This window comes from Miniopterus natalensis, chromosome 13 (assembly GCF_054644295.1).
Source record: "Miniopterus natalensis isolate mMinNat1 chromosome 13, mMinNat1.hap1, whole genome shotgun sequence".
Taxonomy (NCBI): domain Eukaryota; kingdom Metazoa; phylum Chordata; class Mammalia; order Chiroptera; family Miniopteridae; genus Miniopterus; species Miniopterus natalensis.
This window is the reverse complement of record NC_142093.1, coordinates 58997206-59140616: the sequence shown is the minus strand read 5'-3', so window position 1 is coordinate 59140616 and position 143411 is coordinate 58997206. Positions and strand designations below refer to the sequence as shown.

The 143411-nt window shown below is 50.9% G+C and overlaps 1 protein-coding gene and 1 pseudogene across 1 annotated transcript; one reads left to right on the top strand and one right to left on the bottom strand.

The window, feature by feature from the left end:
- The first annotated feature begins 23288 nt into the window (after positions 1 to 23288).
- On the top strand, positions 23289 to 26435 carry LOC148091720 (phosphofurin acidic cluster sorting protein 2-like; annotated as a pseudogene).
- A 53529-nt stretch (positions 26436 to 79964) lies between these two features.
- On the bottom strand, positions 79965 to 138240 carry LOC148091719 (protein Daple-like). The gene is given in 35 exon segments (XM_087823780.1): positions 79965 to 80040; positions 80042 to 80180; positions 80183 to 80275; positions 80278 to 80669; positions 80671 to 80782; positions 80785 to 80908; positions 83294 to 83439; positions 83442 to 83579; positions 84243 to 84314; positions 86415 to 86463; positions 86501 to 86513; positions 87688 to 87695; positions 88637 to 88824; positions 93880 to 94064; positions 95713 to 95802; positions 97860 to 97999; positions 98775 to 98990; positions 99207 to 99381; positions 101237 to 101380; positions 103018 to 103143; positions 104212 to 104861; positions 106206 to 106343; positions 110828 to 111006; positions 114114 to 114258; positions 114900 to 115046; positions 122856 to 123014; positions 123329 to 123410; positions 124135 to 124319; positions 124761 to 124901; positions 126132 to 126215; positions 127021 to 127079; positions 131831 to 131900; positions 134890 to 134998; positions 137322 to 137422; positions 138181 to 138240. Coding segments are annotated over 35 exon segments (4935 nt in total).
- Positions 138241 to 143411: the final 5171 nt, after the last annotated feature.

Sequence of the window (143411 nt, the reverse complement as noted above, 5' to 3'; positions counted from 1 at the left end):
CATCCCCCAAAGGCTACCAACACCATACCCAGCTTGAACCCCGCACTCCACACCGATTCACTTGCCCCTGCATGCAGTCAGCCCAACCTCAGCTCCAGCACCCTTTTCCCAAACACACACCCTCAAAATAGATCAGCAATTTCCACATCCTGAACCCAACATCTTTGTTCAACTACAGGTTACTCTGCAGGAACTCTGGGCAGAAGGAGGGGTACTGGACTCCGCCCCTCAACGAAGCCCCTGCCTGCCACAGCGCCTTGCATACTGGCGGGGCAATGGGATGCAGATAGTTGGGGAGAAAGGGCTGAGAACTGCCCACTGCTCCAGGGACATGCAGAGCCTGCCCAGTGAGAAGGCTCCACATGTCTGGTCGTTGTTCTTGAGGTGGGGAGACAGAGAACAGAGTAGACACACAACTGAAGGAAGTGGCCGAGAACTTCCCAGAACTAATCAAAATGACCCGTCCACAATCCAGAGCCTAGGACATGGACACAGGCAGTAACAAGAGAAGCCACACACAGACCAGACAGAAAGGGCTTCCCAGAGCTGCAAAGGTCAAAGGATAGGCTTTCGAATGAGTCACACCTGTCTGATGCTTATTCTCAACAGCAAAAACCGAGAGCAAAGTCGAGGAGCATCCTCCAGGTGCAGACAGTGAACCTGCACCTGGAACTCCACAGCCAGCAGAGCACCTGCTCATGCAGAGGGGACCTGCACCTGGAACTCCACACCAGGACACACTCCCAGGAGTGAGGTTGATCGTTTTCTGCTGAAAGAGCAGGTTCTCACTAAAGGAAACCCTGAAGATGCACTTTCATGCAGAAGGAAGAGGGATATGCCCCCAGTTTGGAGATGACAACACACACATTAAACAAAAGCCTATAAACATGAAGGGGCTGGTCAGAATGGCAAGCACCATAGTCCCTGTGTCATCCAGGAAGAAAGTAAAGACACAATTCACTTTTCAACTTAACAACCAGGACACAAATTACCATTTACAGAGTAGCCACTGAAGACAGAGATAGTGACACCTGTAGCTAATGGAGGGAAATGGAGTAAGAAAATCAATGCAAAATCAGGAGAGACAAAGAAAAACACACAGGATGGCAATGTAGATGTGGGGCCTTCTGTCACCAATTAGGTAAATGACAGAGGACTGAAGGTTCCGGGTAAAAAAATAAAGATCCTCAGACTGAGTAAAAACAGAATCTCAATTCACATCAAGTAACCAGACACATCTAGATGTGTAAGGACACAGGGAAGCTGACAGGTGGAAGGGAGTGAGGCCAGCGCTGTCCAGGGGCAGCGCACAGAGCTGCCGCCGTCCAGTCCACGTCCAGACAGAAGGCGTCACGGATCGGGAGTCACAGCCGCTCAGGCTCACATTGGGAAGGCAGTGTAGTTCTAAACGTCTGTGTACCTGGTAACTTGGTCTCAAAGTCACAGAGCCGCCAGAAAAGTGGACAAACCTGCCGTCAGTGAGAAGACGTGAACACAAAGGATGCAGACAGAGGGGCACAGTAAACCTCGGGGGTCTTGACCGAGTGCAGACACCAAAGACCCGTCCTCGTCAATACGAACAGAGCAGAGCGCACACCGGAAGCAACCTCCAGCTCAGCCACGGAGAAGGTCCAACACGTCTGAAGGACTTGGAGTCACAGTGACCATCATCTCTGACCCCAACATAACTAAGTCAGAAATCTATAATGGAAAATGGACAAGCACAAATTTGACACTGGAAAAATATCTAGGAAAAAATCTGTATGTTTGGATACACCTTGCTGGTTGGTCACGAGTATGCATGTGTTTTCCGTGTCCAAACGTTGCTGACCAGTCATGGGAAAACTTGTGCCTGCACTTATTTTAAGTAACTTTAAGCCCCTTGCTGATGGAAAAGTAGCCAGCCACACTAAGTAGCCGGTCAGCAAGGTGTTAAGAAACTTTGAAATATCTCATCACATTAAAGAAAGAATCATGGGGAAGATGTTACAATACTTTAAATGGAGCATAAAAGCATGTGAGGTGCAGCTAAAGCGTTACTTTGCAGCTACACAAGCATTTGCACAAGGAAAGGGGGAAAGACAATAAGCTGTGTGTGTATCCTAAGAAATCAGAGCAGGAACAGCAAAGTCAACCTAAGGAGAAAAAAAAACCGGAAGGCAATAAAAGGCTAATTTCACTTCAAAAGCTGATGAGCCCGTGGTGAGACCGATCGATTGGGGTGTCTACCTGCAGAAAGAGTCAATGTAGGGATTAAAGAGGACATCCCGGCCCCGCAGATACCTCAGAAATAAAACAACATAACGGGTGGTTGAGTTGGTTGGAGCATCGGCCATATGTCAAAAAGGCTGCGGATTTGATCCCCGACCTGGGCACATATGGGAGGCAGCTGACCGATGTTTCCCTCCCACATCCATATTTCTCTCTCTTCTTCCCTTACCCTTTCTCTCGATTCAATAAACATACCCTCAGCTGAGGATTCAAAAACAGCTTTATGCCAATAAACCTGAAAATCTAGACAAAGTGGTCAAATTCCTAGACAAATTTCTGAAAGTAACCCGCAGGGATCGAGAACATGCTCTACAACCAAAGCAACCGAATCCAGGGGCAAACCTCCCACAAAGCAACTCCCGGCTCAGGCTATGTTATAGGTGACTTCTCCCAAACACTCCTGGGACACACAATTACGATTTTACACAAATGACACTGTGGCTCAGTGAGAGACGACACAGTCATCAACTTATTCCACAAGTTGTCCCAGCACCAGAATCCGACATGGGCAGCAGATGACAGGGATCACAAACCCCAGACGCAGACACAGACGCCTGAGCAGACATCTATACCCTAAGGCCCACCAATGAATGCACGAGATGCAGTTATGCTTCCAAGAACAGAAGGCCAGTTTAAAACCAGGAAACCCATTTATGTAATTACCAGATCAGCAACTAAAGGAGCATCACATGAGGTCAATTTGGTAAGTGTCTGATTGCATTCAGTGTCCACAGTAAGCACAGAACAAAACCCTAAGGAGCAACCATCACACAGCCATCAGAAGAGCTAGAATTACAAAGATGACGAGCCCTGACCTGTTTGGCTCAGTGGTTACAGCATCGGTCTGCAGACTGAAGGGTCCTGGGTTCAATTCTGGCCCCAGTCAGGGCACCTACAGGAGGCAACCAATCGATGTCTCTCTCACTCATCAATGTTTCTCTCTCTCCCTTCCATGCTCCCTGAAAAGCAATGGAAAGAATATCCTCGTGTGAGGATTAAAAAAAAAATAAAAATAAAAAAGATGCTGACAAGGAAGGTAATATAGCTGGAGGCAGCGGATGGTGATGCCACTACTTTGAAAAATGGGGCAGTTTCTTATGATGCTGACAGCCACCCACCAGCCCTGTGGCCAGTTCTTGCTGAAGAGAAGACACATTCCCACAGCCTGTGCCGAATGGTCATAGCAGCTCTGAACACAGTAGCCCCGACCTGGAAACAACCCAGACGCCTACCACCAGCAGCAGGTTTAAACAGAGTGTGTCTTGTTCCTGCAACGGGATGGCCTACAGCAGGGAAAAGGAAGAGTCCCTGGGCTACAGTGCAGACAGGGCAAGGTCAGGCCCCAGAGCCCCCTCCAGCCATGCACCTGAAGTCCCTGGACAGGTGAGACAGGCGGGACATGCTGGGGTGCTGAGCCGAGATGCAGACCTTCTGGCCTGCTGGGGTGGCCGATGGGCATGCAGCTGTCAACATCCACACCTCCAGGTGAAGAACCTTCTGTGTGTGTAAATAGAACCCCCATGACCTCCCTCAATGGGCGATGGGACATAAAGGAGGTTGGGGAAAACTGTGTGGGAACACCCAGGCCAGGGGGCTCAGTGGATTGAGTGTCGGCCTGTGCACTGAAAGGTCAAAGGTTCGACTCCTGGCCATGGCATATGCCCAGGTTGTGGGTCTCGATCCCAGTTGGAGTGCGTGTAGGAGGCAACTGATGGGTGTTTCTCTGTCAAATCGATGTTTCCCTTTCTCCCTCACTCCCTCTCTCAAAACATCAAAACATATTTTTAAAATGTGTACAGGGACAGTACGATGCAAACATATGTCCGACCTCAGAAACTAACAATTAACTTGTGACCCTCAGCGGCGGTAAGTGCAAGGGACTATATAAGTGACCCAGACCCTGCTGGAGCACAGGGACAAGGGACACGAGGGGGGGCGAGGGTGGGCCCTGGTGCAGGAGGCTCGGGGCCAGCAGGGAGGAACCCTGTGTAACCACAAGAAAATACACAAAACCGAACCACCCTGCCACCCAAGAGGGAAGAGCAGGAAGGAGTCAATGTTGACAATGAGACTGAAGAGGCACAGACCTCGGGAGCATCACAGGCTGTGCAGCCAATGCCACCTCATCTGAAGAGGGGCCCCAACACATCTAGGCAAAACAGGGTTTCCACCCCTCAAACAAGCTGCTGAGACCAACTCAGCGAAAGAAGGCAAACCTGGTAAAAGAAAGGAAAACATTTAACTGATGAGGACAGACAAGTGGACTAAGTGGCCTACATTAGGAATCAGAGAGATTCAAATGAAAACCACAACACATCACACCTACCAGACGAGCAAAAATTAAAAGTCAGGCCGTGCCAGCAAAAATGCCCGAGGGGGCCGGAGCTGGCACAGCACCCTGGGGAGCTGCCCAGTAGTAACGCTGGGCACACCCCCCAAAACCCCACTGCCGACAGGTGTTCACAACAGGCCTGCCCACCCACCCACAGGAGGTGGATGTGAGGGACAGGGACCGAATGCCGTGGGCAACAAGATCGTCACTGGCCCAAAACTGGAAACAAGCCACAGGTCCCAACAGAAGCAGGCTGCCTTCTGATGGGGCACCAGGCAGCAGCGACAGACATCAGCACCGACACCACTCAGACACTTAGAGATCAGGCACAACAGAGAACAGAGAAAACATGACCCTTGCACACAAGTCCCCACAGGGCACAACTAAGACCACCCTGGAGGGACCACCTCTGGCAGCAGCGAGGGGGACTCAGCAGAGCCCACGTTCAGTGCAGTTGACCATCAACTCTGTTCCTGACCACTCCAACAGCAGCTCCCCGACACCCGGTGCTGAGCAGCCCCACATCCCCACATGCACACCAAGTGGGCTTCCTATTGCGGCTCTACGGGGTGCAGACCCCATACAGCCCTGGCCTCTCCTGCATTTCCCCTCTCCCAGTTAAACCTTCATGGTCTTTTGTGGAGCCCAGGAAGGCGGTGGAGAGGCACAGCACAGGTAGACTACAACATGCCTATGTGCACATGCCCAGGAGGGGGCAAGCACAGATGACAGGAGCGCTGATTGAACACAGCCTTGCAAAGGTCCATGGTGTTCTGATGACAATGCAGAGAGACAGACAGGAGAAGCCTGCCCAAGTCGGGGGAGGGCAGAGGGTCCAGGATGACCCCTGGCTGTGGGACTGCCCACCGGGGCAGCTGCCAAAACAGGAAAAGGAGAGGTCAGACTGGGGGTCAACTCCACAGCACCACCACGACGCTGAGCTCTGGGCCCTGCACTCCAGGAATGCAAACCCTCTGCATCCCCAACACTTCACTCCAAGATACCTTCTTAAGGAGAGTGGTAGAGTGCGTGGCCGCCATGCTGCACACCAGCCACTTTCTGTGCCAGGGTGTCACTCCTGAGGTCCCGGCCAGTAGGTCTCCCCAGGGAGAGCTCCTTCCCGCAGCCCACTCCGCAGCCCCTGCAGCCTGCTGTCTATTCCAGAACCAGGCCCTGGTGCAAGAGCATGTCCCTCCCCCTCAGCCTGAAGCTTCATCAGCAGAACAACAGAATGGGGAAGAAACCAGAAGAGCCAGGAGCCAATGGGAGAAATGGGGAAGTTGGGAGTCTGAGTGGAGGAGCTGGCCACAATGCTGGCCTGCCGATAAGCTTGGTCCAGCTGTTACCACCGGGTGAAGGGGCTTCCCCAAGTTGGGGGGCAGTGTCTTCTGCGATGACAAAATTAACAGCAGGACTCATAGTAGTGGTTCTATGCAAGTAGATGTCTCTAAGTTACCAAGCACAGTGCACACGGGGAAAGGGCCCTGGCACCAACCAGGGCAGGCGGGAAGGCCCAGACCCCAGGACAGGGATGAAGAAGGCCCGGGCGTGAAGGAATACAAACGTGGTCACAGGTCCCTGTGTCCTCCGGACCTGAGGCCGCTCAGACCTCACAGTGTGGTGGGGTGCAAAAGGAAAGACGGGGTACCCAGTGGAAGGAGGAGACACCCAGGTCAACTTCGCGTGCACATCACTAGGCAGGAGCAAGGACGCCCGCTGGCAGACACCCGGGTGAGCGCCAGGGACAGCCCGGGAGACGTGAGCTTGAGGCACCCTCTGCGTCCAGGAGTTACTCGCAGGGGCCGCGTGTGCCTGCCCAAGGAGGGGCACAGACGCCGGGGCCCCCGCCTGAGGTCCCGGCGGAGCCCTGGGCGGCTGGTGAGGGGGCAGTTCCCAGATGGCGACACCGGGTGGGCGGCCCAGGGTGGGGGTCCCGGCGCGAGGGCCCGGGTGGGGCGGGCGGCCGGCAGGTGGGCGGGAAGAAAGCAGCCAGTGGGCGCGACCTACCTGGGCACGCAGCTGGGGCTGGAGCCGTCCACGTCCCAGGTAGCGAACAGGTTCACGGGCACCGGCGTGTTGAGCGCGGAGGGCGCGCGGGCCAGGTCCAGGCAGCACAGGTCGGACTCCCGCTCCTCGGCGGCCTGGGGCTGTGGCCGGGCCACGGACACGCGGCGGGCGGGCGGGCGGCGGGCAGGCCAAGCACGCGGAAGGCGGCGGCGCGGACAGCAGGAGGATGCGAGGCTGGAAAGCCCCAGAGAGCGGCGGGTTGGTCTACTGGCGGCGAGGAAGCTGCGGCCGGCCCGCCCCGCGCTCCCCCACGCTCAGACGAGGCAGCCGCCGTCGCAGCGGATTGGCTGGGCGGGCACGCGCTCACTACCTGAGGCCCAATCACGGCCCGCGGAGCGCCCGACGGGTGAGGTCACGCAACCCCTCTCAGCAGGCGCCAGGCCAGGCAGCCCCCCCGCGGCCCCGAGAGCCCGCGCACGCCCGCGCCTGCGCTCAGGCCCCGCCCCCGTGCCCCGCCTGGACTGTTGGGAGCGGACTCCAGGGGGTACATAGGGCCGCCTGTGCGCTGCGCCCGCCCTGCGCGCTTCCCGGCCCTCCTGTTGCGCAGCCCCGAGGAGCACTGGTCCCCATGCACCATCCCGGCTTCTGCACGGGGGACAGAGAGTCTCCCCGTCCCCCGCGCCCTCCCTGGGTCCCCTGGCGCCCTCCTGTCCCTGTCATCCCGTGTCATCTCCCCATCCCCCTGGGTCCCCGCACCCCGCCTGTTCCCCGCAGGGCCTCGAGGGCGCCCCAAGATGGGGTACAATACAGGGACCGGGGTCGGGAGGTGCACAGCCTGCTCCCACCTCTGCCACCCATGGGGTTTCCAATTGCCCGGGCCGTGGGGCGCCCCCCAAGCTCAGGGTGTGGAATTGAGCCTCCGTAAATCCCCCCTGGGGTGTCTTTCTGCCGGACACTCCTTAATGTCCAGCAATGCCCTGTCTGCGTTTTTTACACAGGACAATGGAGCACAAATGCCTGGGCGCAGGGTGGGCTGCTGCCCCCCCCCCCCCCAGTGAACTTGGGGACCCAGGCTAGTGGGAAGGAGGCGATGGGCAGAGCTGCCCACTGAGCCCACAGGATACGGAAGGCGGGAATTCCCCCTCCCTGTACATCCCGGAGGGGTCAGGTGTTAGCCAAACTGCCCAGCCACTAGGGGCGCCTCCCCCGCCTCCCAACCCCGCTCAGCGTCCCCTCCCCCAGCCCCCCTCCCGCTTCCAGCCCAGACTCACCAGCCCCCGCCTGATAGCGGGGAATCCGGGCGGGACCTGCAGGACCCAGGTCTCCTGCCCCCTTCCCCAAACCCCACCTGTGCGCCCAGACCCCCCGGGGCCACTCACCCCTCTCTAGAGCGGGGACCAGGAGCCCCTGGGCGGCACCAGTGGGGCTGCACCCTCCGGACTGTGGGTCTGGAAATTCCTCCCACGGGGCGGAGCGGACGGGGAGCCGCACAGTCCCTCCCCCAGCAGGCGGCGCCCCAGTGCGACCCCCAAGTGCTGAGCTCGGGGAGGGGCGCCCGGGACAGGAAGGGAGGGAGACCCAGGGGAGCAGAGCGGAGGTGGTTGTGTGAGGTTTGCTTGTAAGAAACTTACAAATGTTAACCTAGGTGTTTGTCCAGTGACAGGAGCAGACCGATAGTATAATCAGTGGACCTCACCTGGGAGTGAACTTGCTCCCCAGGGCACGTGGGGCAATGTCTGGACAAAATGTCTTTTTGATTGTCATGATTGCGGGAGGGGTTGCTGCTGGCATCCAGTGGGCAGAGGTCAGGGATGCTGCTAAGCATCCTACAATGTACAGCAGACCCCACAATGAAGAATTATCTGGCCCAGAACGTCCATAGGCTGAGGCAGGAAAGTGATCTCAGTGGAGACACAGGAAGGGCCAGTTCAGGTGTTTCCTCTCACTCAGCTCCCCCTGGCTGGGCAGCTGCAGAGCTGGGCTGAGATCCTGGCTACACGATTGACAGGCTGGCCTCTCTGAGTCTCAGTTTCCTCATCTGTGAAGTGGGGTAGCCATACAAATTCATGGATTTAAAAAAGCAAGGCTTCATTAACGATGGAAGGAATGAGTGAAAGTATTGGGAACCAAGCTTAGCACCTATTTGGTATTCAATATAAAAATAAGTAAAGCTTTGAGTAAAAGGAAGTTTAGAGAGTGTCTGTGACTTGCTGAAGGTCACCCAGGACAGAAGGGCACTTGGAATGGGCCTGGTAACTCCTGCCTGGTGCTTCCTGCACCACCGGCCCCTCTCCCTGATAGTATTTAATGCTGAGGGGCCGGCTTCCACCCTTAGCCCCAAGGAAGCTCTTCTGGGTACCAGAGGCCCACCCTGGCCCTGCAGAGGTCTGGAAACATGTTTTAGGCTGTTCGGCTGACTGGAGAGAGACAGGGTTGAGGGGAGGGAGGTGACCTGGAAGGGCCTGACATGCACCTTCCATAATCTCACATGCCCTGACCATTGATCTTTTCACACCGGCTCCCAGGGACCTTGAGAAGGGGTTGGCAGGTCACACCGGTACGTGCTCATGGCACTAGGAGGAACCACTTGATTGAGGCACCAGGAGTAAATCAATGGCCTCCAGGTGCAGTGTGCTGAGCTGTAGGTTTTCTCCCTGGGCCAGAGGAAAACCAGAAAGCTAGGTGTGTCCCCCCGGACCCTGCCAGTGGTGTCCTGGGAAATGATTAACAACTGGCTCTCCTGTTGTCCCCAGACTGCCGCCCCCCCCCCCCCAACCACACGACTGTATAGGTTTATTGTAAATTTTACTGATATAAAGGATTCAAAGCACATAATTTACAAATAATGGTAAAATATACAATGCTCTTTACTCTAAATCCCATATAGCCAACTGGTGCTCACAAAAACACTTTTACTAATTATTTGCCTAACTTTGTATCCATAGCCACCTTAAGGATGCAAATCCCGACATGAATGGGGATTGACATTATTTTGTCAGTGCCATGAGCCACTTCTCTGCAGAATCTGAATCATTTTCAAATACTGGAAGAATATTTACTCAGTCTGTTGTGCTGTTCACAATGCCCTAGACACAATACATTTTCACATTTAACGTGTATCACTACTGTTTTCTCCAGTAGTTTCTGAAGTCTAGACAGGAAAATAGTAGATCAAGCTGATTTGTAGCATTTGCTGATCTCAGGTGGCCAATGTGACATGGGGTTGGGAAGAACTAACAGAAACAATGGACGTAAATAACCTTAAAAGAATAGGTAATAGTAAAAGTTAGTGAAATAATGAGGAAGTGATGACTTCTGGGTATTTATTAACTTTGATGAGTATCATTTAATTATAAGCTTATATAATTTAATTTTAAATGACTGTGTCTAACAATCAGCTCACAACATTTCTAAAAATTTAAGAGTTGGGTCTTGTGAATTGGTGCAAGTCAGCTAGAGTGTCTGGTGGAGGGGAGGACCCCTTTTCCTGGCCTCCCTGCCCAGTTCCCCTCAGCAGCTCCTGACCTCTACAGCCAAACGCCCTCTTTCACAGACTTTCTTCTTTCTCCTAGATGCCAAGAGCAGAAATTCCCCGAGGTCAAACCTGAACTTCCTCTTTGATAAGCTTAGCCATGCAAGCTCCAGTGCGGTAAGAACCTAGAGGTCTGGGGGTGGCAGGTGGAGCCTCCCGCATCCCACATCCAAACCTCCTCAGAAAGCCCGCCCTCCTTCTGGGGACACATCGCAGCTGGGGAAGGAAAGCTCTGCTTAGATCTGGGGTAATACTGTTGGTCCCGCATGGCGAAGGCATCAGCCTGGGGGTCGCCAGCCACCTCCGTCCCACATCCTATATTAGAGCTACATCCTTGGACACACAGATATGAGTTGTGACAAGTTTGCTACTGGGCCTCTGGTCCCTTCCTGAGCTCACCAGAGAGTTGAGAGCTGAGTGCACAGAAGTTACAATGAGTAGGGTTTGTTTTGTCTAGTTTTATAAAACTCTTGTATGGATTTTTCTTGAAACAGGTTCACTAATATGGAAGAGGAGTCCTTCGCCTGTCAAAGGTGAGTCAAATGTTTGTTCTACTGTGGCCTAATGGCCTGCTAACCTGACATCCTGACAGCAGGGGAGGGTCAGTGGCCTCTTCTGAAGCCTCTGTGTTGGGGCCCAGGATGGGGAAGGAAGCAGATGGCCTCAGGTGTGGATGGGAAGGTTGTTTGATAATTTGGCCCAGACTCACTGAGTTGGTTTCTCTGCCCCAGAGCAGCTGGGTTGAGGGGCCGTAATGTAGAGCTTGCTTTCCTCCCCTGGAGGGAGTGTCCTCAGTTTGTCCCCTTGCCTTTCTGCTCTCGGCCACCTTTCCCTCCTTATGTCTTTGGCCAGGGCTCTGGGATGAGCTGTGCCCTCCCAGAGATGCCTCAGCACCCGAAACATTGTGAGAGCAACCTGAGGGAGGACCTCTGCTCCCAGCCACAGGGGAGGAACATGTCGTTTGCAACTGATGAGGGCCTGGGCCCAGCTCCCCTCAAGGCCTGAGCTTGTGCTGGTGAAGTTAGTAGAGACCCTTCTCAATTCCCACCCTGCAAAGGGACTCCAGGGGTGAGAGTGGCAGTTGGAACCAAGGAGAGGGGCAGAGCTGAGCCCATTTTATATAAACTGCATCTATGGAAACCAGGAGAAGATGGGGATGCTGACACTTGCCTCCAGCTCCCATCCTGTACTCCAGATGCCTCTGTTCACCAGATTCGTGTGCATGCCCAACTCCTCAGGCAGTCTGATGTCGGGCATCCTGTGTGGGGCACCCTCCTGTCCTGAGATATTCAGGGCTACGGCCATGGGCACCTGTGTTCTCCCTTCCTTCCTTCCCCCAGCATTTGATTACCCTCCCTTCTTGTCTTCTCCAGGGAAAGCCTCAATTCTGTCTTGGAGAAGGCTCCTGTCCTAGCAGTTTTGGGGTGCCGATCACTGCTCTGACCATTGCAGGCCTGTTGTTCCACTGCCCACCTGCCCACCAGACCAGCTATCTCTCCCAGTGTCCCAGCCTGGCCACAGCTCTGCCTGATCCTTCGCCAGGACACCCTGTGAGCACCTCCCATCTCTGGACAAGGCCTCATTCCTCCAGCCCCCCTGCTCCTGACCCCTGATGTGCTATGTCTGGGTCATTTGTTAGCTTCGTTTTGTCTGCAGAGGCAAGCGTTGGGCAAGGGGGCATCTGGGTATTGGGTCCTCAGAGGCCTGAGAGGCAGAGAGTGTGCTGTGGTGGGGAGCCCACAGGGGGCTGCACCTGGGGTGGGGCCGCGCTGGGTCCTGGACCCACCAGGCATTTCGTGCTGGTGGAGGGAGCACTTTTCTAGCGGCCGACTCTGTCGCTCCTTGAAGATGTCCTGGTAGAAATCGGCTCTGTGGCCCCCATATCTCTGGAACTCCCAACATCTGTTTGCTTCTGTGCTAGAAACTTCTTCCCCATCTGCTGACAGCAGGCCCAGGGCCGCCTCCATCCCTGCAGCCTGTGTGTGGGCCGTAGAAGCTGAGACAGAGCTGGGTGTGTCTGGGAGCCGGTGCCACTCTCTTTCTCGTGGCCTCATTGACCACAGGCTACTGGTTGCTGTGGGAGAAGCCCCAGGTCAGTCTCCCCCTTGGAGCAGGTGTTTCTCCCAGGAAGGGGTGGGCAGCCAGGAGAGAGAAGGATTGGGAGAGAGCGAGCCCGTGAGCGCCTGGGCCTTGGCTGAGGAGACCCTGAGACCGAGGGCCAGGCCGGGATCCAGGTCTCTGCTGGTGGTGGAGGTTCCCGGGGAGTTACTTCAACCACCTCTTGGGGGAGAGCCAGAGAGGTGAAGTGGGGTGGACCCGTCAGGCGCAGCCCGAGGTGTGGGTGTGGAACTCAGGTGAGGGGGAGGAGCGGCCTCCTCCTGCATGTCATGTTCCTGGCGTCTGTGGGGAGCTCATGGCTGGCTGGAGGCTGTGCCCTTCAGCTTTGTTGGGTCTCGATCCCCCAGTCCTCCTCTTCCACTTTCCCACCGTGGGTCCACAGGCACTTGCCATCCTGCAACTTGGGCCCCAGCCGGGTGCAGTTGAGACACCACCTGCCATAGGCCCCCTCAGCCAGAGCCACCTTCCCTGGGATGAGCCAGTGTGCTGTCCTCCGAGCAGACCCCCTCGCTGTCACCTCCCATCTGAGTCTGCAGGTGGTTTCTGCTGACGGGCCCTGCAGGGTTAAGGCCTGGCGTCCTCCAGGTAAGACAGAGTCTGAAGAGCAGACCCTTGGAGGTGCTACAGTTTCAAGTGCATATGGGGCCTCCCTAATGCGGGGCTGCGAGGGTGACGCTGACTGGGCTCCTGCTTTATTGAGCAGGTGACAAAGATTTCCAACCAGATGCTCTATTTGCATTGCATCTGGGCTTTGTCCCAAGTCAGGGCATATAAACGTTATACCTGTCCTTGACTGAGGTCACACTTTCCCCATTGCTTTTGCAGAACCTCAATCCTTCATCCTCACTCACGTGGACCCTGTGGCATCCTGTTTGCAAGCTGGCGGAGCCCTCCCTTCACACTGTTTGGGGAATGTGTTTACTTCAGTTACTAGTCCAGTAGGAGTCATTCTATTTAGAAGCCCAACCAGTGGTTTAGTAATTGGAAATCCTGACACATTGGGAAGCTGCCGCCTGTTCCTCCATACGTGGGGCCGCTCTGTTCTGGATCCAGAATGAGAGCAGTGGCCTGTGCCCACGCGCACACACACCAACACTCCAGGTGTAATGGCCTTGGGTGGGGTTGGAAACAAGGCAGCCCGGCCGGGCGTGGCTAGGCGGCCCCCAGGACTGTCTGTAGAGCTGTTATCAGATGAGGGGACCCAGGGAAGTTGATCCCATAAGTGAGGTCACTTCCCAATAGAACTTGGAACCCCGGTTACCAGGCACCCAATTTCTAGCAACAGCCCAACAACCACCTCGCTTGGCGAGAGACATTTGAGAGTGCGAGATGTTCTCTTGCTGTCTTCCAGTGATCGGGCTCCTGCTTCAGGGGACCCCGCAGAGAGAGTTATTCTAGTGTCTGCCGACATTGGTTCAACCCTCACCCCCAACGTCACTGGCCATTTTCAAGAAGATCACCTGAGGTAACACAGGGCAGCCAGGGGGAGACCAATCCAGGCCAGGCCGCCTCCGTGAGCCATCCCTGCGCAACCCACATACCCGCTGGTGCAGGAACAGGTTTCTGGGCACTGGATTACCTAGAGGTCCTGTCACAATCACACCCCAGGACAGGAGAGGCGGGTGGGGAGGGGCTTCCCAAGGGGCCTCAGATCTGTGCCAGTGGGATCCTTGGGCCCTCCGGCTGTTAGACCTTTGCCTTTCCAGTGGAAGTCTGAGCAGATCACAGTGTATGTGTCTGGAGTGGAGGGTCACAGGGGTCTGGAACCAGCAAAAGCAGGGCTCTGAGGCTTTCTGCCTGGTGACTGGGAACTGTCTTTACAAAGCTCCCCACAGGACAACTGACAAGAGCTGACAGATGGCGACCTCAACTCCATCCCCCTGCAGGAGGCACAGGTGCCTCACACATCCACAAGAGTGCAGCACAGGGTCAGGGGGACTGTAGGTGCCGAGTTCACCCAAACTCCAGGACCCCATGCAGGCAAAGGGGCCCCGGGTTCCAGAAGCCACCCTGCTACTCCCCTGAGATCTCTCCTAGAGTCCAATTTCCAGAGGAAACTAGGACCCTGTCCCTGCCCCCCCCCACTCATTCCCATGGTCCAGCCTCCTTCAGACCAAATGTAAAGTTGCTCTCCCCAAATTTTTAGGAATATTAAAAGGGAGACTTTTGTAATATTTAATTTAATAGCAATGAGGGGATTTGTGGTCTCTGCAGAGCAGTGCCTGTGCTTTGAGGGCTTGGGAAAAAGGAAAACTACTTTGAAATTTCTAAGATACGTTATCGTAGATGCAAAATGACAATAGACAGGCTCAGTTAAAGTAAAGATTGGCCTTTGTTGGGGAAGAAGCCAGTGTAGGCGATGACTACCCAGCATAAACTGCTTTTAGTTAAAAAGTTATAATTTCAGCTATAGCTGGTTTCTCTCTGTGGCTCGAGCATTGGTAGACTGAAGGGTCCCGGGTTCCATTCCAGCCAAGGGCATGTGCCTCCATTTCTGGATCCATCCCAGGCTCCAGTAGGGGCATGTGCGGATGGCAATCAGTGGATATGTGTCTCTCTCTCCCCTTCCACTCTCTGAAATCAATAACAACATGTTTAAAAACAGAACAAAACAAAAATCACATTTACATACCAGGAACAAAAGCTACTGTATGGAACCAGTAACACCGTTTAGGAAGAGAAAATGTCTAACACTAGACAAGGGCAAGGAGGGTCTGAGGGCAATAAGCAACCCAGACCACTGAAAACCCTTTACATGTAGTATCATAATTTTTATTAAGCTAATTATGTTTTCCTTGTTCACCCACTGTCACGTGTACCTTATCATATGTTCAGCCAGATGAATTAAGACACTACTATTTCATTTTCATAACCGATCATCAGAATATCATTGTCTAGTAGGTGGGAGAAATCAGCAGGTTCCCAAGTTAAAATCTAATAAGGGAGACAGATATTGCTTCCATCAGGAAACTAGAAGGAGATAATAATAATATAAAAATCATTTTATGTACATTTAACCAATACAATTCGGTGCTACAGGAACAAGGTTTGGGCAGCAGTAATTTGTGAACATACAGCCCTCGTCGGGAGAGCTGTCTGCCTCCCTGGTCTGGGGCTTCTCGACCTTGAAAAGTCTTTGATCATGTAGATGGGGGCGAGTGTCAGAGACAGGGGCCCGTGTCCATTGGCCGTTAGGCCCCTGATAAGGTGCAGTCCCTTTGAACACTGTTGGAGAGAGTCTTCAATTACTGTCTCTCAATGGACAAAAACCTCCTGGGAGGACTGGGAAATGACTGCTACTAATTTATCTGTCCCTACAACCTAGTTAGTGAGTCATTGATGACAATGTAGAATGTCTGCTTTTAGTTTTCCTTATATTTGGAAAACAAAAAGGTTTTAAAATCAGCAATATTTAAAACAGAGTCATAAGAACAATAATAATCGTCAGTTGATTTAGTCCCATCACCAGTTTTTTTTGTTTATCCTGATTATTTGCCAGTATTGTCAGGAATTCAGTTATTCCTTAGAGTTCTATAAATCTTCACTCAGTTCAGAGATCTGACCTGCTTATAATCCTGTAATTTAGAGTAAGCCAGGGCCCTTTTCATGGATTTCTCTAGAGATGTAACATATTTCTCAGTGCATGAGGGTAACACAGTGACTGTCTATGAATGACAAAGCGGCATGGTTAGAGATTTGACTATAATGCAATAGATAAAATCTTTTGTCTTTTGTAAGAGATAACATTTCAAGAGAATAAATTTTGGTAAATCATAATTACTGTGACATAACATAGAGAATAATATGAAGTCCATATGTGTCTGTGTGTATGTATTGAGATTCAATACACAATTTTAATATATAAAGCACAAATAATATGTAATATTCTAAACATTGTTTATGGCTTATTGGAAGTGTGTTTTGAGCACTGGAGATAATTCATAAACTCCCAATGTGTGGACCACAAATATCGGGAGTACAACTGCGGGATGTCCCCACAGGGAACCATCACTCTTGGCTTGCCTGGTGTCTCTGACAGGTCACCTGTTACCCTAAGAGTTTCCTGTTTGAACTTGGCTTTGAATCTTTGTACGTTCCTTCCTAGAGCAGGTGGAACTCTTTAGAACATGTATTTTAATAAAAATATAAGTACACAAGCAGAACAGTTCTTAGTTTTGTTTGGCAAAAGTTCCCATGTAATTTCAAGCATGTTCAATATGCTTAATTTAGTTAAAAAATGTTCCTTTTATAAGGAGGGAGAATAAATCCTTGAGGTATCCAGGGCCCTTTGGAATAACTTAGTCATCTCTTAGTGAAAAAGTCTCTTAAAATTTAAAGTTGGGGAAGGTTGTCAAATATACTTAACTAAAAGTTTATATCATATTTTTTTTGCCCATTTTGGTAAAACAAACACATTTTATGGTAATAACTCTAAAATACATTAATCAAACTTCAAAACAGTTTTAATGTTAAATATTTTGTCCAGACTATAGAATTCTGCTTATTTATGTAACTATTTTCTCTTTTTGGGATAATAAAAGATTATATCCTAGTAATGCTAGACACAGGCTGGCAATTCACAACATATCATGAACAGATGAACACATATCACATAAAGACCATGCACAGAATTGGAATTACTACTTCTTACAGAGAAAAGGCAAGAATTTTTCTTTTTAATCCTTGCCTGAGGATATTTTTCCATTGCTTTTCAGTGAGAGTGGGAGGAATACGAGAGAGAGAGAGAGAGAGAAACATCAATGTGAGAGAGATAAACCAATTGCTTGCCTCCAGCACACACCCCAACCCAGGCAGGGCCTGCAGCCATGGTACATGCCCATGGCCGGAATTGAACCCAGAACCCTTCAGTCCCCAGACTCATGCTCCACCCACTGAGTCAAAGAGGCTAGGGCAGAATATATAGTTTTATAAATTCAACACTTTCACAAAATTTTGTAGCCATTAACAACCTTTTACACAGTTTTCTACAACTTTCACAAACCTTCTCACCCATTCAGAAAAAACTGTCCTTGGAACAACTCACTGTCTTCCATTTCCCAGATAAAAGACCCTTCACACCTAATGCTTTCTATTATAAAACCTACTTGAATTTTATCTCTTACAAACCTTAATTTCAAATGTTAACCAAAAAAGTAAACAACCAGCATTGCTTAAACTAATATTTATGAACATATTTTAAACACTCTCACTGTCACAAAACACACCTTCAACAAAGCACAAGATATTACATCAACAGCTCCAAATCCATTTTACAGGCTTTCTGTAATAAAAAACCCAAAGCAAGCACTTAAGACTTGCCTATAAATCAGTGTTTCTGTATTTCATGTTATTTCAAAGTATCTAGATATTCAATAATTTTAAATAAAATTCACTAATTTGGAATAGTTGACATGAGTTAAGGTGATTTGCCTAGGTGGATGAGGGTGTGTTGTGATTTTTTTCTATTTTGATAAGATTTACCTTGCAGAGATTTGTATTTTAAAAATTGGCCTAGCACTGGCTGGTGTGGCTTTGTGGTTAGAGCATCAGCTGGCGCACTGAAGGGTCCTGGGTTCAATTTCTGGTCAAGGGCCCCTACCTGGGTTGCAGGTTCTCTCCCTGCCCAGTCAGGGTGAGCAGCAGAGGCAACAGGTAGGCTACCAGGCCACTTGTCTCTCTCACATTGATGTTTTTCTCTCTCTGTCTTCTCTCCCTCCTTCCCCCCTTTCTTCCACTCTTTCCAAAAGGCAATGGAAAAAATATCCTGGGGTGAGGATTACCAAAAAAATTAAGAATAAAAAAGCCTAGACTACATTCTTGGTGAAGTCGGGTACTTGCATTTCAAAGATCCTGGGACTTTGGTATCACAATGTCAATTATCTATAAGCCACTTGAGATGCCCTGGGCTGGTGGTGGGAAGAGAGTTGGGCTAGGTAGAAGGATTTGGTGGGCTTTGAATTGTTTCTAGAGCCACATCTCTGGCCCTGTGAAGACTTCAGTTATAAAAGAAGGAGAGTCATTTTCAATAGCTCAGGCACTGGGTTGCCATCCAAATGTTGGCAAGGGAATGACAAACCCATTCACAAACCCATGGTAAAACAGGACCTAGCTGCAAGACAGTATTAAAATGAGTGGTGCCATTAACTGACCAAACCTATTGCCTGCTTTGTATTAAGACCAGGTCACGTTACAAAAAAAGAGTAGCCTTCTTCTTGAGGGGCTCAGGGTCATATTTCACCCGGATGGCAAGTATGTACCCTCAAGGCACTGTGGCCTGGCTTCCCATCTACAGAGAGATCTATGGAGCAATCAGAGAGTTAGAGGTATCTCTGCAAGCCTCTGGGCTCTTTGGGCCATTCTGAGTAGGGCGGGTGTCCTGTTGAGCTGTCTCTCAGGCTCTCATGGAAGATAATAATAAAGAAATGATGGTTAGCAAACCTTCAGTCAGTCTCCAGATGTGTTTCCTCTTTGGAGGTTCCTTTGAAATCATGATTTCCCCCCTTTGGTCCAGTATCTGGTTCATTTAGTTCTAAAGACATATTACCCTTCTGGTAAAAGCATAGGTGGGCATCACTGATTTCATTTAAAACACACATGCACGCACACACACAACACACACACACACACCCCAAAACACCCATCCCACCCTGTCAGGTGAATGCGGCCAGATTTGATGAGCAAAGACAGATATATATCCCATAACATTCCCTAGTTGGAAGGAAACAGGTTGTGATTTAAAAACAGACATTGGTTAAATATTCCTGATATGTGTACAGAAGCTTTACTCCAAAGGGAAGGCAATTAGTTGGGTGTGGGTAAGAGCGAATAAAGTAGCCCCAGTATCTACAGGGGCCTCAGTGGCTTCCCGTTTATGATAATTCCATCTTCTCCCAAACTGACCTGAGAAGAACCACCCTTGGAGAAGCTCTGAGCCTACTTTTGTTTTTTTCTAAGTCTTATTTCAGCCTCCAATAGTCCTTAAACTGGACAGATGTCTCCATGAAAGTTGTCTTGCAAACCCTATTGAGTCATCCTGTGCTTTTGCTCCCAGAAAGCAGTAGGTATATTAATTGGAGTAGGTCGGAAGAGCCAGGGTTACATGTCCTAACAGCTAAATTTCTTTGCAAACCTCTCAGATTCATGGAGAACATTGGGAACAATTGCTGGTTCCCCTCTGGCTGAGACCAGCCTTTCTCCAAAGGGAGCTGTTAGAATTCCCCTCCTCAGTTTCCCTTCAGGCAGTAGGGAGTGTAGGGAGGAGACCCCAGGGGAGGGAAAGAAGGGGAAGGGCAAATAGGGAGAGGAGGCCCAGAGAACAGAGGGTCCAGGGAGGAATGTGGAAGGGGGAGGGTGAGCTGTTGGCAGATAATTAGCTTCAGGAGAGTTCAGAGATTGTCCCTAAAGTTTATAATTACCATCCTTTTTTAAAGAATGTATTTGTGCTTCTCCTTGGAAACTTCTAACTTCCAATGGAAGGCATGCTTTGCATTCATTCATCCATTTTCTTTCTTTTTTCTTTTTCTTATTTCAAGCACTCATTTATTACACTAGTATTTACTGTGTATAATCAAGGGACAAGGAAGTCACTAAACAAACACAGGTAAAGAGAGTCATAGGGACCATATGCAGTAGAGGGTAAAACAATGAAATAGATTATTTTTATTTTTATTTACTTTTTTTTGTTTAAAATATCACAGATGTCCCTTTTTCTCTCCAATGACCCATTCCACCCCATCCCGTCCCCCTCCCCAGCCCCTCTCCCCACCATCGTCCGTGTCCTTGGGTTGTGCATATATGCATATAAATTCTCTGGTTACTATCCCCCTTTCCACCCACCAGTCCCCCTCCATCCCTCTGACATTCTTCAGTCTGATGTATGCTTCCATGTCATTGAGTCTATTCTGTTCATCAGTTTATTAAGTTTGTAGATTCCAAATAAAAGCGAGATCGCATGTTTGTCTTTCTCTGCCTGGCTTATTTCACTTAGCATAATTTTCTCCAGGTTGATCCATACTGTCCCAAAGGGTACGAGATCCTTCTTCTTTGCAGCTGCATAGTATTCCATGGTGTGAATGTCCCACAGCTTTGTATCCACACATCTACTGATGGGCACTTGGGCTGTTTCCAGATCTTAGCTATTGTAAATAATGCTGCTATGAACATAGGGATGCATAGATTCTTTCTGATGAATGTTTCAGGATTCTTAGGATATATCCTAGGAGTGGGATCACTGGGTCAAAAGGCAGATCCATTTTTACTTTTTTGAGGAAGCTCCATACTGTTTTCCATAGTGGCTGCACCAGTCTGCATTCCCACCAGCAGTGTAGGAGGGTTCCCCTTTCTCCACACCCTCGCCAGCACATGCCCTTTGTTGATTTGTTGATGGAGCCATTCTGACAGGTGTGAGATGATAGCTCATTGTGGTTTTAATTTGCATCTCTGATGATTAGTGACATTGAGCATTTTCTCATGCGTCTCTTGGCCATCCATATGTCCTCTTTGGAGAAGTGTCTATTCAGCTCCTTTGCCCATTTCCTAATTGGGCTGTTTGTCTTCCTCTTGCTGAGTAGTATGAGTTATTTGTACACTTTGGAAATTAGCCCCTTATCAGGTACATCTTTGGCAAATATGTTTTCCAGACCATGGGGCTCCTTTGTATTTTGAGGCACTTTGTGTTTTCTTTTCCTGTGCAGAAGCTCTTTAGTTTGAGGTAGTCCCATATGTTTATTTTTCCTTTTGTTTCTCTTGCCCTAGGAGATGTATCAGTGAAAATTCCACTTCATGGTATATTTGTGGCTTTACTGCCTATGTTTTCTTCCAGATATTTATGGTTTCATGACTTATGTTTAAGTCTTTTATCCATTTTGAGTTTATTGTTGTATATGGTGATAGTTGGAGGTCTAGCTTAATTTTTTTGCATGTATCTGTCCAATGTTCCCAGCACCACTTATTGAAGAGACTGTCTTCACTCCATTGGATGCTCTTGCCTCCTTTGTCAAATATTAACTGACCATAATGGTGTGGCTCTGTTTCTGTAGACTCTGTTCTGTTCCATTTATTTATATGCCTGTTGCTGTACCAATACCAGGTCGTTTTGATTACAATGGCTTTGTAGGACAGTTTGATGTCCAACAAAGTGATCCCTTGCACTCTGTTATTTTTTCTCAAGATGGCTGCAGATATTCAAGGTCTTCTTTAGTTCCATTCACTCATCCAACTTGAAAGCCAACAGTTTTCTAATATTTTCATGAAAAAATTACTGTAAGCACCCAAAGACAACTGCATTTTGGCCATTTATAAATGAATATTTTCTAGTTAAACCTTCCCATTTCTGTTTCCTATTAGGAGTATTAATGAGGGCTGGGGTTTGAAAAGTCCCAGCCTTGGATGCACAAGTTCTCATTTTAATTTTATTATGGTTTGCTTGTTTGTTTATTTGTTGTAATATGTGCAGAGGCTGAACAAATTTTCTAGGGATGTTATGTATTGGGTGGAAATGGGCTGCTCATGGGTGGAGCTCCACAAAGATCCCCCCCTTGAGTTCCATTCAACCCTCTTACGTGCCTTGGTTCCTCTCTAGACTGTCTAAAACAACCTGAAGGGCTCGGGTTGTTCCTTGACAAAACCATATGTGCACTCCCCAGGAAAAGCCAGTCAGTTTAATTAGCGTCGAGCTGGAATTTCCCTAAGGGGTGCCTGCACATCATAAGGAATGACCTCTGAGACCTCCACTAACATTCTTAGTCACCTATGAACACCCAATATTTGAGCTGCAAGGAGGATATACCCCGTTATCTTTGGAGCTGAAAGGAGTTCACCTCTCATTTATAGAGTGAGTGTTTTTGGCCCAGATCCTCAGAAAGGATTTCCAATTGAAAAGCCACAGTTAAAAACCAGTCACCCATTTTTCCGACTATCTTGCCTTAGACTATATTCTGTCAACCATAAACCTTAGTTCCACTTTGAGGATTTAAAATACAGCTCAGATAAAGTCATACCCTCTACCACAAGCAAGGGAAGGTCCTGGATCCAAGAGAAAAGTCACCCAAGTTCACATAATGGGTGAAGAACTGGTGGGCTCAGTGGACCCATTGCTGGATCCTTGCAGCAGGTCTGGGTCTGCAGGGTGGTCCTGGGTGAACTTCTGTGGAATCCTGCCAAACTACACCAAGTAAATGTCAATGTAAAAAACATTCAAACCTGTGAAGAATTTTTGTGAGTTTATTTGAGCCAAAATGTCGACAGTTGCCAGGAAGCAAAATATCAACACTTTGAGATAATGCTCTGGAAAATGGCAGTTTTACACCTTCCTTATTTTATAGTTTATAATCTAAAGGGGCGACATATGAGGGTTACACAAAAGCCCCTGGTGATGGATTAGGGAGGTGGGAGAAAGCAAAGCTGGGAAACCATACCAATGAAATTAGTAGTCTCTGTAGAGCAGTGCCTGTGCTTTGAGAGGTCTGGAAAAAGGAAAATTACTTAGACATTCCAAATATCGGTTTTCATAGATGCAAAAGGACTATAGACAGACTCAGTTAGGTAAAGATTGTCCTTTGTCAGGGAAGGTGCTGCCATAAGATATGACTACTCATCATCAATTACTTTTAGTTAAAAAGTTCTCATTTCAGATCATCCTTTGTGTTTACTTTAGGTCTCTGAGTTTGCAAGGCCACCATGCAGTCCTTCCCTGAGCTAGTCCGTTTAGCAGGTGGCCCCTTTTGTTCACACACTCCTTCGATCACTTCTCTCCCACATCTTGCCACCAATCACTAAGTGTTTGGGGCTTGGGTGTGAGCTACAGTCCCCAACCCTCCTGTCAATTCATGAGCTGCCTCTGATGGAATGTCCCTCCTCTGTCCCACCACAGGAGAAAGCATCATCCCTGAAGGTGCAAGCAGCTGCAGCTCCATCACCCCCCACGGGCCTGGCCAGTGCGCCGCCAGTCTCCAGAAGCAGGTGACCTTGAACCAGTTTGATCCCCGGGAGGTGGACTTCTCCAGCTCCACCTGTGTGCCCAGGTTGTGCACCCTGACCTTAAAGAAGATGGTGGTTTTCGAGGAGCTGGAGAAAGAGCTTATGTCCATCTTGATTGCCTTGAAGATGCAGGGCTCCAAGAGCATCCTGAGGTCCCATGAGATTGTGCTGCCCCCCAGTGGACAAGTGGAGACCGACCTGGAGCTGACCTTCTCTCTGAAATACCCCCATTTCCTCAAGAGAGAAGGCAAGAAGCTACAGATCCTGTTGCAGGAGGGGAGGTGCTTTAGGAGCCGGACCATCCTGGGCTACAGGTATCTGGGCTACAAGACTCTGGCTGAGGGCACCATCCACATGGCCCAGGTGATGCAGTGACCTCCCTAGTGCAGCCAGGTGCTGAGCTTCTGCAGCAGCAATAAGGAGGCCTCCCCCAAGGAGGATGAGATTTGGATCTCCTCCCTGTCCAGCCAGCCCATCGACCATGAGGACGGCTCCAGAGAGGCCCCCAGGCCAAGTCTACTGATAACTACTCTGAGGGGGAGTCTGAGAGCTTCTCCTCTGAGCAGGAAGCCAGCAATGATGCCAGGCAGTGGCAGGACCTGGAAAAGCATGTCTTCCATGGGGGGAGCCACAGAAGGAGCAGAGTTTGAAAGGGAGAACAACGGCCATGACCAAGGAGCCAACCTTCAAGCAAAAGGTCATGGCATGGCTGCAGAGGGTCAGACCCCTTAAGGAGGTCCTGGAATCAAAGCAGGAACCTGAGGGGTGTGTCTCTGAGGTGAAGGAGAACCTGGACCTTCTCTATGACACTCTGGAGAACCCCAGTGACTCAGACATGGAGGATAATGATAGTGCCATCAGCACCCGAAAGCCCAAGGGCAAGCCATATTTCAAAGGCCTGTCATATTCCAGCTGGCAGATGAAGACAGGGCGCATCCACAGTACTTGGAACCAGGAGGAGCCTCAGAGTCTTGCAGATGTGCCAGAGAAGACCTGGGCCCCAGGTGGCAAGCAGTCCAGTGACAGAGTCTCAGAATCAGTGGCCTCCAGCACGTCCACCCCCCAGGTGGCCAAGATCTGGAGCTTCTCTCCATTCAGCCAACACATCAAACATGAGGACAGCACCATCCAGGCTAGCCCCCAGGACAAGTCCATGGATCACTACTCTGAGGGGGAGTCTGAGAGCTTGTCCTCTGAGTAAGAGGCCAACAATGATGCCGGGCATGGGCAGGACCTGGAGAAGAACAACTTCCACCTGGAGGAGGCTAAGAATGAGGGGTCATCAATAGAAAGAAAGGCGGCCATGACCAGGCAACAAGATATCAAGTAAAAAGTCCTGGCCAGGCTGGGCAGGGTCAAAGTAGCGGAGAAGGCCCTGGACTCAAGCAGGAACCTGCAGACCACATCCCTGAGGTGGAGGAGGACCTGGACCTTCTGTATGACATGCTGGAAAACCCCAGTGACAGTGGCCTAGACATGGAGGACAGCGACCATGAGAGTGTCCTCAGCACTCGCAAGCCCAAGCTCAGGCCATCCTTTAACAGCCTGACACATTCCAGCTCCCAGATGGAGACAGGGAGCATTCCCAGTGCTGAGAGGCAAAAGGGGCTTCTGCGTCTGTCCCATGTGCCCCAGAAGATGAGAGCCTTGGGTGGTAAGAAGCCCAGCAAGAGAGCCCCCAGCACACCAACCCCTGCGGCTTAGTAGGCACAGCCCAAAGACAGCCCAGAGGCAGGGACCTCCACCAGAGACGTGTTCACCAAAAAGCAGCTTACCGAGGGGCACGTCACTCCTGTCATCCTGCACTCTTGTATTCCCCTCCACCAGGTCCTAGGGAAATAGGCAGGTGGCCAGGACCTGAGCACATCCCTGAAGGAGCAGCCGATGATGCGGCCACAGAACATGAGGGCCAACCGCCGGGACCAGCAGTGCTGGTCGATTCCACCGAGCCAGCTGCTGATCCCCAGTAAGACCGTGTACAACCAGCTAACCCTCATCTGCATCTCCGACTACCAGCTGCCCAAGAGAGTCATCCTTGTCAACACCCTGGACTAGCAGGGGCAGTGCCTGTGGGACATCCTGCAGCAGGTCACCATGCCCGTGGTGTGCACCTGCTCGCCGCTCATGTCCAGGAGGCCTTCAGCACCATCATCTCCTGGATACAGAGATGCAACTGCAATTCCCAGCCCCCGATGCCTTTGAAGATCGTAGTGTGGGGGGTGAAGCACTACTTCAGCTAGGTGCTGAGGCTTTTTGGGGAGCAGCTGTCCCACAAGACGCCCCACTGGCTGGGCTACATGTGTTTCCTGGTCATCCCTCTAGATTCCCACCCCGTGGCCAGGTACCTGGGCTCCATAGATTAGCTCTACAACAACTTCTTCCAAGACCTGGCCTGGGGGCACCTCTTCAATGAGCTGGAGGGCCTGAGTGCCTTGCAGGACTTGGTGCACATCCTATCGAGAATCACACAGTAATTCGTGGTTGGCAACTGTGCCCTCCAGCTGCCCATTTTGGAGGCCATGGTCACCTCCAGGTGGAAGAGCCCCAACAAAGAGTCCTCACAGGAGTTCATTCCCTTTGAGGGGGTGGTAAATGTTGGAAGAGTGGAAACATCCTTGGTTATGACTCAGGTGGTGGGGGCCCCTCGGGCTCCAGCATTATTTCACCCACCCAGCCCTCCAAGGGAGCCTCATCCACATACCCTCCTCTTGGTAAGTGAGTCAGGGCCTGTTCTCCCCCAGGCAGGGCTTTCCCTCCAAGCTGAAGGGGTTGCAGGTGGATTACTAGATGGAAGCCCAGCTCACAGACATGAAGAGAGACTCTGATAAGTAAGACCTGCCCACCAGCAAAAGCATGCTCAAGTGCACCTTCCAGGCTCTGCAGGTCAGCAGGCTGCGGAGCAGCAGCAAGGCCACAGCCACGCCCACCATTTCCATGACAGTGGTCACCAAGGGGAAGAAGAAAGTGATGTTTTTTCCCAAGAAAACCAAGGACAAGGACGTGCAGTCCAAAAGCCAGAGCATGGAAGGCATCAGCCCCCTGGCCTGCATGGCCAAGCTCCCGCAGAACGTGCTGTCCCTTCTCAGTGAGGGTGTGGAGTGGGATGGTGTGAAGTCCTTGTGGCTGGCAGCTCAGTGGTGCTCCCACCTCAAGCACTTCCTCATCTGCATCTTTGGACTCTCCAAGTCCACCTTCTAACCCTGCCCTTGTCCTTGCCCCTCCACCTGCTCTAGCCGGGCACTGGAGGGACCAGCTGCTTTTCTGTTAACATTTCAGTTCACTACAGAGACAGACTCTGGAAGCACAAAGAGAAACAGTCTTCAGTGAGAATCTGCTCATAATCCGGAAATTAACAGGGTGGCCTCCACTAGGAGCCCCCAAGTGCTCTGCTTATTAACCAGACCTCTCTGGTGGGTGGGATATCAAGCAGGCAGTGTTGAGCTAGGGAATCATGGAAGGTGCGTTTTGGACTCAGGACCCTGACACCCCAGTGAAAAGGGTTATTGCCTTTGGGACCTGCCCTTTCTAGAAGCCAGGGCTCTGCTTCCTGGGGGAGCCAGCTCTGGTGTGTGCCCAGACTCAGAACTGAGTGACCAGAGGCCAAGGTCTGGCCTCCCATTGAGGGCATCCTGAGCAGAACGGAGAGGTGGATCAGCCCAGCCCTGGGCCCCAGTGTCCAACCAGCCAAGTAGCCCCAGCAGCACCCACTCATGGTTCCCAATAAACTCCAACCTCACTGGAGAAGGGAAAGGATCTGCACGGTACAGCCTACCCAGGCACGGGAGCTGGACAAACTGGTTGAATACCTGGTGCCCACATTCCTGACCCGGGACCCTACCTTCATCCCCACCTCTCTGTGTTATCACAGAACATTTGCTACCACCCTACAGGTGTTGGACCAACTATTTACCAGGTGAGCACCCTGCCCCTCCACAGCACAGTGGCCATTCGGTCACCTGCTTGCTGTGAGTCTTCAGGCCACTGCATCTCTCTGAGTGTTTGTTCCTCTGAACACTGAGTAAACCAAGGACCAACCTCACAGGGTTATTGTACACACTGGGTGGTTCTCCCTGGAAGTGCTCTCTGGGGTCCTGGACAGTGGGGAGGTCTGCTGGAAGGGCTGTGGTTGTGCTAATTCCTCATTTTCACTTCCTCATGTCAAATCTTCTGCCTCATTTGTGATTCTCCTTGGGCCTTGGCATAATCTCTCTTCTCATTTGACAAAGAGATTGGAGATTCCATTAGGGTCCCTGTCCTGGGTGAAGCCAGAACAGAAACCCCAGGAATGAGCAGCGGGTCTGCAGGCTCACTCAGTTGTCTCTGATGGGGCTGGTTTGAACTCCTTCATTCAGAAAATATATTAGAAGCCAGACCAGTACAAACAAATCTCTAGGCACTGACCATAATCCAGTGCACAGAGCAAACCCCAACCCTGCACCCCAGAGCTTCCTGCTCACCAGGAGTGATTCAGCCACACTAGCTGCACAGGCAGGTAATGTCCACAGGATCGTCCATGTGATGTCCTTCTGGCCTCCTCTACCAATGGCTGAATCTTTCCATGTTGTCAAGAGGACGGTGAACCTCAGGACCAGCAGAAACAGTGAGTGGGCTTTGGATCAGAGCTGTGATGGCAGGATGGGGACTGTGAATTAAAGGTGCTAGCAAAACCCTGGATGCCACACATCATGGGGTTTCTGCAAGAAGGTTGAGGTCTGAGGAGTTGTCCTAGAAAAAAGGAAAGGAGTCAGAGAGAGCTGTGGGTGTTGATTTTGTGGTGTGGGAGAGCATGGGAGAGGTCAATTGGCACAGCCAGCCCCTCAGAAAATCCACCCCATCCCAGCATAATCCCAAACCTGCCTCCACCCCTATCCAGGGACCCATACAGGGGGTGTGAGGAGCACCCTGCTTGCTTATCTGGTAGAACCTCCATAGTGGCAGCTTGGCTGGTGCTACCCACCCTGTGGGTGTTGAGTGTCAGTTGGAAGAGAAGAACCACACAGGAAAGCTGGTAAATTAGGCAGCATCATAGGTGCAGTAGCCAATGTTTGAGGTGTTAGGAAGGTCCTGGGAAGCCAAGGCTGGCGACAGAGTTAGTTTGTTTGCTCATTGGTCAGATCTTCCTGGAGTACCTACTGTGTGCCAATGAGTGCAATGAACAGAGCCAATGCCAGCTCTCCCTGCTCTCATGGAATTGACATTTGAGTGGAATGGGTAGTGGGATGGGGCAGGGACACTGAGGGAGCATGCCTGGCTCCCCTAAAGAGGGGACAGGTGGTCACCTCATTGGTCAAGGGATCTCAGTCACAAAGGCTTCCTGCCAGCCACTTCTGGGTGACTAGGTGATCTCTGCCAGGTTTGCCAGATTGAATATGGACAAAGAGTAGTTTTGGTTCCTGGATGGGGAGGAGCAGGAGGCACAGGACCCCAGGATCTCTGAGTGGTGCTCTTAGGGGTGAGGGGAATGGGAAGTATGGAAGGAAAGGCCGGTCTTTAAACTTGGCTGCCCGCCTGTCTCTCCCCAGGGTCATCTCCTCCATCCTGGGCATCTGGATTTTCATCAGACCCAAGAATTTCCCTGCCTGATGATGCTCCTGGCTTACCTAGAGCTGCACTTTCCAGGCTCAGACATGGAAAACCAAGCCCAGCTTCTCCATTCACACCTGGAGCTACTTGAGCCCACTGAGGCAGAGACAAGGGATGGGGAGGACTCGGGGTGGGTGGTGTGGGTGAGTGGGGAGTGCATGGGGCTGGGTCACACAGAGAAGAGCTTCCAGAAACGGGTTAGGCAGGATCCAAGAGTCACTCACATCACTGTCCCATGGCCTGCAGTCTGGAGGAATTCCTGGGATGCGGTCTTGAACTGAGACTTCAGTGCTGGAGATGAGAGGTCTCCTTCCTGTGGAAGGCACATAAAAGGCACTCATTGTGATAATCTGTTCTCGGGTCTATAGAACCAGCTCCAGAACAAGATGAAGGAACACCTAAAGAGGAAATGCCAAATTGAGGTCCTTCTCCAGAGACAGAGCAGGCTCCAGGACCAGCTTTCATTGAACTTCACGATGTAGAACCAGCCCAGCCGGGAGTGGCTCAGCGGTTGAGCGTCGACCTAGGATCCAGGCGATCAGGGTTCGATTCCCGGTCAGGGCACATGTCCTGGTGGTGGGCTCAATCAATGACTCTCTCATCATTGATGTTTCTATCTCTGTCTCTCCCTCTCCTTTCCTCTCTCTCTAATCAGTAAAGAAATATATATATAAAAAAAGACAGCTTTGTTTAAAAAAAAAAAAAAAGGAAAAAAAAAAAAGATGTAGAAACACCTGTACTATATGAGCCACTGACCTCACCTTGTGTGAGGCCTGTGGTCCCTGGTCCTGGGCAAGAGCATGTGTCAGCAGCCACGGCAGAAAGGGCTTCCCCTCCCCGCTAATTGTACTTTGTAAAATTTTTGTGTTTATCTTACATACACTTAGAATGTTATTGTATTTTCTCTTATAATATTGAGTAAAACAAAACGTCTTTTAAGTAATATTTAATAAGATACTATAAGAAATAAATTTAATTTAAATCAAACAAGATTTAATGCCATGATCTTTCAAACTCTAAATTCCAACATCATTAAGTACATTCACAATTTTCCCAGCCGTCACATCCCATCAGAAGCACTCTTTGGCCCCAGAGCATTTTCATCCAGAGAACCCCAGGCCTGCTCTTCCATCACTGCCCACCTTCCCCGCTAAATCCCTGACAGTCCCTGGTGTTCATGTGTCGCCAGGGACTTACCTATTACAAATTTTCATGGGAGTGGAATCCTAGCATGTGTGGCCTTTGATGTCTGACTGTGAAATGGATGAGATGAGAAGACTGGTGGTGATGTGGTTCCATAAAAAGTTTTCATTAGGAGGGAAAATCCCAAAGAAGCACATATTATGTGTGGCAAAGAAACCCCGATATTAAATATTTGCATTAATTTGGAGGATGGACCACTCTGAGAATTATGACGTGAGAGTTGGAAATGGTACGGAAATGCCTGGGCCTCTGAAGCACCTTTAAAATCTTTCTTTTCCTGGACAGGCAGACTTGAAACTCTCCTACTGTACACAGTATAAAAGTTGTAAAGTCAGAAGTTTGTAATAAAATATTTAGCTTTTAAGGTTTTAGAAAAATTGTTTATTAGTTAAATAAGAATTAAATATGGGCCAGCCCGGCTGGACATGGCTCAGCTGTTGAGAACATCACAGGATCCAGGAGATCGCAGTTCGATTCCCGGTGGTGGTACAAGTCTGGGTTGAGGGCGTTGTCCCCAGTCAGTCCTGCATGGAGACAGCCAATCAGTGATGACTTTCATCATTGATGTTTCTATCTCTGTCTCTCCCTTACTCTCTCTGAAATCAATATATATATACATTATATATATATATACACATATATATACATATATATATGCATATATATGTGTGTGTGTGTGTGTGTGTGTGTGTGTGTGTGTGTGTATAAAATATAAACCAAGAGAAGACACGGTCACTCCTTCTACCAAGAAATACTTGCCATGAAGCAGTTTCCATGTTTTCACCTTTCCGTCTCAGGGCTGCAGTGTGTATTGGGTGTGAGTGTGGGGGAGAGGGTATCAGGGCTGTGCTCCTCTGTGATTGGTGTCCCCACAGGTGGACATAGCACATCCATTCTCAGTGACCATCACAGACTCTTTGACTTTTCAAGCTCATGGCTAAGCTGCTCCATGGTTATCACTGAGAGGCCCACCTCCAGGGTGCAACAGCGGAGGTTTGTGTTTGGGGCTGTGACAGACAGTGATAACCATCTCTTAGCTCTGTATACACAAGGGTATACAAAGGACTTATCTAAATGTTCACCCCCACACTTCATCATATCTCAAGCCCAGAGGCATCCACTCTAGTGCTGGCAGCCTCAACAAATCCCAGGGCTCTGACCAAGGAACACTTTTCAGAAAACTTGAATGTCAACTTTGTACCCTAAGTGTTGAAGAGCATGAACCCAGCTCTTCAGGTCAGCATCACTGGATGAAAATGGGCCACTGGAAATATTTGCTAGAATAGATACTAAAGAAATAACCCCGAAAAAGTGGGTTACAAGGCTTGATGTCAATTCCATCTCAAAGATACTACCCTTTTTATGAGTATTTTTCCACTGACAAGAACATTCCCATGTGATGTTAGTTGTATCATATATTACCAGAATAGCTAGTAAATTCATGTGACAAGATGAAATGTGGCAAGAGTGCTTGGTAGAGCCTAAAACAAGAAAATAGTTCTGTGTTTACTGTCTTCTGTTGTCATTTGTCAGTAAAACAGTAATACAAGAAAAACAAAAATGGAAGTACCACTCTAGGTGTAGCCACATGAATATTTCCGGTCATTCTAAAAAGTGCATGTTACAACTACACAGACTAGTATATAGAATAAAATATAATCACTTGTGTTTATACTCAAAGTGTGGCCATTGCATGGGTGTGTGTTAATTACAACATTAGAGTGACATTTGAGACCCTTGAACTGCTGATTCCATCCCATTTTTTCCCTCCCCTAGGTAATTACTATATATGTTTTTATGATTTTACACAAAATTTGTGCACACACAGAAATAATTAGCATTGTCTTGCATATTTTAAATGTTTATTTCCATAGCATCACCCAGGGTGTATTCTGAAACTGGCTTTTTCACTCACATCATGCTGTGAGATTTGTCCATGTCCCTACACATACATACTCAAGTCTGTTAGTGCTACAGCTCTCATAGGTCTATCCTATAATTGGTTGATTCTGCTGTTGAAGAACATTTAGGAGAGTTCTAGTTTTCACCATTATCAGCAATACTGAAGTGGACTTTCTTTTACTCTTCCTTTTGGGCACATGGATGACGGTTCTCTAGAGTGTACTGCTAAGATTGACTTTCTGGAAGGAAGGCCCTGCACACCTAACTTCACTCGTGGGTGCTGTTTCAGAGGCTGCTTCAGCCATCCCCACCTCCCAGCTGCTCTGAATGTTGTATGCTCAGGGCTCATAACTGCCCTTTCCCTGGCCAGAGGGCTTAGGTGCTCCTCCTCCTTTCCCTGGGATGTAGGGGCAAAGCCAGCGGGAAATAACTGACTGGCACTGGGTGGACAAGACTGGCTCCTTACCTCCAAGTGGGAATGATTTGCTGGGTACAATTTGGGTTCCAGATCTCCTCTCAAGACCAGGCTGAACTTAATGAGCTGAGTCCACATCTCTGCTCATCTCCATCGTCTTCTGAGGTCATTGCTTCAGTAAGCACTTTTCCAGTTCCCACAAGTCACTCTGCTTCCAGGGAATCTGAGCCAAGATGACTAATATTGCCAAAGTCTCTCCAAAACAGTTGTTCCAATTCCTACAGTTAGGGAGAGGCATGAAGGCTGAGAAAGAGACAGGCGTTCTAGGAGTTGGGGTTGGGAGGCTTTGAGATGAAAGAGCTTGTGATTTCAAAAAGCTGAAAGAAAGCCAGTGTGGCTGAAGTTCTGGGGACAGAAAACACAGAATAATGCTGGTTGAAGCTGTACAGTTATGTAGGAGCGATTCAGTAGGCCTCATAGGCTGGTGTTCATTTTTTTCCTAATTGTAATAGGAAGTTCTTGAGATGCTTTCTGCAGAAAAGTGATAGGGGCAATTTAATTTGCGTCTCTTTGCAATTAGTGACATTGAGCATCTTTTCCTAGGTCTATTGGCCATCGGGATGTCCTCTTAGAGAAATGCCCTTTTAGGTCCTTTGCCCATTTTTAAATGGGATTGTTTGTTTTTTGTTTTGTTTTTACTGTTGAGTTGCCGGAGTTCTTATCTATTTGGGATGTTAACCACTCATCAGATGTGAGTTTCATTGGGGAACATGTCCTCCCATTCAGTGGGTTCTCTTTCATTTTGTTGGTGATTTCCTTTGCTGTGCAAAAACTGTTTAGTTAGATGTAGTCCCATTTGTTTATTTTTTTCCTCTGTTTCCCTTGCTGGGGAAGATATATCAGAAAAAAATATTACTAAGAGAACTGCCCAAGAATTTATTGCCTGTGTTTTCTCCTGGTATTTTTATGGTATCAAGTCTTACATTCAATTGTTTAGTCCATTTCGAGTTTGTTCTCCTATGTGGGGTAGGAAGGTGGTCTGCTTTTACTCATTTGTAGGTATCTGTCTGATTTCCCAGCATCACTAATGTAACAGTCTTTACCCCATTGGATGCTCCTGCTTCTCCATCCCTTATTAATTGACCATCTAAGTGGGTTGTTTCTGGACTTTCTTCTGTCCCATGGATCTATATTCTATTTTTATGCCAGTCCCCTGTTGTTGTGATTGCTATGGCCTTGTTGTATTGGTTCATATCAGCTACTGTGTTTCCTCCAGCTGTTCTTTTTCCATGTTGCTGTGACTATTTGGGGTCTTTGGTTGATCCATATAAAATTTTGTATTATTTGTTCTAGTTCCGTGAAATACACCCTTGGTATTGTGATGAGAATGCATTAATCTATAGATTGCTTTGGGTAGTATGGACATTTAACATTGTAAATCCTTCTTGTCCAAGAACATGGTGTCCGCTTCCATTTTATTTATGTTTTGTCTCTTCAATTTCTCTCTTCAGTGTCTTATGATTTTCTGAGTACAGATCATTTACTTCTCTGGTTAAATTTATTTGTAGGTATTTTATTATTTTTTTATGCAATTGTGAAAGGGAATGTTTTTCATTTGCCTTCCTGTTAGTTCATTATTGGTGTATAAAAATACAACCAATTTCTGGATGTTTCTTTTGTATTCTGCTACTTTACTGAATTCAGTTATCAGCTCCAGTAGTTTTTTGGTGGACTCTTTAGGGTTCTCTATATACAGTATCATGTCATCTGCAAATAATGACAGTTTTACTTTCACCTTTCCTATTACGATGCCTTTTATATCTTCTTTTGTTCTGATGAATTTGGCTCAGACTTCCAGAATTATGTGGAGTAAGTGTGGTGAAAGTGGACATCCCTGTCTTGTTCCTGATGCTTTCAGTGTTTCTCCACTGAGTGTGATGCTGATGGTAGGTTTGTCATATACAGCATTTATTACATTGAGGCATTATCCCTCTACTCTCACTTTGCTGAGAGATTTTATTATAAATGGCTGTTGATGTTATCAAAGGCCTTTTCCGCACCCAAAGACACGAGCAAGTGACTCTATCCTTCATTCTGTGTGTGATGTATCAAGTTTATTGATTTGCAAAACTTATACCGACCTATCATCCCCAGAATAAGTCCCACTTGGTCATGGTGGATGATCTTTATAATGTGCTGCTGGATCTGATTTGCTCATATTTGGTTGAGCATGTTTGAAACTATCTGCATCGGGGATATTGGCCTATAACTTTCAATGGACTATTAGTATTTCCAAATGCACAATGACAGCTACCTGCACAGAGCACATTTTTACCGCCCCTCTTCCAGGACTGAAATCTTTGTTTCCTGCACAACATCGCTTAATTCTTACATAGAGGAAAGCTGAAGTCTTCTTTTCTTTTCTCTCTTTCTCTCTTTGGGTAAAACAACACACAACACATTCTTCAAATATGTTTTTCTTCCAGATACCTTACTGAATTCTCTAGTTTTCAGTTAATTTTTCTTGGTTTTCAAGTATAAATCATTTCCTGTGGAAAATGACTTTTTTTTCCTTTTCATTGTAACTGCTCCGCTCCATGAAGTTCTTATAGCTCAGATTCTCCAGAACATCAAATGAAATCCGTGAAATCAGGGGTATTTGATTCATCTTGGCTTTAATAGGAAGACTTCTGGTATTTCTTACAGTGTGAGCTTGTGGTTTTCTGAGTCTTCATTAAGTTCAAGATTCTTTATATCCCTAGTTTACTGAGAATTTTATTTTTGTTTTGATTGATTGATTTTGATTATTGACACTATTACAGATGTCCCCCATTCCCCCCCTTGCCTACCTCCACCCATCCCCTGCCCCCCAAACCCTAAGCCTAAAATGAGCCCCCTTAACAATACTGCCTCTGTCCATGAACAATGCATATTTGTATATTCATTGTTGCTTTTAAACTCAGTAATTGATGTTAAATGTTTCCAAATGCCTTTGCTTGTCTAAGGATCTGATGCACCATTGTCATTGTGCACTTTTCTGTTTATGTAAGCCTGGACTTAGCCTGCAAATATTTCCTTTAGATCCTAATATCAAATGCCGTCACACAGGACAGAGCCTGGGCCCTGAGAGAGGGCCCCTGGTGGCCGTGGGAAAGAATTACTTAATTTTAAGAAAGAGTATGAGGGCCTGAAACCAGCTTGCTCCTTGGTGGGTGGGGTGGGGAGATAGGGTCATCCTTTATTCTGAACTTGAGGAACACTAAGAAGGGTAGAAGGGCTGGATTTTGCATCTAATAAATGCTTGGGACCACTGAACACAGTGAGAAACCTGTGGAATTAGGGAAAACCCTTGGCTGCAGCTGGTGTGTGGACCTCCTGGCTTTTCTTTAGCTGGCCCTGGCTTTGGTTTGCTTCTCTGTGCTCTCTCACCTACCAGTGTTTGCAGATTACTGCTTACTATACTTGCTGGGTACAGTATGAAATGTGTTTTGCATCTAAAATTAATGAACTTGAGAGCAGGAAAAGACTCAGGACTTCCCGAGTGATTAATTGTAGTTCTGCAGTCGCAGTAGCAAGAATATAACTCCCTTAGGTGTAATATGAGTGATGGGGTTAATTGCCTGCAGGCAGGAGGGAGTATAGAAGGTTGGGCTGGAGACAGAGAAGTGTCCTGAGTGTAACTGAAAGTTCGGTTTGGCTGCCTGCCACAAGACCAAAGCCAAACTGGTGAGACAGCTGGTGGTGCAGAAAAAAGGAGGTTGATTCAGGTGCTGGGACCTGGGAGGACTCCCATGGCAAAGAGCGTCTCCCCTTCATGCTCAACCACACTTCTTACAGGAATAGGGAGGGGAAGGTGTTTTTGTTTGTTTGTTTATATCCAATTATATTCCTGGCTTTTGGAGCGCTCAGTCCCTATCCATTCATCTTCAACCTTTGGCACACTGAATGTCAGAACCTTCCCCTGCCCCATGTGGAGACTCCCCACTGCTCCTGACTAGGCACCAGGGTCACTGTGTATGTGGGGGAGTGTACTGCAGAGCCTGCCATCAGGAATCCTGGAGATGCTGCAACCCTCATGTTGCCTCTCTACAGTGGACACAGTGCCCACACCTCGAGGGAAACCAGCTGTAGGTTACAGGGCACCCTGGGTCCCTGCCAGCCTTCCCTCAGTAGTGGACAGCCACTCACGCCCATTGCACTGCAGGCTGCCTGAGCTCCAACTGTCTATGGTATCACGAGTATTTAGTGAAATCTGGAGAAAACAGGAGACACTCATGCCCAGAAGGCCAGCTGCTGAGATCCCTTATCCTGGCTAAAATTCTTATCTAGCCCCAACTCCTAAGGAAAACAAGGCGGAATGTGAGACTCCATTTTAGCTTCCACCCTCACTAAGCAGGTGATATGCAAAGAGACAAAGGACAATTAAATTGGGAATCTCAGCTACAAACACAGTACAGACATTGAGAGCTACCAGCCATGTCAGAAGCACAAAATCCAGGAAAGTGTGACAATCAACATCATCAAAAAGGAAGAACTTACTTCCAAGGAAAGAGACCTAATAAAGCCCAAGAACAGGTTTTCAAGATAAGTGTAATGGTATACAGCAGGGTACCGCATTCATGAAATAAAGACAGTGGTTATGTAAGAGAACTGATTAGCGGTCTTGCAAATGAGCCCTGGTTGGGCTGCCTAAGGGCTGTGGCGACTCGGCCGCCCGCCCGCGGTCACTGAGCTCCGGGCAGGGCCCGCCGCGGGGCAGCCGGGCGTCCGCTCCGGGCCTAACCGGTTGACGGTCTTTGCCCAAGTTGGACGGCGGCTTTGCTCCCAAAGCGGAAAGGGCGAGGACCCGAAGACCCCCCGAAAAGGGTGGGAGCGGGAAGCACACATCCCAGCAGGGACGGCGACCGGCAGCAGGGCCGCCCTCGGGCCGCACACGGCCCTCCCAGCCCCGCACCGCCTCCCGGTGCCCGGGAATGAATGGGGCTCCCCGCTGGCCGCCGGGCTCCCTCACAGGCGACTAGGCGAGCAGCGCGATGCCCAGCAGCAGCTTCGTCCTCCCGCGGTTGATGGCAGACGCGAGGCGCAGCAACGCCTTGCTCACCATCCCCAGGAGCGCGCGGCCCAGGGCCCTGCCCCGCCTCCGCCGCCTGCGGCACAAAGCGCGACGCGGGGGGCAGGAGAGAGCCCCGCCCCTGGCCGTCCGCGAGGCCCCGCCTCCCCCCCGGGTTTCCTGCCGGCGGAACCACTGCGCAGGCGCGACTCCGCCCCAGCCCCGCCTCCCTCGCTCTTCCAACCTCCTCCTCGACCTCTGTCCTGGGGCGCACTGGGGCGGCTCTCCCCTCGGTTTCCTAAGAATGTAGCTGCAGGGGTGGGGGCGGGCTCTGCGCATGCGCCTGCGGCGTGTTTCCCCAGAGCAGCGCCTGGCGCAGGCGCAGGAAGGTGCGTCTCCAGGCTGAGGGCGGGGCCCTGGTCGCCAGGTTTCCGAACCCAACCCACCCGGTGGCCGCGGTGGGCACTCAAATGAGGCCGTGAAAAGAAGCGTTTGTGCCAAGTTAGGCCGCGCCTGTGAGGGCTTTGAAGGCTCCCCTCGGAGGGACCAGCTCCCTGGGCTGCTTTGTTGGCTTTAGTTACAGGAGCAGCGGAGAAAATCACTAATCCCCGAAACACTGCTCACGGCAAACCCCGTGCACTGCTCTGTATCGGCTGCGATGTCTTTTAAAAACAAAGGATTTACTGTTGTTACAGAAAAGTAATGCTAGTGGTGGAATTAGGACGAACCGGGTAAGGGAAAGGGTGACTCACGCTGCCCCTGGCTCACGGAGATCACTGACGGGGCTGCGTGTGGGTTCAGCCCAATTTGCCGAGTGGCTGTGTTTTAACAGCGAGGGGGCGAGTCATGGAGGCGCAGTGACTGCAGGGACGGCACCTGGATCTATTTCTTCAATTAGCATTTATTGAACGCCTGCTTCACTCGGAGCTGTGTCAGGGGCCCGCAGACACCATCGCCCCATCCACAGACACTGGTCCCCAGGAGGGCAGAGAGGGTCCCCACAGATCTCTAGGTTGTCTGGAGAGACCCCAGGGGGCATTGGGGAGCTGCTGATGAGCCAGGCTGACCTTCCCCACAGGGAGAAAGCGCAGCAGGCAGCTGTGTGCAGACCTCTCAGCACCAGGCCGTTTGCTAAACTCAACCTGCTGCCCTTCGTCACCTTCATTAAAAATGTCACAGTGAAGCTGTAAGCAGATTCCAAGCCTATTAAGTTGTCGGTGGGAGTTAGTTGAAAGGTACCTATCAATTCAAGGCCACAAATTGTGAAATGCATGCTATTTTGGTAAAAAACCCCCTAAAGCCCAGGTTCCTAGTGGAGCCCTCTTCCTGCCACCGCACTCTGCGGCCAACTTCTCCTGCCCCACTGGGTTAAGGATACGAAATACCATCAGCAGCTGCAGTTGGAAATGCTGCTGCTGTCGTCATTACCACCCAGAAAACTGTCGGTGACCCAAGACCCTGATTTCCAGTTCAACCAAAGCCAGAATTACGGAGTAAGCAATAGTAAGCATGTACCCCGTGGCCGTGTGAACCCCCGAGGGAAGGAGGTGCCGAGGACGACCTGCGGGCTCATCAGGGAAACCTGGGGCTGAGGCAAGTCCACACTCGGTGCTCCTCTCTTCTCTCTTCTTCCAGCCAGCCCAGCCCACCCCACCCCTCATCAGGTTCTGGGCTCTCATCCGCCCCACCCTCACCTTGCTATCTACTTTATTCTCCCCATGGATATGTTAATATTAATATTTTACAGCAGTTTATGTTTCCACGGCACTGTTCTTGATACCTGGGGTAATTAAAAATGAATCATAATATGGCTTCTCTCCCAGCTTGTAAAAAGCCTAAGAAGGGTAGAAAACTAGAATTTATTAAACTTCTGTTTATGTGAGTTGCTTTCCCATGCGATCTTATTTAATTCTGTACCGGCCCTGTGATGTGGGGTTGCTGCTGTCTTCAACAGGTGAGGACATTGAGGCTCTGAGGATTCAGTGTCCACATTGCTGTGAGTGCTGGGCTGCCTTTTGAACCTGTGCCTTATTCCTATATGAGAATGCTGTTCCTGAAGGCTTGTGCAGAAACAATTATAATTCATGGTAAAGAATGGCGAGCGCTGTGGGACAGGCTCAGGTGGATGGCTAAAGAATTTCACAAGAGAGACATTGCTGCCAGGGAGTGTGCCCTCGGGGTCAGCTGGTACAGGCTCACCCAAGCTGAATGTTAGCAATTCAGTGGGAGTATTTACATCACCCAACTCAAGGAGTTTGTAGCTTGGGGTGTTCCATTCAAGAAGGAGACATGGTTGTCACCAGGTAATTTTATTTACTTCCAGCAAGAAAAGGAGAGGAATTCATACCCAAAGCTCTGTCTTTAAGGGAGACTTAGCCATTGTTTATATGTGGTTAATTGCATGTTGATTTCTTTTTTGCATTTAGCTTAATTTATGCTTGAGTTCCCTCAAGCTTATCCTGTTTACAGCTCAGTCTGCAAAATACTGCTACATTTTAACATTTAGCAAGAACAGCATTTAGTAAGTGCTGCCCGGACCTAGCAGACCCTTGTTCTAACAGTTATCCCATGGAACTGAGCAATTGCTACAAATCAGATTTTTTTGTTTGTTTGTTTTTGTTTTTACCAGCACATCTCTGCTTCCAAGGCAGAACACTGAGAGCTAGGCCTTGCATAGCAGGAACCACCTGACTTGAATTTCAAAGCACAAGTACCTGTTTTCCTCATACACTTTGGGCTGGATCACCCTTAAGTACTTGCAGAAGCAGGGGCTCGGGAAAGGATCCCATAGGAAACACTGGGGATCTTTCTTTGGCAGGAGGACTGGGGAGCAAGAAGAGAAGATATAATTAATATTGGAAAGCAAGATCCTGCAAGGCCCTGAGGATTAGCACAATTAGGACACCATGGATGAGGCTGCTCATTAGTCTTGATGGCAAAGCAAAATTCTCTGTGTCCTCATGGCCCCTCCTCCCTTCCTTCTTGGATGGCTTTGCTAGGCTCTGTCCTTCTTCCCATGGCCTTTAGGACCCAAGATCTAAACATTTTTGAAGCAGTGTAAGGAGTTATGAAGCAAAGGGCTCCTGACTTGATGGAGCCAGGAAAGAATCTAGTTTCCAGAGACTGGTTTGTCACCGCCTTAAAATAAGAAAAGTTCAGTACAAAGAATGCCGTTGATTCCCAGAGTTGACTCAAGTCTGTTCGGTGAAGTAGCTGAGTTTCGAGGTCTCCGGAGGGAGATGAGCTCCACAAACCTGAACCAAGTTGCTGTGTTTTAAAAGGACGCAAACGCGAGGCTGTTGCACAGAAAGGGAATTTTCTCTGCCTTTTAGAGAAAAATGTTCTCCTTTGTACTAACATGTGACCCCCTTTAGGACCAGTCCCCTTAGTTCAATGCCAACACTTTTCCTGTTTATTTCCTTTTTGAACTTTAATGTTTAGATGATACCACCTGCTGTTGAAGGACATGAACTGTGTTTTCTCTGTTTTTGTGTTGCTGGTTAGTCCAATATATGGTACCTGGGAAGCTCTTTAAAAATGCCAAAATAGCCTGGCTGGTATGTATCAGTGATTGAGCACTGACCCCTGCACCGAGAGGTCACTGCTTCGATTCCTGGTCAAGGCACGTGCCTGGGTTTCAGGCTTGAACCTCAGTAGGGGGCGTGCAGGAGGCAGCCAACTGATGTTGATTTTCTTCCACTGATGGTTCCCTCTCTCTCTCCCTCTCTCTCTAAAATTAATGACAACAAACTTAAAAGATTTCTGGCTCTGTTTTCTAATATGGTGGCCCTTGTTATACTGAAAGTAAATGCATGAGCAGTGAGGAATTTGGGCAGACATAGACTCCTGATAATTTCCAGGTGTTAATTACAGAGCAAAAGCTGTTCATTCAGGTAACAGGATTCTGTAGAAAAAATTTTGCCTTGTCTTACAACCAAGCCACATAGCTTCCTTAGAACAACAAAATAATTGTTGCTGCTCACTGAGGGAGGTACTGCCTTTCCTGGAAGTACATCCTCTTCATCCATTTATCAAAGATTTAATGAGCACCTACTGTGTGCCAGGAACTCTGATGGGTTCTGAGAATGTAAAGTTAAGTAAGACATGGTTCTTTCCCCCCCAAATTAGGGTGATAAATTAGGGTTAAAATTTTAGGAATGAAAAAAGTGCCCAGTTAAATTTGAACTTGGAAATTTATTTTAGAATATTTATAATATAGTATAAGCCCCATGCATATTTATATTAATTTTTTTTCTAGTGTATGTGAAATTCAAATTTAACTGGGTATATTCTACTTTATTCTGTATTCCAGTGGCACCCAATGTAACGGTCACATGACTAGACTGTTGTTGGAGTTCAAGGGACAAGCTCTAATTCAGCCCAAAGGAGCCAGGGAAAATTTCTCAGTGATATTCAAACAATAGGTATCACTCAATTGATAGCTCACAGTAGTTACTATGCTCTCATTTTCAGATGAGGAAACAGCCAGAGGCTAAGTCCCTGCTGTGCTGGGGTTGATCACAGGCAACCTCAGCTCTTAGCCCTCACTGAACCACCATGCTGCTCTTATCCTGCTGCTCCAAGTCACCTGGCAGAACAATGTGTCCATGTTACTTGCCGTTCAAAGCATTTTTGCGTCTGTCAGCTTAAATCTCTCACGTGACACATGGAGGGACTGAGAAACTCACTTGCAAGACACTGGCCTCTGAGCAGTGAGATGAGTGTATTTGTGCAGCAGGTGACTCCTGAGCCCTGCACACCTCGCAGCAACCTTGTAAGAAGACCTGCTTGGTGCTGTTCCCCACTTGTGTAAGTGGGGACACAGAGTAGGTAAATTTCCTTTCATGACAAGTTTGTTATCTTAGCCATGCCTGAGACTCGAGGCGAGGCCCCAACCCAACAGCAGTTCTGCCTGGTGGGTGCCTGTTTTTCTTTCAATAAAGTTCAGGCAAATGGAGGTGAATCAAACTATGACGTGGAGATCTTAATATTCATCAAAGTGTAGAATCTCCTTCTTTTAGGCCTTTAAAAAAGAAAAATGACACTCCTAGTGGGAGAAAGCATGCTGCAGGGCCTGGGCGTCACCCTCGAGTGGCCATCAGGTCCCCCTGGGTGGCTGGCCCCACCCACAGTGTTTCTGAGTCAGCAGGTCTCGGGCCCTGAGAATGTGTTTCTGACCATTTCTTGGGCTGTGCTGCTGCTGCTGGCCCGTGGGCCACACTGGGAATGAGACAAACTCAAGCAGGGAAACGAACCTGTGAAGTCAGAAAGCACGGGTCTGATTCCCAGCTTTTAGCTGTGAACTTGCCAACTTACGTAGCTTGACTGAGTCTCTGATTCTTCATCTTACAGGCTTTTGGAGCCTTTCTGAGAGTTAAATGGCATAACGTTGATGCTAATTAGTCTGCCCTTCCTCCTTTGGGGACATCACAGTTGTGCCCCTGTGGGTGCACGTGGGCAGTGGGCAGTGGAGTGCCCATGCTGACTGCCTTGCCTGCCTTTCTCTGAGGAAAGGAGCCATTGGACGTGGTCCCTGACTGACTGGGGGTGGGGGAAGTAGAGGAATCTTCTTTGGCCTGTTGCTCAGCCTAGAGGAGAGTCCCAGGGTGGCTGGGATTGCACCTGTGTCCCTGCAGGAAGTCCCTGGGAGGTAAGACACTAAACTCTTGTCTGGGTTTCCTGGGAGCAGATTTAGAGACAAGGTGCAAACAGTTGTTTTCTGGGGTGACCCTAGGGAACCTGGCAGGAGAGTGGGGCCTGCTGGTCAGGGAAGGCGGCCCCGGGGTGCAGGAGAGCTCAGGAGCCACTGCTCAGCACTGGCACTGCCAGGAGGAGTTGCAGCATTATCTGGCCTCACATTATGTTTTAACACAAAAGGATGGTGATTGTCACCAGCTTAGAGACAGAGAAATTGAAGCATTATAATCAGTGGCTTTTACATTTACCAGCAATTGAGGTTTTCTTCATCACTCTGTCACTCTAAACTCAGCACAGAAAAACTTCAGGCCAGCGAATGCCACCTCAGCTAATATGTGGACGGGGTGGGGGGAGGTCAGACTTTCTATTTACATGACCTGTCATTTGACTGTTTTCCGAATAGAAAATTCCAGCCAACACTTTTTCTGTCATATCCATGACTGCGTCTCAGCGGCCAGTGAAGCTGGCCTTCCGTGGGGCTCGTGGATGATGTTTTGAGAGGACAGGGCTGGCATGCAGCCTGCTGAGCTTGGTTCCCTGCCTGTCCTGGTGCTGAGTGAGTGTTAAACCGCCGCTGGCTGAGTCCAGCTTAATGAAAGTCCACACCCTTCACCTAGGTGGCCGCGATCTGTTTAATCGAAGGCACCAGGCATCTGCACCTCAGGTGGGCAGTGACGGCAGATTTCTAGATGTGCAGATAAAAATACCCATCCCGTCTGTGTTTACACATATACGGTGAAGCCACGCCTCAGTTAGTTCAGTTTATAAGTAACAGCTGCTTTGATTTTTTTCAAGGGCAATCAATTCTGTAACTTCCATTCCCAACAAGGAGACTTCTCTGTGGTCTGAACTGCTTAGAATTGAACTGATGGAAGAATGTTGTGAAACTATTTGGCCCCGTTCCATGTCTGCGTGTGATCATTAAAAGCATAGGCCGAAGGTTCAGGGGACGAAAGATAAATGAGAAAAAGAGCTGCAACTTGAATTGTTTTATTTAAGATTTTCTTAGAGAGTGAAAGTAAGGGATGACATCAGATTCGAGGCCTCTTGCGGGCTAAGTTACACTTTGCCACCTGTTTTCCCCTCTCTTGCTTCTCACTCCTTGGCCCTGTGTGCAGGCTCCCACCTTCTCTTGCCTGGACTAGAATATAGGCATCTTCACATATTTCCTTCTTACCCCAGTCTCTACCGAGGCTGTCACCCACTGCCAGACAGCGACTCCCAGTCCCGGGGCCTCCAGGGAGCCTGAGGTCACCACCTCCAGCCTTACCCCCCGAGTCCGAGGAAATGTTACCAGTTTTATATGTGACAGTGTAAGAAGCTGCGGAGCACTCCAGCCGTGTACCACTATAGAAACAGGCCCACATCATGTCACCTCTCTCCTCACGCTTCCCAAGGCTCTGGGCTGCTTACAGGCCAAGACTAGGCACCACTTCTCTCACCACCCTGGCGGGTGTCCTGGGCTGTGGCCGAGCATTTCACCTTGGAGCCTCTGTCACACTCTCCGTCCCCCCAGAATGCACTTATCTTATCCTTGAGGCCGCAACTCCGGCCTCACCAGCCCCACCACCATCCTGTGCTTTGAAGAACTGAGTTTTCCCGGATAACCTTTAGTCAACATGTGTGAGGACATTTGGAGAGACTGGCTTTTAAAATCGCTCCCTGGTCATCTTCAACAATGGAGGATTAGATCTCTCTTCGGGCTTTTTGTTTTGTTCGTTGCCTCCATCAGAAATCAAGTGTCTTGATAAAGCTCCTTGGAGATGATGCACCTGAGAGGAAACTGCAGGGCGTTGGTGAGGGAGGCCCCAAATTACATCATTTTATCCATTTGCTCTTAAAAAGAAGTCCATAAAGTGAATTTAACAAAATGAAACATGCTCACGGTAGCATTTATTATGAGAGCTATTTTTAATTTTTGTACTATGTTTTTAAGAACTATGAAATATTCTATATGCTGTTTCCTGCATTCTTAACATACCTTAAAACACCTAATTAGAAACTGTGTATGACTCCTGTACCTGAGAATTCACAAGCTGTATAAATTGTGTTTCCCTCACAGACCATCACATAACTGATCTTCAGTTAGTCTACAGAGCAAATCCAGACAGAAAGAGATTAATAACATTTGTAATGTTTTACTTTTACAAAGACAAGGCAAGAAAGTGGCCTGAATGTCCACGGGGAAGAAAGTCTCAGTTCACTGCGGTGTGATGAGCTCAGGCATCACCTGAGGCATCTGTCAGTGTCCTCGGATAACGAGAGAGGACACGGGAGTCATCAGTGTTCTATTTCTGAGCATTTTTCTGAATGAAGCCAAAAACACGAGACGAAATGTGTTTGTTTAGCTACCTCAACAATCATTTAGCTACGTCTTTGTCCCCTGCTACAGTGCTGTGAGGTTCAAAGTTGCCGATGCCACTGAGATGTGAAGTGTCCTGTTTTGGGGGACTTATGAAAACTTTCCCTTAACTCTTGCTCCAGTGCTGCAGAAATGCACCTGAAATGCACACACATGTGCACACAACACAAGTGCACATTCTCACACACCCACCTCTGCACATTCACACACACACACAAACACTTTCCCTAGTGCAAAAAGTATCCCCCCATAAAACTGAGCAGGAGTATGTTAGAAACAGGGAATTTCATCTACCCTCTTGGTGCCTGTAGCCAAACCCTCCTGAACACAGGGAGACGTGAGTGTAAATAATGCCTTAGTGTTAGATTAAGTTTAAATCATGAGGAGAACCCACTGAGGGAAACCAAGCCTAAGAGTGCCCAAGTCAGCTTCCAGAGAACTCATCAGACAGAGGAGGAGACGGCTCTAATTCCACCTTGCATAAGTTAAGTTACTTTTGTCATTGAAAATCATATCAAACCACAATTTCATGACAAAAAAATAAACAGCCACAACAGTAACTTCGCGAATGCCCGAGGCGCACTGCTTCTGACATCTTTCTGGAGAAATTGATGCCTGAGCCTTGCTCAGCACTTTCTTACCAAAATGACCAGTTGCCCTTTGAACCCAGACCCAAGCCTCCTGTTATGTAGAAGGACTTTCCTTCTTATCAGACTTTCGTATTAACCACCCACTCAGTAAATGACCTCCTTCTAGAACAGGCTGCCCAGGAGCCCACAGAGCTGAAGCTGAAGCACAGGGTGGTCAGGCACCCTAAAGGCCGGCAGGAGAGGAAGGGAGACGAAAGAGAGATGGGTGGGGACAGGCGGGGGAGGGAGTCAGGGACTAGCAGGCAAACTCCATAGAACACCTTTGGCTGCTCTGCATTTTAGAAATCCAGAGAGGCGTGTTGACCTTCCTCTCAGGTCACCAGTTGCCTAACCTCTGGGCCCACTTTGCTTTCCATGTGGCTGCCCATTTCTCTTAAGCCAAAAAAGGGTACCGAGCATGCTCAGCACAGCAGTCACATGCCTTCACTCCAATTCACCTTAAAATGTGTTTGCAAGTTGCAAAAGAAAGTGCAATTAGCACGAGTATGATAGGAATTTCTAAACCCAGTGCCATTCAAAGGTGGAAGAAATTACTAGTTCTATGAAAGAGGTGTGTCATTCTACTGGATTCCCTGGCCCAGCGTCCCAAGGTAAGTAAAGCGACTACAATGCGGACAGGCACTCGAGATTTCAGATTTAAAATGTTCAATAATGCAGTGAAACTATGATGCAAAGATTCAAACAATTCAGAGTCCTTTGTCAAAATATTTCTTTTCCAGAAAATAGCTTTTAGGTCACTTTTTCTGATGTGAAACGCCAAGAATAATCATTTCTGGATGAAGAATTTTAAATCTATTCTGCTACTTGCAAAAGTAAAATAAAGGGCCAAGTGGTCACCGTGTACCCACTGGCTTCCTGAAGTTAAACCCCACCTCACAGCAAGTGCGTAGTGACTAGGCCATCAGAGTACATCCTTGGTCTCTTCCCACAGAGCCAGCTCTCCCTAACCAAGCCCAGTTATGGTACGTTGAAGAAACTTTCAGTCTTCTTACAAAAATGTGTTCGAATACTTGATGGTTGTATTAACATGTTCTAGAAATGATGTTGGAAGTTGCCATGTAGTAAGTCATTTTATTATGAACTACTGTGGAAATAGCAGGACTTCTCAGGTAACTGAAACCTAAACAATCTTTGCCTAATAAGAGAAATTTTAAATGTTTTCTTAAAACATTCATTATAAGGGAAAACACAAAAATCCAATGAAAATCTCACCTTTATTTTTTTGACTGTCATTTCTCCACTTAATTCCAATCTATCGCCCTAGGCAATAACACAAAGAGTTTGACTGCAATCATATATTATAAATTTTTCTCTACTTTGAGACATTTTATGGTAGGTTTTCTACCCCTCAACTCTTCTAGCTCAATATTTAATTTACCATTACTTGGGATTTCACTCACCCTCTAGACTACATTTTTAATGTTAATCCTCTCTTTTAACCTTCACCCTTCTAGTAATTCATCATTTTCACTGTATACAGTATGGCCCACATATTTTTTAAAAATCATCTCCAATATGAACAAGAATTTTTTATTTAATTTTTATTTTTTTAATTTATTTTTTAAAATTGATTTTGAGAGAGAGAGGAAGGGAGAGGGAGAGAGAGAGAAACATAGATGTGAGAGCAAAACATTAATCAGCTGCCTCCTGCTTGCCCCCCACCAGGGACTGAGCCTGAAACCAGGGCCTGTGCCCTGACCAGGAGGAATTGAACTGGAGACCTTTCTGTGGATGAGATGATGCCCAACCACTGAGCCACAGCAGCCAGGGCATGGCCCATAGTTTTTATAACTTTCTGTATTCCATGAGTTCCTTACACCTCTCCTAGAGATAAGACTAGGTGAGTGAGTCAAAAAATCTTCCATAAAACATTTCCACCTCTGTACTTTGGGGGTACTGACTAGGAGACAATTTATAATTTTCATGCCAGTTTTCTAATTCAACCCACTACTCAACCAGTTCAGTGAAAGAAATAGCTTATCCTTCAGCAGTAGGTAGGCAAACCACTGGGCAGGTCCCCTTACCTTGCAGGTGTGGATTTAAGGGTGAGCCCGGGTATGTAACCTACCAAGGAAGGCTCTGTCATGTGTGACCGTAACAGTCATTCTGACTTACAGGCATTGCCTTGTGATCAGGCCTCCACACCTAAAGAACAGCCATGCCTGCCCTTTCCCTGCCTTGCCCTCCCCGCTGCATTGGGATTGGGATTGGGATGGAAGGCCTCCACGTGGACCCTGGACCTCTCTGGGGCAGCCCCCCACCCATAGAACCACATTTGATGGCTCTGCGTCTCTTGATGGGAAACACAGGATGTGCCTCTGGAAGGCCAGGCCTTTGCACACTTAACACAGCAGTTTAGCCTAATGGTTTCCTGAGGCCTGATTCTTGACAAACTCGAAGGACCCCTGAGGCATCTGAGTGAGAAATCTCAAAAGAGAAAAGGGCATGGCCCATCCTTCTGAACTGTCCTGACTCCACTACCCTGTTCTGGAGGGAAGCAGCAAGATGTGATGACTTCTTTGTAAAGTTTCCTTTACACTAAATCCAAGAATTCCACACTGAACTTCCCAAGTCTCCCTCAACACAAGGAAAATCCATATGACCAAACAGAACTACAGCATGGAACCTGATGCCTTTGGAAATTAGAACAAGCTATAAACATCGTCAGTGTTATGCAGTTTCCCCGTTAAAATCTAAGGTTGGTCGGTTAATGACTACTCACTGTCAATGACTAATGGGATAAATGGGGTAGATTTTGTTACTTGAGGTAACTTAACTGTCTTAAAACTCTCTCAAGCAGCAAAATAGATCCAGAGACATGGAAGCAGGAATTCAGGAGAAGACAACTTGGTTCTCTTTGACAGAACCAATGGTCCTATTTCAGAACCTCCCAGGTCGGTATAATTGACTATAGACAGGCTTTCCAGATTATGATGGAAAAGTCTGATGATCCCTTTGAAGCTATTCACAAAGTACATTCAGGTACAAATTTAAATTTAAGTCAGAAATAGATTGCTGTAGGTACACAATATACAGTCCAATTTGTGTCTAAGTTCCAATAGTTTTCTTAAATAAGACAATGCAATTTTATATTTGGAGCAATATTGCGATTCCCAGGACATTTTCTGGTGTATTATCTCATGTCAGTCTCATAAGAACCTGAAGGGCTAGACAGGCAGACACTGCCAACCCTTTTCTTATTTAAGTGGAGATAGAGGTTCAAAGAGACACAGGGTCTTGCCAAGGTGCCCAGATCACCTGCCAGCTTTCGGATGACTGCTGCCACCTCTGGTACTGAGAAGAGTCTGTAACTGATCTAACATATTTCACTTCAGGTTCTTTCATTTGGGTGTTGAATATGTTTAATTTTTCTGATGGCTGCACCTTCAGAGACAACCAAATCTATTCATTGAAAGAACATGGGTAACTACTATATGGGGGATGTGAACTCACATGATCTCCAATCAAAGAGTTTCCAGTCAAGGCAAAGCACAGACGTGTTTAGGACCTACTGTAACACAAGGCACCAGGTGCTGTGGGACAGAGCAGGAGGCAATCTGCCGAGAACACGGGGAGGAGGCTGCATCTGGAGGGCTTTATTGCGGGAGAGGCGGGCATCCAGCTCACGGAGAAGGCCTGGGAGCCTCCCAGGGGGTGCAGAAGTGGAGAAAGGCACCTATGCCCTAACTGGTGGTGGGGCCGAGGTGTGGCTTTAATGCAGAGAGCACGTTAGGGAGGGGCCCACAGCAGCAAGAGAGGAGGGAAATACGGCTGCACCAGCACATGGGCCACATGGGGAGTAACTGCGCACAAGCGGGCCACCGGCAGGGCTCAGGGAGGACACCTCTTACTTGCAAGGCAGCAGCGGGTCATCCTGAAGGCATGTCATACATTTTAGAGTGAAAGCAGCACGTGGAAATTATCTGGGTCATAGGAAGATAATATGAAAATAAGGGAGGAAGTCCTTAAAGACTCACAGAGTTTTAGGAAGGAAATTCTTGGAAGCCTACAAACCATTCTCTAACTCATAGCATGAAATAGTTTGTGAACCAGAAAAACCACCACGATTTGAAGAGATTTAAAGAAGTAATTTCTAAGCGATTACGTGAACATCTATTTGGTTATTCGAATCATCCCTCCAGGTTGGATTATTTCATTATTCATATTATAGCAGACTTCAGTAATTGGTGGGGAATATATATATATATTCACTTGGTTCAATAGGTCGTTTCCCATGACCTCTGGCCTGTTGACCTCTCTGTCAAACAGAGAAGTTAAAGATGTCCACCGAAAACCACGTCTTAGTAACCTCTCCTCATCTGACTGACTTCTGCAAGCAGCTTTCCCTGTACAATCAGGATGTCCCTGTAACAGCCTCCCCAGCCCCCTAGGGTCCATGGCCCACCAGCTCCTTTCTGGGATGCAGACCTGAAGGCCGAACCTGTGTGCTGGGGCCTTTTCAGCTGCCCCCAGACAGCTGCCCCTGGCCTTGGGACCCGCTACCCCAGTCTCTGCTTGTGGCTGTGGGTAAGTTACTAACAGACTGAGGAGCAGTTTGTTCATCTGTAAAATGGGGACAAAGGCATCCGCCACATAAAGAACTGTAACAATAACTGAGCTGTGAGCTGCACAGCACTAACCCCTGTGCCCGCAATGCCACAGATGCCCCCAAATGCTGGTTTTCTTGTACATAAAAAATCAAGAGGATACAGTCTTAAAGAAATGCAAAGCCCTGGCTGGTGTTACTCAGTGGTTAGAGCATAGGACTGCAGACTGAAGGGTCTCGGTTTGGTTCCGGGCAAGGGCACGTAGCTCAGTTGCAGGCTTGATTCCTGGTCCTGGTTGGGGCACATGTGGGAAGACAACCAGTCGATGTGTGTCTCTCACATCGATGTTTCTCTCTCTGTGTCTCTCCCTTCCACTCTCTCTGAAAAGCAATGGGAAAAGTATCCTTGACTGAGGATTAAAAAGAGAAATGCACAGAAGCCAGGAACAGGATGCTCTGCAGGCAAACTGGGAAGTGGGGGAGGCCTGTTCTTTGGTTGGTCCTACTTTCCCTTTTCCTGCGTGCAGCCTCAGGAACCCAGTGCTCTCGTGTTGGGTGCCATCTGTCCCTGTGTTGAAAGGAGACCCTGATTCCTAAGAATAGAGGGTGGGAAACCAGGGAGACAGAAGAAAGGAGCAGAAACTGCTTTGTTGCATCATATAGGCCAACACCTGCCACACTCAGGTGCATCGCTGATCCTGACCAGGAGCCCAGGCGAGCAGGACACACCAGAGGAGCGAGTGGCCTGCAGCAGCATCAGTGCGGGATGCGGTGACACAGAGGGGCACGAGGAAGAGGCCTGGAGGGGGCATGAGGAAGTGAGGCAGAGAAAATCGGGGAATAGCAAAGAGCAGGCAACACAGCAGAAAGAAAACAGTTAAGAAATCATGTGCTTATATTTTGAAATGCTGCTCTCCTTTCCTTCAGGAATGCACAGGCCACTCACATGGGTCTGAGTGCCCCTTGCTTGAACTTGGACAACAGTCTGAATCTGCCCAGCTGCTCCACAGGCAAGAAGGGATTGAATGAAGGCAGTCACAGGAGATCCCTGCTCGGGGCATTTGGGGGAACAGAGCAGACAGTGAGTTTTATAGCGCTCTCTGCTGGCACAGACGGCTTTGCACATGATGGTCTGTACTTTTATGAATGAAAAACATCACATCAGCAAGATAATTATTCAAAACAAACCAAGACAGGCTTCTTAAATTTAATTGTTCACAGAATAAACAGAAAAGGACATTTATAAATAGGTATGCGTTCATGGGCCTGCCCCACCCCACCAAGTACTCCTTGAAAAGGAAATGAACTTGAATAGACAGAATTTGCTTTTCCCAGGTCATTATTCCAACTAATATTATCGAGAAGTATATCAGTTATGGGGGAAAATCAAATAAAGTTTTTCATGATTTTTCAAGGCTGAATATGAGCCACTACAGGCACCACCTGTCGTTTCATCCAGGGCCAGCGGCTGTTTTCTGGAAAGACACAGGTAGCAGGTGTGTTCAGCCCGCAGGCCGTCCTCTGCTCTGCTGTGAGTGAGCAAGGCTGTGCTCCAATAAACGTTACTTATGGGCATGGGACTAGAATACAGTTTTATGTCACAAAATATCACTCTTCTTCAAAATTTGTTTAACCATTTAAAAATATTTTAAAAGCCATTCTTGACCCACAGGCCATCAGAACCAGGCTGGGGCCATATTTGGTCCTCAGGCTCTGCTTCACCCACCCCAGATTTAATCTGTTCTTTGTATTTCCTGCTAACTTCTATTTATAATATTCGGAGAATTTTACTTTTGTCATTCACTTCTGGCTACTAATACAGTAAGTCTATGAGAATGGATGCTTTAAAATTTATTTTATTTTAATTGCAATAGAAATTCACTTGTAGGGAGGGAAACACTATTAAAAGTCTCTTGTACAAAATTCATAGTTAAAGCATTCCTCTCTTGGAGTGAATCTATTTTAATTTCTCTCTGCATATATTTCTGAAATTAAATGAGCTGAAAATCTAAAGATCTAGCCCTGGCCAGTGTTGCTCAATGGTTAGAGTGTGGGCCCTCTCACTAAAGGATCCCTCGGGTTTGATTCCCAGTCAAGGGCACGTACCTGGGTTGCAGCTTTGTCCCCAGCAACTCCAGGCCCCAGTTTGGTCCTTGTGGGAGGCAACTGATCTATGTGTCTCTTTCACATATCTGTCTCTCTGTCTCTCTTCCCCCTCCCTCGCTTCGCTCTAGAAAATCAATTGAAAAAATATCCTCAGGTGAGGGTTAGCAAGAGAGAGAGAGATCTGGAAGGTTTTAGGCCAGTGAATGACAGTACCTGAATTTCCTGTCATTTCAGCCTCTTAAAGGTGCAAACTTGAAAGTGAGGCCAAAGTGGGCAGTGACTTCCCCAAGACCACACGCTGGACCCAGGCCTGATTTGCAGGAGGTTCCCTGCCACGTCCCCTCATTCTTGTCCCTCTTCCACCTCTACACTGTGCAGCAGGTACATGGGAGGCCAGGTGTTAGGGACATTGTGTCATCCACACCTGATGGTGTCCTTGGGAAATGGTGTTTAGCGTCATCCTCATTGCGTGGGTTGGGAGACTGGGGAGGCCCTGAGAGGCACAGAGGCTTCCCCAGGACACGGAACTGGGGTAAAGGAGCTGTGAGCTCAGCTTTTCCCTCTCAGCAGGGCCCTGGCCCATCCCCAGGGAGCTGTGGGAGGGCTGGGGTAGGTGCTGGGGTGCAGGTGTGGACAGGACCTGGCAAGGAGGGTGAGCTGGCAGAAGCCCAGAGGGGCTCTGGGTGGCTCTGATTGGAGGAAGGGGCCCAGGTCACGGAACCTTGAGGGGTGACCTCACTTCCTTGGTGACAGATCCCCAATAGAAATTAGAACTCCGGTAACCGGGTACCCACATTCTAGAGAAAACCGCCTTTCCTGCTCACTTGACTGGGGTCGGTCAGGAGACGAGGATGTCTCTCTGTTGCTACGCTTGCTTCCGAGGCTCTGGGCACAAAAAAGCCCAGAGTGAGAGATGTTTCTGTTTCTGTAGAAATCGGCGCAAGGGCCACAGCAGACACTCCTCGCCCTCTGGCCCGAGGCACCCTCAGGTAGCCAGGAGCAGCCCAGGGCAGGCCCATCCAAGCCAGGTCCCAACTGGGATCCCACCTGGGGGGCCCCACACATCTTACCCCTCATCCTGGGTATGTGTGTGTGTGTGTCGGGGGTGGTAAGTGGTGCTCATCCTGGGCAGGAGCAGGTTGTTAGGTGTCAGAAGCCTCGAGGGACTGTCATGTTCATGGCCCAGGTCATGGCTGACAGGAAGAGAAGCTGAGGGCTGGGGACCAAGCTCCTTTACCTACTTGTTACTCAGGAGTCCTCCAGGGGCCATCCTGTTCCCTCCCTGCCTGGAGGTCTCTGCAGATGCCCCTCTGTGCCTGATCTGGGGAGTAGCATTTGTGGTCCATCTCCCCCACTGACAGTGCCCAGGGAGGCCTCTGACTCTCCTGGCCCAGGACTGGGCCCTGTCTTTGCAGAGATCCAAGGAGGGTGTCATAGAGGAGCTGGCTGATGGGTTCACTTATGCCATCAACCGGTACCAGCTGCAAGGGCACCAGGCCAGGAAAAGCGTCCAGTTCCAGTGCCAGTGCCGGACTGAGGTGAGAGGTGGCCCACACCCAGGGCCCCCAGGTGACTGAGGTGGGACCAGAACCCAGGCTCAAATCAGGGGCCTCAGTATTTTCAAAGGCCCACTCCCAAAGACATCTGTACCTCCAGCCCTCCCGACCAGGTCCCTGGTAGGGTAGAAATCCAGTCTTGATGTATCTGCTGGAATAGTGTAGAAAATATTCTTGCTGTCCTTGCATTTTGCTCCTTTCATTGTTTAACTCTCTGCCCCAGGGATCCTGAGGAGCAGTCAGATCGACTGTCCTTGGAGACCTTCTCCGAGACTCACACATCATCACACTTGACTGGGTGGTTTTAAATAAATGGGAAGGGATGAAGGTACTGGATACATTTCTTTGCCACTTGTCCTCTCAGAGAGCATGGCCAACCAGTGTAGGAGTCAGCTCAGGAGCTGTGGCCTCACTCACCGCCCTCTATTCCCATAAAGGAGCAAGTTTTATTCAGTGACCCAGCATTTCATTGTGGTTGGACTGTGACATGGTTCAGTTGTGCTGCTAGCTCAGCAGGGCTGCTGGGGACATCCTCACTGTGTGCTAATTGACAGCATGCTAGTTTGCTAGGCCCCTCATAAGATAGAACCGCAGGCCGGGTGGAGGGTTCCTGATGCCTCCTGGCTCAGTACCCTGCTTGGTCTTTGCAGAACTCCCAGGAGGACATCATTGAGGTGCTGGTCCAAGGGCCCCACTACGCCACCTACTGGGTCAGGATGCAGGTGCACCTGGCCGAAAACCCCATCCAGCGCTGGTCTGAGGTGAGAGCTGGCCCAGGGTGGTCTCCTTACCCAGGACCCCAAAATGACTGGGGAGGGCCAAGAACCCAGACTCATATCTAGGGACTCCCCCAGGTCTCTCCCAGGGCTTTCCCACTCCAGTGTCCACAGTCCCATGACAAAGGAATCCCACCAGCTACCCAGGAGAGTAAAAAATCACCCCTCACATACTTGTAGAAATATTAGAGAGAGAAAATCTGTCGTTTCACTTGCCAGGAGGCCACGAGCACATTTACATTTGCTGTTTTCTTGTTTGAACTCCCTGCCCGGGTATCCTGGGGAGCAGTCAGCTCCACTGTCCTTGGAGACCTTCTCTGAGCCTCACATATCATCACACTTGACTGGGTGGTTTGTCAAAAAGATGGGAGGATCAAAGTATTGGATACCTTTCTCTGCAACTTGTCATCTCCCAGAGCTCAGCAAAGCTCTGTAGGCCAGCTGGTCTGGAGCGTGGCCTCGCTCATCTCCCTATCACCCCGTAAAGGACATAGTTTTCCTCTGACCCAGCCTTTCGGGGCTGTTGACTGTGACATGGTTCAATGGTGCTGCTAGTTCAGCAGGGCTGAGGGGAGCATCCTCACTGTGTCCTAATGGACTGTATCAGTTTGCCAGGGCTGCCCTGAGATAGACCCACAGAGGGGGTGGAGGGTTCCTGATGCCTCCTGGCCCGGTGCCGGGCTCTCTCTCTGTAGGGCTTCAACAAGGACATTGTCCAAGAGCTGGTCGGTGGGTTCAACTACTCCACCTCCCTAGACCAGGGGAAGGTGCATCTGGCCACAGACACCATCCAGTGCCGGACTGAGGTGAGAGCTGGCCTCCAGGGTCTCGGTACCCACAACCCCGAGATGACCTGGCAGTGCCCAGAACCCAGACTCAAATCTGGGGGCTCCCCGGGGCCCTCCAAGGGCTCTCCCTAGAGTGTCCACAGTCCCATGCAAAGGAATCTGGACCTCCACTCCTCCCTCCAGCTACGCTGGAGGCTAGAAAGACACTCCTCATGCATTTGTAGGAATATTAGAGAAAAAAGTATATTGTTTCACTTCACAGTAGACCACGAGTGCATTTGCATTTTGCTGACTGTGTTGTATAAACTACCCTCCCCAATATTCCTTGGAGCAGTCAGCTCCACTGTCCTTGTCCAGTCACGGAGGTCATTTGTCACAGGGAAGCAGCCTTTCAGTGCTGTGGACATCGCCCTAATTCAGTTCAGCTGCCAGGTCGGCAGTGCTGCCGGAAACACTTCAGTGTGTCCCTGTGGACTGTGCTAGGTGCTCGGGCTGCCAGGACATAGGACCACACTGGGTGGTGTGAACAGACATTCATTTTCTCACAATTGTAGAGGCTAGAAGTTAGGGCTGAGGACATCAGCAGGGCTGTTTCTCCTGAGGGGTCTCTCCCAGGCTTGTAACTGGCCGTCTTCTCTCTCTGTCACATGGACTCCCCTGTGTGCTTCTGTGTGTCCCCCCCTCCTCTTCTAAGGACACTGGTCATATTGGATTAAGACCAACACCACTGAACCCACTTAACCTTAACTATGTGCTCACATACAGGCACATTCTGAAGTTCCAAGGGTTCCAAAGTCATGGAATTTGGGGGACACAATTCAGGCCACAATGTGTAGTATCTCCCGCTGGAGACAGACCCCCCTGCTGGTGGAAGGACATGGACATATAAATTTTTTTTGTTAATCGTCACCGAATATATTTATTTCATTGATTTTTAGAGTGGAAGGGAGGGAGCAAGAGAGAGAGGGACAAACATCAATGTGAGAGAGACACATCGATTGGTTGCCTCCCACACATGCCCCGACCAGGGCCAGGGACGAACTTGTAACCTAGATACGTGCCCTTTATTGGGATTTGAACCCACAACCCTTTGGCTGGAGCTCCAACCACTGAGCACACCAGCCAGGGCTCACATGTAAAATGTTAAGATCTGCAGCCAGATTCCAAGTGAAAAAGGCTGTAGCCGTGAGACTGACAACGGCAGTCTCTGATGGTGGCTGCCGCCTTGCTCCCGGCCTAGCCTGGGGATTTCTCACTCACGGAAGGTTTGACCTATCCGATGTCAAGTTGTCCAAGCCCATCGCAGTGTTCCCCATTGGCAGTTGCCTCCCGGGGACTTTGGCTCACCTGGCAGCTTTGCGCAGGCCGTCTGGGTTTGCTCCGTCCTGAGTCACCCGCTCAGATTCCTGCCTGGTGATCCGCTTCCTCCAGTCGGGGGTCTCCAGGCATTTGCCCCTTTGCAGAATCTGGGGGCTCCATAGTGAGGGTCTCACAACGCCCTTTAGTGTAAAAGGAACAAACATAAGTGTCTTTTTTGAGGTCAGTGCTTTTCATAGGCTATGTCTACCCTGTACACTGTCCAAAACTGGGGAGGGACAAGGTTCCCAGACCCTTTCCATCCATGTCAGGAGCAGGTAAGTGTCAGGTAGCTGAGAGGGAAAGTCATGCAGCCCTAGCTCTGGACAGTTCTCAGTTCTCACCTGCATGACCTTGAGCAGACATTTGACATCCTTAAGCCTCTGTGTTCTCATCTCTATAATGGGGATGTTTCTTGAGGACTCACGGGGACAATGCTCTCTTCATATGGACTATTAATACAAGGAAGTCTGATGTTCCTCAGCTAAAAAAAGAAAACATGCCCAGAATGTTAACAATTGTATGAACATCCCCCCTCCACCCACCAAACTTAAATGATAATTTTATTTTTTTTCCAAAAATTTTTATTTTTTGATTTGAGAGAGAGAGAGAAAAACTGATTTGTTGTTCCACTTATTTATGCATTTGTTGGTTGATTCTTGTATGTGCCCTGACTGGAGATTGAACCTGCAACCTTGGCATGTTGGGACAATGCTCTAACCAACTGAGCTGCCAGGCCAGGGCTTTAAATGGTACTTTGAAAACCTAGAACCTCATTCAGCCTGGGCACTGCTGTCCCTCCCCTTGCACACGCCCCTGAGGGGCAGGGACTTCCTGGGTGGGCTCCAGAATCCTCCTGGGATTCACGGTGGTGCCATTGACTGAATGTCCCTCCTTGTCCCACCCAGTATGCGGCTGAGTTAACTTTTAACCTACGTGAGGCCTGCAGGATGCGGGCCCTCCAGGAAGGCTGCCTGGAGAAGGTGGCGGCATCCATGGTACCAGCTTTCCCCGGTGGAAACATCCCCCACATCTGCAGCTTCATGCCCATGCACCCGGCCTTCTCCAGAGCCCAGCAGGTCCTGGATGAGCTGTTTACTAGGTGAGCACACGCCCCCTCTTGTGCACACTGGTGACTCAAAGACCACTTGAGTGCTGTCCAACACAATCACGGCGTTACTTGATTGTCAGTTGTTTCAGGAGGACTTTGAATCCCCTGGCAGCTTTTCACCGGCCACATGGGTTGGCTCCTTCCTGAGTCATCTTCTCAGATTCCTGCCTGGTGATAGCCTTTCTCCACTGTTAGCTGTGTATCCTGAAAATATCACCACATCTGTCTGAGCCTCAGTTTGTTCCTCTGACAAGTGGGGTGGTAGAGGAGAAATCTCATAGGGTTCTTGTAGGGACTACCGTGAGGACAAGCCATGGCTGGCCTTACCTGCTGCCTGGCTCTGCAGAAAGGGCTGCTGGACATGCTGCGATTGTTTGTGTCAATTATTTCTCTCTGTCCCATGAATAGTCCCCTGACTCACCCATCAGCAGCCTGTGGCATCTGAGTTTGGAAAAGCACAGGGAAAACAGCCTGAAAAGCAGTTTGAGATTTCACCTAGCTGGTCCCAGTCCTGGTCCTTGGTGTAACCAGATTAGGGACCTCTGGCGATAGATAGCAGTGGGGCCCAGGCCCAGTCAGGTATCTGGGATGGTTCTGGTTGGAGTTCATTTACAATCCCTGGGCCTCAGTTCTAGTCAGAGAGTCAGACAGTCACATTGCATATCACTCGCAGGTCCTGTCCACCATCCATCAGGTCTGATGCCATCCAGGTCTTCTCCACATCTGGAGGCATGCCTCCTTATAACGACCAGGAGAACACACCGCAGAACCAAATAAAAAAGTGAGTGGCCTTTGCATCCAGAGAGAGAGCCTCCTGTGTCAGCAGAGTGGGCACTGTGGGTTGGGAGAGCCTGGCAGAGCCTTGATCTTACACATGTGCTAATTCCCAAGAGAGGCCTGAGCTCTGGTGGCTTCTCTGCAGGAGGAGAGGAATCAAAGAGGACTGTGGATGGGGTCCCTGCCCTCGCAGAACCAAAGGGGAGGCTGGGCTGACTTGTCCGCTAGAATCCCAACCCCACTGCACTCCCACTGTGCTGTTCCTGCCCCGCTCCACAGTCATCTCTCCTGACCACCATCACCAGGGTCAAAACAAAAGCTGTGCTTGCTCCCAGCCTGGCCAAGGGATATCTCACTCATTTACATTTATACCAATCCGAGGTCAAGCTGTCCAAAGGCAATCACAGAGTTCCCTCATTGGCAATTGCCTCCTGGGGACTTTGACTCACCTGGCAGCTTTCCACAGGCCACATGGATTGGCTCCGTTCCAAGTCATCTGCTCAGTTTCCTGCCTGGTGATCGCCGTTGTCCAGTCCGGGGTCTCCAGGCATTTGCCTCTTTGTGGAATCTGGGGTCTCCATAGTGAGGGTTTCACAATACCCTTTAATGTAAAAGGAAGAAACGTAAGTGTCGTTTTGGAAGTCAGTGGTTTACATAGACTGTGTCAACCCTGTACACTGTCCCCAAATTGGGGAGGGACAAGGTCCCAAACCCAACACAGTCCCATCCCGCTCTGCCTGCCCCCCTCCACATGCATCTCTCCTGACGGCCATGGCCAGGCTCAGAACAGGACTGTGGTGCGCAGGCTGCTCACATGCCGGTCTCAGTCCTCAGCCAGATGCCCAGGGGCATGGAGGGCTGGGCTGGGCAGTGTACAGGGCCTTCAGCAGAGATGTCAGTGGGAGGGAGAGACTCACACAAACTCCGTGTTAAACCTGCTGGATCATCACGCCTGCTACTCCCAGGATAGCCACACAGGGGTCGGGGTGTCATGGGCTGGCCCCTGGATGGGCAGGGGCATGCCCAGAGACTCAGTCACAAAAAAGGGTGCCATGGGAAGGCAGTGAGCAAGGAAAGACCAGGACTCTAACTCTACTGCCCACCTGACTCTCCCCAGGGCCATCACTTCTATGATGGGAACCTGCCCAGACCAGGTGCAGGGCTTCGGCCAGGCCCTCAGCTGCCCCTGGTTGGAGCTGAAGCAGGCCCTGGTGCAGGTCCGCCTCTCTGCCTCACAAGAGGTGGGCCACACTCACCTCCTTTGGGTAGAGCTGGAGCGTCTAGAGCCCACTGAGGCAATGCCACAAGGTGAGGGGACCCCAGTCTGGGATGATAACCTGGGAGAGGAGGCTCATGGGCCGGAGTTCCCTTAAAGGCAGTGGCATGTCTCCTGTCTCTGGGAAGGCACAGCAAAGGGAGGCATGTGCTTGAATCTGTCTCTTTCTCCTGCTCCAGATCCACCTGCAGAGCTCCAGGGCACTCTGGAGCCAGAAGAAAGACCTGCTTGTGTGCCAGTGAGAGGCCTCGCCCTGGCCTGGCCTGGCCTGAAGCACTACCTGATGCCACTCTGGAGGTGGCTGCATTCTGCCCTCCAAGCCTCCTCTATTGCTGTCCTAAGAGTTCTAGGCAATTGCCCTAAATAAATAAGAGGAATGCACCCCAGCAATATATTTATAATAGCAAAATATGATAATCTCTGTTTATATAAACTATAATTCTTTAAGTACTCTGGAACAAATAGAAATAAAGTTGTGCATTAAAAATATGTGTAGCCCTAGCCAGTTTGTCTCAGTGGTGAGAGTGTCAGCCTGAAGACTGACGGGTCCCAGGCTCGATTCTGGCCAAGGGCATGTACCTCAGTTGCGGGCTTGGCCCAGGTTGGGGTGCTTGCTGGAGGCAACCAATAGGTTTGTGTCTCTCACATCGATGTCTCTCTCTCTCTCTCTCTCTCTCTCCCTCTTTCTCTCTCCACTCTCTCTGAAAAGCAATGGAAAAATATCCTCAGGTGAAGATTTTAAAAAGTTATAATAACAATATATGTAGACAATACTTACTCATGTACAAATACAAAATATAATTTTATACATATATATGGTAGATATGGAAGGATGCTCACTATACAATACATTTTAAAATAACTTCTAAAACATTTAACATTTCTGGTAATTAAATATCAAGTGATAAAATTGAGAAATAAAATTTGGAAATGGGTACACCAGCATGTTAGTGTTAGCAAACTCCAGCAGTGGGCCTCCTAGAAGGGGCGGCTGCTTCTCTTTTTACTTAGTCTAGGTTCTGGGTTTTGTAGAACGATCATATATTCATCACAAGACCTTCGAAAAACTAAATACTTTTATATAGTACACTTTGAGTCTTTCAAGTTCAATAATTTTGTCCTTATTAATATCATTCTAAACTTTCCCAAGCACCATTTTATATCTTAAAATGGTCTCACTAAAAGCAAAAATTACTTGATGGTCTACATTCTGCTTCCCTCAATGTTTAGTTTGTTATTTGAGCAGAGATAACCACTGGAGTAGCTATTAACAATATTTAAAGTTACCAGAGATAGAAAGAGCATTGCTTTGGTTGCAACTAAAATAATTCCAAGGACTCCCTCCACTAAACAGTTATTCACCATTTTCCTTCCTCACTGAGCCCAATTTTAACAGATGGTTTAACTCAGCTCAGGAACAGATGATGGTTCCACTGGCCCAGGGCGGGGCGGAAACGAGGTCACATTCCCAGTCCTACGGGAAGGGCCCTCATTCCCTGGCACAACTGGAACCATCTATAATTAAAATTAAAAAGAGCATGTCAAAAAATTTGAAGCAGAAATATATATATTGGAATGCGACCTGCAGGTGAGTACTTCCAAAGAAGGCTGCTTGAGAGGGATCTTGCAAAGGTGTGGCCGAGTCACCCAGAGGGGCCACTCTCCTGTTACACTCTGGCTCTGGGGGGAGACACTTCCTTCCCTTCATGGCACATTTGTGTAGAATGAAAACCAGCTGGTCTATACCAAGCCAACACTCCCCAGGTATCCAGAGAAAGAAACCTAAAGCTCTAAGTGACTTTTAAATTTTACTTAATGTAAATTTAATTTTGAAAGCTATATGTGGATAACGGTGACCATAGTGGACAGAGTGACTCAAGGCACTAGCAAAGAGATTTGGAACAGTCGTCCCTGAATTTCAGGAACCTTCCCTCCACAAGTCCATACGGGAGAAACGGCAGGGCCATCAGTGCTCACAGCAGGCACGGGAAGGTCACGGTCAGCGCTCCCGACGGCCACTCCCCTCACCGCCCCTCGTGGGCCGAGCAGCCGCCTGCAGCGGCGATTTGATGCCAGACTGCCCATGTCCCTCGCAGTTGGGACAGTTCTGGCCACGGGCTCATGAAAGAGTCTCATAGATGATTTCTGAGGTAACATTTTCCTTCCTGATGAAAAGCACAATAGTGAAGACTTTTTTCCTTTTAAAAAAAAACCACACGAGTTTTTGTTGATTTCAGAGAGAGGAAGGGAGAGAGAGAGAGAAAATCAGTGATGAGAGTCATTGACCGGCTGCCTCCTGCACGCCCCTGACCGGGGATCGAGCCTGCAGCCCGGGCATGTGCCCTGGCCGGGAATCGAACATCGACCACTTGGTTCATAGGTCAACGTTCAACCGCTGAGCCTCACTGGCCGGGTTCTTCTCTTTTTGATGCTGGGAGCTGTTGCCACCTCTTGTTGCTCGCAGCCATCTTGTGACCTTGAGGGAACAGTGAAAAGAGAGAAGCCGACCCTGACATCACTGAGCAGCTGATCGACCCTGGATCCACCTACCTGTGCATCTGTTCTTTTGGGAGAAAACAAATCCCTATTGTTAAAGCCCCTTTAGTCAGTATTGTGTTGCTTACAATCCTCAGCTTCACAGTGAGTGAGATCCTTAGAACTCCTGAGGGTGTGATACCCTAGTAATAGCCCAGTTATGAATGAAGGAAAGGAGCCAAAGGAAGGCCAAATAACATAGGCATTCATTTGCGCAGCTTTGCGGGGAAGCTGCAACTTACCACGGCCCAGGGAGCCACTGGTCTGGGGAAGGGACTGGACAGGGGAAGAAGAGGCGCGTGCCAGGTAAAGTCCGGATGACACAGAGAAGCACTTGCCCGTCAGTCACACCTGGGAACAGGTCCCTGGCTAGAGTGAGTGAGGCCCCTGCTAGCAGGGGAAGATTTGAGGTACTTAATCTCCTGAACAAAGGAGTCAGCTCTCTTGGTTCCTGTGGGACTCTTAAGACCCTTGTTGCTGGGGGTTCACTCTCCTGGCTCCCCTGGATTTGCCCACATGGGCCCCACACGATGCACTGATGGACTGCAACCAGCCTGGTGTTACACCGGACTCAATCCACCATGGATTGGAAACTCTGGCCTCTGATTCTGCTTCTAGCTCTACCAAATGCCCAGCTACACATCTCCTAGGACTGGATTAAGGGGAATGGGACTTTGGAAAGCCAAGGATGTAATCCCACGGCAAATAAAGCTTTCTACCACTCTCATCCTCCAGTAGGAGCCTCCGGAAATGATTATTCCAATGGCACCCAAAGAACCCCACTCCCACTAGCAATGGAGAAAGACCACCATGCATTTCTTCAATAACAGGTGGGCAAGGTTGCATCATTTCATAGTATTGCAGGAAATGTTGAAGTGTGGGAGCAGAGCGCACAGAGGAAAATGGGAGATGCTTGAAAGAAGGTCGGCAGTCTTCCAGCTATTCCACAGGGCAGCTTTGGGTCACAAGACATGTCACAGCCCTAAGCTGAAGGGGAGGATGATGCCAATGAGAGTCCCCAAGTGTGACCAGAGGAAAGGGGTGAGGGAGAGACAAGGCTGGAAAAATAAGCTAAGGTCAGATCATGGAGGGCCTGGAGGGACATGCCAAGGATTTTGGACTTATTTCTAAAGGTCATGGGATACCATTGTTTGTTTTCAATAAAAGGCATGATCATATTTACATTTTCAAGAGATCCTTCAGGCCGCAGGTCGAGAATGTTTGGAACAGGGCAATACTAGAGGATGACATATCACAGAGAACACGCCTATCAAGAGCCCATGATGTCAATATGGCTTAGTGCTCTCAGTGCCAACCTTGGTCCCTTCAAACGAGAATCATTTTGTCAGGACAGTCAATGTTGAAATCTCTGACACACGGGGTTCCCCATGGAGCTGCCAGGTTAAATCTAGCAGTTACAATAAAGTAGCAAAATATGCCCTTCTTTTCTCAGACCAAGAGACTCTAAGAACAAAGTGAGAGAACTTGCCAAATACCAAGATGTACTAAAGTGATAAGGAGAAGGGTGTGGAGTCAGCTTAGAGATAGAAACATGGGTCAGTGGCACATAACAGGCTCCAGAAACAAACTCACCCACATCTAAAAACTTAGAAAACAACAGGTGGTATTGCCGACTACTGCAGCAGACTAGGGCAGTCACTATGGAAAACAGTGTGGAGGGTCCTCAAAAAATTAAAAATGAACTGCTGTTTTGGATTTAAAATTAAAAATGGATCTGCAATCCCACTCCTAGGAATATATCCAAAGAAACCCAAAACACCAATCAGAAAGAATCTATGCACCCCTATGTTCACTGCAGCATTATTTACAATAGCTAAGATCTGGGAGCAGCCCGAGAGCCCATCAGTAGGTGAGTGGATAAGAAAACTGTGGGGCATTCACACCATGGCATACTATGCAGCTGTAAAGAAGAAGGGGCTCGTACCCTTTGGGACAGCATGGAGGGACCTGGAGAGTATTATGCTGAGTGAGATAAGCCCGGCAGACAAAGACAAAGACCATATGATTTCACTTATATGCGGATCTAGTGGACAAAATGAACTAACAAGGAAATAGAGACAGACTCAAAGATAGAGACAGGCCAACAGATGTTGAGGACGGGGTGTGGGGGTTGGAGGCTCAGGAGGTGGAAAGACTGAACAAAAAAAGAGAAAAAAAGAGAAAAACTTCCTGGACACGGTCAACAGTGTGGTGGTTGCGGGGGGTGGGGGGAGGGATAAATGGTGATGGACGGAGACTTGACTTGGGGTGGTGAGTAGACCATGGTGTACATGTGCCTTGTGGGATTGTGCGCCTGAAACCTGCACAGTTTTGTTAACCAGTGTCACCCCAATACATTCAATAAAAAGGGGAAACAAGAGTAATAGGTTCTGAGCAAGGAGAAAGGGCTCTCATCCCGTAATCAACTCATGTTTATTGAGAACTTGCAGCATGTTAACCATGTGGATTCTTTATAAAAATACCAAGAAGTATGTTATAATACCAAGCCAACATTATTTGCAGAAAAATTGAGAAGATTAAATTGATTATTTCACCCTTCATTTATCCATCCATCTTGGTCCATTTGGGCTGCGATAACTTAATACCACAGACTCCGTGGCTTATAACCAACCAAGATTTATTTCCCCGAGTTCTGGAGGCTGGAAGGCCAGGTTCAGGCGCCAGCATGGTCAGGTGAGGGCCCTCTCCCTGGTCCACAGCCGGTATCTTCTCCCTGTGTCCTCACAGGGTGGAAGGGCTGAGGGATCTCTCTGGGGTCTCTTTTATATGAGCGTTAATCCCATTCAGGAGGCTCCACTGTCATGACCTGACCACCTCCCAAGGCCCCGCCTCCAAATACCATCACCTTGGGGGTTAGATTTCAGCAGATGAGTTTGGGGGAGCACATTCAGTCTATAGTGCCTCCTTCACTCCACACACCCCCATCCTTTCCCCCTCCATCTCCCACTCCTGCCTTAGTCTAAAGTATATTTTTATATCATTATTTTCTGAATCGCATTTGTCTTACTGGGATGCTTGACTGTGGGACTACGCACTTCGTCAGGAAAACGCCACTGGAATATGGTTTTATCCTATCGCCCTGATGCTTGCTTAGGATTTTTCTGAGGTTTGACAGAATTAGGTGGGACCCAACAAACAGCATCTGCGTCCCCCAGAAAGTCAGCCAAGACTTTGTGGCGGTCATTAGAGTTCACTACAGACAAGCCGGTGTTGGAGACTGTGCTTGAACAAAGGGACCCCAAACACCCACCTGATCGCACCCCTGCAACCCGGCACCAGCCTCCCATGGGGGCCTTCTCTGAGTCACCTGCAGGAGGACCAGAGAGCCCGGGGCCAAAAGCCCGGTGAGGCAGGAGCCCGGAGGTTCGGCTGCACAGGACGTGTCTCTTTTCAAGCCCCCAGCCAGGCCCATCCCCAAGGGAGCGACTGGAGTGTGAAGGGAGGCCTGGTCTCTCCCCCATGTGGCTGGGCTTGGCAGTGCCCCAGTTCATCTGGGAAGGGGGCGTTCCTTGGGCAACAGACTTTGAGTTCTAAATCCCAGACAGTCCAGGACAAATGGGGACAAGTCTGTCACCATGGGTGCAGAGCTCCCTCCCTGTGCAGGGGGCATCAGAGATGGGGGAGAGCGTGCCTGTCCTAGCTTCCCCTGCATTTCCTCTTCTAACTTTAGGCTTCTGGAGCCTTAGCTGCACCCTCATCCCCTGGGAGCTCCTGAAAACACCGCCGGGCTGGCCCACTCAGAGGATCTGAATAAATTGGCCTGGGCTGGGGTCTGGGGGTCCGCATGTCTAACAGGTTCCCGGGGATGTGCTCCCTCTGGCCTGGGCTGCGCTCTGAGGACCACTGCTCCAACATAGCGAGAGGTGACACTAACATCCCCACTGTCCCTGCTCAGGAGCTCTTCAGGGCAGCTCCCCATCCTCGTGAAGCTGATCCCCAACTCTTGCTCATTTTTTTCCTCCTGGACCTGCAATTTTACCCCTCAGAAGGTTCTAGAAGTGTCGGCAGAGTTAAATAATTAAATTTATGGACTAGATATGAAATAATAAAGTATAGGAGTAGAAACTGACTCTTGATTTTATTTCCTGCCCCAGATTATGACGTCAGGTCTCTGGAATGTGATTAAATAGCAACAGTGGTTTTCCGATAATGCATGCTCAAAGCTATTCCAATACTAACATTCCAAAGGCAGAGAAGCCTGCAATTCAAATATGTTCATTCCCAGAGACAAGGAATGAAATTGCTGCAGATTCACATTATAAAGTTCAAACTCAAACCCTCTTCCCTGTGAGCTGTCTGAAGGCATCGAGGTGAAAAGGCATTGTCTTCATTTCTCATTTGGCTCCATATGAGCCAAGGGTCTGTGACGCTGTGAAATTGGGTCCAAGGGGCTCCCAGCACCTGCTGCCTGGACTGCTTCTTGAACTGTCTTTGGGGCCTTCGAGAGGGATTAGTTCAGCCCCCAGGCTCTGATGTCTTCACTTTTGAAGGGGTCAAGGAGCCCCTGGGACTCAGGAAGCACAGCACTGGCCTCGCTCAGCACCTACAAAAGAGGATCCAATTTCCATCCTGTCTCTGTTGGTTCGGGCCGTTGTGACACATGCCACAGGTTGGGTGGCTTTTGAACAACAGAAATGTGTTTCTCATGGTTCTGGTGGCTAGAAGTCCAAGGTCAGGCAGAGGTGTGGTTGGGTGAGGCCCCGCTTCCAGGCCGCAGACCTTCCTGGGGTCACTTTGATAAGAGCACTAACCGCATTCATGAGGCTCCACTGTCTTGACCTGCTGGCCTTCCAAAGGCCCCATCTCCTAATGCCATTGCTTTGGTCATCAGCACTTCAACACAGGAATCTGGGGGGCACCAATGTGCAGACCGCAGCACATTCCCCAAGCAGTAATTCAGGAAAAATTATATACTTAGATTTGCAGACCCCTGCAGAGACCCAGTGATGTTTGGGTGAGAGTGACGTCTGGCTCCTAGCTCTTCTCGATCTCAGGCTCTCCACTGGTGCTTGGAGCCCGTGGTTTAGGATGACACTGCATGGTGCACACAGGAACTAGAGACACACACCATGGCTTAAAGTTCTGCTATCACTCTCTTAAAAATCCTGACTTTTAAACCAAGGGTCTGATCTTTACATGGACTGGGCCACATAGTGGTGTAGTCTGTTGACAGATCACTGAGTGAACAGGCCAAAAAGAGGGTGACCATGCTGGCCAGGGTGGCTGATCTTGATTATCAAGGAGGATATTATTTTTTGCCATGACACAGTGCAGGCAGAGTGTTTCTGGAACTCAAGGATCATCAGCATGGCTCTCAGTACAGCAAGTCCACTGACCAAAGCTAATAAAAAATTATAGCAACCCCAGTGAGTGCTCGCACCCTTGAGGATGAAGACCAGCCCTGGGACCACTGGGCTCTCACACCCTTGAGAATGAAGAGCAGCGCTTGGACCACAGGGTTGTAACACCCTTGAGAATGAAGTCCAGCCCTTGTGGGTGAAGATCAGCCCTGAGCCCACTGGGCTATCACACCCTTGAAACTGAAGACCAGCCCTGGAACTAGTAGGCACTCACACACTTGAGAATGAAGACCAGCCCTGGGACCACTGGGTTCCCACAAACTGGAGAATGAAGACCAGCTGGGGGACCACTGGGCTCTCACGCCCTTGATAATGAAGGTTTCAGTCATGCCACCTGATCGACAAGTCTTGGCAGCTGAGATGCTTTCAAGAAAATGGAACTGGAATGAGAAGGAAGATAATGGATAAACCAGGCCTTGCTGCTAGTAGGACGGTCATAGTCACTGTTGGTCTAAAAATAAAGGCCTTTCAAAGTAAGAAGAAAAAAAAAGAATAGCTCTTAGGCAATCACTGCGTCCCAGTTAGGAGACAGAGGCAGTGGGTATTTAGGAGAAAGGGAAGGGAGCAATGGCGTCAGTAGAAGGAAGACGCCTCCCCCGGTGCAGGTTAACATTCACAGTGATGCTAATTCTAAACGACGTCTTTAATCTTCAGTCCAGTGGTCTTCAGTCCAGTGGTCACAATGCCTGCTTTCTATCTTTGCAAAGAGTTCTTTGGGACACAGTGTTGCCCTGGGCCCAGTCCAAAGGTGATTTTGCCCTGTTTCAACATTCAAGGTTTTAGGTGTAAGACAGGCAAGGGGATGGCAGCCTTGAAACCATTTGAAAGCATCGGAAATAAGTGACAGCACAGAGGGAAACCCCTGAACCAGGGGAGAGGCGAGGACACTGGCCTTGAACAGTCAGAAATCTGAGGGACGGTTTCAGTTTCCACAGGCCTTGAAATGAGGTATTTAGCCAATTTAACATACATTTCAAGTAACAGAGCCTCCACCTAATACCAAAGGGTCAAGCAGCAGAATTTGCTCTGTAGCTCAGACCAGGGGAGCTTTGTGGGCCGTCCAGAAAGCGATTTCGTTCATGACACTCCCGTAGGGCAGGTAAGTGCTGAGTGTGCTCCATGGCGGGGATCCGAGTGAAGCCTCTGGCTTTGGCTTTGGCAGATATTTCAGTAGGCCTCGCCTTCTGGAGCTTTAGAAGCTGAACTGGGGTGTCCCTCTATTTCTGTTGTAGTTATCTTTTCTCCTGTAACACACAGGTAGCTAACCAAAGCTTCTAAAGGGACCTGCCGTTCCCTGCTCTCAGGGTCCAAGCCATGAGATTGCTGTGTGGGGGACCAGTGTGGTCGTGGAGGCAGGGCCTCTGGGCTGGTGCAGGCCCCTGAGGTCTGGGTGGGGCGTGGAGGGAGTCGTACGTCCCTCACTGTCAGATTCCTCCTCCTCCTCACCCTCGGTGGTTACTGCTGCCCCCCCCAGCGCCTCATCTCTTCCCTGCCACCTGAAACCCCCTCAGTTGCCTGCCCCGAACCCCCCACCCGCAAGTATACAGCCCAGTGAGAACAGCCAGTTCAGATCCTTGAAAATACTTGGCACTGACTATCGAGGCTGACTGAAGAGGAATGGGAAAGGCACTCACGGGAGTGTCCTGATGGAAACCCTAAAACAGGCTGAGAACAGAGAGCACATGTCCTATTCCTTAGTGATGTGTGGGAGGAAAGTCAACTTTTGGGATCTGTTCTTTATGTACATGATAATTTGTGTTTCATTTATGCCTGAGTCAAAGCTGCCCTCTGCCCAAATGAATCAGACTTACTTTAAATTATTCCATGATTCCCTTTTCTTCCCAGTCCCATGACTAAGCAGTGCTCTAACCTCAGTCCCTGCCTCACAGTCACCCCGGTTGCTGAGCGTGGTTCTAGTGCTTTACTTATGTGGACATGGTGACTTACTCACCCTGGAGCCCACTGGGTACAGCAGTGTCAGCTCCTTTGCAGCTTGAAAGTTTAAAGCACCACCTGCCTCAATGTGCTTGGGAATATAGGGTAGATCTTTCTTCCCAAAGTTTCACCAGGTGCCTGGAGGGGAGATTAAAAATGAGCAGCCAGGCAACAGGCCATGATGGAGGGAAGAAAAGGAGAGATGTCTGGGCCACTGTCCAAGAAACTAGCTTTGATGGAAGCCAGGGTGGGGGACCTGGTTGTTGTTCCTTAGAGAACTGTGTAGGTTTACACATATCTCTGTCTCCAGGAGCTTCTGGCCCCTAGACAAAGGGGGCCTGGAGGTGCAGAGCCAGATAATGGCTGTGCATTAACTCCTGACAAGCTCACCTGTGCTCCAGAGCAAAGTGGTACCTCGATCTAGGGAAGGAAGGAGGGAATCATCCTTTACATCTGGCTTAGGCTCTGGGAAGGATCTAGAAGGACTAGTGACTCCAAACACAGTGGGGCATTTGTGAGGTTAGGCCCACCCAGGAGTCTGGTGGAGACCTCACCAGTCAAGCATGGAGTATACCCAAGGATTTGGCAGGCAGAAGGCTTAAGGTCACCACGTGGGAGTGTTTTCAGGGTCCCAGCTTTGTTAGTTCTTCCATCCATCTGGTCTTTCACCTGGTCTCCATGCATACCCTGCTTTCAGCATGAAGCAGACATCTGTGAGTGGACGGCTGGTAAAACTTGCTCCCCTCGCTGAGGCACAGCCTCTGGGCTGGGGTAGCTAGGACTCTGGTGGGAAGAGTTTGCTGCTAATGTGTTTATAGAGTGAATGTATTTCATTCAAATCTGTGTTCCTCTAGGAAGGATTAAAATAAAAACTTAAAAAAAAAAAGCCAGCCTGGAGGGGCTCCGTTGGTTGAGCATCGCCCTGTAGTACTGTGCACCCCAGGGCTGTGGGTTTGATGCCCAGTAAGGGCCCATATGAAGGCAACCGATCGATGTTTCTCTCTCACATCGATGTTCCTCTCTCTCTGTGTCTCTCTCTCCTACTCCCTCCCTCTCTCTTCCTTTCTCTCTAATCAAGGCCTTGGGTGAAGATTAAAAAAAAAAAAAAAAAAAAAAAAGGTAAATCAGACTAAGACTGAATTCCAAATTTCTGGAGAATAGGCTCTGATTGGCCCACCAAAAAATAAAATAAAATACCCTGGCACTTCCCGCACCAATCTCTTCCTTAAGGCCTGGATGAAGGAGACTGTGGGGAGCAGAGAAGACTGGGGGATGTGGGCAGAGCAAACAAGTCCAGCCCAGTATTCTTGTCTCCCCTCTGTTTGATTTCCTTCACTCCCATTATGGAAGAGGAAGCACGGCCTTTTGGTGTCAGTGCCTGTGGCGAGCTTGCCGTCCAGCTCTGGACTGGCCATCCCGTGAAGTGCTAGAGCTCTAGCCAGCTGTGCCCGCTGTCGACAGAACACAGCCTCTTTGGGAAATGCAGCCATGCCATATATTCAGCCCAATTGCAAATTATATTCCATACTCATTGACTGAGCACTCTCAAAATCCACTTCCACAACATTTCCCAGATTTGGGTGTGTGTGTAAAGAGCACATTTCTACATCTCCTTTTAGATGTTCTGTCCTTGGAGTTTGAATCCCAAAGGGCAGGTTTTCGTAGGAGGATAGATTGCTGGAGCTGAGAAACCTGGTTCCTGGTCTCCCTGAACTTAATCCATAAGCGACAGTCCCCTCCATAGACAGTCCTTTCTAGGAAGTTAGCCAGGATCCTAACGAATGCAGAAACTGGAGCTAGCGGGTAAGCTGCCTCCTGTAGACTCTCAGAGGAACAAATGTGAGTTTCTGGAGTTGGGCCCAGATGGGAAGGACAGTGAGACTCAACCATTGTCTGAGATGTGAAGCCAGTGCAGGTGGTCTGTAGTAGCAAAACCGCCCACCACCTGTGGCTCCGTGGGTGAGGAGCCCACTGAGGGTGAAACCCTGGGAGACCAGGAACTGTGGTGAAGACCAAGGGAATGGACTGAGCTCCCCCCAAGCAGGGCTCACAAAACACCCAAGTCTCTGCTCAGGGAGCAGGATGACTCAGTCCCTCTGTGACCATGTTGGGGAGCCTCTGACTGTTCTGCTAGATGTGTTCAGGCCCTGGGCAGCGCTCCATATGGGAGTTAGCACAGGTTAGGAGAGTGGAGTCCTCCCTGTTGTTTCCCTGGCCCGTCTTCCACTGCTTTGCACATGAGAACAGCGATGTGAGCTCAGCTTGGCCAGGGCAGGAAGGGGGAGGGAGGGTGGCAGGGTGAGTTAGCCCAGTGCTGAACTGGTACGTGGGAAAGAAGACTAAAGCTGAAAAGGAAATGTAGGGTTTTCTCTCATCCCAAATCTGATTGGCTTAGCGTGGGCCACAGTCCCACCCCAGCTGTGAAGGGGAATGGGTTCTGTGTTGGACAGCCCACCAGGGTCACCAAAGGAGGGAGAAGGGCAGTGCCCCAAGGGACAGTGTCTGGCAGACAACATAGACAGTGACCTCCTTGGGGAACCAGCACTGGGGTATTTGCTCCAGGCGGCCATCGGGCAAGTGGCCCCTGACCCTGAGGTAACCAGTCCCAGGCTTGCTTGGGACCCATACTTAAGACTAAGGAAGAATGGCTGATCTTCATTGAGCACTTGCTATGTGCCCTCCCTCCTGCAGGTGCTTTGCATAAGTCACCATGTTTAATCTGCACCAGATTCTGGGATGTAGGTGCCCTTGAGAATCACAGCTGACATGAGAGCATTTAGTGGTGGAGCAGCCCCGGGAGTGGGCGCCACAACGCCCAGTGCACGAGAGGGGAGGTGCTGCGTTAGCTGAGAGGGAGGCTCGGGGTCTCCAGTCTAGAGCCCCCACTGGAGCCTCGGGAGAGACAGGCCAGTGCTGAGAGGGACAACACGGACATGCAGATATGAGCAGGGAGACAGGCAGCAGCTGCCCACGGGGGCATTGAAAGGCTCCTAGAATCACACTCTAGTCCACCTACAGCCTTGAAATAAATTGGCCAGCAGAGAGAACGACAAGCGACATAAAAATCAAAAATAAAGAGTCTCTAATCGAAGGTGACTTAATAGAATTCTGTTCATTGTAACAGAAAAAGTAAATGAGGGGAGAATGCATGTGCTTCCTGCCCCAGGAGAGGGGCTCAGTGTGGCCCTGATGGTGAAGTTGACAGCAGAGAGCAGGTCCTCGGTGGCCCACAGGGGGATCTTGGGCATCCAGGGCAGGCCCCGCTCTTGCTCTTTAATAACAGGAAGAGCAGCGGGGAGGCCGCCCGAGGCAGTATTGACCTCAGGGGCTAATGCTTCACTATTGGGAAGCCATGGGGACTGAGAGCTGGCATGCGAAACACCCGAACGTACCATTTTAAAACCCAGAAACTTTCCGAGACATGTGGTCTTCTGCATCATGCCCGGAGAGAGCCTTTGTGAAAAGTGTTGATGTTCCCCTTCCTTTCCATTTGTGTCACTTGGGTGCCAAGACTCTCCTCTGGGGACAGTCAGTCACTTAGGGAGCGAGTCAGGCATCAGAACACAACACATTTGAAACTCTGGTTTTCAGGCTGAGACATCAAGCTGCCAGAACAGGTAGGCTGCTTGCTGAGGGCCAGGGTGTCCTCACCTTAGAGGAAAGATCGACAATCACAACATAGGGTTGAGGCTGACAGAGCGAGTCCACTTAGTAGTGAAGGCCTGCCTTCCCCAGAGCATGCCAGCCAGAGAGCACCCTGGATCTCTCTGAATGGCAGCCCAGCCTAACAGGATGTGTTCACACAGGCATCCATGTCTGGAAGGACCACTGATGACACTGTGTCCCCCCTCAAGACTCCCAAGCTGCCCAAGCTGCCCAGCCCCCGCTGCCAACAGTGTGCACTGCCTCGTCTGGAATGGGGAGCCTTCCTGTGTCCAGGGCCAGGGCCTCACTTTCCCTCCTCGCTGGGCCTTTGGGACTGCAGAGGGATGAAGCTGGTTTCAGGTTGACTCAAGTCACTGAGCCCATGTCCCCCATGAAATGCGTGCTCAGGGAGAGAAAGAACAGCCTATCTGTGATCTACTCTGGTGCTAGGATTTCATCCTTGATCTAAAATGGGAAGGTAGGATGAGAAATTGTGATAGCACCAAGCAGTCATCTGAGAGGTGCTAGAGACTCATAACCTCGATCCCTGCCCCACTCCCACCCAACGGCTCCAAGTTAACCTGTAACTAAGTCAAAGCAGTGACTTTGTAATCTAAACTTAGCCTCCAGAGAAGCCCCTGGCCCCTCACCCCATTCAAACTTCTCTCCTGAAGCTTAAAGTGCCAGAACCTTGGGGCCCCCGTGAAGCAGGGAAGGGCACTTAGTGAAGGGGAAAGGACCTCACGGGGCTGCCAGGAACACTTCTGTGGCTCCTTCCATCCTGCAAAGACCTAAGGGCCGAAATTGGGCCAAGCCCACCACCGGAATTCATTTCCCCACCTGTCTCTCAGCAGCAGTGACAGTGTCATGAAGCACTGCAGACCCCCTGGGATGACAGACCTGAAGGCTGCCTGAGCCCTGGGTGTCCCTGTCTGCACCCAGTGTAAACGTTTGCTCCAGGGACCTAAGCTCTGAGGGGCCGGTGCACTTTCCTGAACTGTTCTGGAGGCTACTTGAGGGTTACAGCCCCAGGACACAAAGCCTTAGGGAACCCACAGGCCCCCAGAGGTCCAGGCAGCCTGGGTGACATCACAGGGTAGACCCTGGAGTCTTCCCTGAGCTGGTGGCACCACACAAGGCCCAGTCACATGGCTGCAACCCTGTGGTCACAGGATAGAGGTTAAAAGCAGAGGCTCTGGGCCAGACTGAGGAGGCTATGTCCCTGAGCTGCCACAGGCTATGTGACCTTGAGAAATCGCGTTCCTGGAGGGCCAGGGCACTTCTGTGGGAATCAGAGAAACAAGATCCAGCAAGTTCCTGGCACTTACTAGGTTCCGGATCAATGTTAGTGAGGACGCAGTGACGACGAGGATGGCGGTGGTCACCCAAACAGGCTCTGTGATTAGGCCCTAGGCAGGGATAGTTGTATGTCTGCTGGTCTTTGAGCAAAGATGACTTCATTTGTTACCATGGCACCCAGGAAAAAAGCAAAAAGCAAGACTTTCAAGTTTTGGTAGATTCAAGATGGTTGGAAACTGATGCTCTTCTCACTGAGAGATGGTTCTAAGTCCCCTCCCCTTGAATCTAGGGGGCTCAGTGACTACTTGACCAGAAGAATAAAGTGGAAGCCACACCGTGCCAGCTTCAAGTCCAGGTCTGAAGAGATGGGCAGCTCCCACCTCCTGTCTCTTGGGATGTTGCTCCTAACACTAGGCGCCCTGCTGGGAGGAAGCCCAAGTGGCCTCTTAGAGAGGCCACACCAAGAGGAACCGAGACCCTGGCCAGCAGCCCCCGCTGAAGCCAGGATCAGGGCCTCGCCATGTGTGGTGTGACCCTGGAAGACGACCAACAGGCCCAGCTGGACCATCTCAGCTGATGCTGCAGGAGCAGAGAGAAGCCATCCCCACCAAACCCTGCCCACATCCCAGGCTCATGAGCGGAACAGACGAGTGCTTAGCCACCATCTTCGGAAGCGGCTTGTTATGAGGCAACAGGTAGCTGGGGCACAAGCATTATTTTTCTCCAAAGTCACTTAAGGGCTTATCATGTGCTGCAATCATGCATAAGGTCATTTTATTTTATGTTTATAGCAACTTTGCCAGGTGGGTACAATGATTTCCATTTTTTTCCATGGGCTAGTCAGAGGTAAGGCACCTTGTTTGAGACCAGCCAGGTAGGAAGGATGAAACCTGTTTTCCACTCTGTGCTTCCTGTTATCTGAGTCTTCTCTCCCTGGAGAGTGCACTGTACCCAGAAGGGTCCAGCATGATCAAACATCAAGAACCCCACAGCTGACATTTGGGGGGCACTGCACGGCTTTCAAGGCAAGACTTTTACCTGCATGATCTCATAACCACCCTAGGAAGCAGGCTCCGCCATTATGCCCATTTCCCAGAAGGTGACACTGAGGTTTCAAATGAGGGTAGGTGGTTATCTCAAGTTAATATCTCTAATAAGTGGAAAAGCCAAGATTTGGAAATGGGGTTCACTTTCTTCAACGTGCTTATAAGAGTTGCCTCCTAAGGGGCCCCTACTACTTTGGCATGTGGATGCTGGGGGAGGAGAGGGTGAGTTTGTGGTACTCGGCATCCAGGACCTCTACCTGGAGCCCCTACAGAGAAGCCCTGGAGGCCACTGGAGTTCCCCTGGATAAGCGTGAGGCCTCTCCTGGGGCGTGGAGGTAGGATGGTGAGAAAGAACTGAGATGGGGGAGGCCTGGCAAAGCTCTGTGACCTGGACAGGGGCCTCACCTGGACGTCTTGGTGAATCCCCGCTCTGCGCTGGGCCTCAGACCTCGCCTGGCCTGCGCAAAGCTGTCAGCCGCTGTCTTGGGGCGAGAATGGTGCTGGAGAGCAGCGTAGCCTCGGAACCCAGACTGCCTGGGTTCTCGTCCCAGCCCCGCCACTTGCCAACCTGACTCAGCTCTCGGGACCTCACCTGCCAAGTAGAGCCGCGTGACATCCGCAGAACAGCTCCTCGCCCAGAGGCGGGCTCGGTCAGTGTCGGCTGTTGTTCATATGCCGCCCGCGACGGTGCCCTGACTACGGGGACAGCTGTTGCGGTAGCCTGAATAGTGGCCCTCACAAAGATGTTCAGGTCCTAATCCTGGAGCCTGTGAATATGTTGCCTGACATGGCAAAGGGCCATTGCAGGTGTGATTACGGATCTCAAGATTGGCAGATTGTTCTGGGTTATCCAGGTGGGCCCACTGTCATCACAAAGCTGACAGCAGCAGGCAGGAAAGGGAGAGAATCTGAGACTGAACCAGCCACCGTTGGCGTGGAAGATGGGAGTTGTCAAGTTTTATTGCAATGGCGTATCAGCTCCACTCCAGAAGATGAGCCAAGAAAGGCAGGCAGCTTCTAGAAGCTGGAAAGGCAATGAAATGGATTCTCTCCTAGAGTCTCCATAAAAACTCAGCTGTACCAACACCCCAAGACCCACTTCTAAGCTCCAGAGTTGTAAGATAATAAAACTGGATTGTTTTAAGCCACTAAGTCTGTGGTAATTTGTTCCGAGCACAATGGGGAACTCATAGAGCTGCCAAGACCCAACACAGCTGCATCCTTGCAGGAAGAACCACAGTGAGTCACTCCACAGCAGTTATTGAGTCCGTCATGTCACCCATACTGCTCGCCCTGTGGACACGTAGGAGCGCACTAGACCACGGAACTGAGTGTCCCCTGGGCACAGGCATGGCCAGAGCTGGGACATTCAGGGCAGGAGAGCTCAGGGTGGGCCCATGGGTGGAAAAAGGCCTCCTGGAGAAGCTGGGCCCTGGGCAGGGCTTTAAAGGGTGGAGGGTGTGGGGTTTGGACAGGGAGGAGGAGGGAAGAAAGGCATTGCTGGAAGGGGCCCAGCAGGATCACGTCCACCCTTGTGCTCCAGTCCCTGTGGGAAGCCCCTGCACAGTGAATGGAGTAAGATAGAATGGGTGGTTTTCTTATGGAGCTTACACTCTGCAGTGGAGGCCAATATGCCATTGCAATAAAACTTGACAAGTGTTACAGCAGACATATAGCTTGTTAAGGGGGCATGTCAGGATGGGCTTCCTGGAGGAAGTGGCCCTTCAGTTGATACAAGATAAACTGAGGGTTTGTTCTGTATCACTTTGGGCACCGGTGGTACTTTGCATTCAGTAGGTGCTGACAGGTAGTTTAGCCATACAGTCTGCTATTCTCTGTCCAATTCCTTCTTAATCCATCGTCTTACACTAAGGAGAAAGTCTCATTTGGGGGCTAGTATGTCCTGAGCGCCACGGTAATTCTTGTTAATCTTCCCTTGTAACCCAGAGGCTGTTCTGCAGGCAATTGGTGCTAATTAAAATTTAATAACACTCCTTGGTTTTCTATGTAGTTGTTTTCATTTAAGTACCTTCCTTTTGGGGCAGGGGGTACTGATTTTCCACTCTGGAACAGAATTACCTTTTAAATGTAAGTGAACTTGCCCTGGCCAGGTGCTCAGTTGATTGGCCCATCCTGTACACCAAAAGGTTGAGGGTTCCATCCCCTGTCAGGGTGTGTGTGGGAGGCAACTGATGGATGTTTCTCTCTCACATCGATGTCTCCTTTCTCAAAATCATCAAAAAAACATGTCCTCAGGTGAGGATTATAAATGTGTGTGTGTGTGTGTGTGTGTGTGTGAACTTAAGTGTAATAGAACCATGACTGAGCATGTGTGGAAGAGGGGTTTCCTCTTGCCCTGGAATTGCCCACTGTGTCCAGTTATGGACAAAGAGGCACTAAGCGCCAGCCCCTCAGCAATGGGCCTGATCACTCCTTTAGGGCTTCTACATCCTAATCTCCACCCCCAACACTCACACTCAATAGTGGGAGGGGCAGAGTGGGAACTGACAGAGGGGGAGTAGGGTGGGGTAAGCCCTGAAGGGGGCATGGAGGGAGCTGCCTGGAAGGTGGAACCCAGGAGTGAGCTCACAGGACTTCCAATGAATGTTTGTGGGAGGAAGGAGTGAATGACTGAGCGACTGGCAAGTGTGAGCTCTGGAGAGCTGTTCCAGAGCGGAGAGAACCATGAGAGAGAGGCTGAGAGCTCCAAGGAGTGACTGGCCAGGGGTCAGGTCCTGCAAAAGCCTGCATGGGACACAGCTTGCAGGTGCTGCTGCTCAGTTTGGCTCAAAGCATTCTTGGTGGCAGCTCCTGCTGAGCGGTCGGCTAGGACAGACTGCAGAGCCTCGGGAAAGGGGAAAGGAGGCAGGAGGGGACACTTGTACAGAAGAGGTTTGGTGAAGAAGGAAGGGACATGGAGGCAGCAGCTGGACAAAAAACCATTAGAAGATTGGGCCCGGTGAGGATATTTACATGCCTTCCTCCCACCCTCACCTTTGAGCATCTATTCTGAGACGCCTCCAAGGCCTAAACTCCAGATCGAGCTCTCCCTGGTGGGGGAGCCTTGGAAAAATCCAAAGGATGACTTTAAGCTGAGCTACTACTGTGAAATAAATCCCGTATCAAAATGGTATCTGACTTACAGGAACTTAAACACAGGTCCAGAAAAAATCCGCTCCATGGTGAACAGGAAAACCTCACTTTCACATTCTCTGACCTTGTGGCAAACGGAGCTGTAGATTCCAGGGGCCAGGAGACTGGGGGATGACGCAGGGAGTCCCGAGAGCCCAGATAACCCGACACCCATCAACACTGCCATGGATGAGCAGTGAGGACAACTAGGACTCAATTCCACTCTTTCTCATATTATTACAACCCCACCCTTGTGTCCACCATGAGTAGCTATTTAATACAAACCCCAAAGTGGCCCTAAAATCGACCCCATTTCTTTCCCAGCATTTGAACTCAAAAGGAAAAAAATCTTTATAAAACCAAAACCACCAGGTTTAGTACGTTCAAGAAGAGCACCTTTAGTAAACAGGAAACTGTGTGTCAGGAAGCTGGCCAAATACACATGGGAGCAGGTGAGGCTCCCCGTGGCAAAGTTCAGTGGAACATAACTATAGGGTGTCCCCCCAAAAAGCTTCACAGGTGAGACTCCTGATGGGAGTCCTTTCAGGACACCACGGGCAAATGTAAAGAAGGCTTTCGTCAGAAGGCGGATGGGTGGTTTTAAGGCTCAGGAGCTGCTGGTCCAGGAGAGCGTGGTACACAGCCGTACTCCATACTGTTCCACACTGTATGTTGGCCCACCCGGGACTGGGGACACCGGCCTGGTGCTCTTTGACTTGTTCCCATGACTGAAGTCCTCAGGGACCCAGCTGGCATGGGAAGCCAAGTGGGGAGTCCTGCCCGGGCTCCTGGCAGGGAGCCCCTCCATGGCCCTCTCATGGACCCATCGTGCCAGCTGTAATAGGTAAAGTCCTGGAGCTGGGCGTTGCTGCCACCACCGCCAGTGGCAATGGCTGGGGCTGTGGTGGATGCTGCGGGGGAGCCAGCCTCTCCTCCTTTGGGGGAGCCAACAAGAAGCACCTCATGTTCAGTGGTCGGCTTCAGGGCCCTGGGCCCTGACAGGAGCTAGCAGTCTCTCCCACAAGTGGGGTTCTCTCCTGGGCTAGGGTGTGGGAGCTGGGGGTGTGGGGCTTTGTGGGTGTGGCTGCATGTTCCCTTGTGCCCTGAGGTCTCAGAATCCCTGGATTTTCAGGGGGCTCCAGTTTGCAAGCCTCTGGCCCACTGGCCAGAAGTAGGGTGGCTGAGGCCTGACAGAAGGCCCAGCTCAGTGACACACTCTGGCTGGCAGGCATGTGGGAGGTTGGGGGCACTGTGGCCTGCTGGGGTGTGCCCAGAGACAGGCTCTGGCAGGGTGGGCCTGCCTCAGGGGGCACTGGGTGGGGCCTCGGCCTCAGCAGGTCTCAAGATGGGCTTCACATGCTGCTCCAGTTCCAGGAGCTTCCTCTCGGAGGTGTTGACAACCATCTTGATGGTGGGGCTACAGAGCTGGTGGGCATCCCAGCCCCTTCCCTCCTGGCAGGTGGCCCGGGCTGGCCTCGGATGGTTGGGACATCGGCCTTTCGGAAGAGGTAACATAGCAGGTCATCCCGGCAGCTGAGAGTGTCCTACAGAGAAAAGAGGAAGAACTGAGAGGCTGGAGAAAGGCCAGGAGAGTCCTGGTAGAGGCTCATTCACCCAGGACACCCCTGTGCAGGCCATGTGGCCAGGACTGAAGGTTCTGGCTCCTGCTGGGCCTTTCCACACACACTGCCCATGGTCAGGATGGTGGGGCTGGGGCCACACATGGATCAGGAAGAAAAGCAAGGCAGCCCCCTAACTTCACCAGCAAGAAAACAGACCCAGAGAGGGAGAGGACTTTCCACAGACGCTTCCACTGGATGGGACGGTCAGGGCTGGAGGCCTGAGCACAGCAATGGTTTCCATCTGTTCCTCATTCCCACCAAGCAGAGCCTGGAGGAGCCTGGTGGAGGTGTCTCCTGAGGCAGATGGACACCATGAGAAGAGGAAAGGCAGTGAGTGCATGCAGTTGGGGTTCACCAAGGATGGAGTCAGACTCCAGCCCGCTGGACCCATGTCTGGGAGCGTCTGTCTGTGGGACGGCTCAGCAGCCCAGAACCACCTGCACCTACCAGCAACTCCTGGCCCAGGAAGACATCTGGACACTCAACTTGACAGAGACACAGTCTGCTGTTTTGCGTGCAGGTTGGGAGTCACATATCCCGGGTTTTTGTGCAGTGAGACCTGTGGTCATTAATATCAACAGGTACCATGTATCAGCTGCTTCCCATGTGCCAGGCACTATGCTAGAAGCCACAGGTGTAATCGTAAGAGAATGAAACCATCCCCCCTCCCTCCCCCAAAACCTCATTCAGTTCTCAAAGCACCCTTGCAAGGCTGTACTAGGACAACCTGTAATAGGTAAGGCAACGGAGGTCACAAAGGTCAAGCAGGTCCCACATTGAGAAAGGGACAGATTGAGGACTGGAACCCACAGCTGTCTGACTCTGCAGCCACCTTCCCACCACCCAGCCCCTCTCTGCAGATTTCTAAACCTTTGACACCCAGCTTCATGAGTCTGCCCTCTCTGACCACCCAGGGGGCCCATCTTCTCACACCCCTCCCAGCATCAACACTCACGGAGTGGAGGCCTGGCACGGGCACCATTGTGACTTCCACGTCTTCAGGCCTGTTCAGGGAGGGGAGGGCGACAGGTTAGTGGGGTGAGCACAGTGGGGAGATGGAGGGAGGTGGGGGCGGCTCTCAGGAGAGGAGCATACGTTTCCACAACCGGCTCCTGCAGGGAGGATGCTTTGGTCTCATTTAGGCTGAAAAGGACAAGCCATCATCTGGGCACTTGGCAGGAATGCAGATTCTCAGGGAGCCCCCCTCTGCGCTCCTGACTCAGAAACGGCAGGCCGGCCTGGGTCCAGGCAGCCCAGGGGAGTGTGGCTCAGGCCTGCATGTGGGGGCCACGGCTTCAGACCGTGACCTTCCTGAGGGCAGGGCTTTGGTTTTTCTGCAGCTCCGGGCGCAGAGTGCTTTGTAGACAGAAACAACTGGAGAGCAGAGACCAGGATACATATTTCCTTTCAGGCCGATACAGGACCAGGCACAGGGCGAGTCTATGATAAAACTTGCTGATGAGCCGGTTTACTCTGTTGTTTTGAGAGCAGGCATCCCCCGGGCTGCCTACACATAGGACACGCTCCAGAAATACCGACTGAACAGATACTTTGAATTCGCTGTGTCACTGGGCTCTACTAACGCAGGCCACAGAACTTACAGTGTGGCCAGAGAAAGTCCCACTGTGTGTGTTTAAGGGAATGAGACTGTAAGGCACGCATTTCATCCATGGGGTGACCCAGAAGCGGTGACCCGGCAGCTCCTGGCCAGAGCTGTGTGAGGTGCCCCTGCGGCTGCAGGAAGCTGCCCTGAGCCGGGAGGGTGTCCCCACAGCTGACGGCCGGGGGCGGAGCTGCAGCACAGACCTCAGGGCGCTCGAGCTGCGGCCACCTCTGGCTTGCGCCTTATTTTTGTATGGCCTGTGAGCTAAAAACAGTTTTACATTTTAAATGATTAAAATATTTACTATCTGGCCCTTTACAGAAAAAAATCTGCCACACTCTGCTGGTGAAGGTTCAGAATAGGTAGGTGTTCAGGGCTCTGCCGCACACCTAGTGGGAGATGCTAACTCTCAAGTGGGTGCTGACCACGTCTTCAGGGGAGCTCCGGGGGTGGGCACACACCCTCCCACACCCATGTTGGCAACACAGTTCTGTCACTCACTTCACAGGGGAGGAAACAGTCTCCTGGTCTGGGCTGGCTGACAGCACGCTGTGATCTTCTGGCTAGTGGTTCTGCTCCCCATCTGAGCCAGGCTGCACCACCCCCAGTCCCATCCCTCTCTGTGACTTTGTTGTCAAGGTCCCTACCTCTGGTCCTGGTCCATCTGAGGGAGTGAGGGAGGAGAGTGCTCCCAGGCCTCTCACAGCAGTGGGAGAGCCCTGGTCACTGTCCTCCAGGAACTCCTCCAGGGTGAGCATCTCACTGCTCAGGGAGGTACAGGGCTGCACCCAGGCCTGGGGCTGGGCCGCACCCCTCTTCTGGATGCCCTGCTGGAGGAGAGGTAAGTTCCGGGGTGGCGGTACTCATGGCAGCTGAGGGCAGTGCGTCCTGGGGTGCTGGCATCCCGGGGCAGGGTGGCTGTGTCCCTGCTGCGAGTCAGGTCTTCACTGCTGAAGCTCTTGGATCTGCAGTGGAGCTCATCGGAGGAAACTGGGTCAGGGGAGGGGACACACAGGAACACACTTCAGTCTCCTAATCTCGCTTGCCGGCCTCCAGTGGGCTCTGTGCTGCCTCTGGCTCCCTGAGCACAGAGAGAACCCTGCCTAGGAACCCAGAGCACACTTCTCCCACGCTGGCATTGTGGGCGTCCAGGGCATTCTGGAATTCTCTAGAATTTACACTGGCATTTAAAAACAAAATAACTTGGGATAAAAGTGGAAAGTTCCTTCTAAAGCTTAATTTATCAACAGCTGTAAGTACCATGCTCATTAGCCTGGGACAGTGCAGACCACTTTCTGCACGAATAAACAAACTTTAAACATCAAAAAGGAATCAAAGTCACTCACTGTGTCCTCTGCGCACCATGTACTGGAACTGCTGGCACTGTCCCCATCCCGAAGCTGAAGTGACTCAGACTCAGAGAATGGGTTGCTTTCCCAGGTGCACAGAGCTGGTCAGTGGAGAAGGGATTTGAACCCAAATCTGTTCAAACCCCCAGGCCTGAGCTTGAAGTTGCGTGATGTGGCCCTATGAATGCAAACGCAACATGCTTTGAAAAACCTCACTAATTGTATTTTTTAAATCATACAAACAATATACAGCCAGAACCAAAGATCCAGGTCCGCTGAAAAGCACACAGCAGGCAAGGTGGACTTACCCTCAGGCTAGGAGGGGAACTGTCACTGGTCCAATTCCAGCTGCTCTCTAGGCTACCTGCCCAGGGCACTGAAAGGAAATGACAACACTTAACCTACAGCGCTGATGCCAAGTACAGCCCACACTAAACCATCCAATCCGAAAACAACTAATGACCCTGCCCAAGTTCTGGCAAATGGCCTCAGGAAGGACAGATTTCGAGTTGCTCTCGACTCTCCCAGGAGGAGTCCAGCCTCACCTGAGTGGTGGGTACCACACACAGTGGGCTCTCAGGAACAACAACTTCTATGTGTGTGAGGTCTAGGGCTGTGGCCTCAAACAGTTTTGTTAATACAGAAAATCTCACACAAAACTCCAGTATAGACAAAAGGTCTGCTCTGGGGTTGGGGGTTGGGGGGTGCCCACCATTATTACCGCAAAGAGCTTTCTGGAACACAGGTGGAGACACCCTGCCTAGACCAGGGAAGTGCCGCCTGGTGAGGGCAGGGGCCAGGACATGGCAGGTCATGTGTCCACGTGTGGACAATGTAGCCTGTGCTGTGCGCAGCCCACTTCCCCTCCGTGGTCCATGGGGGCGGGGACAGGGCCCTCAGGAGGAAAGAAGTCTGCACTCTTCTTGGTTTGCTGCTCTTCAGCTCCTCTCTGTCCCACGTTTACATCTGCCTGAGAGGGGAAAGAAATCAACCTTCACAGTGACGATTTGGGAGAACCAGGCTCACCCTCTGCTCCCTCGGGTCAGAGGGTGAGCACCAGCTGCAGGGAGGGGGCACCACCCCTGCCAGGGGCAGGCTGTCCCTTCCAGGCCTGCAGACCTCCCCTCCTGGCCCACTTCTCCAGCACATGCAGAATCAGGGGCCTGCCCCAGGTATCATCAGTGTCTGTCCGGCTGCACACGGACAGCTGGGGGACAGGGACACGCTTCATCATCCCTGCTCACATCTTGTGCAGAGCTGAGCTGCACTGAGAACCGGGGACTCACCAGGAGATGCCCTGCTTCCCAGCCCACCAAGCAGTCTGCTCTGGATTGACCGGGTCCACAGGGCACCCAGGTCCCAAGTGCCGGCGGGCCCTGCAAACAGCAGGCCTCTGGAAAACACCTGTTAGCAACGGCGCGTGGGGCTGAGCCCCAAATACTTGGTTTTCCTGAAGCGCATAGAAGCAGAGCAAGTCCCCTCTTTGAGAAGGGAAAGTTTCAACTAAAAAATCCACCTTTCTCTTTGAAAAGGACGTGTCACTGAAAGGCAACCGTGATACAAATCAACGGGATCCGAAAATGCCTGTTTGTCCGAGCCCTTGCTGCAAAGCCCTCTGCTGCCTTCTCCTTTCCTCAGCTGATGAAGCATGAACCTGGCTGCTCGGGAAGCTCACAAGAGGGGAGGCGACTCCTCCGTCCTGTTACCCTCCACCCAGGGCCAGGAGGGAGGGCTCCGTGGTGTCCAGCAGTTTCACCAGAGCCTGCCCTTGCCGGAAGCTGTAAGTGTCTATGTCTGAGTGATCAGTGCCAGCACCATTCATCGCTTCAGGCAATGGAGAGGGCAGGAGATGACGCTCGCTCCTACGCTTACTGTTGATCACTCCAGAAGCTGAGTCCAGTGTGAACTCTCTGAGGCTTTGTTTTAATTAAAAATTTAGCTTCCCACCCTTCTAGGAGTTTGTTTTTCAGAAATTGCAAAAACCCAAAGCAACTTAATTTTTGAGAAGGCTGGTCTAATTCACCATTTCCCTTCTGCAGAAATTGACAACATGCCGAAATCAGATGGCAAGTGTTTCTAACAATTTCTGAGATTGAATTTACAACTTGGAGCTACTCTAGGCAACTAAACTCCAGGTGAGGATAGCGTGACCTCCATGCAATCAGTGGTCTCTGCATGGGTCACATGGCCTTTCTTCAAGCAAGGGCAGCCAGAGCCTTAGAAGTAGGGCACTTGGTAGGTAGTGACTTCCCCATCACTGGAGGTTTGTAAGCAGAAGCTGCATGCTTAGGCCCATAGGAGGGCAGGGAAGGAGTGTTGAGGAACTGTGGGTCCCCTATTCCCACTTCAGCATAACAGCTCCACTTCCACCTATTTTGTGTGTGGACTTCCACAGAGAACAGCTTGAAGGACAAATCCTATTGACAGAAACAGGTCTGAGAACCCAGGCTGAAGGGCACATGCACCAACTACTCACTGTGCTGCCTGTGGCTGGTGAACTTGAGCTCCAGGGACCACTCACAGAGCTGCCATCTGAATTCTAGCCTATGGTGAAAATAAGGCTGAGTCAGGGGACCTGGACCACCCATGGGGAAACTGCGGTCCTTTGTCAGAGGCCACCTCTGACTCCTGCCCAGCACCTGAGTGGTGGCTGTGTCCAGTGCCTGGAAGAGGGAGACGTGTGGATCCTTAGGACCTGCCTGTGCTCTTGTCTGTACTCTCCCTCCCCCATTGCTCCTGCTGGGACAGCCTTGCTCTCTGCCTGTGCAATGACTGGGACAGCAAATGGAAGCAGTGTCTGGCCTGAGGATAAAGCACCAGAAGGAGCTGATACTTAGTACCCTGGGAGCCCCACCAACCGGGAGGGGGGCTACACCTAAAGCAGAGGCTGTGAAAGCAAAGCTCTCCTGGGGCCTTGTTCTCTTCAGGTGGCTGGAGGAAGCAGAAGGAAAGAATCCACCACCTGAGGGAGGATGCTGGGTCCCTAGAGAGGGAGCCCTGCACCAGCAGCTCCTAACCAGAAACAGACGGAACCCATAGGCCACCAGGCACTGCTCTTTCCCTGGGAAGGACTACACTGCCCTGTGCTGACAGCAGCCCCAGATTTCCTCCAAAATGACACCGGGGTCTCCCCCATTTTGCAGACAGTTCTGCATCCACCTGAGCATGAGAACCATGCTGCCAGGGAATCACAGTGGGCAGCACTTTGTTTGCAGTGTGACAGCCCCTCGGACAGGCTCTGCAGGCATATGAACAAGTGTGGGCTCTGGCTCAGGGTGGGATCCCAGTGGAGACAGCCCCTGGGCGAGCCTGGAGGGCCAGGCCTGGAGTCCCACAAGCCGCTGCAAGTCTGAGGGGAGGTCAAGCTGTGCAAGTCAGCTCCTGCTCCAGCCAGGCAGGGTTTCTGAACCACAGAGCCTGGGAGACTGGGGCAGACTACTGACTGCTGACAGTGGACACCTGAGCATGGCTGCCCAGCCATACATGGCACAGTTTCCTTGACACCCAACAGTAAGGGACTGCCATTCTCAGTGTCTGGTCAGGAGCGCAGGAGGACTGTCTGGCTGCCTGTGCTCACCCAACTCTTCTTCTCCCAGGGGTGCTTCTGATTTGTAAACAGCAGGGACCAGGTCCTGGAGCTAACCTAGGCTTGCCTTGGGGGCAGGGGCCCTATCTTTTCTTGGCTTGTCAAACCAGGGTTCTGCAGGCCATGCTTCCAAGAGTCCAGTGGGTGGTATCATTATGAAAACGAATATCCCTTCATGTTCTCATCAGTTTCTAACACCCCAGGGGCAATCATTTTCAGCTCTTCCTGCTGTCTTCAGATATTTTCATCTCTAAGTTATAAGCAGAGTGTCTCTTTCAGTTTTAAGCTTTATTTTTCCCGTTCTGTTTGCATATTTTAAGTGCTTTTCCCCGACTGTTCCATTTAATAACATCCAGGTGGAGTTCTGGGAGCATCAGGACAGCGCTGCTCTGCAGTGTCCTGCTCCAGGCATCTTAAAGCTTTTGTCTCTGACCATGACTCTGTCACCTCTCACACTAGTTTCTCTCTGGTGTTGCAGGTCCTCCTCAGGTGCCTGGGGTCTCTGAACCTTCATGGGCTTCACCTGGCAAGATGGGACTAGACTGTTCTGCTGGGAATTTCTCCACCTACTCAGGTGACTTGAGGAGCATTTGACTATCACATCCTGAGGTGTGAACATGCATGGCTATGGCATCCTGGGAGACGTTCAAGTTGTAAACCCTTCCCTGAGTCCCCCCATTTTTCAGTTTAGGACACCTGCCCTCCACTCTATCAACCGACCTCCAGTTCAGAGATGCTGCTAGGTCTCTTCCCTGGAGAATAAACCTCCAGTGCTGCGTGAGTTTAGCCCAAACTCTGGCTCACCTCCGTTCTGGAGCTCCTTGGTGCCACCAATTCCTGCACGGCGGAGGTGGGTTCTAGGCTTTCCCACTAGGGGCTGAAGACTGGGCCTCCAGATGGTGATGTTATCTGTGCAAAGTCACACAGCTGCAGGCAGAGCTGAGGTCAGGACCTGTGTCTGTGTGACACCAAATCTGTCCACAGCTTAGCCCATCTGCTGACCACCCTTCAGTCTGAGAGACCCCTCCCGCCTCTGAGAGCTGGGGTCTCCAGGAATGACCTTGGGCCCCAGATGCTCATGCATCTTGCTTCTGGAGGGACCTGTGACTCACCTGGGGTGTCGCCTGGTCCCAGGAGATGGGGGTGGAGCTGGAAGGGGTAGTAGTCATGGCTGAGGAGGAGCAGGTCTGGGAGCCCAGCTCTGATGGCCGGGGCTTCATGGTGGGGGTAGCCAAGGCCTCCGTGCGGTGAAGGCTGCCTCTGTGCAGGGCCACTGGCTTCGGTATTAGGTCCCTGGGGCCTGGGGCAGAGAAAGACAGTGAGAAATGGGGTCGCAAGATCCCATGCCGAGGCGGGGCTGTCACCCCGAGTCCTGACAGCAGAGGCAGCAGGGCACACGGACCGCAGGGAGAACAGCTGGGCTGCGCCTCGTGGGCTGTGGTCTGCACAGGAGGCTCAGGCTGCAGGCCTGTGCTGGGGTCCCCGGGAGGCCGGCCTCGGCTCCAAGGATAGATCCCACTGTGAGCCCCGAGCAGCTGGGAGAAAATAAAGGACAAACTCAAGAGGCTCAACAAAACATTGAAAAATCCAACACATTAACTATTGGGCACACCTGCTGTGTACCTGTGTGTCACTCGAATCCCTGGATTAAAAGGACCTTGACAGGTAGGTGTCTGCTCAGGACCATGGTCAAGGCCCTCAAGGCCCAGAATGTGCACCCTGCCAATAGGCATCCGTCACGATCTGAGAGAGGAGTTTGTTGCCACCCAGTAACTTGTCTGAGGCGTCTCCATCTGTGCATGGTGACACCGATGTCTCCATCTCTGCATGGTGACACCGCCTGCAAAAATGACATTTACCTTGTAGTTGTGCTTTTCTGTCATTTCTGAATTTCCTACTGTGAACACATACTCTCCTCAAAGTTAAATAAAACCCTATTTTAAAAAAACATTGAGGTATAAAACAAAAAGATCTTCACTACCCAATATCAGGAAAGGGGACAGGCTCTCCAAGTACAAGTCATAAGTTTCTGCAGGTGAAGTTCCTGGGAGCATCAGGACAGCGCTTTTTGCACAGTGCCCTGTTCCACGCAGCCCATGGGCTGTGGACCCAGAGCCACGCCAAGGTCAGGTTCCTGCCCCTCCCCACCCTCTCCCAGGGACCTGTCCCCGCCCCTCAGCCACTCAGTGTCTGGACTCACTGGGAAGTCTCAAGCACCCAAGTCTCACAACTTGAAATCAGGGGAAAGTTTGGATTTTGAAAGATAACCTTGGTGGGAAGCAAGGCAAGTCTGGTGGAGTGAGTCAGACAGGCGTCCACTGGGTGAAGGTGACACGAGGAGCAGAGGAGAGGCGGAGATGGGCAGAGGCAGCGATGGCAGAGAAACCGCGCACTTCCCACAGCTGCTGGGAGACAGGCGGACAGACAGGTGGACGGAGGACAGGACGCAGGAGCCCAGGAGTCAGAGCAGGTGCGTGAGGCCAAGTCAGCGCCACTCGACTGACTTCAACATGGTGTAAGTCATAAAATAAATTTAAGTGGCAGCGAAGAATCGATTGGAGGGAAAATATGTGAGTAATCACAGAGGTGATACAGACATGCCAGAAATCGCGAGATGGCACAAGGATGGTGACAGGAAACACTGCAGGAGCTAGTGGCCCCTGTGGACCGTGTCCCGGCCCTGACGGTGACCACGTGCTGATGCTCTGTCTGTCCATTGCAGCTCTAACACCTGCATCCAAGATGTCAGGGGACCTCAACAGGGTCATACAGTCACACTCCGGGCTGATCAGTTCTGCATTGCACACGGCCGGGCAGGACATACAAGCCTGCCGGTGGGAGAGAGGGTCAGCACCTGGCCAGGGGAGTGACTGAGCATGGACATCCCGGCCCGAGGACCTGTGGGTGATGTCCCGAGGCTCCCCTAGCATTGTGTTGCGCTGGAGCACGATCCAGAGGGTGACAGCTCATCTTCTTTGAAATCGGAGTCCACACTGGCTGCTCTCAGCTTGGCTGGGAATTGGGGCCAGGAGGAGGGGTCCACTCTGTGTCATCTGGCCTTTAGGTACTGATGTGTCGGGTTTTTTGAATTTCAGAAATGAAGGAGGGGACATGAGAAGACACTGGTAGAGGGAAATATTGGAAACCTCCAGTGTCTGAGGAAGGGAGAGGCTATTTAGAGGAGGCTGGTAGGACAGAAGCCGACCAGAACCGCAGGCGTCTAGAGAAAGCCGGGCGGGCCGCTGGAGGCTTGTCTTTGTCCTTGGGTTTGCCTCTCAGAAAGGGACTCTTTTTGCGCCTTGTTCCTACATTGCCATCCCCTGGATAAGCCAAGAGAGGAAGGAAAAAACACACAAAACGGCAAATAAATGAAATGAATAACAGCAAATGCCACTACATTAGCTAAGTGCGCAGGGAAATCGGAATCCTGTCCAGCCCAAGAGAGAAGGAAACGCCGCCCAGGGCAGAGCCAGAGCCAGGGCCCGGGGCCACTGCTGCCCGGGCTCCGTTCAGTTAGTTCACCGGCGTCCCGGAGCCTGTGCTTCACTGAGCAGCGAGGAGAACTCCATGTTCCCCGCGGAGCCGACCCGTTAGGCTATTTCCAGTCCCAATGTGCTGAATTACTGAATGAGAACGCATATAAATTTAGGACCTGACTTTTCCTTCTCATTTGTTTTAATGACAGACTCCCAGACAATTCAGCTCACACACAACTGGCTCCTGCTCCTGGTACAGACCTTGGAACACTTTGTGATATGTTCCTGGCCTGCTGCAATGAGAGAGTCCACCTGAACCTTTCTCTAAGAATTCTTTTTTTTTTTTTTAATCCTTACCTGAGGAAATTTTGTTCTATTGATTTCTAGAGAGAGTGGAAGGGAAGGAGGAGAAGAGTGGAAGGGAAGGAGGAGAAGAGGGGAGGGAAGGAGGGGAGGGGAGGGGAGGGGGGAGGGGAGGGGAGGGGAGGGGAGGGGAGGGGAGGGGAGGGGAGGGGAGGGGAGGGGAGGGGAGGGGAGGGGAGGGGAGGGGAGGGGAGGGGAGGGGAGGGGAGGGGAGGGGAGGAGAGGAGAGGGGAGGAGAGGAGAGGGGAGGAGAGGGGAGGAGAGGAGAGGAGAGGAGAGGAGAGGAGAGAGGAGAGGAGAGGAGAGGAGAGGAACATCAATGTGAGAGAGACACATCAATTGGGTGCTTCCGGCAAGCACCTTGCCCAGGGACAGAAAACCTGCAATGGTGCATGTGAACTTGACTGGGAATTGAACCCACGATCCTTTGGTCCAAGGGCCCGCACTCTAACCACTGAGCCAAACCTGCCAGAGCCACTAATAATTCTTGTACATTTAAAATAACCTCTCATGGCAAGATGAATTTGAAAATGATGAAAATACCTCCTTCTTATACCAAAACACCCTCAACATTTAGACCCCTACGCATCCTCTAATCCAAACCTACACTTTATGACCTTTAAATCAGTCTTATCAGAGCAGACACTTGGTCTAACTTCCTGAACCTGGTCTCACTTTCTGAACATGCCCTATACATTCAGATAACTGATTTATCCCATTTCTGATTTAGGATTAAAGTCCATGGTGGAACCTCTTGTTTCTTTCTCCACAGCACCTGTGGTGGCCACAGCTCACACCACAGGATAAGGGACAGACTTCAATGCTGGTGCCCAGGTCTGTTCAGCATCTTCAGGGACCAAAGCAGCTTTAGCTGCAGGCACTGCCCACAGTGGTTAAGAGTTCAGGCTCCGTAATCTGTCAGACCCATGTTCGGACCCCGGCTCCAGCACATATTCTCTGGGCAAGTGCTTAACCTTGTCAAGAAGGGGACAGTAAGCGTGCCTGCCTCACAGGGCAGTTAGGACTGGAAAATAGATACAGCGCATAAACGAGCTAAAGGGGTGCTGAGCCCAGAGAAAACACCCATTCCATGGCTGCCGTTACTAATGTTTACCACTAACCTGCTCACTCATGGATCCAAACAACAGTTTGGCTCAGTCAAGCATTTTTTTCTCTGAAAGTTTTGCTAGCTCAACTAGGCTGCTTTAGTTCACTAGCTCACCTTAGACAATACACAAGTTGAGGCGATAAACATAAAAAAAATTAAGTAGCCAGCATGAAAACCTGAGGCCACAGAACCAGTCTAGATAAAACTAATGCTAGTAAGCTTCAACCTGCAGTGAGTGTTTTAACCAGTTCATCTCCTGTAAAGACCGGGAATGCAAGCATTAGTCCCCAAACTGTGTGTTTGTGTGCATGCTTCACTTTTGCATTTTGAGTGACACACCAGGACTTGAAGTGGTGAATGTCATCTAGCAAGGCGTGTGCACATGTCACACTCAAGAGGCGGCTTATCATCAGCCTTTGGGCTGCAACGTCGGCCCCTGAAAGTGCACTAGTCTGAGGCATGGGCCTGGTCTTCAGAAAGTCCTAGTGTCCTTCACAACATTTAAATTTCTCAGGGTGCACGTTTGGCAGGTTTATAGGTAAATTATCTATAAAATGATATTTAAAAGCAAATTTCAAAATTAAACCATGTTTAAGGCAATGGCTTTGTTTAATCGATGGTAAGATGCACATTGTTTCCCTAAGCCTTAGCCTCTCTGAAATCAGGACTTAGCTTCGAACATGTCCTGCAGTCACTGTCGGCAAGGTGGCAATTCTGACAAAACAGTCGCTGCCACGACCAACTTATTTTCTTCTCATGTGCGCACAATTGCACAGCTTCTAACTGACAGCTTCTTAGATCTGGTGAAATACACCCAGCACATTTCAGAACCTCTGGCAGACTCCGGATGACACCCTCAATGACAAGGTGCCTGCACCCCATGGTGTCAGGACCAGAAGACAGATCAGGTGGGAGAAGAAAACCCAACCTGCTCTTCACTGTGACGACAAGGTCAGAGCCACACACGGCCTTGCTGAAGACCTTGCGTATGTCCATTACGTGTTAAATGCATCGGGATCTCCCTTCAGAAACGCTTATTCTAGGCCTGGCAGACACGAGGAAACCCAAAAACACACACTATGGAGCCTGTCTCTGCGGTAACTTGTGGGCACCAGCTCTGGGTACTCACGTCCCTACCACAGTGCACACCGTGCATGAGGCTTCTCATGCTAAAGTGACTACCTTGCTCTGGGACCGAACTGCCACAACACTGTGGTGGGTTTGTGTTTCCTACTTGGTTGTTAACATACCTAAGGAGCCAGATGTGCCTGCATGGAGCACACCCCCTTCAGGCTCCTATGCACACGTGTGCACCCCCAGCACGCTATCCCGTTGGTTCTACCCTGCCCAGGAGGGAGGCCTGGCACCCCCCCTTCACTTCACCTGCAGCCGGGTCAGCCCCTCCTACCTTTTCTTGCGGGCCCGCTGGGGGGGTCTTGCTCTTCTGCCCAGTGTGAGCACGATGGGGTGGCCTCGAGGGGCTCCTGCGGACACGCAGCACTGTCTGGGGGGGGCTTTGGTCCTTCTCTGGAACGCTTTTTCTTTGGCTTGATGAACTTGACAAAAGCTTTGGCTTTTGTCCAGCGGGTTTTCCTAGTTAGATGTAGATTTTTAGGTCACAGCCAACCCTGGCCACCCCTCCAATGGTCACTGGGTGCCCTACAGTGAGCTGGGATTTCCATCACCCGCCTGGGAAGTTGGCTGTTAATTAGGGGTTCAGAATGAGGGCCCTCTTTGCCATCACCACAATGATCGTATCTGGGGCTCAGAGGTAGAACCTAATATGCCGTTAATGAGCACAGACCCAGGATGGGGAGAAGCGTTCATCGTGGCAGAAACCCACGCTAGCCTCTCGGGAGACAGAACCTCAAACACAGCCCCCAGCTCTTGGCTGCCTGTGCCGAGTACAGGACCTGGTTCTGCGCTAATCTAACCCATGTTTGCTCCAAGTTCCCAGCAAAATGCCACTTTCAGGAAGAGCCAGGGACCTTCTCGTTTGCTGCCATGGTTAATAATAAGTGAAATAGGCTGGGATACACTGCCCATTCCCGGCACTGAGGAATCTGGGTGGGGGAAGAGGCAGGGCAGATTGGGCCGTTTGAATTGAAAACAGTGCCCCTTGCCCATCCAGCGTGGCTCAGTGCTTAGAGCATCGGCCTGTGCGCCAATGGGTAGTGGGTTCAATTCCCAGTCAAGGGCATGTACCTGGGTTGCAGGTTCAATACCGGGCCCTAGTCAGGGTGCATGGGAAGCAACCAATGGATGTGTCTTTCTCACATCGATGTTTCTCTCCCTCTCTCTCTCCTTCTCACTCTGCCTCCCTCCTTCCCTCCCTTCCACTCTCTCTAAATATCAATGAAAAAAAATCCTCGGGTGAGGATTAAAAATAAATAAAATAAATAAAAACAGTGAATTTAAGGGTAATACATTGCAGCTGACTGGAAATGGAGGTCCTCTGACCTAACAGAACAACCCCATCTGGGTTTGAATCCTGGCTCTGCATGAAACAGCACTGTGTGCACACAAATCACTCTATTTCCTCATCGGTGCCTCGATTCCTGTCAACAGAGGGGTCAGGAAGAGGCTCTGAAATTCTGTGGTTCTATGACTTCCACAGAGAGGCCTTGCAGGACTCACGGGGATCGGACTTCAAAGTTGGGCTGGGGCAGGACCGTCTGAAGGACCAGCTCCTGGGGCTCAGGCCCAGGACCAGGGGAAGCCCTGCTGGACAGGGACCGAGCCAGCCCACAACCAGCCTACTGTTCTCTGGAGAAAGGAAGTGTTTGTGGATATCCCTGGGGTCCCATGAATCCAGAAGAATTTAGGTTCAAGGCCAGGAGGTTCCTGTGCCTGAAGATCATGTGTGCTGGTTCAGGTGTCTGACCCAAGCTTCCTTCCCAAAACAGAAACATGGTTTTCTATGTCCTGAAATCTTGAGACAAAACCTGACACTCCTGCTTTAATGGCTCTAAAACCAGAGACCCCTTTCCCCCTTACACAGGCTCATGGCCAGCTGGCATTTGCCATACCCTGTAGGATAGCCATGAGTATGGAGGGTGGAACTGAAAGAAACCCTAAATCCTGTCTGTGCTGGAAGGGACCTGCACACAGGTGACCTGTCATACAGTGGAAGACACGGGCCCACCCACTGGCCACCGCTCCAGGTGGCTACAGTGTCCCCTCCTCGTGAGAGAGCAAGTCCTCTCTTCTGTTTAAGTCACTGGAACTTAAGTCAACTCACTGCTTTGGAGCCGGATCAGAGAACTGATGCGGAGCCATGAATTTATCTTCTACGTTTTCCTTTTGTCTCTCTAAGGCATCTATTTCGTCTCTGTAAATAGAGGACAAAGAAAAAACAATCTGGCTTTTAAAATAAAACACATGAATTGACCCATCAGTCCAGCCTGGGACCTGGCCCAGAAGAGCCCGTAGTTTTCTGGGGTTCAGGCATCATGGTGCGCATGACCATCACGGTCGCAGAGGTGGGGATGTGTGAATGGAAGCATCAGACATGGTCCAGGAACCCTAACACCTGGAGGAGACCTACTGGAGCACCTAGGACCAGGCTGTATGTCATCTTAGGAGAGCAAACCCCGGATCACCTGAAACTTCAAGCTTGGAAACCCCGAGGACTCTCAGGCCAAGTCAATTCAGGAAATTGTGCACTCAGGGGCAGATACAGGGCTAAGCTGGCATTTGCAGGTGCAGACTTGCAAGACCTTCCATGGTGGGGAGGGGTCTGCCCTCAGTCAGTTAGATGGGCATCAAGGTTACAAAAGTCAGCTTAGCAAAGTCAGACCTCTGACCTCGACCCATTCCAATGTTGGTTTCTGATAACACTCCCACGGAAGCAAACTCAGAGCCTCTCTGGGGCCAGACAGAGGAGGAGAGGAGCAAAGCGGGCCTGGAAGGACCAGGCAGAGTGGCTGGGCTGCCCTGGCTGAGCGCTCAGTGCTGCGTGGGACTGAACTCAGCCCCTGCAAAGGAGCGCTGCTCCCAAGGAGGCGGAACTTCTGGTCATTTTCCCAAAGGATCCAGAAACCCAGGGTGTGAAGCAAAATCTCTTAATATCTAAATGCTGGAAATCAGTTCACATTTTCAAAAACACAGAAAGGACAAAAGAGGGCACCCTGCTCATGAGGAGAGGGCACCTGGCCTTCCTGAGGCAGATGGCCTGCTTTTGTTCTACCCTGTCCCCAAGTGGAGCACGTGGTGATATCCATACAATGCATCCCAGGGGGCTGCTGGCTCCTGTCCTACTCCTGCCTCTTGCAGCTGGTGTGGCCTTGGCAGCTCAGACCCCTGGTTTCCTCGCCTGAAAATGAGTCCTCTGGACCAAGGCAGCTGCTCAGGCTGCTCCGGTCATGAAGCTGCCACAGTCCTGCCTAAACCAAAGGCGTTCCCAGGAGTTCACTGTGGGTGAGCACCCTTGAAAGGTGGTAGCTCGCAAACCACAGGGCCCCTGACCATCGACCCTGCTCTGCTCCCAGCGCCCTTGGCTCCACATCTGCTATTCTCGTCTGTGTTATTCTGCTCCCACCGCCATGCTGCTTGGCCTTATGCTAGAACGTTTTCCTGTCTGGGTTTGACGGCCTGCCCCCTGCCCCCCTGCCAGCTGCACAAACTCATGGAGGGCAGACACCGCAGCCCTCCCAGGGCTGGGGAACAGTCTGCTCAGAGAGGGCTCAGGAAGCCCTGGCCTCCTGCAGATACCCTCTAATGCAAAACCGTCGCCAGATCATCCCCTTGGGTACCAGGTTCCCTCATGAGTGCCCCCCCACTGGCTAGCCTTCCCCCATCCATGTCAGCAGCAGCACCCAACTCCCACCACCACACTTCCTTCTACGCCCCCATGGAGCCCCTCAACACGTCAGGTGTGTATGTAGCTCTGCTCACATCCCATCTCCCATTCTGGTTCCTGGCGACCAGGTAATTGGTCCTGTGCACCTTGTAGGGCCTCCGGCAAACCCAGGACCCTGTAGATATTGGCACAGGGAGGACAGTCACAACGCACCACAACCCATTCCCCAGCCCATGAAGAAAAAGCGGACATAGGAAGGGCTCAGCCTTCGACCTGAATTCCTTCCCTGGGGGCCTCTCTTTGCTGCTGTCCTATTTTTTAAAGTGAACTTCATTCCAAAAGCAGATCACAAAGCATCTGGCAGAGGGCAGTGTCTTTGAAAAGCAAAGGCCAATCACCCCACTTGCAGAAACCTAGGGCCATCCCAGGGAAAACGAGAGGAGGATGCCGTGGTAGGATGGTCTGTCCCCTCACCCTTGGGATGTGATGCGCCCCAGGGGTTCTCTGCCCTGAATGTCAGGGTCTAGGCTGGAGCTGGAAACCAGGACCCCTCTGTGAAAAGGTCCCAGCCCACCCAAACCCCTTACATGTACTGCTGCTCCTCATGGTACTGAAGTTGATTATCCAACTTCTGCTCCAGAAGCCTCAGGTTCTGGTCCATCATCTGGATCTTTTCCGAGAGGTAGTGATTTTCTTCCTCCAAGTCCCCCTTGAGATCAAACAGCATCTAAAACACAGATCGACAATGTCTCAAACGCCATGCTCCCCATGACTTATGCTGGGAATCTACTTCCAAAGTGGAAGAGAGCCACGTGCACAAAGATGGCCATTTCGGTATTTTCTATGCCAGTCAGAATGACTAATGCGGTCAATGATCTGGGGACGGCCAAGCCTTCTGTCACTGCACCATCCAATCAGGCAGCCGCTGGCCACGCGTGGAGGCCGAGCTCTGAAAATGCAGCCAGTCTGAGCTGAGATGTGCCATTAGGCAAAATATACAACAGATTCTGAGGACTTAACAATTTTAAAAAATAATGTTACATATCTCATCAATATGCTGGTGGCTGGTGTGGTCCACTTGGACGAGGACTGTCCCACGCGCCAAGAGGTCTCAGTTTGATTCCCAAGTCAGGGCACATGCCTGCATTGCAGGCTGGATCCCCAGTAGGGGGACGTGCAGAACTGAGTGAGAGGACCCGGGTGAGCACTGAGCAAAGTGCTCAGCTGGAAGACAGACATGAAGCAGTACTGGGCTGTCTCCATGCACTGCCCGACCCTGCAAAGAGCCACGGCCTGATGAAAGGTGTTTCCTAACACATCCCTGCCAGTCATGGAGTTCGTCCCTTCAAATACTCCTCGCTTCCCCTCGGCCTCTGTGTGACATTCACACAGTCTCTGAGCACAGACCCCAATGAGGGCCCATTCCCACCTGGCCGAGACCAAGGCTGTCAGCCCAGGGAACTCAGCCCGGCGTCCCGAGGCCCACCAGCCCTGGGCCTCACCTCGCATTGTTTGCGGGCCTTGGTGAGCGATGTTTCCGTGTCCTGGTGCTGCTCCTTCAGCTCGTGGTACCGGGCCTGCCAGCGGTCCACCTCCAGCTCTGAGCTGTCCAGGGAGGCTTGCAGCTCTGTGCTGTGGGCACGCAGTTCCTCCTGCTCCCTCCTCTGCTCTTCATACTGGGCCTGCCAGCGGTCCACCTCCAGCTTGGAGCTGTCCAGGGAGGCTTGCAGCTCTGTGCTGTGGGCCTGCAGTTTCTCCTGCTCCCTCCTCTGCTCTTCATACCGGGCCTGCCAGCGGTCCACCACCAGCTTGGAGCTGTCCAGGGAGGCTTGCAGGTCCTTGTTGTGGGCGCTCAGCTCCTCCTGCTCCCTCCTCTGCTCTTCATACTGAGCCTGCCAGCGGTCCACCTCCAGCTTGGAGCTGTCCAGGGAGGCTTGCAGCTCCATGTTATGGGCGCGCAGCTCCTCCTGTTCCTCCTTCAGCTCCTGGTAGTGGGCCTTCCAGTGCTTCGACTCCAGCTGGGAGCTCTCCAGTGAGGTTTGCAGCTCCTTGTTGTGGCTCTGCAGCTCCTCAAGCTCCTTCTTCAGCTGCTGGTGCTGGATATCAACCCTGGGGATGGAGAGACACAGGGCCAAGGGCTGAGGAGCACTCCCAGGCTCTGTCCCAGCTGTACAACCTTACTCAAAACCACAACCTCTCTGGGCCTCAGTTTTTCTCATGTGTAAATGAAGGTTGAACAAAATCAGCAATTTTCAAACTCTCTGTTGGGGTTCTATAAGGCTGTCCCTGGTGTCCCACTGTTGGCTTGGGGGACAGGACAGGCAGGCTCGGACACCACTTCAACACAGCGTCATTATTAGCACTCTTTATACTTAAGGCGTTGGCATCCCTGCCTACCCGGATAAAGGGTTCTTCTATTAAAACACTTTTAAAAAACACTGAGCCAGAACAATTTTGCTCTAAAACTATTCCTATGCCCAGCTCTTCTCCCCAATTCCAAGTCCCTTTCTAATTTCAAATCCTGAGATAAATGAAAGATGAGATTCTGGGTACTATGTAAACCCAGTGAAATTATGGTCATCATCATAATTACCCCACTGGGTTTCCTGGGGGAAGATTTATACCAGAAACTCCAATTACCAGAGGCTCATGGACTCAGTTTGAACACAGATGTGTCCAGTTTGGCCTACACAGTTGTTGTTTTTAATTAATTGGTTTATTAAGATTTAAAAATTTTTAAGTTTCAAATCAACATTCAGATGTCTAGCTTCTTGGGGAAAAAAAAGCATAAACAAAAGCCCTTGGCCAGCCTCCCATTTGATGCCTTCATATGGTGTGTGCTCTCCACGAGGGTCTGGTCTGTCGCTGACACTTCTCCCCCACATCCTGGACCTGCCTGGCCACCAGAGGCACCTGAGTTTGCAGCCCTTCAGGACATTCTAAAACAAGGCTGTGGGGAGGACGGCTTCCTACAGTCATGACTCTGGATTGAGACAAGACCTGGACTCGAAACCTGACTGTGTCAACTAGGAGCACTGACCTTGAACAAGTGACTTAATCTCACTGAGCTGTTTCTTCACCTGTTCAAGAGCTCAGTCAATTCCCATGATTCCCAGTATAATGTTCTATCATCACCGTGAACACAGAATCAGTGTCCACTGAACTTGTTCCCCATGTCCCTGTAAGTCTCAGGGCACACTTGTGTCAACTGAACAAGACATAAAGATGCCTGTGTAACATACTCACAGCAACAGCACTGTGACTCCTGCCTGCAGGAGCCTTATCTACCACTCGTGTCCTCCCTGTGAGGCCCGGTGCAGCACTGCACATGGGAGCGCTAGGCAGCACTCAGCACTCCATTTGGGGGCCATTTCAAACAGCAAAATTGCCACCCAAAAGCACAAAATGAGAAAATCATGGCACTAACTGGGCCATGAGCAGGACGCTCATTTGCAGTGTGAGCACTGGCACAAGGCAGGAGTCAAAGGCCTTGTCGGCCTCAGCTGCAAATGTGCGCATCAGTCAACACCAGTGTCCTGCACTCTGGGCACATCCATGAAAGGCCACAGGTGCCAGTCTGGGGGTTACAAGGACATTTCAGCCAGTAGGTGATTCATACACAGGGATTTCGTGAATGAGGACTGGCTCGCCCTCTCTCCCTCATGGGCCCGATCGCTGGAGTTAGAGGCTGAGGGTGCCCGGGCCCGATGCCATCATCATCATCACCAGTGTGGGAGGTGAGGCTGTCCAAGCCCAGACAGGGCACCATCCCAGGTGTCCCTAGTCCTTCCATCCCAGCCACCAGCTGGCGTCCCCTTTTACCTTCTTACCATCCAGCAGTTGACAGGGTTGGTAAAAATATACCATCACCAGAGGACTTTCTGGAGCTTTGCTCAGCGGGTGCTGAGTGAGTTGGTCTGAATGAAACCCTGGCAGACGCCGCTGTGTGGGGCGGGGCAGTTACCTGTCCAGCTCTTCCCGCAGGATCCGGTTCTCATCTGTGACGTTGTCGTTGACCCTCTGCTCCAGCTGCAGAGCCTCCCGCTCAGCGCTCAGCAGCTTCTCCAGCTGCCCCAGCGCCGCCCCATGTCTCACCATGTCTTGATGCCTGTGGAGGGAACACACCAACTAGGAACAGACACCCCAGAAGACTGCAGAGCCTCCCAAAAGCAGCTTCTCTCTGCAGCGCTGAGGGGGATGCGGATGGGCTGGGAGTGGGCCTGGGCAGCTGAGAAATGGGAGAATGGCAGTTGGGACAGCCTGGGGCCAGCTCTGGGGGATCTCCTCCAGCTGCGGAGCTGAGCTCTCCTCCTCCCAACTGAGGTGTCTCAGTGGTCCCTTCTAGTCCCTGTCACAGCACCCTCCCTCTGCTAGTCTGCTGAGAACACCACGACTGACCGGAGGCTTGCCTGGTGGGGCCCAAGCAGCTGCCAGGGGCGAGTTGCACATACACATGCACACAGACACATCCTGCTCCTCAAGGCACTGCCAATCCAGCCCTTAACCTCCCCCATAACTTCCCCCTCAGTTTGGGGCTTTTATTTTCTTCCTGCCTCAATCTTCATTACAGAACAGTGCCTCTGGAGGGCAGTAGAGCACAAGAGGGAGGCCCTGACCAGCCCTTGGCCAATCCTCTAGTGTCCAGGGACAGCCTGACCCTCCTGCCCGCTGGAACCTCTCATGTCCAGGGAACCTCTTGTGTCCAGGGATGGCTCAGGAAGCTCTCCCCCAGGCTGACCTTCCTGCCTGCTGGAACCCTCCAAGTCCAGGGATGGCTTGGGAGCTCCCCACTTCCAAGGTGCTGACTGAGTCGTCTGCAGCCCTCCACCCAACCCCTATCAGCTGTCCTTGTACCATCTGCCTGGAGCCAACACTTGTGGAGACTCAAACTCGGAAACCAGCTCAGGCGGCTGTTTCAAGACAAATGTGCATATGGCCTTTAGCCACGGGCAGAGGCTGCCCCGAGTGGGAGGTGAAAAGTGGGGGTGGGCTCTGCCTGGCTTGCAGGGTGGTGATCTTTCTCATTCAGGCTAACGATTCTGGAAAAACTCATCCCCATTTGACAAAGAGGGCCATGGACCATTAGGGTCCCGACCCCTGCCTCCCAGTTGTGTCTTGGACAAGCACACTGGTCAAGCATATTCCAACCATTAGTAATTGCCCTGCTGCAGGGAAGACACTGAGTGAGTCTTGCTCCCATTGAATCCCTAGTACGGGGTCTGACATCAGCCAGCGTGTGCTGGGGAACGAGTGAGTGTCCGTGTTGTGTCAAATGGAATGAATGCAGAGCCATCATCCTTGTCTTCCAGGCACCTGCACCACAAACCTGTAGCCCGGCTGCAGACATACCAAGGGGTCTCTAGCTATCTTTCCAACCAGCGAAACCTACAGAGTAGCACAGTAGGTCCGCATGTTTTATGGAGCAAGAAGCTACAGGAAAAACAGCAATGAACTCCTCCTTCAGAGCCAGTCAGATTCCACCTGCACAAACCGTCCCAGTCTGAACAGACATTAGGAACACATCATGACACTTACAAATATAACATTAGGTACATCATGACACTGTTATAAATATAACAGGACATTAGGTATATCATGACACTGTTATAAATATGACAGGACCTTAAGGATGAGGCCTGTAAGCACCTGGTGAGGGGTGGGCACCACACCAGTTTCCCAGCTGGGTGCATTCCCGCCACATCTAGACACAGGACCCACATCCAGTAGATGCTCACTAAGCATCACGTGAACACAGTATGGGTGCGGGAGGAGGAGGAGATGGAGATGCCAAGAGGCTCATGACGCTCATTTTGGCTGGAAGGAGCAGGCCTAATAGGAGCAGACATGCCAGCACCCCCGAAGGATGGAGACCTGGGTGGAAAAGGGGGTGGAAGGTCCCAAAGAGAGTCAACAGGAAGTGCTAGGTAAGTGAATAAATGAGTGTCATCACCCCCAGGCTCACGACATCATCAGATGCCCTCACCAGGCTTGGCTGGCTTAGCGGCCTCCCTGGATCCCTGCGAGGGAAACTCCTGCCCTTCAGCTGCTCCCACTAAAGACCCAGCATCTGCTTCGCGTCTTGTGAGGCAGAGTCACAGGAAACACCGTCAGCAGGGACGTCTCACAAGCACAATGTGTGGACGACAGCTCCTTCCTGCACTGCTCCAGGTGTCTGAGGGGATCCCCCCTCTCCCGCCTTTGAGTCCCATGCACATCCACCTCTCCCAGGCTCTGGGTCCTGCTGCACCTTCCCGGGGCCTGGCGCAATCAGGATCTGCCCGGCAGGAGCTCGGGTCATGTTGGCGGACTGCATGCACACAAAGCCCCCATTTGTCAGGAGCACAAAGTTAAGATTTATGCATTTCAACATACATCAGTTTTACCCCAAAGAAAAGGTGCATGGAGGTAGAGAGGAGGTCACAATGAACCGAGAAAGGCAGTGTTGACAAGGACTGAAGCTGGTGATGGCACACAGCGCTTTCACTGCACTATTCTGTGTATTCCTATCTATTCAAAAGTTTTCAAAATTAAAAGTTAAAAAAAAAAAAAGAAAACCCAGACTTTGAGACTTTGACAGGGAAGAACAGGCCCGGGAATCTAGGGAAGCACATCACTGCAGACAGGCAGCTCGGTGAACATCCCCCGACATTCCTGGTTTGGAGACAAAAGGAAGAGGGAGTAGGAATCCTCAGGGGAGCAGGGCCCCCAAAGCTGACACGTGGTTTCCCTGAGCTGGGAGTAGTGTGCACACCCTTCCCCCTGGGGACCCTCCTGCCCCTGTCTCCAGCTGCACAAAAGCCACACCGCTGAAGGTGAAGCTCGATGTACTTCTATTCACTGTGAAGCAGCAGGTCCAGAGGAAACTCGAGGGGCCAGAACGAAGGGGGGACAGGAGCCCAGGGGAGCCCGCCAGTCTGCCCGCCAGCAGCCGGCACGCACCTATCCTTTTGAGACTTGTGCACCAGCTCCAGGGTGCGATGCAGCAGCGTCTTCTGGCGGCTATGCTCGTCCTTGAGGGCCTCGTACTCCCCTGACAGGTGCTCGTGGAGCGAGCCCAGGCACGTGTGCTCCTGCAGCAGGGCCTCATAAGCTGCTGCCAGCTGCGCCTCCTCCTCGGGCCTTCCCAGCTGCTTGGTGGCGAGCTGCTGGGCCTCCGGGCCCTGCTGCAGGACCTGGCTTTCTGCCTCCAGCTCCCCGAGCTCCTGCTCCTGGGCCTGTGACTTCTGGCTGCTGCTCTCCAGGGTCTGCTGCAGCCTCTGGTTCTCCAGTATCAGGCCCTGTTTCTCACACTCCAGGGCGTCGGTGGCTGTCTTCAGAGAGGAGACCTCCCTGGCCAGCTTCTCCTTCTCCTTCTCCAGTTCCGCCACCTTCTCCACCTGCTCGGTCATCTGCTCCAGGTCCCGGTACAGCTGCTGCTTCACCAACTGCAGCTTGTTGAGACTGGTGCTGGTCTCTGCCACCGTCTGGTGGAGGTCTCTGCTCCCCTTCTTGATGTCCTTCATGCAGGCCTCACTGGTGACCTGGGACCTCTGCTGCAGAGACCGGACCAGTTCGTTGAGATAAACCCTTATTTGAGCAAGATCATCAATCTGCACGAAAACACAATGAAAAAGACAGAGGCAGCTGTGTGAACATATTTCCGGGGTTTGGGTCCAAACTAGGGGACTAAAGTGTAGGCCTGGAAAGACCACGCCACCGTGGACCCGACAGAAGTTCTAACATTTCCCAGAGGCCTGATATGGACACAAGGTGAAGGGCACGGAGATCCCCACTGAGACAGTTCAAAGTCAAGCACATGCACAACAGCCAGGCTGGTTTAGAAACATAAACTACATCTCCTCCTACTTAACACAGTGAAAGTGATGTCCCTGGGTTCTTTCTATCCTGGTCGGCAGGGGCCCGAGGAGCTGGCCCACCCCTGTGGCGTCTCCTTAAGACACTCTCCCCACAGACATTGCATGTGACCTTCTCTCTGCCTTGAACACACACCGCCCTCCAAGCTCTGGCTTTCAGCAGCACGGGCTCCTCTTCACCCTCCAGGGCTCAGTATGTGTCAGCTCGTAAGAAAAGCCCTGCCCCACTATTCTAAATGTCCTGCACCTCGCAAGGCGCTCCCAGGACTCTCGCACATTCCCTCAATAGCACACATCTGAAGTTACCTGGCTTGTCACCTGTCATTCTGACTTCTAAACTGTAAGCCAGATCAGGGTGGGGATTGCGCCTGCCCTGGGATGATACACAGCACCTTGTCAGCACCCTCTTCAGCACCATGAGAGAGGCTGAAACTCAAGTGCTTGATCCTGAGCCTCCCTTGCAGCTAGGGCTAGTCATGTGTCGGGTCTGGCCAATGAGATGTTGATAGAGAGTCCTGGGGAGACCTTCCCTCTGTACCTTCTTCCTGCCCCCTACCTTCTTCCTGCCCATTTTTGGGGGAGGTACAATAGTCTCTGCCAAGACCAGCAGAGCACAGAGAGACAAGCCTGGCTCCTGGTGGCCTCACTGAGATGCTGTCCCACCACTGGACTGCCTACCCTGGGACTTCTTGTGGTGGGAGGCAAATTAGCCCTGGAGGTTTGCCAGGGTGATCAGTGTGACACTGGACATTTGGAGAAAGTTCATTCTTTGTCCTGTGGGGCTGACCCATAAGCTGCAGGACACTTAGCAGCATCCCTGGCCTCTACCCAGCATACCCAGGAGCACCTCCTCCCTCCTCCAAGTCATGACTATCAAAAGAAAGATGGCCAGTGTCCCTGGGAAGCAACATCTGCCCCCATCCCCCTGCTGTGGCTGAGAATTGCTGTCTGAGCTGCAGCTGAGTGAGGAAACCAGAGACCCATGGGCCACTGATAAATTACCAGGCCATGACAATGGTCCTGGACTCTTCCTCTGGCAGGCAGGGCCTCCTGGGGAGTTGTTCGCTCTGGAGGACCTACCTGTCTGGCCTTGTCAGACTTTAGGATCTCCATGTCGCTGTGCAATCATTCTCTATCTTCCATCAGCTCCTCGCTGAGGGTCTCCAAATCCTGGCTGCTCTGCTTTTCTCTCTGCAGCTCCATCTGCAGCTCTTCAATCTGCAGGGCCAAAGACCAAGCCCATTGAAGAGTTAGTTTTATGAAGTGAACTGTAATTTAAAGAAATCCCAATGCTGTCAGCCCCACAGATACTTTAACAGGCCTTTTCTCAAGGAAAGACCTTCTTCCTGACATTGGGGAGGTCCAACAGCCACTGCCAAGGCCCGAAGAGCAGGGAGAAACAAGCTGGCTCCTGATGGCATCACTGGGCCACCTCCCCACATCAGGCCTTGTTCTGCAGTGACCTCCCCATACCCTTGACCACTTCTTCTCAGCCCACAGATTGCACCTTCAGCTCATGGTAGAGGAAAAGTTCTTGGCCCCCATTGGTCAGCTTCCCTCCCAGCTCACCACTCCTCACTCTCTCTGCTTCCATCTTAGGTCCTGTCTACTACTATCCTTGGAGCCAGGTCACATGTCCTGGGGACAGCAGCCACACCCACTGGATATCCTGGAGGTACTCCACCTGGTTGGGGATATTCCTATTCACCCAGCTTCTCGGAGTGGTCCTCTGCCATGTCTCTCCTTCCTCTCACCCTCCAAGTAAATGTGTCCCCAAGGCCTGTCCTCTTTCTACATGTGGCTCCCCCCTCCACAGCCCACTGCCTGCCACAGGCCACACCACCACCTTCCATCTTGCCAGGACAATGGCCCAGTCACCAGCCCCACAAAAAGTTCTTCTGCTGGGACCCACCAGTGCCCAACCTCCCTGAACGGGAACGGCCAAGATCAGCACTTCTCTCACACTGTGCCTGACACCTCAACAATGTGATGGACACAGACTCAGACTCCGGAGGCCAGGGCGGAACCTGAGGTTCCGCTCCCAGGTGAGGCCCATGCTGCTGTCCTTCCCATTGACACCAAACTCATCACCAGCTGGGAGGTGGGAGAAAGGGTTGCTTCTTGCTACCAATGTGACCACTAGTGGGTTTCCATAACTGACACAGGGCCAGCAAGCAACAGGCATCATCAGGAGCCTCTGTCAGTGTGAAGTGCTCAGCACACAGCTCACAGGCCGCAAGTAGGAGGCAACAGCTGATCCCTTGTGAGAGCCCTGTCCCCTCACCCGTCACCAGAGCTTCTGACATAGTCGATTGGGGCTGGGGCCCAAGAATCTGCATGTTGACTTGTGACCCTGATGCTGCGGGTTTAGGGTGACTGCTCTAAATACTGGATCTCTAAAGTCAAAGATGGTTCTCAAAGCCTTTAAGGACTCCAGACCTCAGGACACCAATTAAAACCTCTTGGGGTCAGTCTCTCAGACCCCGAGTGGCCCAGTGGGCAGCCAGGACCAGGAGCCTACTCTCTTTGCCTGTCTGGAGTGTGGATGGCACAGGTAGCTTTACAAAGCTCCCAGAAAGATGGCTGTTCTAATGTCAGCTCTGCCCTCTTGTCTGGGGGAGGGCCACCCTGCCTTTCTCTCACAGGTAAAGGTTTCTGTCTCCAGACTCCTCTGGAAACAGCAGCCAGGCTCGCTTCTTCCCCGTGAGTGGGGAGGGCCGGGCACACTGGGGCTCCCATTCATGTCCTCACATCTCCCTGTCAGCATACCAAGCCCCCTGCCTCAACTTGGGGACTCTCTGACGGGGGAGCCTCACCCAGCCAGAGCCAATGGCAACATGCGCTACAACATGCCACGTGTCTGAGTCTTTCTCAGAACTAAAAACGTCTTTCTGGTCGTTCTTCATCATTGCCCCATTTCCTAGCACAAGGCCTGGACTCAGCAGAGAACCAAGCATCTCCTCAGTGGCAGGGCCCATACCTGAGAGTGGCTCTGAGGAGGAAGGCCCTGGACAATTGTCACCAACCATCATTCAGGGAAGGGTATGGGGTCAGAGAAATCGAGTAATTTGTCCAAGCCCCACAGTGAGGATGTGGCCGAGCTCCATTTACAGTGGTGGGCCAACCCCAGCCCTGCTGTCATTCAGCTGGGGCCTGTGGAGTATGCCCCCAACCCCACCTCGCTCACCCTCCACCCCTTCCCTCCCAGAGAAAGAACGTTGCTCCAGCCTTTGTGTATCTGACTGTTGTTGCTTCTGGTCTGAGATGTGGCTGCCCCACGTCACACCCACACTGCTGGCCAACGCCCCGTTTCTCTCTGTCTGATCCTTTCTGCCCTGCACTGGAGCCTTTGTTGCTGTCTGTCCCCAAAGGACTCCATTCCCCTGGAGTGCTCACTGGCTGAGATGCGAGTGGCCCCACAGGGTTTCTCGTCCCTCCCAAAGCAGCGGACTTGGGCTCATGGGGTGAGGCTGTGGTTCCCAGAGCCAGCCTATCAGCCCCTGTGCTGCCCTACTGTTCCCACGACAGGCCCCCAAGGGGCTGCCTCTCTTCCTCTGACAACCAGGGATCCTCGTTGAAGAAATGAACTCTTGGGACATCAATGTGGTTAGATGAGGGAATGGCACCTTCTCTAAGGTCCACAGAAGTGTCCTGAGTTACAGGGAAGGATGTTAACTTCGGGAACTAAGGTTTAGAGACATTCAGACCAAAGTGAGCCTACAACCTGGGTGCCACGCTGAGTGGTGGGAGACCAGAGCTAGCAGCAGAGGGCCAGGGACTCCAGGCTACAGTGTCCTGGCTGACCCTTTTCCCTCCTTCCTGGACAACTCCCAGAGTGGCCATGCTGTCTAGATTTGTCAGAGGCTGTGCCTTCCCTCTCCCAGGAAGGTCAGTGTTGGGCCATGTCACCTGCGGTACTTAGCAGATGGCCGAGAGGCACCATCCACTCCATGTTAAGGGGGACTAGTCACCTGCCAGGCTCGGGGGAGAAAGCACAGCCAGCCCTGCTGGGTCAGGACAGATGAAGCCAAGTCCCAAGCGGGCCAAGCAGGAAGGGAAGCCCGCAGGATGGAAGGAGGAGCCCTCCACAGAGCAACGGCCACCTTCCCAGGGCTCCTGGCACCTGGCACAGGGCAGCTCTGGTCTGGGAACTGTGGCCTTGCCTCTCTACCAGGGACTCTGAGCCAAGACATGGCTCCTGAGGGCTGTGGCAGGACCATATGGTGTCCTACCAGGGAACTGATGCAGAGAGGAAGCATGGATGGGACCCAAGACATGGGGGGCTAAGGAGTCGTGCCAGGGTGATGGCACCCACCACCAGCCCTGCTTGTGCAGAGGAGGGACTGAGGGAGGAGAATCACCAGCGGCATCTCTCGGGCCTGCGGGCGCTGGGCCACAGGTCACATCACAGGCCTTCTGCAGCAGACCCGGGAGGACCCGCCGAGTCGGAGGTCTCATCTTTCTAATGGAAAATTCTTATTATTTCAGCTGAGGTTGGTCTGCCATTTAGAGACATTTCCTGTGCCAGGCCCACGTGAGCCTAAGAACCCCACACTGTCCAGTGGCTTTTCCTGTGCGGGCTGCACCGAGGGACATGGCATGAGTCAGGCTTCCTACTGTCCCACAGAGAAAGGACAAACTATTTGCCAGCTACTGTGCTGCTAGGCACACAATGCCTCAAGGGGACAAGCAGACTGAGTCATGGAACCCTGGATGTCCCACGGGAGGCCTGGGCAAACCACTCCACAGGAGGGGCTGCCCTGAGCCTCACCCAGAGATAAAGTGCCAGCAGAGCTGGACCCAGGTCTCCTGCATGTAGCCCGTGTCCTTCCTGCTGCCGATGCAGCTTCAGCAAATGACACTGGCGGGACTCATGGGTAGGTTGGGGCAGACACCCAGACACCTGAAAGCACCAGTCCCACAAGGTGGTCAGCAAGAATTCCCTTGCCCTTCCCTCATCCAGAATGTGGTCAAGCTGTGTGCAGAGCCCACAGTGCCGCCGTGCCATCCCCGGTGTGTCTGTAGGAACTGATCCCCTGACCCAGAGTGGCCAGCACAGGAGGCCATCCTAGCCTCTCCCAGCCCTCCTTGCTGTGGGAATGGGGTCCTCCTGACTGTAGGACCAAGCCTGTTCCCCAGATGTCCGTGTTGCACTGTACTGCTGGGGAGACCCGGGGGCTGTCCAGAAAAGAAATGCAGTTAAGCCACCTCCCCCCTCATCCCACCGATGGGAAGGAGAGTGAGCACGGACCTTGTTCACCCGCAGAAGTGCCCCGAAATGGCCCATCAATGATCCCACACTCAGGTGCGCGTCTCCCATCACTACTCCTATCCAACGCCCACCCGGGGCTCTCCAACAGGGCGCTGCTCTCTTTCCATTAACCGCTTACCATGTGCTGGACCCTTCATCTACACTAACTCACACGACCCTCACACCACCTATTAGGTGGGTCCATAGTCAACCCCATTTCACAGATGAAGGCAACAAGGCACAAAGAGGTCCATCTTGTCTGGTCACTTGCTGCAGGGACACATCATGATGCCTCCTGACTCTTCTCAGTGATTAATTGCCCTTGTCCCTCTGCTACCCCTGTGGCTGCCCTGGATTCTGCATTTCTCACAGCTGCGCAGCCTCACCAGCACCTGGGGGCTCCACTTGGCCACCTGCTTGCCCGTGGGTTCCAGACACCACCAATGGTTACCTTCTGGCTGAGCTGCTGGTTCTCCCTTTCCAGCTCCTTGCACTTGAGGCTGCTCTTCTGCAGTGCCAGGGACGTGTCTTGCAGCCCCTGGATGGTGCTCTGGAGGCTCTGGCCCTCCTCCAGCTTCAGGATGTGGATGGAGCTGCATTCCTTCAGCTCAAATTCAGACTTCCTGGAAGCTGAAGTTCAAAGTCGTGTCAGAACCCAGATTCCAGGGGCCTCCATTTCCCCTCTCTGCCCCCGGGCTCAAGATAGCCATCAGCCCAAGCCCGAGGCTTGAGGGGTTGGGATGGTCTCCCACAGGTCATCTGGGTACCCTGTCTTTTTCACAGTGTGCTGTTGCGATCAGCACTTGAGGGTTCCTCAGACCAATATGGCCCCCTGCTGGCTCAGCTGATATCTCCCAGGAGGGCGACCCAGAGCTGAGGCGGAAAGCAGGTGACAGTGAAGAAGCCAATGCAAAAGTTCAAGGCCATGGAACTGCTGGAACCACTTTTACCAAGTTCTAACGTGACTGTCAAGTCAAGGATTTCAGGGACTAACAGAGATGGCAAACAGATGTCATTTTCTGTGCCAGCTCTGAGTGGTGGGAGTCTGGGTAACTCAGCTGGGGCGAGGGGGGGGGGGGGCACAATAATTGACCATTATGTCCGCCAGGGGTGGTAGAGGCCATGGGGAACATATGCCCAGTACTTGCCATCCCCATATAAGGTCCTTTGGACAGAGATTTCATTTTGTAATTTCACAATTACATTGGAAAAGGAATGACATAGTATATCTAAATTTCTTTAAGAGTCTGAAGCAAGATAAAAACATAAGTTAAAGATAGAAAACTTTACTTTGCTTTTAAACAGCTTAAATGCAGAATAGAAAAGGGAGCACAGATCCAAGGAGTATGGGGGTTCTGGGCCCTTCCTGCCACACCAGGTGCGTAAATTTAGGTAAGTCCCAGGACTTTTTCAAGAAGAAAAAATGAATGTATATGAAAGCCCTCGAAGGAGGGCTCAGGGTTGTTCCCTCGCCTGTCCCTCCAGCGCCACGTGCTCAGCCCTGGGAGCCTATCACACTGTATTGCTAATAGTGCGGCACTTCCACCTGCTGCTGCTTCACCACCCTAGGGGTTGGGAGAACACAGGGGCGGCTTTCACAGCAGGCACATCAAGCTGGAAACAAAATGCGTGTGCCCAGCAACTCTGGACCATCACAAGGACAAAAGTGTCTGCATCCTGCCCTGTTTTCTCATCTCCCACCAAGGAGAGCAGTGCAGACCCAAAAAGCCAAAACATGCTAAAAACCCCAGCAGCAGGCAGCTCAGCAGTGCAGCAAACGAGCCGTCATGGTCCTGACTGTATCCCAGCGCTGACCACACACAGACACGCACCATCAACACAATGAGACACGTGAAGGGCTTCGTCCTGACAAGGCTACAAATGATGTTAACCGACTAAAACACCTGTAATCCACATACTGCCGTCATTCGGACAGTACCTCTGCAGCATTCACTTCTAAAATAGCATTTTTTAAAATTGTGCTGAAATATATTCATTCAACACAGAGCTCACTGTTTTAACCACTTTTAAACAAGCAGTTCTGGGGCATTAGATACATTCCCACTGTCCTGCAACCATCACCAATGCCCACCCCAAGCTTTTCCATTGTCTCACCCGAAGCTCTGCACTCATGGAAATCATTGTGAAGGTTCTTCAGGTACAACAATGGAATTCACTGCAAGCCTCATTTCCTCTCCCATAAAAGCCAGTGCCTCAGGCTATTATGATGACAGCAGTTTATTGGGAAGACAACCAATGGTTCTTTACTGGGTGCTATGCTCATGAGCACCCCAAGAACCAGGGCAATGGGATATCTTCTACTAAGGCAAGGCGATAAGAGCAGCCTTCTTTTGTTGGTGCCCGTGGGCCAGGCACAGCGTGTGCTTTGCTGTCTCCTCTCAGAGGATATTCACAGCAACCCTGTAAGGCAGCTTCATTGCCCCTATTTTGCAGATAAGAAAACAGCTTTAAAAGGGGTCGCCTAGCTAACAAGTGGAGGAGCCAGGACTCTAGGCCAGGCCTTTCTGCCTCAAAAAGTCACCATACCACCCACGCACAAGTACATTCCATTTTGTTCATGAGCTTCCAGTGAAGCAGTAGAAGTGGGAAACGCGGAGAATAAATCACTGCCACTGACCTGAGGGGCTCACAAACTACCTTGACCAGTCTGAGTCAGTGAGGCTTTCCAGCCCCACCACCCACCCTGGTCTCTTACAGAAACACATTGGGTCTGAGATGGTCCCTGCCAGCTGGCACCACCTCTGTGTTCCTCCAAGGGGCAGGGGTCCTCCCGGATGAACCTGAACTCCCAGACCCCGAGGGACTCCCTGTTTTCCTGAGGGACTCCACGGCCCCAAGACTGCAGCCACATAAACCACAGAAAGAACTAACATCTCACACAGATCAATAGATAGTTCGATGAACTGATTTTAGGTTTGGAACTGATGGGACCCCTGCAAGAGAAGAAACATCCAGCTGCTTTCACCAGCTTTTCCATTATGCTTAGGACTGTTAATCAGAATTGAAAAAGCAGCCCCCTCCCCAAACCAGCCAAGAGCCTTCCTGCTCTGTAAAGTTCTCAAAAAACATTCCTTGCACCCTCAGGTGCATGTTGCTATCTTTGAAACCAGGAACTGGCTATTGTTTGCCAGGCGCTGAGGCTTCCTGATGCACTGGCACCCCCCAGCCACCTACCCCTGGCCAACTCAACACCTCCTCTGTCGGGGGTGTTGGGCAGGGCACAGACACAAGAGGGAGAGAAAGAGGCCTGGGTCCCGTGAGAAGCAGCCACTTAGCAGCCCCTACCCAGGGAGACAGAGAACAGACAGCATCCATCTTGCCCAATTATGCAAATGAACAGAGGAAATAATGCCCAGGGGACATTTATAGTGAAGATTAGTCACCCCTGGGATGTCTCCTGCCCTCCAGAGCTTTCAGTCACCCATGGGTAGATCTGAGACATTCTCTGCAGTCAGCTTGCTGTAGTCTGTGAGCTCCTGGCACTGTCCATATGGGAAGTGAGAAATCTGGCAACACTTTGTATTGCATGCCAGACCCTTCATGTTCTCCTGGGGAGAGCTGTGAGGAAACAGTTCTAAACGACCCTTGAATAGAATCCTATGTCCTTGACGTGAGGATGGGCTGACACGTAAGACTCAGAGCCAAGGGCTCAGCTCCCTGAATGAGGGAGGCACCACAGCTGGGCTGGCTCCTGGGCACACGAGGCTGCTGCCTACCCTCTGACAGGGGTGCGTCCTGGGGCAGCTGCTCCAACGCCCGGCCCAGGTGGGCGGACTCACTCGAGCTCCCCCGCTGAGCAGTCATGAGGACTGTGCTCTCCTCCAGCAGCTCCTCGGTGCGCTTGTTGTGTGCATCTTGGTCCTAATGCAGGAAGAGAGGTGGCGTGAGGATGCAGCCTGGGGCACCCCCTGGACAAGCCCCAGCCCCTGTGCATCCACCCTCATTCCCCCAGATGAAGGGCCTCCGTGCACCTGCTCACTTCCCAAAACACAGCTGCACAGAAATGACTCCTGCAAGGCCCAGCTGTGAGAGTTACAACCACTAAGAGATGTTGAGCCAGGGACCTGGGTGATGAAGACACCCGAGGTCTCTAACTGAGTGGTGTCTGAACAAAGTAGCTAAAGCACAGGCCTTAAAGCAAGTAATGTGATGAAGGCAGCTGTGAAGCCCCTGAGCAGGCCTTGGGCCTAACACACTCGGAAAGGCCATGGGACTCACAAACCACAGCTCAGCCCGCATCGCACACACCAGCAGAAACCCTTTTTGCGACACCCATGTACATCCATCCTTACAGAGAAGCAGCACAGCGGTCAAGCCCTATCTGGTTGGGGGACCCTAAGTGGTGCCCACTCAAGCCGCTGAGCTTAGGAAGCATCTTCCACAGTCAGTGGGTCAGCATGTCAGCAGCAGCACCAACCCAGTAGCTGAAAATCAGAGCAGGGCACCGCATAACCTGACACTGCCCCAGTCTGTGTTACATGGGTCACAACAGCTTGTAATACCAATTCCAGGTCCCGCAGCTTCTGTGTCAGCTTCAAGTTCTTCTCCCCCAGCTGGTAAAGTTCGTCAAGCTGGGCCTCAGCCACAGCCAGCTGCTCCTTCATGATGGACTTGGTGTCCATCAACGTGAAGTTATCTTGTACCAGCCCCTGGTCAGCAAAAACATACACGAAACTGTCAGATTAAAGCCCGTGCTTCATGATGACAGCGTCCTTCCAGGCATCTGGGCCCAAACCAACAACCTAGGGATACAACTGCCACCACAGGAAAAGTCTGTCTCCACTTTTGAGCCCCTGAACCTTTTCCACGAGGCCAAGCCAATGGACTTTCTCTATGAAAAAATCCATGAATCAAGAAGCTATTTAAGTCCAGGAAGGAAACACTTCCTCAGTGTCCCGTTTTTGCCAGCCGAGGTGTGAGAGTGCCTGCCATGTGTAACCTCTGTGGTTGGACAAGTGCACCTACTGACAAGAAGAGGACTTCATTGAACCTGGTTCCTTAACGACAAAGTGGTGGGGCTGAGCTGTTCCCGCGTTTCAGGGCTGAGTGTAGGTCTCTATTCAACATTCACTCCACTGATCTGGGTCCTGGGAAAAAAAGGCTATTCAGACAAGCTTTCGTTCAATACACGGTTCCTATTTGAATATTTTACACACGCCCTTGGGAAACCAACAGCTCTCCGCAGTTTCCTGGAAATGAGGAGTCTGTAGGACACAACAAATAAGTACTACGGGCCTACTACATGTCAGGCACATGCTGGGTGTGGAACACAAAGACTTGTCCCTTGCAGGCCCCTCACAGGAAGTGTCTGCTGGACTCACTCCTGTCCCAGGTGCCCAGCACATGGGGGAACCATTCAGCTCATTCCTGCATCTCTGCTCCCTAACCCCAGAGCCCTGCCTTCATCACTCAGGAAATTAGGGGGACTGAGTCTCCCCTGAACACCTTCACAGTCTGCAAACATGCATACACGGGATCCTGTCCCTTTCTCTCAGTGGGCAGTTTTCCGAGGCTTGCCCCACTCACAGATTCTAAACTGGGAGTGGTCGGTAGCTCCTGCTTACCCGCCACCTGTTCATTTTCCCTGCGTGGGCCAGAATCCAGGGTTCCTGGTAGAGGGGAAACCATGCACCTCACCGTCAGTGGCCATGGTTCTGATCAGACCCTGGCAGCAGGAAGGGTTTGGTCATTAGGACTCTGGATTCACCAGAGTACCCTCTCTCTGCCTGTCTCTGGCCCTGCACTAGGCGCTCTCTGCCCCTGCCTCATTCACTCTTCACAACAGCCCTGAGAGGGAGGCAGGTACAGTCACTTCCTCCACATGAAGAGGCTGACTTGGGTAAATTAAGGAATAAGCCCCAAGTTACAAAGCCAGCAAGGGATAATGCTGGGGCTTGAACTCAGGCTGCGGAGCTGAAGACCTGTGTACTCTCCACTGCCCTCAGCTGCCTGCAACCCATCTTTAAGAAGCCCACATGGGTAAGAAGCCCCAACTACTCAGCGATGTGAGCTGGAGCACATAGAGGGGCTCCAAGCAGGGAGAAGGCCCAGCTTTCCCTCTTTGACCACTGCTCCCAGCATTCTCACCTTGTGCTCCAGCCAGTCTACTCACCAGTACTCGCACCAACCACCATACTCTCAGGCCCTGACCTCCCATAGCACAGCTTGCCCCTTTATCCTTACAACTAACTCCTACTCAGCCTTCAAAACCCAGCCAGAGTTGCTCCCTCTGAGAAGTGCTTGCAACTCCTCTCTGTCCCACCCACTGTGTCAGATGCTTGGGCTCCCAGAGTGCCCACTATGAGGCAACACTGAGCGGGCCTGTCCGCCACCCCTCCACCCCCCGCCAGCTAGTCCCACAGGGCAGGACTATTCTGTTCTCGTGGGCCTCCCAGAAGCATTCAATGACACTGTCAGCTGAATCATGCCATGAGGGAGGATCAGAGGTGGCAAGTGAGTTGGGCCCTGGAGGATCTGGAGACAGGCAGGGATGGACAAGTGTCCTGAAGCAGAATGCAACATGGAACAAAATGATTTAGAGTTACTATTCAAACATGTCTCAGTTTTCTGGCAGCATCAATCTTCACCATGTATTGGGCAACAGAAACATCTAAACTTGCTTCGCAAACCCCACCACCTCAGAAGTGAGAGACTAGACCCCAAGAAGCGGCCTGAGTCCTAAAGACCTGCAGGAGGGAGGAGCCACACCTCTGACAACTGCCCACGGCCACTGCCTCCAAGGGCCTGACCCCAACTGAACCGGATGCTAGGCTTGACCTAGCCCAGCGAATAGCTGAGGGGCTACATTTAGGAAGTCACAGGTCAGGCCTGACAGTTGGATCCTGAGTGTCCCAGAGCTCTGATGGTGACTGGGAGTGATGACTGGGAACGTGGGTTGATGGGCTCTGACTCCTGGGTCTGCCACATGCATGGTTAGCTGTGGGACCTGAAGCAAGTACAGGTCCCTGGACTGTGGATCCCTCCTTCCCACTATGGACATGAAAAAGGGGCTGATGTGTGTAGATATGACGCGACAATGCACGTGAAATGCCCCGCGCTCGGTGCCTGAGGCCCAGCAAACAGGCGGGTTGCCCATTACAATCACTTCCTGTCCCTATAAAACACTCACCGAGCAACCATCTACCAAGCAACAGACAGACACTCGTTTTCCAGGGGGAGATCAAAGAAACAACTCTCTCCTCACCACGCCCTAGGCCGCAGCACCCAGGGATATCCAAGGTGTCCACGACAACCGAAAGCCAACCCAGAGGTGTCCTCAGGGGACGGAGATCGCCCCTCACTAAGCTCCACCTGCTCACCGGGTTTGCTGCCATCCATTAAACTTCATAGAAGACTGGCCTGTTTATAGCTTCACCTGTGAGCAGCGTGGTGGACTGAACCATAAACCAAAGAGCAGTCCCATCCTGCTCTCACTTCTTAGTGTACCTAATTTTACCTAAATGCCTTAGAAGTGATCAAGAGACAGAGAAACTCAAAGTCCCAAGCGGAACACAAGATCAAGGTGTGTGAACGAGGCTGTGGCCGCCCCTACCCTCGACGAGTACCCTCATTTCTCCTCTCGCTGCACCACCTTTGCCTCCACGACCCCACCCATGTTTGCCTTACTCAGCAAGGCCACAGTCCTGGAGGCAGTCAGATGGGCTTCACTGCCAGGGCCACATCCTTACCAACTGATGTTGAGTAAATTATTAATCCTCAGCTTTCTCATCTGAAAAGGAGAGGTACAGTGGCTGCTGAACCTCATAGAGCCACCAGGAGGCTTCAATGTGATGATGCAGTTAGAGCTTCACACGGTCCCCGCATGTGGAAGCAGCTCCATAAGCTGCTATCACTGCTCATTTTCAAGGCCTCACTGAGTGCCCGCTGTGGGCCAGACCGTGCGTCTGTGAAGGACCGGGGCGTAAATCCTTCTGGCTTTTCAGGTTGTGAGTCTGTTACAACTACTCAACCCTACAGGTGTAGCAAAAGCGGCCAGGCAATATGTGAACAAATGGGCATGGCTGGGTTCCAATAGGCCTTTACTCATAAGATCTGGCGCTGGCCGGGTTTCACCCCTGGACTGAGTGTGCAGCTCAGCCATCCCTGAGCTAGACACATGCTGGCACTGAGAACTCAAACTCAAGGCCAGGAATACACTCTCTTCAAGGAGCTCATGGTGTGGGTAGGGACAGGCAGGAAGATGCATCATGACAATGCCACGTGGTGACCATGCTCAGAGGTAAGGGGTGAACAGGAAGCGTGAAGCAGGAGGCTGGGGGATGCAGCCTGCAGAGTTTGGCCCACACGCCCGAGCTGGCCTTGCACTGGGGGAGGTGGGGTGGGCGGAGGAGGCCTCAGTGGGCACCAGGACACCTGACGGGAACTCACTGTAGCTGGAGCAGAGTACCACTGGGGACCGGAGGAGGGTGAGTGCCAGACAAGGGCAGAGTGTGGAGTTTACCTAAGAGCACTGGAGAGATGCCTGAGGAGCTTAGCAAGGCTGCTCCGGAGTGAACAAGAGGAGATGGAGGCAGAGTGGCCAGTCCGGGTATTTGTGGGGCCCCTGCACTAGCGATACTAGGGCTCCAGGGCAGGCACTGGGCCAATCTGAGCAGAGGACCCGAGTCCAGCGCCGCAGCCACACTCACTCTCCCAACACCTGCCTCGGGCCAGGGGCATGCTGGGAGATGGGGAGGTGGGCTCTGCAGGTGGGGAGCACCTGGACCCATGGGGTGGCACAGGGAGAAAGAACAACCAAGGTTCACAGGCTCCGGATTAAGTTCCTGGGTGGGTGGGTGGTGACTGCAGCTTAGCAACAGCTCGGCAGGTTTGGGGGAGGGTGACCGTGCATTTCGACAGCTGAGCTTGGGCGGAGGGGTCCAGGCCACACAGAGGTGGGGAAGGGAGGCTGGAAGCGCTCACTGGACGTGAGCCCTGATCCTCAAGCCTGGCTGTGGTTGAGAGGGGGGGTGCGGAAAGCCAGAGAGGGCGGGGAAATGCAGGAAGCAGTGGTATCCCTTCCTCCCAACAGGGACAGAGGGGGGCTGATTTAGTTGGGGAGGGACTGGGCAGAATGGGGACGGTTTTGTTTTGTTTCAATTAAGGGTGGGTATGCCTTGGAAATCTTAAGGATGGGACTAAAATCAATAAATATATCTTGAGCACCTTCTATTGAAGATGACAGAGAAGGGTTTAGCTGTTGGAAGCCCAGGGTGCAGTGCGTGACTATGCCTTGGCCGGAGGGTGAGTGGAGCTGGGACCCCATCTCCTAGGGATAGATGGGCAGGAAGACCAAGCCTACAGAACATCTTCCCTCCCAAACCTGGGCTGTGGGGAGCCGCTGTGGCCCCAGGCACGGAGGTGCTGCCTGGGTGAGCTGCAGATGTGCTCTCCTGCTCCCTGACCCAGACCTTGAGGCACCAAGGTGATACTAATTTAGCTTGCGGCCATAAATTCTAGAAAGGCTTATGAGGAAGCTGGCCCCGGCCTGAAGGGTTAAGGGACAGTCAAGCCACATACCAAGCCAAGGACTCGATCCTCCCCAAAAAGTTTCCATTAGAAGCCGAGACAAAGGTAGTTACCAAGGTCTGAGCTCCTGCAGGAGGCAGGATGTTTACTCTGAAAGAACATTCATATGTCCTTAAAGGAATTACTCTGTATCCGGCAAGGGGAAGGAATGTGGGGGGGGGGGGGTGTGCTATTCAGCAAAAACAGCGCGGGTGTAAACTGAGCTTGGAAAATAAACTCGGGGCTGCAGCAGTCACGAGCTGCAGTCCTCCCGATCCCATCGTTTTTGTGTCTGTCTTTTCTCCATCCTCACCCCTTCCTCAGGACCGTTCGACTCTGCCGGTGGGGTCCGGCACTGGGCACTGGGGGGATTTCTTAAGAGTGTGTGAACATGCCCTGGCCGGTGTGGTTCAGTGTTCCAGCTTCGGTCTGTGCACCAGAGGGTCTTGGGTTCAATTCCCAGTCAAAAACACATACCTGGGTTGCAGGTTCAATCCCCAGTTGGGGCACATGTGGGAGGCAGCCAATTGATGTGTCTCTCTCACATTGATGTTTCTCTCTCCTTCCCACCCCACCCCCTTCCACTCTCTCTAAAAATCAATGGAAAAAATATTCTCACTGCTCAGGTGTGGATTGACAACAAAAACGAGTGTGTGACCACTGTACCCTGGGCCCCATCATTAACCCAGCTCCTAGTTGCCTTGCCAACAACCCGCCCAGCCCCTCCCTGCACGGATCAAATCCAGGGGCCCGCCTCTGTGGACAGGGATTTGCCAGGATAAACTCACTAGAAATGACACCTAAGCTCCCACCTAAGCCACACGATACCAGGTGCGAGGTGCTCAGAGACACCTAGACCACCACTGCTTTCATAGATGGGGACAAGGCTTGCCCAACACCCAGCAAGTGGGGTGACAGCTGGGACTGTGCCCGGCTAAGTCACCGCCTCTGGAAGCAAGCACTCCCCAGGAAACTGTAACTGTTCCGGGGGGCTGAGACAGGGCCCCCTGGCCCTCACCCTACTCAGGATGCACCTGGCACCTGCATGTCTGCTCTTTGCTCTCAGGAATTTCAGCCAATGACAAAACATGGGATGAGAGGACCCTCCCAGGCGATCTCTCTCTGCCTGTGTCCTCCAGCTTGTGCCCTGGCAGCAGAGGTGGGACAGCTGTTTGCAGAGAGAAGTCAAGGGACCGTGCTGTGCACCCCACTTCCCACTGCGCCTAGGGTTCCCCAGGCTGGATCGCTCGCTGCTCTAGTTGTTTTAAACTTATGTAAACCAGACTAGGAGCCACACAGAAGCTGCCTGAAGGTTAAAAACAAAACAAGGAAATCTGAGCTCCTTATTTTTCTCACCAAAATTAACCTTGACTTGGCCCTGAACCCCGAGTCCTTTTCCTCCCACGTGGTATGGACACCTTCTCCCTTTCATGTGTTTCTCAGTGGCAACCCTGGCCAGGCTCTTGAGCAGGTCCCCGGGCCATCTGTGGCTCTCCCGGAACCTGGAGGAGGGCCCCTGCATGGTGGGTGTCCACAGACATGAGCCAGCGTGACTGACAATCATGCTCGCTCTCTGCTCTGCTGCCCGTCACAGGGACACTGTCACCATTCCCAAGGAGACAAAACCTCATATCTTTTCCCTTTCCTGCTCGCTAGACTGCAAGGATTTTCATTGCCGAGAGAGGGGTTTTTACTTGACTTGTGTGGTGACCACCAGGCGCCTTGTGTGCGCCAGGCCCCAACCACGCAGTTGGAGACCCTGACCCTGCCCTCAGGGCCTCGAGGTTCACACAGGACATCTGGCCAAGCAGGGATGCAGGGAGGGCTGCTGACATCTGCAGGGCTGTGGGGAGCTTGTGCATGGCTCACTATGACTCTCCCACCTGTGGCATTTCCAGGACATGATGTGGGCCATGTCCCAGAACTTGTCTGTGCTGAGATCTGTGCTCTTGCCACCAGCAGGGCCAGGGGACCATTTCCAGGACAAAGCCAAGAGTTGGCCTCCCACTCCCGCTCTGCTCGGGCAAGACGGATTTGGCACAGCACCCAGGGTGCCTTCTTCACAGGGGAAGGGCAAGTGTGTCACTAACATTCCTGGGAGACCAGACACACTCTGAGTAGGCGGGAGAAACAAGCCCGGACCACAGCCATCCCCAACCCACTGTCACCTGGCCCAGGGACCCCAAGGCCTATGTGCAGCAGGAGAGTATGTTGAGGTCTCAGCCTGCAGCCGCCGGGCAGGGAGGACAGCCTGTGCTCCCCGGATCTGTGTTCAGGCCCCTCCAAAGCTTCCTGGCTGGCAATGGTGATGATTTCTTCCGATCCAACAGGCCCACTCAGTGAGCTGGCACCCTGACTTCACCCAGCTCACTCACACTGCCTCTACACCCTGGGATCTGAAAAGGGAACAAAACTCCCAAACCTTTGGAAACCAGGGTCTGGAACCAGATGCTGACATGATGCAGTTGGGGTGAGTGGTCAAAGTGTCAAGTAACCTAGCCTGGGTCTCAGTCTCTGTCCCCCCTCAGCCATGAAACCCTCCTCTGAAGGGACCCAGACCTTGCTGTCAGAGCAGGCTAACCACTGAGAGCTTAACATGGGGCTTGCCGAACACTACGTATTTCACTGTAAGAGCCTCATGAAGTAGTACAATTATCTGTCCTTTATAGATGAGGAAACAGTCCTGCCAAGGTTTAGTCACAGAAATTGCAAGAAGTCTTAGAGAAATAATTTGTGAATAGACAGGTCGTCCCTGGGCCATGAAGCAGGAGAAGGAAAATTCTAAAAGAACCAGGGCCCTTTGACCATGCTCCCGACCCCGTTCCTCCCACTAATAGGGGGAGGCCATCCGGGGTCCCACAGACAGGCTGAGTGCAGGGAAGGGTCAGCTGGAGAGGCGCTGGCTCCCCTTCCCTGGTCCATGACAGGGATCCCAGGTGGCTGGGGCTCACCTCTATGCGGGCCTTGTACAAGTCCTTATCTTTCAGCTTCCCCTTGAGGTGTGCAAGCTGTCTCTCTCGCCTCCCCACGAGGCGCCTCCTCTTCCTCAGGGAATGCGGCTCACCCAGGTGGGCACGAGCAGACTGGGCGCTGGCGGCAAGCTGGAAGTTCTGGAAGGTGGGCAAAGGCAAGGGTCCTCACTCAGGGTAACGCTGGGGAGGGAAAGGGCCAAGTCCCTGCAATCCCAAGAGAAGCCAGTTCCTGGTGGCCAAGGAGCTCCAGCTGCAGGCCGCTCCATGGGGGCCCCCATGCTGTCACTAAAACACATCACCCCCACAGCAGCTCTCAGGACACCTGGCTCTCAGGCAGGGTTGCATTGAGCAGGAAGGAAACAGGTCCCGAGGTTACACTCCTGGACCTTGGGCCACGGTCACTGGGGTGTCCTAGCCCCTACCCTCTCTACACACGACAGGCTCCCACTCACCTCCTGCCTGACGTGCTGCAGCTCCAGCACCAGCTGACCCACCTCATGCCTGGTGGCCACCAGCTGCTCTGTTTTCTGCTCCCTGAGGGCAATTCAGAGGACGCTTGGTGAGGGCTTCCTCAGAAGCACCCAGAAAGCCCACCATCTTGAGAGACCAGAGGGGGAAGGAAAGGGGACCTTGCTAGTGGGGGTGAGGAGAGAGTTTGCATGTGGGGCTCAAAAAAGCTCCCGACTCAAATGTCACTTTTAGGTTTTCAATGCCTGCTCTCGGGCTACACACATCAGACACTGAGTTTTCCTCTGAGGGTGCAGGACAGGTCAGGAGCCCCCAGGAGCCACTGTGCCCCTCCACCACCAGGCAGGCAGTGAGGCCTACTGACAGGGAGGTAATGGCTGGCAGCCCCCAAGACGACGGGCCAGGTGACATCACTAGCTGCAGGAAAGGGGAACAGACTCACCAGAAGGGGCGAGACACTTCCCCCTCCAGCCAAGGACACACATACCAGTGTGTGGCCACTCGAGCCCCACACAGGGCCTGAGGGCAAACAGCAGGCTGCCTCTCTAAGCCTGTAATATCTGGACTGGCAGGAGCCCAAAGCCCCCGAAGAACCCCTCCTGTGCTGCACCAGGTGGGAGCGAAATTTCCCCTGGTCAAACGGACTGAGCTCGGAGCAGGACCCAGCGACTCTGGGCTCAATACAGAGCTCTCCTGTCCACTGCACTGCATGGCAGTGACCCACATGTGCTAGAAACGTGCTGGTGACACACACAGAAGAGCAGAAAGGCCAGGGCATTGGAGGACTCACAGTTTCTGGCTGACGTGGCAAACCCTGGCCTTGGTGTCAGCCAGTTCCAGGGCCAGGTGATGCCCGTGCTCGCTGGACAGGACACTGGTTGGGCCGGGTGCGGACTCAGCACTGGAGGCCGGGAGGGGGCAGGGCAGCTGCTGTGCCCGGAGGCGGTCCCGCTCCTGAGTCAGGTCCACGATTATCTGCAGCAGGGCAGAGAGGGGGTCTCAGTGCGTGCTCCTGTGCCCGGCACAGTGCCTGCTCTAGAACTTGGTGAAAAATTACCAAAATGTGTAAAAGAGAAGATGGCAGACGACACCGACACTGCAAAACCAAGAGGGAGACATGAGAACAATGATGTAATTTTTTAAAAAGCGATGACATATTGAGTGAGACAGAAAGAGGCGTGAATGGAGCACGACTCCAAGTTCAACTTCTACCCTGATGCAGGTGATTCGGAGGTAACTGTTCATTTCAGGGAGAGTGCCCACGTCCTGTTCCTGTGGAACCTCGGTCAGGGGTCGGGGTGGTGTGCGGGATTGAGAGGGAGAGTGAGGGTGAGGAGAGTGGCCCATAACTAGGACCCCAGGACCAGGCTCCTCCCCACCTGTCCCACCAGGCTGCTGGGCCCCCTGCAAACACACCTCCCTGTATTCGTCTCGCTCATCTACGAGCCTCTTCACGTGAGACAGCATGTTCTTCGAGGAGGCCTCCAGCTCCTCCCGGGACACGTCTGGAACCTCCAACATGTTCAGGTCCAGCACGTTCTTCTGGTGTTGGGTCACCTGAGGGCACACATGGGACGGTGCTTCAGCGGCTGGGCAGGGAGCAGCTGCGAGGGCCCAAGAGGACCTACCTCCCAAGGGCAGCCCTGAATTTCACCATCCCTCAGGACTCTTTGGGCAGCATTGCAACCCCCTTTTATTACAAATATCCTGCTGGCTGAGCAGAAAAGACAATGAGTGGCAGACCTAGTCCCCAGGTACATACATTTTCAAAACATGTGGACACACCAGGGAAATCAAAAGGCAGAATGGTTCTTAGGCTGACAGGTGGCCACTTGCCCACATGAATGGCTAAGTGTATTTACCACAATGCTCACTTTCCCCTAGACTACAGCAAGCTGCATCCATCTCCTGCTCCAGTGCTGACTCAGAACCCAGAACACAGCACCCATGGTGCCTGGCGGCTGGGGATCCATCAGCCCAGCCTGTCCCCGGCACCGGCATAGGGAGCTGTGTTCAGCTGCCCCTGCCAGTCACACACCTGCTCCTATGTGCTCCTGCTCCTGTCTTTTTCACGCCTTTATCTCACCTGTCCAATCAGACTGAAGGCTGAACCTCATCTCCTAAGATGCTTAAAACATACAAGGCTGCTTCTGGAAGGGAGGGTGTGGGAGTGTCAGGGAAACCCATTTTCAGGTACGGGCTTGCCCCACAGGCCCAGTTTCCAGGGAAACCACTTCTCTGATGTTACCACCTCTGCCAAGGTCAATGCAGAGGGGCAGTCCTCAGTGCAGAGCCCTTCTCACCCCAGCCCAGGAGAAGAGTCTATGCTGACAGCCCTTCTGGGACCTGGTGGTTCCTAACCTCCCAGGTGGTGGCAGCCTGTTTCTCTGCCGCGTCACTGACACAGAGCATCTTTCTCCATGAAGATCAACCATCTGAAGCAGGGTGACATTTGCCAGAATATATTTTGAGGGACTGTACATCACATTCGAACCCCAAATGACTTGACAGTACTTAAAAGTAGTCTGATTCCATATTAGGCAAGAAGAGGAGGCAGAAGACGTGAGTGAGGAGGTTTTAAAGAATATTTTAATCTTTGTCCCCATTTTAGCGTGCTAATGACTAACCTTCCCAACAGGATGGACATTTCTGTGGTGTCTTTCCCCTAGTAAAATCACGAATGAGTGACATAGTCTTTAAACTTTTCCCTGGTGGAGAGAGCCTACCTCCTGTCTTCATGGGAGTGGGGTCCACAGCTGAGCCCCATGAAGCCAGCGACACACCTACCTCCTGAATATGGGCCATGATCCCGGCCTGGGTCTCACTGTCCAGCTCCTGGATCCGGTTTATATACTCCTCTCTCCTCTCACACTGTGGAGGGTAACCCGTGTCAATGGGAGCATTTTGCCAGTGAGGCAACCTGGACCCAGCCCAGCACACAGTTTCCAAACCAACTGCCTGCCCAGCCCCTGGCTTCCTCCTTTATATTCCTCCAAGAATGTGTCCTCCCTACCGCCCCTGAGACTGAGGTTTCTCTAGAAGTTGCTCTGAAAGCCTACATCTGAATCACCTGGGTTGCTTGTTTATTAAAAAAAAACACACATCAGGTTGAAGACATAGGGTGAAACACTAAAATATGCACGTGAAACGAGCTCTCCAAGAGATTCTTAAACTGGTAAAGATCAAGAACACTGGGTTTAAGCCTGGGAGCGGCAACCTTCTATTTCAAAGGGCTGGGTGGTAAAAGTATCTTGGAGTCTGGGGGTCGTTTGGTGTCAGCTCTACCACTGTGGTGCGAGAGCAGCCTTAGGTAACACATGAAGAAAACAGTGGGACTCTGTTCCCGTGAAAGTTTATTTTCAAAAACAGGGTGGGTCACATTTGGGCCCCCCCGCTGTGTATAGATTCTGACCGTTGCTCTAGGTGTCTATACTGGGAAGAATTTGCTAATGGCACCCTGGGCTGAGGAACCCCCACCTGCTTGTTGCCAAAGGTGCCCTGGTACTAGCATTGACTGCCACCTATTGAGTGGTCCCTTCTCTGAGGAAGCCAGGAATGTGTCACGTTGGGCTGAAGGGAGCTTCATTCCTACCTCACTAAGGGAGAGCTTTGTCCCCACAAACCCAAATACGAGGTGTCTGAAGGCAGGCCCCCTCCACCCCTGCCCAAGCCCTACCTGGACAGCAGAGCCCAGCACCAACACCAACAAGTTCTTGACTTCCTCCATGCTTCTGCCTAAACCCAAAGAGCAACATATTTTATTAGGCTTGTCTGTTCATAAAATCTCACTGGTGAGACACCAGTCTGCTGGGGAGCGGGGGCGGGGGACCAGATAAACTTAAAAAAATCATTTCTCTACTCATGATTTCGACTTGGGTGTACACATTCCGTCTGTTTTCCATGTATTGGTTTGCATATTATTTAAGCCAGATGAGAACTCTGTACATAGCTATCTGTGGTCCTTTTCCACTCAAATCTGTCATCAGTATTGTCCCAGGATAACCCAGGAACTTCAGCATCAGTATCTCTTTTTAGTGAGTGTGGGAAGCAGCGCCCAGTGGCAGAGGCCTCTCCGCAGGGAACACTAAGCTGACTCTAGAACTGGGATGCGCACAACTCTGCCTTTCACCTTGCCCACTTCAAACAGACCATCCCCAGGCCTGGCATCCTGCTCCGGCCTCCCCACTCCCACATCTACCCTGCCACGGCCTCCTCCCGCTTCTGTGTTTCCATGTTTGGCTGGAATGCTCCAAAGAAAACCCCAGACAACATACAGATATCACTTTTGATGGCCTCACACTTATTTTGTACAAAGGGCACACTTACTCAACCAATCCCCTTCCAGAGGCTCAATTTTTCAATGTTTTCATCTAAATGATGTTAAACACCTTAGCGGCTAGCTAATTTTTAAGAAGAGGGAAGGAAATTAGTTTTAAAAATATATTTTAAAGCGAGAAGGAGGGACAGAAAGAAAAGATGAGCATGGATGTGAGAGCAGAACATCAATCGGCTGCCTCCTGTACGCCCCCTGCTGGAGATAGAGCTGGAAAGCCGGGCATGTGCCCTGACCAGGAATCCACACAGCAACTTTTGGGGGCATGAGATGACACCCATCCAACTGAGCCACACTGACCAGAGCTTAAAGGCAAGTTTTTAATGCAGATTCTTATTTACTTCTTTAGGAGAAACTCACCCTTTAAGCTTCTCCTACTGCCAAATTGCCCCACAGAAACGCTTTACCATTTTACTGTCTCACAAGCAACAAGCTTATGATAAGTCCCATTTGCCCGGACCCAGACCAACACTGTCTTGCCGCCCCTTCTCAGCTCTGCCAAGCAGATAGCCCAAACATGTCCTCTGTCATCATTTTACACTGTCTATCTGATTATGCATCTTCGTGTGCTTATGAGAACCAAACACTTGATAAACAGAGTCAGATGCTGGGGCTCTAGACTTGGCTTGGTTAGCAGGTGCAGTGTGACCCCAGGAAGCTGTACTCTGGCCCCCGTCCTCAGTTTCCACATCTCTGAAATGGAGACAGCTGGCCTGGGTGATGTGCAGAGGGGCTTGCAGGTAAAAAAAAAAAAAAAAAGAAAAAAAAAAGTATAGTTTTCTAACTTTCTAATCATATCCTGCTCTATTTGGGGGAGAAGGAAAGTGCCAGAAATGGCATTGTCTTCTTGAAAGACTTACCCACACCCACTCACACTGTGCTAAAATGGCCCAAAGTATTACCACGGACCCTGGGATGAAAAACACAAACTCGTGCCCCGAGGATTAGTGCTGTGGGCCATTTCGGGTCCCTGGGTATAAAGTGTGGATGGAGTGACAGGCAGCCTCATCCCAATACCTCCCAAATGAGACATCGCTAAGAACAACCTTCCTGAGATGGAGACACTATGGCTGAGTCTCAGAACTGAGGACTGGGTATTCACTGACCTAAACTGTACCCTCCTTGCTGTCTCCCAGGCTGGGGAGGGCGGGAGGAGCGGGAACCGGACCACAGGGTCTCTATGGACCATCCAGGTTCCACTCTAGCATATTAGGAATATGCTGGATACGGGTGGGTGCTGCAGATCCATCCCCTCCAGTCAAACCCTCGCCTTGCTAAGTGTAGAACCTCCTCAGTGTTAGGAATGGAAAAGCCTCAAAGACTCCTATGAATTCTTTTCCCGTGAGGCTTTCATTGGGCCTAGGAGGCTCCAATCCATAGTCGTTAATAAATATAATCACCACACTGACTCACTTCTCTATTGGTGCTGAGCTGATGATCAGTCACAATTTCAGTTTTGATAAAAAGAAAAGGAAATGCACACATGAGTGTTAAAAGCCTCCAGTCAGCCTCACCAACATCTTTCCCAGCTACAGTGCTAGTGCCCAGCCCATATGCCCATGTGATGGTCCCTCCTGCACTATCAGTCCCCTCCCCTAAGTCCTTGGTGGATATTAGAGGTACAGTCCCCTCCAGCCATCACCAGCTCCTCTCCCACAGTGATTCACCTTTCCCAGGCCAGGAACTTGGTGCTGTAACCAGCAGAGCTGATATAAGGGAGAAAGTGTTTGGAGGGCTTGGATCAGCCAAAAAAGAAGGCAGAGTTCACACAGAAAATCTTTATGTATTCTGTCCAGAGCAGAGGCCGCTAAGGACCTATTATACCATACTTCAGAATAACTTAAACAGCCCTGACGACCCATTTTCCCAGCCACAACTGATGAAAACAGTATTAAAAGTGGAAACAAGTGTTTGGTAGGCCCACTGCTAGTAGCAAGAGCGTAAGCAAGGAGACTAGAAAACCTGTACATACAGACACACACACAGATACACAGACACACAGACACACACACAGGCACACAGACGCACACACACACAGACACAGGAACACAGACACACACACAGACACACACACATAGACACAAGCTCAAAATTACAGTCTGAGGCTGCTCAATCAAAGAGCAAAGGGTTCTGCTCCCTTAGCACCTGAGTCACATGCAGTGACAACCATGAGCCACGCATTCATTCATTCATTCATTCATTCATTCATTCATTCATTCAGTTCATTCGTTCACTCACACTCATTAGGCATCAAGAGAAGCTAAATCCCACCCAGAGCACTGTTAGAAAAGCACGGAATTCCTGTTTGCTGAGTTTTGTTAGCAGAGGGGGAAACGGCTTAAAGGTAGAGAATTAATTTTAGGAAAATCTTCATGGACAAAAATTATTCAAAATAAACTTTTGGGCCATAAGCAGGGCACTAGGAGATTCCGCTCTGCCTCCTCCGGGTGGGGCAGCCCTGTGCTTGTTCTCACCAGGCTGCGTGAGTAAAAACATGCGCTTATCACAAACACATCCTGTGATTTTTATCCCTACAGGTTCCTGTGAAACTTATAAAGAGAGAGCGAAAAGCTGAAGTTCCCTCATTTCTCATGGGAGGCCGATGCCCAATTACTCTCCAGGTTTTTAGGAGTAAGAAAAACTGCTATTTTCATAAATCTACCAGACTGTGGGTTTTGAATAGTTTCAAAACATACAAGAGACTGTCTACTGGGTTCCTGCCAGCGATATTGGCTCAGTGACACAGTTAAGCAGGCAAAGAAAAGAAACAAACCTACTGATAACTCCCTTTCCAAGCACCCATGTCGTCTGGGTGCTGGGAGCTTTGTCATAATCAACACAGTCCTCTCAGCTCAGACCAAGGAAATCAACAATTAAAAAAAGCCGAAACCCAGCCGGCATGGCTCAGTGGTGGAGCATCGACCTATGATCCAGATTGCAGTTCGATTCCCGGTCAGGGCACATGCCCAGGGGCATGCAGGAGGGCAGCTGATTAATGATTCTCTCATCCTGATGTTTTTCTCTCTCTCCTTCTCCCTTCCTCTCTCTGAAATCAATGAAGATAGATTAAAAAAAAAAAAGGTGAAAAATGCTAAGGGAACCTGGAAGGAGGACATCTAGTCTGCAGTAAGAATCAGGCAGGGTTTCTTAAAGGAATGACCTCTGAGTTGAGACCCAAAAGATGAGGAGAGATCTAGGATGCAGGTGAGCGAGAGCACCCCAGGCACAGGAAACAGTATGTGCAAAGGCCCAGAGGTAAGAGAAGGTGGTGTTTGTCCAGGAGCCGTGGTGCAGGCAGGTGCTCACAATGCGGCAGGGAGGAGATCTGCCGCTATGTTTAACTCACCAGGGCGCTACCTGACAAGTACAAATTAAGCTCCGACTTTCTAGAAGATGTCCAGGAGCACATTTCATTCAGTCTTTCAAGGTCACAGTGAGTGTGCAAAGCTAGAACTTGGAACCCTTGCCCTCTCAGGCCTCAGGGCACAGTGGGAGACATGACAGGATTCCTGGTGAGACCTACCACAGACTGAAAGAGCATCACAAGGACCGTGGAAGGGAGATGTGAGCTCCTTCAACAGATTCATGTTTTTTTGGTAATCCTCAACTGAGGATATTTCTCCCATTGCTTTTTCAGAGAGAGTGGAAGGAAGGGAGGGGGGACAGAGAGAGAAACATCAATGTGAGAGTCACATTGGCTGGTTGCCTCCCACATACACCTCAACTGGGGGTAGGAGACAAACCCACAACCGAGGTAGGTGCCCTTACTTGGGAATTGAACTTGTGACCCTTCGGTGTGAGGACTGACACTCCAACCACCGAGCCACACTGGCAGGGCCCTCAACAGAGTCTTACTTTCTTACCAAAGGGCACCCATCCCGTGACGGTGACATTGATTCCACATATACTAAGGAGGAGAGGCCCTGGAGAGCCCACCGCAGCAATGGCCTTGCATGCCTCTGCACTTGGACTTGGTCTTAAGGAAGAAGTGTGCTCTTGGCTTCATGCCTCAGAGTAACAAACCCACCCTTTAAAATCGCATCGAAATGATGCCGTGTTTTCACTGTGCTGGCTCCAAGCTGGCAGCTGGAGCTCCAACAGCTGCCCAGAGCCAATGGCACTGCCAAGCACCCCGGAGGCAGCGTTCACTCACCAGACAGCGGGTCCTTGCCGATCACCACGACATTGGGCAATCTCATGAGGATCACCTGCCTGAGAACATCCTACAGAAACAAAGAGGAAAAGGTACCAATGAGAACAGGAAACAAAAATAAAGGACTAAGATGACCGGATGAGCGTGCAGCCACTACACGGCGACTTTAACACACTATAGAAGAGGAAGGTCTACTTAGGATACAAACAAATGTGAAACGTCAAAGCTAATTCACGTCTGCCTCGATCGTAACCAGGTAAGCCTCATGTCTGCTTCTGCACAGAGACCTTGGGGAGAGAAGACACTTTACACGTCAGGGTGGCAGGGGCAGGGGTGAGCATCTGTTTAAAAGATGTCTTTATTTTTATGGTTTGGTTTGCTTGTGCAACTGAAAATACAGAGTGAAAATGAGAGAGATGCTGCTGGGTCTCCATAGCCTGATGACCCAGGATGCTGGCGCCCAGCAGTTCTGTGGTACACGCTATAGATGCGGATACTTCCATCCTGTACAGCAGCAACTTCCCTGCGACAGAGATAGGTCACAGCTAATCTGCACCCATCAGAAGGGTGGTGTGGGAAACAAGCTGCCTTCTGGCCCTCACACCAAGGGCCTTTGACAGTGGGGCCAGGCACTGGCCGTCAGCCATGCCCATGCCTGGGCGTCTCTGACAAGCCCTCCTTGGAGTGTGCGGGCTCGCACCCAGACCCACCACTGCGTTCCCAGAGCGCCTCCAGGGCAGGTTGTCTTTGCTGTCCAGATGGGCCTTGGTTTTTACAAAGCAGAAGATAAAAATCTAATTTTATAGGAGACGAGTAAGGGGGGAGGTTCCAGAGTATTCTTGGCCTTACGAAAGTGGTCACTATAGAAATTCTTCACCAAAAAAGCTCTTCTTAAGCCATTTTAAAAGGTTTCCCACTTTCCTCAGTAGTCCCCCTATTGAGTAGGTCACTGCATCTCTGCATTCAGCATCCTGCCAGCGAGCACTGGTGAAGAAAGGGCCGATTACACAGCCGGCCCCGTGGAGCAGCCCAGAACTCTCTCTGGATCATCTGATGAGAATGGTGGCATGGGACACGCAGGCCGGGGGATGCCAGAGCCTCCAAACAGCTTGTGCATGGACTCTATCCCCCCTCTTACTGTCTTTCTGTGGCTCCTGTCTGCAACAGAACTTGGGGGGAGGGATGCTACCACGAGGTGCACCTCACCCCAACACAACGGCCCCTCTGAATTTGGTGTTGGAGGCAGTTTAACTTTATTGTCTGGGGTCGCATGTCGCCGCATCAGAGAGGCTGGTGTTTTTCTAAAAATGTCTCACTGGTGAATACCTGGCTTGGACAGAAGTCTGAGCTGTTTAACAACCTCAGCCCTCCTTCAGGCCTTGGGAAAATTCAACATGAGAAAACTCTTAAGTGAATGGCTCATGAAAGTATTCCACAGTCCCACCCAGGGCAAAACACGCACCACGAGCAAAATCAGCAAAATCCACTTTCCAGCTGCTCAGTCAGCACAAGGAAGGACTCCTGCCACATGAGCCCTGAGTCCTGGAGGCTCTGCCCCCCTCTTGCCTTTATACACAACTCAAGCGCTCAGCGCAGCTTCCAGAAGGTCCACGTGTTACCGATGCTTGACCACCCAGAGCCCCGTCTGGTCTTGGCTGCTTTCCCCGACTGCCCCCGTGCAGCTGGAGTTAGGAGTCTTGTCTCTGGCCCTGTCAGCAGAGTTTACGTCTCCTGGCCCTTAGCACAGAGCATCAAAAGCACTCACTCACCATGAATGGTGCCTGCAGCCAGGAATCAGGCGCCTTCCATGCCCAGGCCCAAGTTCAGTGGCAACACCACCCCCTTCACCCAGCTGCCCCCGCCCATGGCCAGCACAAGGGCAGCACTAGCTGAAACCCAGCAGCCTATAACATGCCCGGCCCTGAGTGTGGCTCCCCTTGGCCAAAGAAATGAAGCCACTTCAGCCCCACAGTCCCAGCTCTCCCAGGACCCACCTCGACCCCCAGTGCCTCCTCAGTGCAGCTGGCATTTCTAACTAAAAGGATGGGGCCGGTTGTACGCCTCCTAGAGGTTGCCCAGGGAATCACGATGCTGTGCTGCCAACAGGCCATGGAATGAACACAGCTGAGCGCTAAGAACAGGTCCCAGGCACAGTCTGGCCCAAGATCTCAGTGGAACCCCAGGGTGAACCTGGGACAGGTTATTGAGCACTCAGTGGTTCTTGAACCATGTTTCCTGGGGTCCCAGGAACCCACAGAGATGCCCTGGAGGGAGAGGACAGGGCTGAGCAGAAGGCACTAGGGTCCCTCAACCCCCACATCAATCAAAATCATTGAACTTCACCTCTGATCTTAAAAAACTTCATATGGGTGAAAAAGTTTCAGTGCCAAGAAAACCAGGGTCCTGGGGGACAGTTTAGGTCCATATTGCTTCAGTGCTGGCCATATAAACACCATAAACATCAAAGATTTCACCCAGCCTTCCCAAGGCCGTTCCCCATCAGGCCCTCCTACCCACTGACTATCTGCTAATGAGGTATGGTGAGCACTGGACAAGTAGACACTCCACACGGTGAACTCTAGAGCTCCTGTGTGCAAGCTCAGGGCTCATCAATTACAGTCCCAAACCCAACATAACCCTTCTGTGCTCCCGTATCTCCTTCAACCCCTTGAATTGCTGCTGTACAAAGACTCACTGAGCTGTGGACAAGAACCACATCAGGGTGCCCATCCCAGAGCCCATCGCAACCACTCCCAGTGCAATTGGTGCTTGGGGTCACAGTGGTACCTGGGGCTCATCTTTGGGGCTCTGTCAGCACCAGACACTAATGCTCTGCACATCGCTTGAAGAGAATTCCCTGGACAAAGTAAAGCAACCTAACACCCGACCCTTCTCACAATGCAAAAAAACAACATGCAAGTGAAAAAAACAAAACAAGTGTCGGCACGCAGGTGTCTGCCCTTGAACACAATGTCCTCCCGGCTTCCTGTGGGGAAATCATGTGAGTGACAGCACTGCCAGGGGCACAGAACTCCTGGGGAACTGAGAGCTGCCCTCACCTTGTAGAAGGTCTTGATATTTCTGACCAGCATGCTCAAGTTCTCAATCCGAAGGTCCGCATTGTTGTTGACATTCTGGTGGATGGGCTTCTTTCCAGGCCTGGGATCACTGGGGGAAGAAACAGGAGAATGGAAATGGCATCTCCCAGCTTTGCTGCACCTCCCTGCCTGGCGGCGGATAGTCCTCTCCAAGTCTAGGTGGGTGTGAGGCTGTAACGAGTATGGCTCCAGTAAACCTAATTCTGCCACTGCTGAGCCGTGGACTTGGATGAGCCCCATCACTCCCGCCCCACAACAAGGCCCTCAACCTCCTCAGGCCTTTAATCACAGTCACTGCCATTCCCACTGTTAATAGCACCCACAAACCACCACCAGTGCAGACCCCAAAAGTTACACCGTGTCAAAATCAATAACCTACCCCAAGATATATTTCAAGATTAAAAGGATTAAAAACTGAACATACCAAAATGTATGAACTATCAAGAGAGAAAAAGGGAAAAAAGGAACATTTTCTGATTTACATCAGTAAAAATCATTAATGTTCCACTTCACATGAGTCCTCTCCTCTGTCACCAGCATGGGTCTCAGGCAGGTCCTGCCTGTGATTTTACATCCCAGGGACACAAGTCACCTGGAAGAACTGGCATCATCAGAACTGGGCTCTCTATGGTGCCCAGAGCAGCCTACGAGAAATGCTAACAGTAGTTGATGTGAGAAGCCCCAAAAGTGTCTTTTACTTTCCGCTCCCAGGCAAAAGTCTAGTCTGGTCGTGATGAGACTAGAAATCTGAATCAAGTGACTTATAATTCCACTCATCTGTATACGTGCAGGATATTTCTCAAAATTCTGTGTCAAAAGAAGGTTTCCTATCTGAAGAGAACGGGCTCAATAGGACCATTTAGCTGCCACATCTCCTGCTTTTCATGACAAAGCCATCCCCCCACGTGACTGTCCCAAGACACAGACAAGGATATCTAATTTAAATGAGGGCTGTGTTCACGGTTCCATCTGTCCCCAGCCCTGTGATAACGGTGCTGAGAAATTTCATAAAGTGACACACGTGCTTCTTAACATAGCAGAACTTAGAGAACATGCAGGGCTTTTCTGTTTCGTTGTTACTGTCACCTCAGCTTTCCTTTAGGTCAGATGGGACCACCCCAACTGTGCCAGGAGCCAAAGGGCCTCAGCACACACCGGGATGCTGGCTGCACCTAAAAGACACTACACGCACCCAGGGTAGGGCCGGGCTCTGACCGCCTCTGCTTCCCCCATCAGTTCTGAAGGCAGCAGCTAACTGGAACAACACTGCAAAAGAGCCCCGCCATTTACTGGGTGAGAGGCCCTTCACTGAATTTAGCCTCAGGCCAAATGTGAACTGGCAATGAACTGGCATTTCTCAAAGGAACGGCCAGCAGGCTTTCCTGATTTACAGGCAAGTGGTAAAAGCTTCAGGAATTCCAAAGGTCAGGGAAGAGCCCGGCCGGGCATGGCTAAGTGGTTGAGCTTTGACCTGGCATCCTGGCATTCGGGTTTCGATTCCCAGTCAGGGCACATGCCCGGGTTGTGGGCTCGATCAATGACTCTCTCATCATTGATGTTTCTATCTATCTATCTATCTATCTATCTATCTATCTATCTATCTATCTATCATCTATCTATCTATCTATCTATCTATCTATCTATCATCTATCTATCTATCTCCTTCTCCTTTCCTCTCTCTGAAATCAATAAAAGATATATTTAAAAAAAAGGTCAGGGAAGAAAGAAACAGTGCCCGGCCTTTGTTCTGCCTCTGCCTGGGTGTAAAAGCTGAATGGAAAGGCTGGGGACACTGCTAATGTTCTTAATTAAACAGTCCTGGGCTTGGGTAAGGGCAGGTTGAAGTTTCACTCATCACTGCACCAATGGAATCCAGTAATTTTCAGGGTCTAACAGAATGGGGGGGGGGGGGGCAGAACTGGACTATCCAGGGGACAACCTCAGGAAAACTAATTTTCGCCAATGGTTTTGGAGCAGTGCTGCCAAAGCTAATAGATATGTCATTTAGAATCTAATCACAGGCTTCTGAGAGCGAGACCTTAGTCACTCACAGATGCTCCTGACCCACCGACTCCTCTGTAACCAGACACTGTCTGTTACTCTTCCTGGATCCCAAAAAGGTTTTTGTTTTAATTTCATTGCTTAAACCACATTCAGTACCCGAGTTGGAAGTTAATTGCACCACCTACACCAAGTGTTTGACAGTCCTTCAATTCCAAATTCCCGTCACCAAACAAGCTGCCAGCCCGCTGCCCGGGAGCTCTTCTCGCCCCAAGGAGTGGCAGCAAAGGCACTCGGACTGAGACGCCCCTGGGCCAGGGGAAAGACCCTCCCATAGCAACCGCAGGTCCCATTTCTACACCCTTAAAGCAACACTTTCATAGACAACTTACATTTGTAGCATGACCTGGTTCAGAAAGATGCCATCCACCAGTTTCATGTAGAAACTCAAGTTGTCGCAGTTGCCGCTTCGGAATGGGTCCCAAGTTTGAACCTGCGAGGAGGGGTTGGGGAGAAAGGCAGCACAAGTCACCCCGAGCACATCCTAAAGCTCTGCAGACAACCACAGGCCTGTGGGCTGAAGGGGTCCCCCAGCGCCCACCCATGCTTCAGTAGGCGCAAGGCCCCCTTTCCCCAGGGCCCCTCACTTCCTTCTCCAGGCGACAGACAGGAGGCAGCAGGAGGGACACCTTCCTCCCACTTTTCTCCAGCACCCAGAAGGGGAAAAACAAAAGTAAAGGGAACTTTTCAACAAATTTCTCATGTCTCTGATCTATTGGAAGTCACTGTGCCCACCCCAGACTGTACACATTCCCACTCTGAGACCCCCAATCCCACCCATCACGGCCATTCAAGGGCTGGTCTTGGGTTCAAAAACTAACTACACGAGGATATTTGGGGAGAGTGAGTCCTATTCCTGAGTGGTCAATCCACAGGGGCCACGGCGACCACATCGACCCTGTCCACTCCTGGACTGGCAGCCCAGCACCCCGGTAGGGACAGGTGTACCCACGGGCCAGGGCTGGGGCACTGAGGGGTCCTGCACAGGGAGCACTGGCTCCAGAGTTGGAAACACCTCCGGACCCCAGGCCACTGTCCGGACCCCAGCTGGGAACACCTGCTAAGACCCCTGAGTCCCCGGACTGCCTGCCACCCGCAGCCCCCACCCCGTTGGGTCAGGTCTGCAGTGACCCGAGGGGGGTGGGAGAGGAGCCCGGGCACCAACACGGGCTGGGAGCCAGGGGCACTCACCCAGGTCACCAGCGGGCTCTGCAGGAAGAGCTCCATGAGCTCTGAGACGGTCACATCCATCCCGAGGCTGCGTCCAGTCGCTGCGCCCACCGGCTCTGTGCACACCTCTGTGCCCACCGGCTCTGCGCCTCGAACTCTAAACAGCTCTATGCCCCAAATTCTAAATGGCTTTTCACCCCACATTCTAAACCGCTCTTCGCCCCGCATTCTAAACTGCCCTTCACCCCACATTCCAAATGTACAGCGGTTTGGGCCCAACGCCAAGTGCTTTGAAACATGCAAAAATCATGACACTCTCCCTATGAAACTTAAGGCCTATCTGGACACATAAAATATAAAGGTTACATATCTACTTTCTACATGATTATTAATGGAAATTAACCACAGAAACCTAATTTTGTCTATCCCCATTTTTTAAAATTATTTTTTTCCATCAGCTGAATTACAGAAATGTAATCAGTTCCTTTGAGGCAACAACACACTCACTTTATTTTGATAAGTATTGCCCAGTATCTCAGCTTGGGAATTCTCCCCATCGGCAGGGAAAGGGGATGCTCCGGTTAGCAGTTCATCCGTCAGGACAGCTAAACTCCACCAGTCAACTGCCTGCAGAACAATGTGATAGAATTGTAACTAATATGTAATTTATAGGAAAGAAAAATGAAAAAAATAAACTTGTATATTTGGAATATGTATTTTTTCCATTGCTTTTCAGAGAGTGGAAGGGAGACACAGAGACAGAGACAGAGAGAGAGACAGAGAGAGAGACAGAGAGAGAGAGAGAGAGAGAGAAACATTGATGTGAGAGAGACACATTAATTGCTCGCCTCCCACAAGGCACCCAGGCCGGGGCAGGGGATTGAGCCTGCAACCAGGGCACGTGCCCCTGGCCACAATTGAACCTGGGACCCTCCAGCCTGAGAGCTGACACTCTAACCACTCAAACTGGCTAGGGCTGGAAAATGTTTTAACAAAAAGATTTTGTACATAGCTTTCCATTTAAGGAGTATTAAATTAGCACATGCAAGAAAGACATTTAGAGAACAAATATGCTAGTACCTCAGAACAGAATTTAAACATTTAGGCCATCAATCAGTGAGATAAAAGTGTTTTAATCATTTTCTAAACTAGTAATGGTTTTACTTTGGTTAAATTTTAATTTAAAATAAATTTGAATTATTAAGTAAATGAAATCTTTGGACTTATGAGAGAGGTGAAAAAAGTACTGATTAACATTTTTATTAATTACCCAGCTCCAATAAATACTATAAAATTACTTAAAGTCAAAGAACAAAAATGAAAAAAATCCCACTCTAAGATGTTCTTTTTTCATAACCACCTAAATCAATTCCTTTTGTAAAACCTATCCCATAAATCTAACAGTCTTCATTTGCAGGAAGCATGATGAGATTTAAAATAATGTACATCAAAATATGATCCAAATGGGAAATAAATTTATAAATGTAGTTAAATCATTAGCTGTGAACTGAGGACACAGCTAATAATGCCACCTAGGGAAATGGCCTGAGGTTCCCTATGTTCAGCCCTTTTCTGGAGCTCCACCACTATTCTGAACTCTGCTCCTCCTGCCACATCCTTTGTGCCTCCACATCCAGGCCCCTAGAACCTCCAGAAATCCCTGATCTGCCTTCTTCTGAGCTCACCACCTCCCTCCACAGAGCAGCCACCTGGGTTTAACCCTTTCTTTACTTCAAAACCACAGGCACCTGGAGTGAGACACTTACTTAGCAGTCCTGCTACTATCAGAAGCTGACTCATTACCACCCGAACCTTAGCATGTTCTCCCTAAGGGTGTAGTAAGTACAAAGCCTGTTAGAGGAGCCCTTTGCGTCTGTTATGAGAGCTGAGCACTTTGGGGATGCATTTTATCCAGCAGACAGCCCCAGATATCAAAAGAAAATTATATAAACTAGCCTTAGGACCCCAGGCTCCCGCTGACCAACTGGTAGAAATAACTTCCAGTTTTTAACAACCAAAACAGGGCAGAGAAAGAGCAAGAAAGCCATCCTATAGCAACAGGCAGCTCAGCTTTAAGCCATATGTCACCTCAAGGGCCATGCCCCCTCTGTCACAAGTTTGGCCACTGGAAGGTGGACTGTCTTGGGGTCTGGGGGTCCCCGGGACGAGAACCTAACCACACATGGCCTTGAACTGACGGGACCCAATGATCCAGTTGGCCCCCCGTTAAGAACATTATCTATGAAGGGACAGGTGACCCTTGATGTGACAGGTAAACCCATTACACTTTTATTTTATTAGACTGCTTGCTCTGCTCTCACCCACTCGCCAGGACCCCTTTCTTCCAAAACCTGTGTGGTCCCTGGGGGATGGGGATCCTCAAGGCTACTCAACCCCCAACTGCAGCCTCAAGAATCTCATTTTCAGTCATGTCTTCCTAAGCCTCCAGATAATATAATCAAAGAAAAACTTATAAAAATAAGTCTCTGAAATGCTCCAAACTCTCCCAGAAGACCAGAGTTGCACAAGCTGCAGAAGCTGCAAAGAGGGAGTGCCGCCCTCCCCTGGTAAAGGAGAGAAGTGTCAGCTTTAAATCCAAAGTGCAGGAGGCCTGGGAGCTGCAGCTCTGGGGACAAGCTGCCTGCCAGGCCTGTCTGCTCCTCCTCCTGCCTTTTCTTAATTTTCCAAAGTCTTTGGTAACTTAAAAGCTTTGGAGCATTGCTGGGTTAAATAATAAAAGTTATGAAACATCTAGATATTTTAAAATAACATGAAATACTGAAACATTGATTGCTAGACAAGTTAAATTCACCTGCTTTTAGCTTTTATCACACAAAATCTCAATGGATTTGGAACTGTTGTTGTAATGTCTTGTGCTTTTTTAAAGGTGTGCTTGAAAATAAGAGTATGTTTAAGTGTATTCATACATGTCAATCTGAGAAATGCTGGTTGTTTACTTTTTGGTTATCATTGGGAAATTAAGGTTTCTAAAAACTAAGAATTCAAATTAAATGGGAAACATTATATGAATTTAATAATAGAAGGCACAAAATATAAAAACACATATTTTCAGGACAAGGATTGAAATTAAGTTAGCCTAATGATGGTTATTTCTGAACGGGTAAAACGTTTGTAAAAGGTTGTGAAGATTGTAAACGTTTATGAAAGTTTGAAGTCTGACGGAAGACCCCAGGAAGGCCCCAGTCCCCTCCTCCACCTAATTTCTCTCTGGTGGACCTAGAGTTGCTTTCATTGCACTTTCTCTCCCACTTGTCAGTGTGGGGAAAACTTACCTGTCCAGCTACGGAGTAAGTCCGTTATGGAGACACACGTCATCAATGTGGAAGTGAAAGAAATCTGCCCTCTGGACAGAGAGTCACCAGCCCACATGACTGACACCTGGGTGACGGGGCCCAGTGAGCAAGGACCTGATCACCCCTGATATCGAAGGGACCCCTTCTCTCCTCGTATTTCTAACAGCCCCACTCTTGTCATGTCACATCTTAGGTCACTAGGGCTCTGACTTGTAAGTTTCCAAAGCAGCCCTGCCCAGGCTCTCTCCTGTCGCTTAAGGCCTTCGATTGAAGCCTAGACTTTCTTTATTTCCACTGCTCATTCACAGTCCTTGACTCTTACATTGAAAGTCTCAACAGGTCTTCCCACTTGGTATTTAGGAACTTCTCTCCCCTTTTCTAGCCTTCTTAAAAGTTATCAAAGGCAAGGGGAAGATCTTATGTCTTCTCTACAAAAATTAATAATTTAAATCATGCATATGGTCTTCCTGTATTTGTCTGTATGTGATGTGTAGTGTGTTTTCTGCCTCTGGATGGCACCGCTAGGATATAATGTTTTATTGGCCTACAGAGATTAAATACTTATATAAATTAAATAGGATCCTATGGTCTATACAAAATGTTTAATATCAAAACCGATTTAAGTTTAATTATATCTTTTAAAGTTATTACCATAATATATATACCTGTGTTTTACCTAGATTTCCAAAAGATTTATAATATAAACTTTTGGTTAAGTATATTTAACAGCCTTCCCAAAATTTAAATTTCAAAAGACTTTTTTAAACAGACAAATGACTTTTGTGTTATTACAATGGGCCCTGAAATACCTCAAGGATTCATCCTCTCTCCTATGTTTTTAAACCAATTAGGCCTATTTAATATGCTTGAAAATTACCTGGGAAGCTTTGCCAAATAAGAATTAATAATGATAATAATAATTATTATATATATTTGACAAATATTCTAAAACTTCCAGTCTGCTCTAGAAGGAACTTACAAAGATTCAGAGCCGAGCTCAAACAGGAAATTCTCAGGAGTAACAGGTATCCTGTCAGTGACACTGGACAGGCGTATAGCAACAGTTCCCTCTGGAAGTCAACTGGCAGTAGTTATCTAGATGTTTGTAAACCACATATTGGGGTGTTCATGAATTGTTTCCCCTGCCCGCACCACCGAATTCACCTTTCACATGTCATTTAAAGAATCTTGATATATTGAAAATTATTTCTTTTATGCTTACACAAATCAAAATTTCAATAACAGTTGAATATATGAACTCATTCTAGTGAGATATTAACTGGATGCTAAAATTTTAAACTCCATGCTTCCAAATTTTAGGGCCAACATTTCAGAAAAATGATGCAAAACTGATGAGCCTAGAGCTATGTTAGACAAAATACATAACAATGCTGTGGAAAAGAGGGCCAGGCAGACAGAAACCACAGAGGAGTGAGTGCAAGTCAGGCACAGTGGTGAGCATGCTGCATACATTATATCTCATCCAGTCACCTCAAAGTTGTCAAGCTGTTCCATGAACTCCCAATGACTCAGCTGTCTTTTGGACCCAGGTATGCAGAAATTCTAGAGTAATATAAGGTTTTCGTTCATAAGAATTGGTTCTGTGCCCTGGTTGGTGTGGCTCAGTTGACCGGAGCATCATTCCATAGACTGAAAGGTTGTGGGTTTGATTCCTGGTCAGGGTACATACCTAGGTTTCGTGTTCAATCCCCAGTCGGGGTGTGTATGGGAGGCAACCAATCAATGTTCCTCTCTCACATTGATGATTCTCTCTCCCTCCCTCCCTCCCCTTTCCACTCTCTCTAAAATATGTAATATCATACCCTTGGGTGAGGGTTTTAAAAAGTCTACTCTGAATTTGATATTTTTAAACACACATTTTTATCAATCATAACCTTACATATATTTGAAATCTAGTAGCAAATTCACAAGCGGCAG